Source organism: Pelodiscus sinensis, chromosome 1 (assembly GCF_052426305.1).
Source record: "Pelodiscus sinensis isolate ZL-2025 chromosome 1, ASM5242630v1, whole genome shotgun sequence".
NCBI classification, from domain to species: Eukaryota; Metazoa; Chordata; order Testudines; family Trionychidae; genus Pelodiscus; species Pelodiscus sinensis.
The window spans coordinates 114,486,603-114,630,781 of record NC_143052.1 but is presented as its reverse complement, the minus strand read 5'-3'; the positions used below and the strand labels follow the sequence as shown (position 1 = coordinate 114,630,781).

The following is a 144,179-nucleotide window of genomic DNA, read 5'->3' as shown; positions in this document are numbered from 1 at the left end:
CCACCGGCTCCTTTGGCTCAACTGCTGGCTCGGAGACATGGCTGCCCCAGCCAGGCTGCCATAACTACTGCTCTAGCCCCACTGCTGGCACAGCAGCACACAGCCCTAGCTCTGCTTCTGTGGACCAGCCCTGCTACTGGCCAACATGCGACCCCAGTCGGGCTGCTGACCTGCCTTGGCCTCAGACGGGCTTCCCCTGCTGGGTTGCCAGGGCTTGGCGTTACTGCCAGCCAGGCTGCCACGGTTCTGTCCCCACTGCTGAGCCGGCGCACAGCACCGCTCGGGTTGCCGCAGCACTATCCAGCTGCTGGACTGGCATACACAGGCTGCCCCTGCCCCTGCCACACTACCACAGCCCTGCCTTTTGCAGGGCTCTCAGCTGCTGGCCTCCTGCCCCATGGCTCTCTCGTTCAGCAACATCCATGGTCCTCCCAGTCTACAGATGTTGCCAGACGAGAGAGTCCGATTTAGGGAGGTGCAACCTGTACACACAAATCCTGAAATATTTCCATCAGGATATCTTGACATGTGATGTTGACTTTTAGTGATTTTTCTGTTTTGTTGTAGGCATGTTGGTACTGGGATGAGAGTCACAAGGTGAGTGAAGTAATATCTTCAATTGGACCAAATATGGTTGGTGAAAGAGACAACCTTTGGAATTTCATTCAACTCTTCTCCAGGACAGTGGAACTCAAAAGGGCTAATCTCTTACCAACCAAAGCTGGTCCAAAATAAAAAAAAAGATATTACCTCCTCCACCTTTAAAGCTTGAACTCTTTGAATCGCAACTTCTGCTGTCATTAAAAAATTACCTGGCCTCCCCCCATAATTTCCCACAACCGTGAAAATTATAAATAAGACTAAAAGCTTAAAAACATTTATTGCACACAGTTATAAAAAATAAAAAGTGCATTCTACGAAGCCTATTTATAAGCCAGAGCAGCAACAGTGAAGCATTGCAGAAGAGGTGAGGGGATGGGGCAGAGCCTCTATTCCCATTGAGTTCGTTCTGAGTTTAAGGCCTGACTGAAAGTGCAAGTCACAACAATCACACATTATTCTTAGATCCTCACACCAGGAACCCCAGTGACTTCCAAAGCATGAAGAAGATTTGCTGGTTCAGATGGGAGCAAAGAAAATGTCCTTATTCTTAATCTTGATGCAAGAACAACACTATGCCCAACAACAGCTTTGACAAGGCCTCCTGCCTGGTCAAATCAGCATCCTGTTAATAGTAATAGAGATGTAGTCGTGTTAGTCTGGTGTAGCTGAAACAAAAAACAGGACTATGTAGCACTTTAAAGACTAACAAGATGGTTTATTAGGTGATGAGCTTTCGTGGGCCAGACCCACTTCCTCAGATCAAATAGGTGGAAGAAAATTGGCATGACCATATATACCAAAGGATATATTTCATCCTGTTAAGTATAACTTGTAGTGAAAATAAACAGAACCTAAGGGCTCTGGATAGATAGGTGATCAAGAGTTGAATGAAAGGTCTGAGTTTCACACCACCCCCTGTGACTCCATTTCCCTCTCCTCTGCACCTACCCGCCTCACATTGGGGAAACAGCAACAGCAACCCCTCCCTCCCCCCGCCCACACACACACACACACACACTAAAAAAAAGTGAGTGAAGCTTCTGAGCCAGGGGAGCAGAGAGGACAGAACCTTCACCTGCTAATGGGGGGCACAATTTAAAGCTCCCCCCACAACGCAAGTGTCATACCCTCTCCCCAGCCGGTAGCCCAGCCCTCCCCCTCAGTTCCCTTATGGGAAAGCAACTGTTCCTTCCTTCCTAACCTAACCTCAGCAGCCTTCTCTCCTCCCTACTGCACCAGTCTCAGCTGTTTGGTACACATACTACTTGTTTCTCTCTTCTGTCCTGGCCCTGGGCTGGTTCCAGCCAGCAGGAGAAGGAGGGGAAGAGAGCTGGGCAGGCAGATGCTAGCAGAAAAATGGGTGGAGGGATATTGTGACCCAGGGCAGTGCATGTCCCCCCATGTGTCACCTCTCTGCAGGGAAGAGATGGGATTACAGGCCGGCTACAACACTATCCTAGGTTAACCTGGTGCTCACTTGGCAGAGCCAAATGTGTGCACAGTGCCCCAGTCCTGCCGGCAGAGCCAGGGGAAAGCCCTTTCCTGGACAAGTGACTCTTAGGGGAGAAAGGGAAGAAAAGGGACGGTGGACCCAGATATGCGCCACACTAACACACACCCAGGTTACGTCTACATTGCATCCCTCTTGCACAAAAACCTATGCAAATGAAGCACAGATTAACATATTGCTGCACTTCATCTGCATAATTAATTAGGGGCCGTTTTTGTGCAAAAGCCTTTTGCGCAAAAAGGAGCCATCTACAGAGCTCCTTTTTGTGCAAAAAAACCCCTCTTGCTCAAGAGCCATTCTTCCTCATTTTTTCAGGAAGAACAGCTCTTGCACAAGAGGGGGGTTTTGCTCAAAAAGGAGCTCTGTAGATGGCTCCTTTTTGCACAAAAGCCTCTTGCGCAAAAACGGGCCCTAATTGATTATGCAAATTAAGTGCAGCAATATGCTAATCGGTGCTTCATTTGCATAGGCTTTTGCGCAAGAGGGATGCAATGTAGACATAGCCCCAGATAGCAGCACTGCTCCAAACCCCAGCCAGCCAGAACACAGAGAGAAGCAACACACACATACACACACCCGTTACACACTCCTTCAAACTCAGCCACCCACCCCGAGCCTCTTCCACCACAGCCTGCCCCACCACTCCCCACATGGCTTCTACAGGGGGCCCTCTGTCCCAGGGAGAATGGGGAGTCCCCCCACTTGGCAACCACCAGAACAGAGGAGTTACCTGAGACAAGTGAGGGGGTGCCTCAGTCCTCCCTGACCGTGGCTAAGCTGGCTGCTGTGTTTCCCCTCCTGCTTAGCTGGCTGGCCCCAGGGAAGGTCACGTGAGATACTCATATGTACCACCATCAATACATCATCCTGAGCGGCTGCGTCCATGTCTAGGGCTGCCACTGCTTCGAAGGTACTTGGCTAACAGCACCATTCTTCTCTGGGAGTTTGTTAATGGTGTTTGCAGTTCTCCTTGGAAATGTTTCCAGTATGATTGGATTACAAATCCATGCCATATGGTGAACCCCTTAATCCCACTGGTGAGCAACTGTCTACACAAGCAGTGTGACTTACACCTGCTAGTGACTTCTTTTTGGTGTGATTAAGAGCTGCACAATTTGCTTCCTGAGAGCTACACCTGAACACCAGTTGGAAGCCCCCTGAATTTTGGGAGTGTTCAAACCCAGAGTAAAATGCAAACAGTGCAATGTGGACCCATCTCCATTACAGATACCCACTGGATAATGAATTCAAAGACTGAATGACTAAGAAGTCTAATTTCCATTTTCAAAAGTGATTTGGGCTTAGGACTTGTGTTCCTTATGGGTATGTCTACACTGAGGCTTTATTTCAGGATACTTCCAGTATCCTGAAATAGTGTTTTCTGTGGTTTGACAGCACGTCCTTTATTTCAAAATATCTTTCAAAATGATGGGCTCACTATTCCAATATCCCAATAAACCTCGCTCCACAAGGATTAAGGGACATTTTGGAATAGCTGTCTATTTCAAAATTTGGCACTGCGTACACAGTGCCAAATTTTGAAACAGACTATTTTGAAATAAGCTCGAAATAAGCTATGCAATTTGCGTAGCTCAAATTGCGTAGCATATTTCAAGCTAAGGGTGCTATGTAGACGTACTTTATGTGGCCTAGGTGCTTTGAAAATTTAGCCCAGTAATAAAAGCTTCCTTTACAAAACAGTGGGCAAGTTTTATGGAAGTGAAAGACTTGTACTAAAAGAGAGAAGAGCAATTCAGCATGTGCAATGGATTGTATCAGTCAGCATACTAAGTACTTGAAGAAGAACTAAAAAAAGAACTAACTAACTCTGGTAGAAAAATATTTCAGAAGCAGCCTCACCACAATGTGGCAAATCAGAAACTGATACAAAACAGACATATTACATAAAATACCAATCAAGCTTGTCCTTGGCACATAGGTGTTGATTTTAAAAGGACTTAATCGTTGCTGGGCTGAGCAGAGCAATACAGGTTGAACCTCTAGTCTGGCACCCTCAATGCCACTACCGAACCAGAGAATTTACCAGATCATGGGAGGTCAATATTGTCTAGCAGCATTACCAACATTTCCACTCCTTACTGGGCTCTTGGAAGACACTTGGGGTAAATTAGAACCAAATAACATCACAGGACACCGAAAGCCAGGAATGGTGGCTGTAAACAAACTTTATGGGACCACGGGAAACTTTGCCACACTTAAGGGTGGAGTTTTTTGGGGGGGGCAGGGGTGGAAGCAGCCATGCACACCAGGATGTGGCTTGCTTTTAATCCGGTTCCCCAGACTATCAGGGAGGGAGGGAAAAGTACTTGAATTCTGTGCAGATCTCTTACACCTGGCTGGTGAAGAGAGAGGGCAGAATTGTAAATCGCAGAATGATTTTTCCCTACCCCCCGATAGTCCAGGGAACAAGATGGAAAGCAAGCCATTTCCTGGTCCACACAGCTACTGCCCCCGCTCCTCTGCCCTCCTGAAACACCACCCTTGGCCACACTTATGATAAGTGGACATCCAGCTAATTAAAGTCATGATGGACCATGGATGTTGCCGGACCAGAGAGTGCTGGACTGGAGAGCGTCAACCTGTACTTTCCTCCTAGGGAGTTTGTCACCTAGTGAAATTTTCAGGCCTGAGTTAAGCATCTCCATGTTAAGGTGTGCCCAGTGCATACCTTAAAAGGCATGTGGGTAGTTAAGTACCTAGCAAAGAGATCCCCAGAAGCCAGTTGGCTGAGCCAGGAATCAGGCAAACTAGTCTGGAGTGAAATACCATGGAGAAGAGTGAGGATAGGAAAGGGGCTTAGACATCTAAAGTGCTGATCTGGTGCACCTGCCGGAGGGACCAGAAAGCAGTGCCTCCACCTGCTTGTGATCCTCAATCACAAATCAACCTAGACAACATCAGTCAGTTAGGTAGCTCATGCCCTGGTAATCAACTCTACCACCTCCATCTCTTTCTCCACATCCTGCTCTCTCCATAGAGTCCCCAAGCCCTGGCTATCTTTTGTGGGAATGCTGTGTTGCCATCATACCTATCAGTAGGCCTGCACCCCGTCCCACGGCTGCTACATCTGACAGATATCATAGCAGGACTACAGGTCTGAGTCCTTCTAGCAAGATAATCCACCCTCTTTAGTTTGAGAATTCTGCTTATGGGCATTCAGGGCTTTGGTTTGAGCTAGGACTTTGAGCAGTTCATTAGGTGTGGGGTAGCAGCAGCAGTGATTCAAGCAACATGTGTGTATTTCATTACACCAATAAAATACAGGCAGTCCCCGACTTACGCGGATCCGACTTATGTAAGGGGCTTTCTCTCCCCGGAGGTCGAGGTAGCGGATTGCTACCTGCGAGCTCCGGGGCGAGAAAGCCCCGTTCGTAAGCTGCTCCGGTGCCCCTGGTCTGCTGGAGACCGTCTCCAGCAGACCAGGGGCACCGGGCGGGTTCCCGCGCTTCTGAGGCTTTGCCAGAGCAAAGCCTCAGAAGCGCGGGAACCGCTGCTGCTGCCGCTTGAGACCCAGTGCCTGTGGTCTGCTGGGGACAGTCCCCGGCAGACCACAGGCACCAGGACTGAAGCCCAGCCGCGGGGGGTGGGGAGGTCCCACGCCTCTGAGACTTTGCCAGAGCAAAGCCTCAGAGGCGCGGCACCCCACTGCCGCTGCTGCTCTGCTCCCCGTGTCCCTGGTCTGCTGGGGGGGGGGGGGCGGATAGTGTGCCCCCCCCCAGCAGACCAGGCTTTTGTTTTGGACCCTGGAGCAGAGTAGCTGGGGCGCTGCGGATTGGTCCTGCAGCACCCGCTCTGGGCACTCCTGGACCAACCCGGCAGCACCCCAGCTGCTCTGCCCCAGGTCCTGATTCAGCCGCTGCTGGTCAGTTTCAGCAGTGCCTGAATCAGGACGCCTGGGGCAGAGCAGCTGGGGTGCTGCTGGGTTGGTCCAGTAGCGCCGAGAGGTGCTACTGGAGCAACCCAGCAGCACCCCAGCTGCTCTGCCCCAGGCGTCCCCAAGTCAGCCGCTGCTGAAACTGACCAGCGCTGACTACAGGAAGCCGGAGGCAGAGTTGCTCTGCCCCAGGCTTCCTGGAATCAGCGCTCATCAGTTTCAGCAGCAGCTGACTTGGGGAAGCTTGGGGTTCTTAAGTTGAATCTGTATGTAAGTCAGAACTGGCGGTCAGTTTCAGCAGCGGCTGAATCTGGACGCCAGTTCCGACTTACATACAGATTCAACTTAAGAACAAACCTACAGTCCCTATCTTGTACGTAACCCGGGGACTGCCTGTACTTGCAGCCTGACTGTCACTACCCCAACATGGGGCTATTCACTTGAGAAAAGACTGCAGTCAGTTCTCCTCTTGTCACAGTTGATACCCAAGGCTGAGTTCTCAAATATTCGTTGGTCTTAAGTAGCATCTACTCTGGCAAATATTCCCTTTTGAAGATGATGGAAATACTCAAGCTAGTGTCACTCAGAAAAGAGTAAGGGCTGCAGAATTAGGCCCACAAATCTGGCAGTTCCCCCTCCCAACCCAAATATATAGAATTATTTTCTCATTCTTAGGTTTTCTGTGCTGCCAGAAATCTGGAGTGTAGACATAGCCAATGTTTCCTACATTTAAAAAAAAAGTCAATTAATAGTTGACAAAACAACACGAATCATGAAAACTATGGTTCACTATTTCAGATTTTAAGTCAAAATATTTACTATCAGTAATTCCAAATGAGTAGAAAACTGTTGCAACAATATTTGATAACAGACCAAATTCATCCCTGGCACACCTCCATTTACTTCAATGTATAGTCCTACTTCCTCTAGTTAAAAAGTACTTTCATTGAATAAGATGTTGAAACCTACATAATTTCACTGTGACTGGTTCACACACCTCTATTTCAGAGGATCTCGATCTGTCATCTGGGTATTCTGTGGGGCTGCTTCTGAAACATTACTGATACATCTGTCTTCAATTAGTGCTGCTCCTTATTAGTCATAGTCTGGTGCAGACTTTTTTCTTTTCTTTTCTTTTTGTGAGAGGGCCTTTTTGTATCAGTTTATAGCTCAAAAGCAACCAAGTGACTTTCAACTCTGTGTGTGGATGCATTATGTATCTGTTCAAGGTGTCTTGTAAATTGTATAATGATGACATTTGATGACAATATCAAAACTGAGGAAACCATCAGTATACTCGAGGACAGAACCAAAAATTTAGTAGCAATGAGAACAGTGATGGTGGCATACAAGTAAAGTTCGGTCCACATGTAAAGCCAATTTAAGAAGAGGAAACACCAAAACAAAATGAGGGTACATCACCAAGAAGCTGCACTAAAAACATATTCATTTTCATCTTAACTCTGTCTTATTAATTTTCTATGTTGCCATACAGCAAAGCTGAGTAAATAATGCAAAACAGTATTACTTAGATTGCAAGCTTTTTGCCGCAAGGATCATCTGTTTGTGTAACACCTAGCACAATGGAGACTTGACCTATGTCTAAAGTTTCTAGACACTACAGAAGGGGAGGGGAACCTGGGGCCCGAGGGCTGAATGTGGCCCCTGGCTTGCTTGTATCTGGTCCCTGAGGCTCAGAGCTTCCCTCAGCAATGGGGAGACTACATTGGGGCTCAAGCCTTCCCACCGGCCCATGGGGCTAGAGCACACAAAATACTAGCTTGGCCTCCCCGTAGGCTTTGGTGTACAAAGGGAACATGAGGAGTGTCCTCCTTTTCAGTCAGTCAGGGTTTGGTTTTTCTTTTTTGCTTCTCACTTGTGTGCAATCCCAACTCATTTTTCTGTGCATCAGCGGTCCCGACCCAAAAAAAGGTTCCCCACCCCTGCACTACAGTAATACAATAAGCAACAATAATATTCGCAAATGTTTGCTCTGATCCCTAACAGCCATTCAGTCTGACTACGTTTGTGCCCTTATTCACTTGTTCACTTTTCAGCAAACATTCATTCGTGTAGCTGCTTAGAGAACCTCTCTCCTTGTGATATTTACAGACAACTATGGATATTTTCTATTTGCATTTCTCAGCTGGTTTATAAAGTTTCACTCATCTGATCATGGAGCAGAAACAATACTCTGATTTAGGTGAACAATAACACACTGTAAATTATGAACAGCAAATTGTGGAAGACAGAATGACAGCAAATAGTTGGCAAAAAAGCACAAACGCATAAATATATTCAAAAACTGTTCAATTATGAGTAATGAATATGTTAATAAAATCAAAGCCTGTGCAGTAATCATTTGAAAACTAAAAGAGAAATATTTGCTACAAATACTTTGCTCTCACTTCTAGAAAACAAGGGATAAGGGATCTTTCGGAAAAGGCTTTATTATCCGAAAGATCCGCATCTAGACTGGCACTTTTTTCCGGCAAAGCTCCATGCCGAAAAAAAGCGGCAGCCATTTTTATGTTAATGAAGCAGGGAAGATTTAAATCCCCGCTTCATTAGCAATTGCGATATGTCTAATTTGCATCCCTTTTACGAAAAAGGGATGCAATCTAGACGTAACCTACAGTTGCTGTAAGAAATGCATGGGATTAGGACCTAGAGCCTGAATACTAGGCAGGTATCCAGAAGAGCATGCCTATCATAAGAAGCAGTCCACCATATGAAAAGAGCTGTGAACCATTTCCATCTAGTACTTGACCCTGGTAGTCTTTGAGCAACAATTCAGAAGGCAGCTTCAGCTTAGCTACTACAAAACAATTCCAGATACAGGAGAACCAAAGGATTTTCTTTCACCTTGCCACAACACACACATTCCTATCTGAGGATACTTTTCAGTTGGTATTTGCTCCTGCAATGCCCAATTTCATTGCAAGATGTAGGGAGCATCAGTGGTGCTGCTGTGTGTATTTAAGGGGGGACAGGGGAAGGAAGGGCAATGAACTTCTCTGTGTGTATGCATATTTAGGATGCTGTTTGCCTTGTTTAGTGGCTCACAGACTGTGCATTCTGTAGCAATTGTCTCCCTTCAGAAAAAATGCATATGGGTCTCCTGTTGTCTTTGCAGCTGACAATAACATTCATGGAAAGATATATTACAGGTCCCAAAGGACTCAAATTACAGTGCTGGTTTCATCCACAGCTGTTTGCAATATTCTTCCAGAAGTCACTTTTAGATGAAGTGTGTAGGTTCTGGGGAAATATTGGCTCTTGGAAACAGGGCCCGCCCACAACATTTTGGCACCTGAGGCGGGGAGCTCAAATGATGCCCCCCATATCCCCTCGCTTGGGCCAAAACTTTGAAAGGTCTCAATTCTGCCTTCTTCCTGTTCTACTCCTCTCGTGGTACTGCTCTGCTACCTAACCCAATAAAGGAGAACTAACAGCAGCAGACACAATTTTCCATACTCTGGGTCCTAGTGGCATGGCCTCTCCCCCCAAGTCTGGCACCTGAGGCAGCTGCCTCAGTTCACCTCATGATAAGGCCAGCCCTGCTTGGAAAGTCAAATTAGGGCCAAAAGTGAGGGGTGTTAATAAAACAGCTTTTACACACTCTGGCTACGTCTAGACTGGCCCCTTCTTCGGAATAGGCATGCTAATTTCGAACTTTGGAATAGGGAAATCCGCGGGGGATATTTAAATCCCCCGCGGGATTTAAATAAACATGTCCGCCGCTTTTTTTCCGGCTTGGGGAAAAGCCGGAAAAGAGCGTCCAGACTGGCGCGATCCTCCGGAATAAAGCCCTATTCCGGACGATCTCTTATTCCTACTTTCAATAAGAATAGGAATAAGAGATCCTCCGGAATAGGGCTTTATTCCAGAGGATCGCGCCAGTCTGGACACTCTTTTCCGGCTTTTCCCCAAGCCGGAAAAAAAGCGGTGGCCATGTTTATTTAAATCCTGAGGGGGATATTTAAATCCCCCGCGGATTTCCCTATTCCAAAGTTCGAAATTAGCATGCCTATTCCGAAGAAGGGGCCAGTCTAGACGTAGCCTCTGAGATCAAAAGGCATTTTTCCATTTTAAAAACATCAAATTGAAAGAGCTGGTTTTTTAATTTAAATATACCATACTTACAGGCGAAATACTGCCACATCGTACTAATGCATATAAGGCAGAAAATGAAACAAGCAGACCTTAAAAGGTCTTAAAAGCCACAGGAACACACTCGATCCACGAAGCCTGACTTAGCTGTCTTAAGTTTCCTGTACAATGAATGGGAAAAGATAGATTCCTTAGACAGCAGTCAATAAACCTACTCACTATGGCTTTATCTAGACTGCAGGGTTTTTGCGCAAGAAGCCTTTTGTGGAAGAGTTCTTGCTCAAAAACTTCTTGCACAAAAGCACATCCAGACTTCTTGCGCTCTTTTGCACAAGAGAGCGTCCACACTGCATGGATGCTCTTGCGCAAGAAAGCGCTGATGGCCATTTACAGAATGGCTATCAGAGCACCTGTGATTTTCCGGATAGGCTCTTTTTGTGCAAGAAACCCCTGTGGAGCGTCCACCCCTGCCTTTTTGCACAAGAGCTGTAGTGCAAAAAGGAATTATGCCTTGTAGAAGGAGGTTTACCTACACTGCAAAAAGCCCTCTGTTCTGCCAACTGACTGTAGATTTTTCTAGCACAAAAACGTGCTTGAGGTGTGGACGCTTCATGGGTTTTTGCGCAAAAACCTTGTAGTGTAGACATAGCCTAGGTGGGGAGTCACCTCAGCTAGCCAATGGAAGATGCCAAGTAGAGGAATGCGTGCTAAGCCTTTACCTCTCTGAGATAGGCATGTACGCCCACTCTACTGGGAGGCACTTAGTTCACAAATGAGGGGAACAGAGGTGTTTGGTAACATAAGGCACAAGTGGGACCCAAATTAAAATAGCCACTGGTGCAGGGGCAGGGGGAAAGGGAGGAATAAACACTTCCCTTATAGCCTTAGGTTTCTCCCCCAGGACATGGGAGATCCCAGTTCAAGTCCATCCTCCTCCTTGGGAAACTGACCGGTCAGTTTTCATTGTGCAGACTGAAAGAACAATGAAAAAAACCAAAAACAAAACCCTAAGCACAGTGAGAAAAAGCAAAGGAGATTTTTAGAAAAATCTTTTAAATGCTAATCATCTGAGACTGTCCCCAATAAACAAGTATTTGCCCCATTGCTATGGTGTTGTTTGATGGCCACTCCAGTAGCACAAAGAAGTCAGAGAGCCCATTTTCACTGGCTTCATGAGAATTGTTTCATCAACTCCTGAGATTCACTGGAGCGGGCACAACAATTACTGTCCAGGCAGGTTAGCAAATCTCTGAGTCTTCCAGGACATTTGATCTCCAGCTCTGATCTTGTATCAGTCTTTCATTAGAGTTTGAGTTATTCTGTTGTTCCTTAAGAGTTTCTCCTTTGTGCATCAATGTTAAATGATCAATGTGTTAGAACTTTGGGGGAATTACTATGTCCCTCTGCTCTGTCTGGATTATGTAAGACCTTGGATGCTGCTGTTCTTTAATGGTACCTCTTTAACTCCAAGTATTAGAGGTTTGATTCCTCAGGCTTACTCTATCATCTAGGCTAAGAAGTGGGAGATCATAGGTCCTTTTGTTAAACTAATATTTTGGCTTCCACTTCTGATTTTCTACCTTTTTCTATATGGTTGCATTATGATGAGATTTCACGAAGTTATCAGTAATTGACAAATTAGATGTGATCCTTCTTTCCATTAACATTTGAGCTGGAGAAAAAACAAATATTCTCCTGAGGTATTTCTGTAAGCCAGTAACACTTTGTACAAATCAGCCCACTTTTTCATAAGGTTCATTATTGTCCATATACACCTTTCCACAAATCCATTTGATTGGAAGTCATTTGATGTTTCATGATGAAGAACATAATTTATGACCAATTGTCTAAAATATGTACTGGAAAATTGCAGCCCTTTATCACTAATGATTCCTGGAATTCTGTGTCTGGAGAAGATTCTCTTTAATCTGGCTTTCACTGATTTACTATTAGTTCTGTGTAGTATGCAAATTTTGAGATACAGAGAATAATAATCTGTGACTGTCAATCTTTTGATTGCCAGATAAATATGGCAATGCCTACCTCTTCATAAGGTCTTTGTGGAACTGAATGAAGTATCAGCATCAGCCTGTTGGCATGGTTTGTATTTCAAGAATGAAAAGCAGTTCCCTGTCACATTAGTAATATCATAATTGAGCCGTGGCCAATACTGCACCTTTTGTACTAATTGTTTGCACTTCACAGCTCCTATATGACCCTCTTGGATCTTCTGTAGCATTTCTTTTGGAATTACAATCCTACTGCCCTTGAATATCACCCTATCTAGCACAGGAAGTTCATGTCTGAAATTCGAGTAGTCTCTTATACTTGGACAACAAGTGCTTAGTTTTTTAAGCCACTGTTTTATCATCATTTCTATAAGGATTCTCAGTAATTCAGCTTTCTCTGATTCCTCTCTTATTTATTGCACTTTCCTGTTGACGATGGGAATTGACTTTAAGATCAGATCTACATAGACTTACACCTCTCCTCTAACGTCTTCACTGCTTTCATGGGAGCCTCTTCTCTGGAAAGTCCATCTGCAGTGAACATGAATTTACTGGGCATGTAGGTTACAATCAAATCATGCTTTTGCATTATCAAGATTCTTTGAATCCTTAAGGTACAATCATTTAGCAATTTGCTAAATACTGCTATTAATGGCTTGTAGTCCATTACAAATTCCATTGTCTGATTGAATTTCTAGCAGTCAAACAATATTCCTAAAAGTTCTTTTCAATCGGTGCTTATCTGGTTTCTGCCTCAGCCAGTGATTTGGATGTAGATGCCACTGGATGCCACCAATCCTCATGCTTCTGTAAAAACCGTTGCACCTAACCTGAATTGTGAAGTAGCTGGTTACATTTTAATAGACCTTTCTGGTGCATAGAAATTCAACACTGGTTCTTGTATCAATTGTTGTTTTAAATCTCCCCATGAGCCTTCAGGGTCTGAACCCCAATACCATTCATTTTTTTCTTCATGAGTTTTCTCAAAGCTGCTGCTTTGGAATATAGATAGGTATGCATTTCCAAAATAATTACTATTCCCAGGAAGCATAGGATATCTCTTTGACTGAGCACCTGTGTTCCGTTTTAGTGGAATAATTGTTCCATTCACTGTCATAGACAATATCCAGTCCTCATCAAGCTTGCTAATCTCAGTATGTCTATGAAAAACTCCTCAATCAGATTATCTTTAACTTAATGCACTTGATTTTTTCTGCATTTGTAGCAATCTGTAGCATTTTGCAAAATGATTATTTTCCCCACATTTGTAATAGAGCTTCCCAAAGGCAACACATTGTTTGGGGCCATGATGTAATCCACACCTTCCACATAACCATCTGTACTCACTTTTCCCCAGGCCTATAAGTGAGTGTTTCAGCTTTCTGATGTGACCTGTTCAGGCTATATTATTTAATACGTATTGCCTGTATAACCACTTGTGGTGAATTCAACTCTTTGGCTTGTGTTTTCACAGTTTCTGTTGCCCTGCATATTTGGAGACCTTTTTTAAAAATTAAAGTCTCCTTTGCAGAACAGTGTCTCTTTTGACACATTGTCTTTAATGCCACAAATGATTCCGTTTCTGACTAGAGACTCTGTCAACTAACCAAAGACACGGGGTTTACCGAGTTTCATTAATTCTGTGTCATATGGTGTCATCAACTTTTGCATGCATTTTTTAAAAAAGTATGTTTCTCAAAAGTTTCATTTCTTTTCTAGCATGCAATGTTCCTCAAATTTGTTCAATATTTTATTTAACTTCATGTTTTAACCTTCTTCAAACTTAAAGTCATTATAAATATCAATGCTTCCTTCCCAACAACATGCCAAAAATGTCACTTCATCATTTTTAACTCTGTCCCTATGAGGGCTAAATACAATTCAAATTTGTCTGAAATCTTTCCAGTTCTTTGCAACATTGCCTGACAATGTTTCAGCTGCAAGCACAGGAGTTAACTTCAGAATGACTGCTGTTTCTCTCTCATTCAGCACTTCTGAAACCATGTAATGATCTTGAATGAGAAAGTAATACAACTTTTAATAAAACAAACCAGAGACCTTCTATAAAGAGCTGCTGTACACATTCATGCTAAGTTCCTAATCCCTCCACCCCCCCGCCCCCCACAAACACACCCCACCACCACCTTTGGGGCACCTCTCTAAATTCCTATGTTCATAATTTTATCCCTTATGAGGGAGTGTCTCTAAATTGCAATCTTCTACAAACATATGTCTACAGACCCTAAAATACATTCTAGATTATATTGAATGTATCACTTCTCTATTGTATGGCAAAAATGGAGTCAGCGAAGGGTGGAGAAAACATCAATCATTCTGCACCTCTAACATTATAACATAGTTTCTATGTAGAGAAATGAAGAATGCTCTAATGTCACCAAATGAATTATAAGTAGAATTTCAGGTAGGCAGAATGTAATTACCCAACTTGGAATTTTGCCAGGGGTATTTGATTTCTGCATATATCAATGCTGTTTTTTACAGTACCCACTGTGCAGAAAACTGAAACTTGAATACCTTGGGGTATTTTAAGGTGTTTGGGTGGAGGCTGGGATTAGAGTGAGTTTTAAGAGCTTGCAATAGATACTTCTAGATCCGGGGTCTCAAACTCTTAGCCCACGGGCCAGTCCCAGCTGCTGTGATTGCACAGTCCAGCCCAGGACTCCTGGTGGGCTGGGGGAGCATATCCATGGAGAGGGAGGGGCGATGGCCGGAAGGGATGAGGCTTTGGGGCCAGTAATGGACTGCCTGCACCCAGTCTGCTGGGAGTCCTGGGCTGGATTGTACAAGTGCTCTAGCTAGGACTGGCTCACGGGCTAAGAGTTTGAGACCCCTGTTCTAGATACCTGATGAGTAGCAATGTTGCAGATGTGTCCTTGTCTTGAATGTGCACTTCTGGTTTCAATTTCCATGACCTGTTCAGGTCTTGGCCTCTCAGCTGACACAACAAAGATACGAATTAACAATGTTTGTGACAATTGATCTGATTCTCCACTGCCTCATGTCTTGTGTAGTGATTAGAATCTGTGCAAAGTAGATTAAAAAGGCCCCCAGATAAGACTTCTAGTTTTTTACACCTATTTTGCACAGGTGTAAATGATAATGCAAGAGAGTGGCGAAGCAGGCCTGCAGGATTTGGTAACTGTCACTTAGTGTACGTCTGGATTACATGCCTCTGCCGACACAGGCATGTAAAATAGGCTACCCAACATAGTCAATAAACAGGGACTTAAATATCCCCGGCTTCATTAAAATAAAAATGGCCGCCGCGCTGTGCCGGCTAAGCTGATTGGCGGCACAGCGCGCAAGTCAAGATGCGGATCGGTCGATAAGGGAAGCCTTTGTCAACCGCTCCTGTAAACCTCGTTTCATGAGGCATAAGGGAGCGGTCAACAAAGGCTTCCCTTGTCGACTGATCCGCGTCTTGACTCACACACTGAGCCGACAATCAGCTGAGCTGGCACAGCGCGGTGGCCATTTTTATTTTAATGAAGCTAAGGATATTTAAATCCCCACTTCATTGATTATGTCCCACAGAGGCATGTAGTCTAGACGTACCCTTAGTTTACAACTTTAGAGGTCTTTTCACATATGTCCCCAAAGAGCATTCTGACAGTAAATATTTTTGGTGACTATGAATCTAACCTGGATTCACATCAGCAATCTAGTGGTGAAAGGCTTTGTCTCTCATTACTAACTCTGTAAGCCATTCGGCCCCTTCCAAAACCATGTCTGAAAGGAATTTCATAAGGGCTAATGCAGCAGGTTCCCTTCTGTGAGCAATGGATCTCAAAAGTCCCATCTACCCCGACAAAGAAATGATGCAAGTACAGTGCCAACTAAACAGAAATTGTATGGCTTGTATGGACCAATCATAGCTGTTTAGAAACTCTGTTCTACACTAGAGCATAATTCATAAATATAGAGACTTTCTATACATTCGCATTAGTGACTCCTGCCATCATGGAAGACCCTGGCATAGGGAAATTTCCCAGGTAACAGAGAGCTTGCAGAAAGCCACCTTTGCCCCAATCCTTTTGTACTCGGCAGAGCTTGGATGCGCCAATGAATCAGGACTTGAAACTATTATGTTTTATCCTCAATGGCTCAACAAGCCATGATTAACGTGGTTTGTGTTTTAAAGGAGCTCCTCTAGCATAGTGTGAATGGACTTTTGAAGAAAGAGAAAAAAGAAACCTCCCCATATATATATAATGGACCAAAGACAAAGTTGTCCCGGCATAACTCTCTCAGCTTTACACTTGGTGGATGTTGCTTAGTGAGCAAAGACAAATGCAGAGTAAAATCCAAGCTCTCACCTTCCTTTCTGTAACTCTGAACTAGGGATGTTAAATATTGGTTAATTGACCAGTCCAGTGATTCCCAACCTTTTCGAGCATACAGACCCCTTTTCAATCCATTAAAATTGTACAGACTCTCAAACAATATAGCTGTTTTCAAACATTCCATTATTTGATAATCATTTGCAATGTATAATAGTTAATATTAACTACACAAATATAGTAGTATTGAGAGATAATACAGCATGTCCACACTGTGGGATGTGCAGACTGCAGGGCACAGAGCTTCTCAGGCTTACTTTTGATCCCGTTCTCTGGAAGGTAAGGATGCATGGGGAAAGTGCTTGCATCTTGTGCATGCCTCTTACACACCAGCCAGAGGTGAGAGGAATGCACGGCATGCAAGCATTTTCCCCACTCTCCCTTTGTTTCCAGAGAATGGGATCAACAACATGGCTGCCCCACACTCTGGGGAGCAAGGAGAAGAAAAGGAAAAGAAAAGTAAGGATTGGGCCCACCATCCTTACTTTTAAATACTTTCTGCAGACCTCCTGCAGTGCCTTTGCGGACTCCAGGGGTTCACAGACCACGGGTTGGGAACCACTGGACTAGTCGATTAACTTCCAGAATTCTTATTGGTTACTTGGCTATTCTATAGTCCCTGGGGGTGGGGCCAGCAGCCAGTGTGTTCCAGCCCCACTCCCAAGGAGCCCCCTGCACCTCCATGTTGCTGCCTCTGGATCAGAGGCAGCTGCATGTGGTGCTAGGCAGGAGCTGGTCCACTAGGGGAGCCAGTTTAAAAACTAGCTCCCCTCGTGGACCCACTGCCTGCCATCCTGTGCTGCTGCCTCTGATACAAAGGCAGCAGTGCAGGGTGGCAGCAGCCCCTGTCTGGGGGGGGTTCTGAGCTCTCGGCTTGGCAGAAGCTGGAACTGAGCTGGGCTGCCTGCCCATCTGGCTCCTAATACACTTTAAATGCAGAGCCAGGGCTGAGCCGAGTTGCTGGCCAGCTTGCTAAAAATTTACTGGCAAGAGGGATGGAGGGGGAGGATGTGTGTAGTCCATAGCATTAACCAGTAAGCTTTTACTTATTGGTTAATCAGTTAATTGACTACACTATTACATCCCTACTCTGAACCTTCTGCTGGGTTGCAGCAGCTGCCTGCTAAAGGGAATGATACTCTGCAGATCAACTTTTGGGGAAAGATTTTCTGCTGCAGTGTAGGATTATTCTTTGTGCCTTTATGGTGAAAATCTAGACTTTAATGATCACCTGGGACAATTATTCAGATGCAGCATTGTACTGTCAGATGGCGTCCAAACTGCTGATCAGAGATGCATTTCCAAGTGCTTTCAGATGGAAAATACAGCAAACAAAGCATGGTCGCATGAGCAGCAGCAAGAAAGAAGACTGTATCTCATGCCATTTTTCTTTTTAAAGGGAGAAGAAACTACATCTGTGCAGCTGATGTAAGACATATTCCTTGGAGCAGGGACTATCTTTTGATAGCCTGTGAACTGTCCAGCAGCCATGGGACACAAATTCTGGCTGGGCAACTGGTGCTACTGTAATACAATTCATACATTCATCGTCTCATGCTCTCAGGCCCATAGCTTGTTGAAGGCTGGCAATACAGAGCAGAGAAAGAAGTCCTCCAGCTGGATGGTTCTTGCTTCTGTGGGCCTGTGCATATTCTTCCCTAAAGACCTCCAAGATCTGTGGGGTAGTAGGCCTCACCCCTCCTCTCCATTTCTGTACACCCATTCTCCTCACAGAGTATACCTGCCCTGAAGAACTGAGGGCTCTCTCTCACTAGATTGTCTGCAGGAAATAGCAGCCTGGACCAAAATTTTACATTAAAGCTAGTGCCTGCCAGGCCAGTGATTTAGCGACTTGATTGTTAATCTCACTTTATGATAGGGTGTTCATCCCACACAAGGTCTGAGGGATAAATTAGGCCAATTAATTTATAGGCCGTACCTGGAGGAAAGCCAAGGTGAGCGAAGATCAAATTTGCTGATGAAATCCAGCTGGGGGAGGACCTGAGCTGAGTTAATTAAGACAGGAAGCTAGCAAAAAAAAGGGACTGCAGAGAAGTAGTCTGTAGCCACTCCCTAGGAGCAGATAGAGGTGTGTGTGAGACCACCAAATTCAGTTTTCTGCCGTTATTCCCTGGGACAAGGGAGTTTGAGCTGGCGCATCCAGAGAGGGGGAAGGTGAGGTTAAGAAAGCAGTAGGAAGGAGTCCAGGGTGGGAACAACAGGGTCTGAGACAACCACACCACACATGCTAGATACTGAGTCCCTATAATAACTGGAATCCAGAGTAGTGGGTAGGCTTAGCTTGGCTTCCCCTACTAACCACTGGGAAAGTTGCACCATCAAGGTAGTGTAAGTGAAGACTGCCTAAGACCATTAGCGTGCAAGGACTTTGATACCCTGGAGGGCAAGACTATAGCAACTTGGCTGTAAGGCCAAGCCATGAAGACTGAGTACCTGAGTTGCAGAGAGTGTTGTGGGGGTGTAGCAGAAGAGGTATCAGACATGAGTAGAGCAAAACCCCAGCTGCAGCCACAAGGAGATACCCCTAGTGGTGAGTAGAGTGTCCTGTAGCAAATCCATTTTCTACTGATGTACAAGCCAATAATTTCACTGAGGCTATTCTTGATTTATTGTAGTCTAAGGGCATGTCTAGACTATGGGATTTTTTTAGAAAAGAGACATGCAAATTTGGTGCTAATTTGCATATCTTCTTCTGATCACTTTTTCAACGGCACTTTTTTTGAAAGTGAAAGTGGTTTAGATGCGATTCTTTTGGAAAAAAAACCTTTTTTGAAAGAATACTTCTTCCTCAAAAAATGAGGCGTGCTGGGTTGTTTCGAAAAAAGGTTTTTTTTTTCCCAAAAGAACCACGTCTAAACTACTTTCACTTTTGAAAATAGCACTGTCGAAAAAGCGATTGGAAGAAGATATGCAAATTAGCACCAAATTTGCATATCTCCTTTCGAAAAATAAACGTAGTCTAGACGAGCCCTAAGTGAGACCAGAATCAGGCCTGTAGGAGCTGTAACATCATGCATCAAAAATTTCCAGTATAAGAAGCTATATTAGTGTTGGCCAAGCCTCAAGAGGCTTAGTTAATAAAATATGGGTTCATACATTATGTACAGGGCTTTTCATCCTGAATCTCAGTCCCAGTGTGGGTAAGATTGGGCATATTATCCCTTTTTGACCTGAGCGGTTAATCAAGATTTAGGATGTTGTTTCTGTTAAGAGGACAAACTGCTGTTGGAATCAGGTATTTCCTTGCGATCCTATTTATGCCCCCCAGCTCCACTGTGGTCCTGCCCAACTCATAATAGGCTGGTAGCATTTCAGGCCTATTAGACATTTCAAAATTCAATCTGACAGTTTTGATTCATGGAACTCACTGTCATGTGGGACATGCCAGCTCCAAACCCGGATTGCACTGTGGCAGGATAACCATCCTCAAGAGAGATTAGCATTCTGAGAGTGTTACAAAAACAATGACTTTGTCGGGATTTGTTAAACTGTTTCACAACATTTATTCCACTACCCAGCTGGTGACGAACAACTTTTGCACTAGTGTAGTTGCTAAGCAAGTCATTTCCTCACCATTTTTTTTCCAGTTTATGAAAGATTCTCTCTTGGTGTGTGCACTTTATCAGGACCGGAAGGCTACATCTACAGTGCAGGCTTCTTGCACAAGAACTTTTTGCGGAAGAGATCTTCCGCAAAAAGTTCTTGCGCAAGAGTGCATCCACTGTGCTTTTGCGCAAGACAGCGTCCACACTGCCATGGATGCTCTTGTGCAAGAAAGCTCTGATAGCCATTCACAGAATAGGCATCAGAGCACCTGTGCTTTTTCCGATAGGAGTTTCTTGCACAAGAAACTGCTGTGGTCCATCCACACACGCCTTTTTGCCTAAGAGCTCTTGTGCAAAAAGGCTTATTCCTCATAGAAAGAGAAATAAGTCTTGCGCAAAAAGCCCTGTCTTCTGATGATCTACTATACTTTTTCTTGTGCAAAAACGCACTTATAGTGTGGACGCTCTGTGAGTTTTTGTGCAAAACCATCTGATTTTGTGCAAAAACTCTATAGACTTAGCCTAAGAGAGACGCAGGGTATGTCTAGACTACATGGCTCCATCGACAGAGCCATTTAGAGGAGGTTTCTAGATTTATTGAAGCTGTGATTCAAACTAGCGCGCCAGCGAGATCATGTTAATGGAGCGCGGGATATTTAAATCCCGGCTTCATTAGCTACTTCGCTTGTCTGCATTTGCATCCCTAATCTGAACTAGGGAGCAAATGTAGACGTACCCTCTGATGTGTAACAAACTGTCAGTTTGTGCCAGTTATGAGGGAGTGTTTTGGGATAGACTCTTCTCCACTGGGAACCACCCCCTCACTTCACAGAGACTAACAAACAATCATCACCAGATAATGACTTTGGGTCACTAACAGTGTGGACCAGGTTTGACCTTTTGACATAAAAGTGAAAGACTTTATATCTTATCTCCAATGCCATAAATCACTTAGTCCAGCTACACAGAATAATCCATATTCTTTAAGAATCTGATCCCAAAGCCCACAGAGTCAATAGAAAGATTGGTTAAGTTAGCACTTGCAAATAGATACTTAAGCTTCATTACTATGCTTCTTCCCAAAAAGCTCAGCTTCTCAATTGATCAACCGAATTAGAAATTCATTATTCATCCAGTTTCTTCCCACCAAAACACAGCATGTAGTCTGGTGCTCAGCAACTTACAAATCAGGTTATAAAACTCACAACTGTTTCAGTTGTGCTGCTCTTTTGTATATTAGTGCACAGGCCCACCAACGGAGTTCAAAGGGGACAGTTGTCAAGGGGCCCAGTGATTCAAAGGGCCTTGAGCTCCCAGCTGCCACCGCTGCTACTGTGCACACTCCACATGGCTCTTGGGGCTGGGAATGGGCATGTCACAGTCTGGGCAGCACTGAGGGCTGATTGCCCCTGGCTCTGCACCTTCTGCCTGAGACCCCATCCTTTCTGAGGATGCAGTGCTGAGTTTCCCCCCCCCCCCCCACACACACACATACCTTGAATGGAGGCCCAGGGAGGCTGTCTGCTCTCCTGTTATTGCATATCAGATCTTGCACAGATCTATGTATTCAAAGAGGACATAACTGATGAAACTTTACTGGATTTGAGCCAAAAGGAATTGGGACAAATCCCACAGCCCTCAATCTGGCACTACTTTCATTGAAGATGATGGCTGTGTGTCCTGAGAAAGGACTTCGGGATTTGCCACTTGCTTGTCTCTCTCTCTCTCTCTCTCTCTCTCTCACACACACACACACACACACACACACACACACCCCTGGGGAAATTCTTTTCCAAAAATATTATTTACTGTTTATTTTTTAAAGTCTTTCATGAAGTAACCTCAGTCATTTAATACTGTCATTTCAGGTGTCCTGTGTTTGATTTATAGACTCTAAAAAGCCTTCCTGAAATTATACCCACACTGGTGTTCAGGACAGAATGGAGACTATCTCACCCAGTGTCTCATTCTGTATTCCTTCTATTTCTCCAATGACACTGCAAATAAATTGATATTAATGCTACATAAGGGAGATCAAGGGCATATTATGGTTGCTTGATTTGCCTGTATAGAATTCTTCAGTTACAGATCTGCCATGAAATGTCTTATAAAGCACTCTGGACAGTGCATTTGGCCTAAACACCAATGCAAGTTTTATTTATTTAGAAATCTTCAGGAGCCTGCAGGAAACTGAAAATTCCTAGGGTGCTGAGATGCTTTGAAAATCCCAATATAAAAGGATCAGCCTCAGATTGTGATGCTGTATGGGATTATTTATTTTATTTTAAATCTGCTGCCTATTAATTTCATTTGGTGATCACTAGTCCTTTTGGGTACGTCTACACTACAGCGCTAGTTCGAACTAACTTAGTTCGAATTAGTTAATTCGAACTAAGCTAATTCGAACTAACGCATCTAGAACTAAAAACTAGTTCGAACTAGCGTTTTGCTAGTTCGAACTAGCGCGTCCACACTGATTGGACGCAGGGGGGCATTTAAGGGCAGCTGAAACCGGTTCTGGCAGGGCATCAGGTCAGCAGTTGCTTTGTGTGGCTGCTGTCTGAGGCTATCTGAGGCTCGTGCTTAAAGGGACCCCCCTGGACAGCCGGTTCTCAGCTTTTCCTGCTTGCTTGCCAACCTCGCCGAGGGACAGCAAAGCGTCGGTCTCTGTGCCCGTCTGTGTCGGTGCTTCCCTTCGGGGGGGACCGCCGCAGGTGGCAACATGGAGCCACGGCTCGCCCTGCACCTTCTGGAGCACGTTCTGGACTTGCTGCTGCAAGCCTGCCAGCAATGGCTCGAGGCTGCCTGGCACCACCTGGGGAACGTCAGCCCCCTGCCTCTCCGCCTGGCCGCCCTGGGGGCCGTGGAGGAGCCACGGCGGCGCCCCGGCACCGGCGTGCCCCGCCGCGTCTGGCGTCTGGACACCAGCAGTGACTGGTGGGACCGCATCGTCCTGGAGCGCTGGGACGACCGACAGTGGACCCAGAACTTTAGGATGAGGAGGGACACCTTCCTGGAGCTCTGCGAGTGGCTCGCCCCTGCCCTGCAAAGAAGGGACACTCGCATGAGACCCGCCATCCCCCTCCAGAAGCGGGTGGCCATCGCCCTCTGGAAGCTCTCCACGCCAGACAGCTATCGATCCGTCGGGAACCAGTTCGGCGTGGGGAGATCCACCGTCGGAGCGGTGCTCATGCAGGTACGGCGCTCGTCGGCCACCGAGCCAGGGAGGAGGGGGGCTGCGAGGAGGGGATGGGCCGCCCCAGGGACAAAGGGGGGGGCGGGAGGAGGCGAAAGCGCCCCGCACCGGAGGGGTCGGGCTGTCCCAGCCGTACTACACGCCGCCAGGGGGGTTGCTTCCGGGAGTGGGGCGCGGGGCACTGCCAGGACACGCACGCTCCCAGCCACCCGGGTGCCCCACTGATTGGCGCTTTGCTGTGTCTCTCTCCGCAGGTGGTCAAGGCCATCAACCGGGTGCTGCTCCGCAGGGTGGTCCGCCTCGCCGACCCGGACGCCGTCATCCGAGGATTCGGCGCCCTCGGCTTCCCCAACTGCAGGGGGGCCATCGACGGGACGCACATCCCCATCCGTGCCCCGGAACACCAGGCGTCCCGTTACGTTAACCGCAAGGGGTACTTCTCCATCCTCCTGCAGGCCGTGTGTGACCACCGGGGACAGTTCACGGACATAAATGTGGGCTGGTCCGGCAAAGCACACGACGCACGGGTGTACCGGAACTCCTCCGTGTGCCAGCGGCTGCAGGACGGGACCTTCTTCCCCGACCGCCACATCAGGGTCGGGGACGTGGACATGCCCGTCTGCCTGGTGGGGGATGCCGCCTACCCACTGCAGCCGTGGCTCATGAAGCCCTACACGGGGCACCTCAATCCCTCCCGCCAGGCCTTCAATGCCAGGCTCACCAGGGCCCGCATCATGGTGGAGGGGGCCTTCGGGCGACTGAAAGCCCGCTTTCGATGCCTCCTCACCCGTCTGGACCTGGCCGAGCACAACATCCCTCCCGTGGTGGCGGCATGTTGTGTGCTCCACAATTTGTGTGAGCGGAAGGGGGAGGCTTTCCTGCCAGCCTGGATGGCTGAGGCTGACCGCATGGCTGAACACTACGGTCAGCCCCACACCGCCGCCGTCCGGGAAGCCCAGCGGGGGGCCATCCAGATCCGGGAAGCCCTGCGGGAGAGCTTCCAGGTGGAGGAGGAGGAGGACTGACCTCTCCCTGCATGCCCCACTGGGGTCTTCTTCCACCCTACCCCCCCCTTCCCCTTTCCCCTCCCTACCTACTGTCAAATAAAGACACCTGTTTTTCAAACAAAAACGTCTGTTTATTTCACAGAACTGGGGTGGGGAGAGGGAGGAATGAAGGTGGGAGAAGGGAGGGGGAAACCTGGGATGAGGGAGCTGGAAGGGGAGGGGAGGGAAGGGAGGAAGGGAAAGGAAAGCTCGGGGTGGGAGTCCGGCTGCCTCTCCCGTCTCGCCACACTGCGGGTCCGGGGGCGTCGGTGGGGAATGGTTGGGGGGGGGGCAGAGGGAACAGGGGGTGTGGAGGAAGCAGGAGCGGAAGCAGGAGCGGAAGCAGGAGGAGCAGGATTAGCAAGAGGGGGAGGAGGGGAAGCAAGAGGGGGAGCAGGGGGAGGAGGAAATGGAAAGCGGTCCAGCAGGCTCTGGAGGTGGCCTCACAGGGCACGGCCCTGCTCCTCCAGGGCCTCCAGACTCCTCTGGCGCAGCCTGAGGTCCTCCTGGACCCAGTGGTCCTGGAGACGGAGCTGTCGATCCAGGAACCGGAGGTGCCGCCTCTGGTAGTCCTCCTGGTTCCTGGCTGTCCTGCTTGCCCGGGCGCGGGCGGCTGCTGCAGGTGGTGTGGTGCGCCCTGCAGGCCCAGGTGCTGCAGCTGTGGTGCAAGAAGACCAGCGGTCAATTACCCCAGGGGCCCAGGTGTGTGAAACCCAGCTCCCCTCTGCAAGGCCAGGGCCCCTGCAGGATCCCCAGCTGCTGCTCCGTGGTGGGCAAGGCCCAGGCGCATGGTCCCGGGGCTCCCTCTCGCCCCAGCCTCCCGTACACATAAGGGGAACACGAGGGTACTCACAGGTGGACGCCTCCCCGGCCTCAGACGACACAGGCGAGCGGGTCTGTGGCGTGCCTCGGGGGTCCCGGGTCCTGGGCAGGCTGGCGGCAGGCTCCTGGCTCTCAGAGCCCTCTTCCTCCTCCTCGGTGTCCAGGAACGGTCCCTCTGCCCCGGGGTCAATCACGTCCCGGGGGGCAGGGACGGCATGAGGCCCCAGGATGCGGTCCAGGGCATGGAAGTGGGGGCAGGCCTCCGGGTCGGCCCCTGGCAGGCAAGCCCGGGAGTAGGACTGCCGCAAGTCCTTAATTTTGCAGCGCACCTGCTCCCGGCTGCGCTGGTGGCCCCTGGCGGCCAGGCTGGCAGCCAGGCTGGCAGCCATGCGTCCGTAGACGGCCGCGTTCCGGTGGCTAGTGCGGAGATCGTGGACATTGGAGGCTTCCCTCCAAACCTCGATGAGGTCCACGATCTCCGCACTTGACCAGGCGGGCGCCCGCCTTTTGCGCCCCCGGGCAGGCTCCTGGGAGCCGCCAGGCTGGTCCTGGGGAGCAGTGGAGGGCTGGGAGCCCTCGGATGGCTGGCTCATCCTGTGGCAGGTGCAGGCTGTGCAGGCACGGGTGCTTGCAGCCTTGCAACTGGCACAAAGTGAGTAGCCAGCCCGTGGCCCTTTAAGGGCTCCGGGGCCGGGAGGGGGGCAATAGAGTTTCCCTGGTGTTGGCCAGAGTGGCCACCAGGGAAACCTGGGAAGCCTTAGCCTCCCACTAGTTCGAACTAAAGGGCTACACAGCCCTTAGTTCGAACTAGCTAGTTCGAACTAGGCGTTAGTCCTCGTGAAATGAGGTTTACCTAGTTTGAACTAAGTGCTCCGTTAGTTCGAATTAAGTTCGAACTAACGGAGCGCTAGTGTAGCGCCTAGGAAAGTTAGTTCGAACTAACGTCCGTTAGTTCGAACTAACTTTGTAGTGTAGACATACCCTTTGTTATGAGGAGTAAATTACACTTCCTTATTTACTTTCTCCACACCAGTTATGATTTTATAGACTTTATAGATTTGTGTAATTAGACCTTGATTATATCTCCCCCCGCCCCAGTCATCTCTTTTCCAAGTTGAAAAATCACAGCCTTAATCGGTCCTCATATGGCAGCTGCTCCATTCTCCTAATCATTTTTGTTTACCTTTTTTGAACCTTTTCCAATGTCTCTTTTTTTGAGCTGGAGCAACCATATCTGTATGCATTATTCTAGAATACCATGGATTTTATATAGAGGCCATATGATATTTTCTGTCCCAACCAGTGTTCCCTGTAAACTGAGTGTTTGGGTGGCCGTCCAGGAAAGAATCAAATGCCACCCAGCTGATTAGCAGAGTGCCCACAGCACCTGCAGTCAGCAGCATGTGTTTCTACCAGTGGTGTTCATCTATACAAATTGAACACTGTGGGCAGCCCCTGCCGGTGTCCAGTACTGCTCAGTCTGAAAAGAATAAGGGAAGTCAACAGGTTGTGCTCTCATCAGCTTCTTGCTGTGTAGATGCTGCCGTACCATGGCTTAAGGTAAGCTGAATCCAGCTACACATTTTACGTAGCTGGATGGCGTACTTTAAGCCCAACTGCCGGGTCTAGTATAGATTAGGCCCTACAGTGCCCTAAAAATTCTATAATGTATTTTGACAGTCTCATTTCAGACAGCAGTAGGTCAGAAGGTAGCACAGATTTTATTGTGCACTAACAGGGTCCACACACCAAGTTAGACTGTGGCAAGCTACTGTGTTGTAGAGTCACACTTTGGCTTGCCATCCCCTAACTCACTGTGTACACAAGCTCTGGATATGAAATTAGGAGTAAGTATGAAAGAATTTTTCACAAAGGCTATTCTGGCCTACTTCCCAGTGTACCCAACCTCTTGAACAGTCTGAACTAAAAGCATAGATCTGATCTGTACACCCAGGAAAGTTCAACTAGGGATGTGAAATCTACAGCTGGGGCTTGTTTCTCCCTTTTTTGGTACTTCAACACTTCCATTTTCAAACCTGAACCAGAAAGTACAGATGCTCCCAATGATGAAAATAATAGTGACTTGATAGAACTTTTCTAAGCCTTATAAAAAGGTCTGTTATGAGTTAAGGGTGTCCTCTTATTTTACCTATGTTACCAGTCTCCTACATTATTTAGCACTAACAAAATCTCCCTCTGCAATAAAAGGTGTAAAAGTAATAAACAACTGTGTGCACTAAGTTTAGCATGAGTAGTACTTTCTGAATGATGATTGTAGCAGCCCATTAATGAAGGTAGCTTGAGAATGTTAGCAAAAAATATTTTGACTGACAAAAGTGGAATAATTTAAGCTGAAGTAAATTTCCCCAGGGAATCTATTTTTCCACTTTAAATCTTGAAAAAAGATGAAATGCAGCCTGTATTTTACTATTCTTAATTCTTCAACAAGTTATCCCTGTGTATAAGAAGACAACCTAGTCATATATTCCTGCATAGGATAACTTCCTTAAAAAATATTCAGAAAATATTTTTCTGTGGCTACACTGGGTAAATTTCTTGTACAGGTTCAGTCTATTTCATCATTGTATTACTAATTATTGTTTGTATTATAGCACCACCAGGAGCTCCCATCCTGCACCAGAACTCTATTGTGGGTGGTGTTGAACAAAGGCCTCACAATTGTCCCTATCCGAAGAACTCCCTTCTCAGTACTTTTTAGTTATACACTCAACCAGAAATCCTAGACACATCCAATTCCCTTGGCACTGTATGGATATTTAGAATCCAAATCCAGTTCTGTCTGAATTGTGTGTCTGACTTCTGTTTCTACAAAGAGCCAGACTGGAACTCTGGATCCTACTGTTGTCAAATGTTGGGGTGGGAGGATTCTAAATCCAGCTCGAAATCTGAATGTTGTGGTTTGAGCCCTTTTGAAATTTTGCTGGTGCAGCAGCCGCACGACTATTGCATTCCACTCCGGAGGAGGCTGAACTACAGTGCAGAGTTAGCGAATCAGTGTCATGCCTGGTTTTCAACTTGCACATCTATTTTGTTTTTAAAACTTTGGGCAGCTACCAGAAATAGCCATATCTTACCTGTACAGTCTGAAGCATAATGCCAATGGTGTCAACCTCACTTCCCTACTATACTACAGGCAGTGCATTCTGCCAGGGAAAGCTTTCACAAGGAAGGGCAGAACAATGCATAGCTTCCCAGAGGTATAGTTAAAGCTACACACTGTCCTTGTTCTATGCTAGCAGCTTCCCTTGGTGACAATGGGCATGCCATACTCAACATATCGGGCCCAATTCTCCCACCTCCAAACGGGCCGAATCCAAAGCCCATTGAAGTTAACGGAAGTCTCTCCACTGTCATCATAAGTAATATTTTGTAAAGAGGCACTTTCAATTGTCGATATTGCTGAACTTGTCAAATGCTCATCCCTGCTCTCTTGCTCCCCCCACAGCCCTCTCTGCAGAGTGACTGTCCCTCCCCTCCACAGAGCAGCTGTCCCCTGTGGGGCTGAGGAGTTGCCAAATGCAGGCTACATCTACGCTGCAGACTTCTTGCACAAGAAGCTTTTTGCGGAAAAGATCAAAAACGTCTTGCTCAAGCGCACTTCCACGCACAAAAGCATATTGGAAATGCGATGCACTTTTGTGCAAGAGAGCATCTAGACTGCATGGACGCTCTCTCGCAAGAAAGCTCTGATTGCCATTAACATAATGTCCACCAGGGCACCTGTGCTTCCTTCGATAGGCTGTTTTTGTACAAAAAAAACCTCTTTTCCCCATCCACACACACCTTTTTGTGCAAGAGCTCTTGCGCAAAAAGGCTTATTCCTTGTAGAAAGAGGAATACCTACACCGCAAAAACCCCTCCATTCTGCCGATTCACTGTAAATTTTCTTGTGCAAAAATGTGCTTGAGGTGTGGCCAGCTGTTTTTGTGCAAAAACTCTGCAGTGTAGGCATAGCGACAGTGCTGGACTGCCTGGCCCTGAGGGCCCCATGTTGGGAGGGGCCCATGCCAGGGCATGGTATGTTTCATTGTAAATCTGCCCCTGGAGCTAATGAGTGGCTTTTAGCTCTAAGTTTTCCCCAGGTTCAAGGGAGTCCAATCATGGGATTGCAGCTCAGGTATATTAAAGAGCTAGTGGGACCTTCCTGTAGTATTCCTTACACTACAACAGAACAATGATAACAGTTTACATTCATTAGCTGAGGTATTTTTACCCTAGATAAGTTATCAGAGTAAATACTAAAGGGACAAAGTTCTAGTTAGCGAACTCATGCCCGTCAAAGATTCAATTCACTGTGGCATGTCTTTCAAAAAGCAAACACCCATTCAGCTTTTGCACCTTTGTGGTAGAACCCCTGCTATAGTTAAAAAAAACTGGTCAGCTGTATGTATGAATGCGCAGGGCAACTAAGGCCAGGTCTACACTAGACCTGAAAGGTCAGCGTAAGGTATGCAACACCAGCTATGTAAAATACATAGCTGGAGTCAGCTTACCTTAAGCTGAGCTTGGCGCTGTCTCCACTGCAGGAGGCCAACAGGTTCCTTTACTCCTCATGACAGCAAGGTGTATAGATGCCAGTCAGCACTGCCCTCGGCGCTCGATTTATGGGTCTATACTAGACCTGCTAAATCAAACACCAGAACATCAGTCTCCAGTGCAGCGAGTGAAGACTTGCCCTAAAGTTCATTATATATCAGGATTTTTTAAAAAAGACACTGGATAGTAACCTTTACAGGAGAATGAATGGCATGAAGGGTTTAAAATTTATTAAGAACAAACAATCTTATAAGATGAACGTAAAAAACAACAAATAGTCTAGTAGCGCTTTAAAGACTAACAAAACAAGTAGATGATATCATGAGCCCACTCAACTACCCCTCTGAATCTTATGAGAGACCTTTCAGCTAATATATCCTAATTTTTTTTCCTCTTACTTGTCTAGAGTTGCCAGGTGTCCGGTATTCTACCGGACAGCCTGGTATTTGCACTCTTTGTCCGGTAAAAAAAACAGAGAATACTGGACATGTGCAATGTCCGGTATTCTCTGATTTTTCAAGCTGTGCACCGGATGGAAGCCTGGCGAGGGCAGGGGGAGTGGCTGGGACTCCTCCACCCCCACCAGGCTTCTGCGCAATCACAGGCTCCCAGCGCCGATCGCAGCCCGATCGAGTCCCAGCCACTTCCCCCGCCCCCCTCGCTTCTGACGAGCCCAGAGCGGCGATCGCGGCTCCGCCTCCCAGCCTGGGAGTCCCAGCTGGGAGGCGGGGCTATGATCACAGGTCTGGGCCCATCAGAGGTGGTGGGGGAAGTGGCTGGAAGAGGTAGTACTTATTATCCTGCGCTCCTTTTTTTTTTTCATCTGGCAACCCTATACCTGTCTGATTAAAAGTTATGAACATGAGTAAGGGATACTCTGGTGTAAGATACTGCCAGGACAAGCCTGGATTTTTAAATGAAACATGCTTCATTTCTGGAGCTTTCATGCAGTATCAATGCTGTAAAAATAGCATGCTCCAAAAATAACTCCATGGATATTATTGTTTGCTATTTTAATTGGCATAATGCTCAGAGGCCCCAGGTATGGATTGTGCTAGGTTCTACAAACACAAAACAAAAGACACTCACTTGCCACAAACAGCTTAAAATCTAAGAAGCTGATGCTGCTAAGATTGGCACATGAGCTTAATGTTATGCACCATTTATGTCAGTGGGACTGCTCACTGCATGAAGTTAGGCATATGCATAAATCTTTGGAAGATTTGGGCCTAAGTTAACTGCAAGATGCAGTGAGTAGGTTTAACAAAAAGAAAGGGAGGTAAAGAGGAGGGAAAGGGGGAAAGGGTCACAGTGATAAGGATATGCTGATACATAGGGTATACAGTGCACAGCAGGCTTCCAGATTGCATTAAAAGGACAGGTTTTATATGTAAATATAGACTTTTAAAATCAGATTTTATTTGTGAGAGACACTCCCAAGGTATCTGCTCCTTGGATGCAAGTTCACAGCAGAAATCTAGTTTTCCAGAACAGGGGCCAGAGGAAAAAAATTCAAAAGCACATAAGCGACTTAAAAAGAAGCAGTCCTGTGGCACCCTAGAGACAAACAAATATGTATATGTATATGTATATGTATATGTATATGTATATGTATCATGGGCTTTTGTGGGCAAAACCCACTTCCTCAGATGAAATGATCTTGAGACTTAGGAGATCATTGGCTTTCAATTTGAAATTGGAATGTAGGCTCCTACATCTTTTAGGGCCTTCTGATGATGTTCCCTCACATGTTCACATTTGTTTGTACAGCATGGAGTTCTGAAGGATTGATTGCACACCTGACTGGGATCTTTGGGAATTAGTGCAATAAATAATACTATATTGATATTTAACTTGTAGTAGAGATGGGCCTCACCTGCACAGTTAAGATTGAGAAGTCTTGCAAACTCCGGAGGTTTGGAGAATTCAGTCAAGACTCATCTTTAATTTATTTTTATCCAATTGCAAGGCTGCAGGGGCTGGGAGGAACCTGGGTTTGCCAGGGGCCAGTGTGATTCCTGGAGAAAGTTAGGACAGTGTCAGGGCTCACCCTAAAATGTACCCCCACTACTGACTGTTCTGGCACCCATTGATAGCTGGAGCACAACTCTCCAGCAATGCCCTTCCCTTGCTCAGTTTATGGGGCTAAACTGGCTGTGGAGCTGCCAGAGACGCAGGGAGCATTCCTTGAAGAAGCTTTATGGCCACAGGGCAGAGGGAATTTTCCCCATAGTACATAGCTTTAATAGTGCATTGAAGACAAAGAAACATTAAGAGTTACCAGTCCTTGCAATTGTGCCATGATATTTTGGTGTTACTTTCAAAGCCCCACCCAGAGTCAGGTAACTATGTAAATCTCAGATTCCGTTACAAAATAAAATGTCTATCCCTCAGGCTTGGTGGGAAAAGCTTGAAAACACAAGCCAAGGGCACCCTAAAGGCTCAGAGCTAGAAGGCAAAGAAAGAATCCCAATTAATTTTTTTCTTAAAAAAGTTTTGATTTATGAGAAACCTCAGGATAGGGGAGCCTGGTGCATGATTTTTTAAAATAACCATTCTTTTCTGAAACAAAATCACTTTGGTTTCGGGGGAGGGGTGTGACTAATGTGTTTGGTAAGTGACTGGGCTGCTTTTTATTTTATTTAATTGAACCATCCCTAAGCTTTGGGGGTATGTCTACACTAGTCCCCTAGTTCGAACTAGGGTGGCTAATGTAGGCATTCAGACTTGCAAATGAAGCCCGGGATTTAAATATCCCAGGCTTCATTTGCATGTTCCCAGGTGGGTGCCATTTTTAAATCCCCTTAATTCGAAATGACTGCACGTGGCAGTCAGAAGTTAATCCGAACTAAATCCTTAGTTCGGATTAACTGTTACACCTCATTGCAGGACGAGTAACAGTTAATCCGAATTAAGGACTAAGTTCGGATTAACTTCTGACTGCCACGTGTAGCCTACATTAGCCACCCTAGTTCGAACTAGGGGGCTAGTGTAGACATACCCTAAGTTAGTGATTTAAGAGTATTAAAAATGGCCAGTGATAAGGAGCCAGATCCTGCAAGTCGCTGAGGCTGTGTTTAGACTACATCCCTCTTTTGACAGAGGGAAGTAAATTAGACACTTCGAAAGTTCAAATGAAGCGGGGATTTAAATATCCCGTGCTTCATTTGCATAATTGCATCATGTCACTTTTTTGAAAAAGCACCATTTCTAAAGTAAAACCGCAGTCTAGATGTGGTTCTTTTGAAAATAGCAGGCTTTTTCGAAAGATCCTGTACTCCTCAAATATTTAAATCCCCGCTTCACTTGCACTTTCAAAGTGCTTCATTTACATCCCTCTGCCGACAGAGGGATGTAGTCTAGACATGGCATGAATGTCTTCTGGACAGGGATGAGTGCCCTCAATGTACATTAGCAGTAAGACTGGAAGCTGAGGGCACCAGGCACTTCTGGTTCATACCTATGGCCCTTTGGAGCAATTCATATCAGCAACATTCTGTAATATTTTATTATGAGTGAAATGATGGACAATCTTCTGGTGAAGGCATTGGACTGAGACGTATGAACTGAGGCAGAATCTCAACTCTGCCACAGTTTTCCTATGTGACCTCAGGCAAGTCACTTAACTCTGCACCTCACTGTAAAAATTTTCCCATCTGTAAAATGGGGATAATGATATTTCCTTTCTTCCAATCTTTTTGTCTCATCTATTTAGACTGTAAACTCTTAGGCCAGGTTTACACTAGACCTGGAAGGTTGGCTTAAGGTACACAACTCCAGCTAGGTAAAATACCAAGCTTGGTGGCTTGGTGGAATCCACACTTCAGGAATAAAGGTGCTGATTGGAGCTGCCCTCAGTGTTCAGTTTATGGGTCTATACTAGGCCCACTAAATTGAACACCAAAACATTGATTTCTGGTGTGGCAAGGGTAAAGATGCCCTGAGAGACAGAACCTTTAACATTTAGACCCATGGGATCCTGATCTCAGCTGAAGCATTACAATACAGCTGTAATACAAATAATTACTAATAATATCCAACAGTCAGTGGTGTTACATCAGGGATAGATTTAGCCTAAAGCCTATATAATTTTAAGTATGATGGATTTTTAATTTATTATTTGGAATGAGACCTTTCCCCAGGTTCGCTAACTCACTTAAACCTACATACCAGCTAGCTATATTTAGGGCTGAGGAGGAGGCAGAGTAATTCTTAAAGTGCTCTGTGTGTCTAACAACTGAGTTGACTGACAGTCCTTAAGTGCTGCCTCTTTCAAAACAAACATGACTCACAGCCCTCAGGCAGAGAATATGCAGGTAGGAAATGTTATTGAACCGTGCATGCGAGAGACAATGAAATGCAATATAATATCAACTAATAAAGTATCATTTAATTTATTAAATGTAGGCTAATATAATGGGGGAAGTGTAGTTTTAGCTGCAAGAAGTCTGTAATAGCTAAATGAAAAAGGCTATGTGAAACTAGCATTAAGAGTTCATTGTGAACCTGGCGAAGCAAAGCAGTATTTTCACCCTTACCTCATTACACTGTAACACTGAAATGTATAATCAGGGTCCTAGTCATGTGAGGTGTTCTAGGTAATCTGTGGCCCTCATTATAAGAGACTGTAGTCTGGTTGTTGTGAATCAAGTCTAAGGCCTCAAGTGTGTCTGGTATCAAGTGTGTGACCTCAGTACGTGGGCGCATAAGAACTTAGGAACTGCCATGCTGGGTGAGACTCTAGGTCAGTCTAATCCAATAGCTTGCAATGGCCAACACAAGTTATCAGAAGTTATAAGAGCCCCACCACACAGTAAGCAGGTATGAGATAATATGACCCCATAACAGGTCCGCTGACGGGGAAGGCCAAAGAGGGCAGTTGTCCTGGGGCCCAGCCTTCCAAAAGGGCTTGGGCTCCCAGCCACTGGCACCATTACTGTGGCAGTGGCAGCACCAGGATTCTTGGTGTGATGGAGTGTGGACACAGAAGACCCCTTGGATTGTACCCTGCTGGTGTGCTGAACATGCCACTGACACTTGCCTCCTTGCTCTCTGGAGCTCCCCACCACTGTGTCCTGCTGGGCCAGATCCTCTGGTCTCCCCCAGACAAGGCACAGATTTGGGGTTACTGCCCCCACCTATAGCAATGCAGACACTGAACGACTTCAGCTCTGGGAGGATGCAGTTCTATGGCACTGCACCCAGAAAATCAACCTTCAAAAGGGATCAAACCCCCAAATAAATCAGTTTTCTCTGTGTAAACAAGGAAAACTCATAAGGATGTTCATGCTCTTTATCAATGAGAGAGAGATCAAGATGCATATTGATCATTCCCCTCAGATACCAATTATTTACACTGGGCCTGATAGTATACAAATGTGTTTCTATTAAGTACCAGAGCTGGCCCAAGGTACCGCCCAGGGTGCCCCAGTGTAGGGAGCATTGCGCAGGGCTGCCAGGCCGGGCAGGGGCAGCACCGCATATGCTCCGCACGCCCGGGGCAGCGCCACGCATGCACTGAGTGCCTGGGGGCAGGGGGCACCATGCGCCACGCTCCCGGGGCCCGGGATGCGCAAATGGCTCGGGCCCGCTCTGTTAAATACACACAGTAGAATTTAAGTGGTTGCTAGTAAAAGACAGATCAAAGTAAGTTATTAAGTTAAAATGAAAATAAAAAGGCAAAGCTGGTTCTAATTCACTTAAAAAATGTATTGCAAGCAGATTCTTAACCTAAAGAGCTGTTCTTATTTTGGGTATAATCTTCAGTCAGGCTATGTCTAGACTATGGGCTTTTTGCATACAACTCTGCATACAAGAATGATACCTGCACCAAAATAGGATATTCAGATCCAGCAGATTGTAACATTAAAATGGATAAGTTACATGAGGTATTTTGTCGAAAACATCTTTGAGTTATGCATATTTGTATTCATAAGCCAAACTTCATAAAGCGTGGAGGGACCATTACACCCAGTTCCTTTAATTTGCTGTGGGAGCACTGCAGAGTGCAATCCAGGCAGCTCTTAGGGCTGCCTGGGGAGATGGGGACATGGCAGGGCATGCTCCAGACAGCACTGGGAGAGGGGGCATAACTGAGGGTCAGCTGCACTGGCCCTGCCCCTTCCACCTGAGACCCCACCCTTTCTGGGAGGGGAGTACAGAGCCACCTCCCTCACCTTTCCCAGGTCCTGCCAAGGCTGTTGGCTCCCCTGCCTCACAACCTAGGTCTGATCTAATATCTACTGGAGATTGGCTCTGCACCTGGTGAAAAAAAAAATCATGCTCAAACAGCATCCCAGTTTGGGCCAAAATAATGGAAGCACTAAAATTGGGTGCCTCTTTTGAAACATTGGCCTGCATCTATCTCCCTGTGTCTTATTTCCCAGTCTCTAAAATAAATATAATCCCTACTTGAGAGGGACAGTGTGAGGCTCAACTGATTGAAGCTTGTAGAAGGGAAACGTGAGACTGGGTAGTTAGTGGTTGAGCTTGGGACGCAGGATTTGACTGAGACACTCTCCTCCTTTGATACCTGGCATCCTGCAAATGAGTACAGATGTATTATATTGTTTATATCCAATTCAATGGACTGACAATTCCTTGGGAAGCATTTTCTGCATCTGAATAGAACACTTTTCATCATTTTGCCTCAGAACAGTATCTTTTGCCACAATTAGGTAAAGCCGAGTCCCTCACAGTCACCCATTAGTACTAGAAGGGACTCCTTTGCCATGACAGGGTAGCTCTGGAAGACTGTAGAATTTGCTACAGTGTCCATGCCTTTGTATATGAGACAATTCCACAGACTCTGTCTGGATCCAGCACACCCATGATGGAAGTAAACAGGAAAGCCCCCCGAGCATTTCATCATGTTCTCCACATTGATCATGATGTAGATAAAATTGTTATGGAAGTTAGGTACTGAGGATGACTCAAGTAAATAGTTCAAATAAATTCACATACACACACAAAAAAGCCTAAAATCACTCACACAGAACAGCTACTGCCACAACTCTTCAAATTATTACTGTGTGTATTGACAGGGGCTTCCATGGCCTAGACACTAAATAATTTATCTTTATCGATAGAATAAATACAGCAGTATCCAACCTTCTCTAAGGGAGAAGAAATGGAGTAACATACCCCTGTGGCTCATTGAGAGTTTGCCATTGCCAAAAAAAAGTATTAAATTAGGACTGGATCTGGCACCCATGAAGTCAGTAAGAGCCAAGCCATTAACTTCAGTGGGAGAAGAAAAAAGCCCTCATTACTCATTGCTGAATTGATGCTGTGGATGTGAACACTTTACCACTGGAGACCCTGAGACTCTACAAATTCCTTTCTCCTTTTTAAGGCACTTAAGAGGGGAATATGAATAACTACAGTGGACTGTCAACTATTGTGCCAACTTTCTTCCTGATGTGATTTATAAAACAGCTAAAATAATCTTGGGGGGGAAGGTGCTTTGTAATGGAAATAGCAGGTAATTCTTATTCTAATGAACATGACGCTGTCAGAAGTTTAAAGTTCATGTCGGAGGCACAAAGGCTGAAAAAAAGCAGACCCCTTAAAATAAGTATATTACAGTGTGGCTGTGTCTAGACTGGCAAGTTTTTCCGCAAAATCATCTGCTTTTGCGGAAAAACTTGCCAGCTGTCTACACTGGCCGCTTGAATTTCCGGAAAAGCACTGACGATCTCATGTAAGATTGTTAGTGCTTTTCCGGAAATACTATGCTGCTCCCGTTCGGGAAAAAGTCTTTTTCCGAAAGGCTTTTGCGCAAAAGGGCCAGTGTAGACAGCACAGTACTGTTTTCCGCAAAAAAGACCCGATCGCGAAAATGGCAATCAGGGCTTTTTTGCGGAAAACCACGTCTAGATTGGCCACGGATGCTTTTCTGCAAAAAGTGCTTTTGCGGAAAAGCATCCTGCCAATCTAGACGTGCTTTTCCGACAATGCTTTTAACGGAAAAGTTTTCCGTTAAAAGCATTTTCGGAAAATCATGCCAGTGTTGACATAGCCTGTATGTGTTCATTGTCTGCACTCTATATAAAACAAGAGAAAGAGACAAAAAGTTAAATTTCCCAATAAGGTTTACAATATTTCTTCATTCTCAGCAGGCAGAAATTTTGCAACATTAGAGTTTGCTTCTGCATTCCTTATGTGGCTCTGGGTGGGATTAGTAGACATTTTTCCCGGCCCACATTTTGTGCCTTAAGTTCATTCAGCATTATAAACCACAGTGGCACAATTGGGGCTGATGCCTTAATGGTAGTTCCACTCAAAAGGCCAAAGACTGGATGTGATATGGATATTAAACCACCCTTTCCCTCTTAGAGCAGTTCTGCTCAGTATCTTCCTCAATGATTTATCAGGGATGGGGAATCTATAGCTCATGGGCCAGATCTGGTTTGCCTTGATCCGGCCTGTGAGATTCGGCACTCCCCCTCTGCAGTGGTGAGTCTCCGAGTCTCAGCGCCACTTGTGCATGGTTGGAGCATGAATGCTGGCTCCCCGCTGTGGGGGGAAGCAGCGGGGAGCCGTCACAAGGCCAGCTCTTCCTGGTGGAGGCAGAGGAAGTGGCTCCATGCCCTGCCATTCCGCATAACCCCCAGCTGGGGAAACAGCAGTGCAGGTAAGTGCTTGTCTTGCAAGCTCCACCCCCTGTCGCTCCCATTGGTTGGAAATAGTGGCCAACAGGAGTAGCAGGATTCAGTGGCTGCAACCACAAGGCAGAGTGAAACCACCTGCGCCCTCCCAGCAGTTGGCCCAGGTAGGAACCCCAATGCCTGTCCCCATTCCGTACCCTACCTACCACTCAGACCCCAAACTCCTATCCTCATTCTACTCCTGCACCCTTCCTCCCTCTCAGTCCCCACACTCCCACCTCCAGCCTGCTCGTGCACCCTACCTCTCTCCAGCACCAAATCTCCACTGAGAACCTGCACCTTCCCACTCAGCCAACTCCTGTACCCTTTGTCCAGCCCAGACCTTGCACCCTCACCCCAACCTCATTCCCCAGCAGTCTCCTCCTGCCCACTGAACCCCTTATTTTTGGTCCCACCCCAGAGTCTAAGGGGGCTCACAAAATCTACTAGCCCCAGCCCCCAAGAAGTATTAATTTGGCCCTGGAGAGAAACCCTGAGGTGTTTCCTTCCCCCCCCTCCTCCCCATGGGGCTGGAGCACAAGGGGAACTTTGGTGCCCCAAGCTGCATGAGTGAGGTGAGTGGTCTCAGTGAAGGCCACATCAGTGGGGTTTTTTGTTTTGTTTTTTCTTTTCATATGTGTGTGATGCCAGACTGATTTTTCTGTGGGTCAAAGGCCCACAACCCCAAGAAAGTTTTCCCACCTCTAATACAGATAATGGCATGGAGAGAACACTTACAAAGATTGCTGAGGATACCAAGATGGGAGGAGTTGCAAGTGCTTTTGAGAATAGGTTTACAATTCAAAATGATCTAGATAAACAAGAGAAATAGTCTGAAAAAAAACAGGTTGAAATTAAATAAGGATAAATGCAAAGTACTCCTCTTCGGAAGGAACAATCCATTTCACACATACAGAATGGTAAGTGACTGTCTAGGAAGAGGTATTGCAGAAAGGGATCTAGGGGTCATAGCTAAATATGAGTCAACAGTGTGACACTGTTGCAAAAATAAAAAGCAAACATGGTTCTGGGATGTATTAATGGGAATGTTGTAAGAAAGACACGAGAAGTCATTCTTCCACTCTGCTCTGCAGATTAGGCCTTAATTGAAATATTGTGTCAGGTTCTGGATGCCACATTTAGGAAATATGTGGTGAAATTGGAGAAGGTCCAGAGTAAAGCAACAAAAATGATTAAAGATCTAGAAAACATGACCTGTGAGGGATGATTGAAAGAACTGGGCTTGTTTAGGGTGTGTCTAGACTACATGCCTCCTTCGACGGAGGCATGTAGATTAGCCAGATCGGAAGAGGGAAATGAAGCCGCGATTAAAATAATCGCGGCTTCATTTAAATTTAAATGGCTGCCCCGATCTGCCGATCAGCTGTTTGTCGGCAGATCGGGAGAGTCTGGACGCGATGCCCCGACAAAGAAGCCTTTCTTCATCGACACAGGTAAACCTGGTTTCACGAGGCTTACCTGTGTCGATGAAGAAAGGCTTCTTTGTCGGGGCATCGCGTCCAGACTCTCCCGATCTGCCGACAAACAGCTGATCGGCAGATCGGGGCAGCCATTTAAATTTAAATGAAGCCGCGATTATTTTAATCGCGGCTTCATTTCCCTCTTCCGATCTGGCTAATCTACATGCCTCCGTCGAAGGAGGCATGTAGTCTAGACACACCCTTTGTCTGGGAAAGAGAAGACTGAAAGGAGACATGAGAGCAGTTTTCAAGTGTCTAAAAGGGTGTTACAAGGAGGAGAGAGAAATTATTCTCCTTACCACCTGGTGGAAGGACAAGAAGCAATGGGCTTAAATTGCAGCAAGGCAGATTTCAGTTGGACATTAGGAAAAACTTCCTGTCAAGGTGGTTAAGCACTGGAATAAATTGCCTAGGAAGGCTGAGCAATCTCCATCATTGGAGATTTTTAGGAGAAAGTTAAGACAAACACCTATCAGGGAGGGTCTAAATAAAACTAAGCCCTGCCATGAGAGCAGGGGACTGGACCAGATGACCTCTCAGGATCCCCTCCAGTCCTGTGATTCTATACTCAGACTGAGGCAAGTGGCTCTCTAATGTGTCTCCTGTGGCTCTTGGAAGCATGACATTAAAACACTATGGCTACATCTACATTGGCGAGATTTTGCGCAAATACTTTTAACGCAAGAGTTTTTGCGTTTAAGTATTTGCGCAAGAGAGCGTCTACACTGGCATGTGCTTTTGCGCAAGAGATGTGCTTTTGCGCAAAAGCATCCGTGCCAGTGTAGATACTCTCTTGCACAAGAAGTTCATGTTGCCTGTCTACACTGGCCTCTTGCACAAGAACCCTTGCGCAAGAGGGCTTATTCCTGAGCGGGAGCATCATAGTTCTTGCACAAGAAGCACTGATTTCTTACATTAGAACGTCAGTGTTCTTGAGCAAGAACTCATGGCCAGTGTAGACAGGCGGCAAGGTTTTGCAGAAAAGCAGCCACTTTTGCACAAAATCTTGCCAATGTAGACGTAGCCTGTGCGACTCAATTATTATCCAGTCAGGATGCTTTTATTATTTCACTAACCAATTATAGCTGATAAAATAATAATACTTGATCAGTCCTTTTGCTATGATAATTATATGAAAATTGTAAATGAAACAATGAATTCACACTACTGGGGTTTTTTGGGTAATGCTGATTGCTAATTTCACTCTTCAACCTCTGAGGTCTGATCTGCACTATCACACTATGGCTGATGGATTTCACTCTCTTGATGTCATAATTACTTCACCTCAAAGTATGAAGCGATGTTTGCAGAGCATCTCCTGCCAACTTAGCACTGGTGTGGACAGCACTTAGGTGAATGTAACTTGTGTGTCTCTTAGGAGAGTGGCTTTTTCACACCCCTGGGTGATGAAAGTTGCATCAACTTGAGTGACAATGTAGACAAGCCCCGAGTATCACAATCTTAGAGTATCTCTATGCAGCAATTAGACCATGGCTGGCCCTTACCAGCTGACTCAAGCACTTGAGACTCAAGATAAGGGGCTCTTTAGTTGTGTAAACATTTGGGCTTGGGCTGGTGTCCCAGCTATGGGAATCTCCCATCTCATAGCATCCCAAGCCTGAATATCTACACTGCAATGAAACAGTCCAGACCCCACAATCCTGAGACAGCCGGCACAGCCCAGCCGCAGGTTCTTAATAACAGTGTAGACATATCCTTAGAGAGTAGTCTCTCCCACCTATGGATGAGGAGCACTGGCCAGGGCGGCGTGAGTGAATTTATATTGTTGCTTCTTGCTCACGTTAAAAACAAAGGACTTCATGGCTAGTCATCCAGAGGTGTTCACTAGCAGCTAACTCATTTCAGAAATGCTTTTAATAATAAACAACAACAACAACAACAACATAATAATAATAATAATTAATATTTTCCAGGGAAGGTTTCAGGTAGGAAGTATGTAACCAGTAATATTTATAAATCAATGGCAGGTTAACCTGCCCCTGAACCTCGATGGCAATTTTTTTTTCTGATCAGAGCTATGCTGAACTCTATGAATGCAATTTAGGTATTCAGTGAACCATGGTATCTGTACGCTTGCTGAGGCTGATAGCTTTTTACTGGGGGTCTGATTTTTTTCTGTCCCAAGGCTAAGGGTTGCACTAGATCTTCATCATCGGCTGTCCTAGAAACTATCTAGAAACTGGAAAAATATAATGCATGTATAATAAACTTAATAGTTTTAAAATTGTTTGTACTAAATTCCATATAGCTATTCATTTTCTAAGGATGCATCTGATGCCAAAACCTTAAACTAGTAATGATGTGAATATTTTATTGGTCCTCTGGATGCCTGGAAGAATCTATAGGGTATGTCTACACTACCACCCTAGTTCGAACTAGGGTGGTAATGTAGGCAACCGGAGTTGCAAATGAAGCCCGGGATTTGAATTTCCCGGGCTTCATTTGCATAAAGCCGGGTGCCGCCATTTTTAAATGTCCGCTAGTGCGGACTCCGTGCCGCGCGGCTACACGCAGCACGGACTAGGTAGTTCAGACTAGGCTTCCTAGTCCGAACTACTGTTACTCCTCGTTTCTACCCCGAACTACCTAGCGAACATTTAAAAATGGCGGCGCCCAGCTGGGCTTCATTTGCAACTCCGGTTGCCTACATTACCATCCTAGTTCGAACTAGGGTGGTAGTGTATACATACCCTATGAAACTTTCTCGTGGTCTTTCATAAAATTAATATATTCAGTGCAGGCTTCCTCCCTCAAAATAAGACTGAGGAGGGCTGGAAACAGTTTTTAAAAAGTGAGATTCTAGTGATCAGACAAATTCTGCTCTGACACACCAGTACAGTATCTCTGAAGTTTGGCGTGGTGTTGCCAAGGATAGAGAAAAGCCCACTGTATTCTTCTAAAAACATCTTGGCTCAAACTCTAGTGTCAAATATAGTTGTGCAAATCCCAAGTGGCACTGTGTAATTCAATAGAGTTACATTGGTGTAACTGAAATCAGAGCTTGGCCCATAATCTTAACAAAAAATTGGCCTGCTGCTGTCAAAGCCAAAGTTAAAACTCCAGCTGGTTTCAATGAGAAGCAGACTCATGCCATTCTTTCCATATAGATAATTCACTGAGATTTTTAGGCTTTATTAAAGAGATGCCCCCAGTTCAACAAGATGCCCAAGTATCTGTATTTTAAGCATATGAATATTCCACTGGAGTCAATAGGATTAGTCAGGCCATTAAAGTTAAGCACATGGTTTAAGTACTTTGTGGAATAGGGGCTTTAATGCATGGCAAGTCACCACAGTTTCTGCTTTACTTTTATTAGGTTGTTCAACCTGTGTTTGAGACTAAAGCAGGCATTTTTATGAGAGGTTTTTCTAGAGCTAGATTTTGCGTCATAGCACTCTGCTTAAGAGTAGGGATCTTTATTGGTATCTCACGCAAACCATTATAAATATTTTTTACTTATTTCTATAATTTTTTGCATATATTGGAAGGGAAAGAAACAATCCCCCCAAAAGTTTTTTTTTTAATGAGCATGAATGAAGAAGAAAAGATGTCGGATAGTATATGTTGATAATCAATACAGAAATTAGTTTATATTTAGACATTACATCTTAAGTGCAGGGGGCTATGTTTTTATATGTGTTTGTACAGATCCTATCCCAGTAGGGTCCAACTCTGATTTAGGTTTTCATAAAGCTCATAATACAAATACAATTAAATGTTCTTTAGCCCAACCATAATCCCGCCAGCAGAAAAAGCTAACGAGAGACAGATATTACCAGCAGCACAAGAGAGTGATCACATTATATAATACCCATATTTAATCCAAATCTGCAATGGACAAAATTTGGCTCTTAGATGCACACACTGTCTGTCATTGACTCAAGTGGAAGAGTCATGTGCGTATTGCAGGGCAAAATTTAGTCTCATCTCTATTTTCTTAAGCCTAAATACTAATTAATCTGGTGGATAACCAAAACATCCAGGTAATGGCTGGATTCCACAAAGACACTGGATCTTCAGCAGGTTCCTGCACCATCCTGAGAGGTTCACAACATAGGAAGTATGACCAGAGGCTACCATATTTCACCCATCCCCCCAAATGGCCCTTGACAGATGCTCCTTTAACCAGCTTTGGAATCAGGGTGGACATAGAATCTGCCTCTAGATCAGGAAAAATCCATCAGCTTCTTCATGGCCCCATCCCCTGCTGCACCTACTGAATGGGTGCAGAGAAGACAGCCCATTGTCCCTTTCTTATGAACCCTTTCACTAATAATGTGGCTTGTAGTCTGCCAGCGTCAAGACTGATATACTAGAGCTGGTTGGAAAATGGGAAGAAAAATAACAATTCTGGTAAAGATTTTTTTCCCCATTTTGAAGCAGACTTGTTTTGCCAAACAAAAATACCAGCCATCACTACACTAAATACTAAACTCTAAACTTGTATGCACTGTTGTTGTAGCCCATATTAGAGAGACAAGGTAATATCTTTCAATTTCTGTTGTTGAAAAAACACCATCTTTTTCAAAAGTCTTTTTCAAGTCTAGGAAAGGTACTCTGACGGTTGAAGTTAAATATAAGGTGGATTTTTTTTTGTATAGGTATATGACACTACACCTCATATACTTCATAGTGATATTATTGTAATATGACTGTGACATAGTTATGGTATATTTTATGCAAGCTAAGTCATGTGTCATTGGAAAGGTTATGATTTTCTGAATATAATTTTTCTACTTGCATGCATGTATCACTTTTGTAGCCGAAGTTAGGAATATTGACTATGTATCTGTCTTTCATATCTGGGAAATGTCCATTAGACAAGATGTTTTCATTGTGACTAGCTGGGTGAGGAAGGGCTATGAGAGAGAACAATAAGCCTTAGCAGAAGCTTATCTCCCACCTAGACAGCCTTCCATAGGATAGTACAGACAACTTCCAAGTTATGGCAGCTGTGAGACTACAGGTCACCTGGTGCTGGACTCCACCTTGGGATATCAGTATTTTTCTATTGATTGGAGTGGGAACCAAGTTTTGAAAAAGCTAAATATGACACGGGAGTAACAACATCTGGATTCTTCACTGACTCCCCACACAGGAAGATTCCTAGAAACACATGAGGAACAAACTCATCTGGGGGAAGTGCTGAACCTAGGCTAAAGACATTTTTAACCTGTGAATGGTACACCTGAGAAGTAAGTGCAGCTTGTCCCTTAAGACTCTGCAATCTGCTTGGTATCATCACTTAGGATGGGGATCTGATATTCATATCCAACCTATTTAGTATATTAAGCTTTGTTTGCATTGTTTGTGTATTTGCTAGGTAATCTGCTTTGTTCCATTTTCTATATCTTATAATCACTTAAAATCAATATTTTGTAGTTAATACATTTGTTTAGCTTTATCTAACACCAGTTTGTGAGAACATAACTCAGGGGGAGAACACTGTTGCATATTCCTCTCCACATTGAGGGAGGGGATGAACTTTATGAACTTACACTGTACAGTTCCCTATACAGTGCAAGATGGTATAGTTTTCAGTTTAAAACTCAGAGTGGATGTGTGCCTTAGGAACAGGGAGGTGATCCAACTGAAGCCTTCCCAAGCATGGGGCTGGTTAAAGTTTCTGCCTGCATATACTACAGCTGAGTATGTCCCTAACTGTATGTATTCTGGTAAATGTGCATGCTGAAATCTGGAGGGTTTGTCAGCTTGTCATATCAGTACAATGTAGAAGGGAGCCCACTCTAATGGGTCAGGGGGCTTAGTCATATCCTAGTTCCAAGTGATATCCCATGGGGATATCACTAGACAATAAAAACTAGACGCAATTAGACATTAAAAATCATGGACTGTACACTGGATTTATAGTTTATTACAATCTGTAACCCATCGCAAGGCAGTTAGCACATATGCTATGGGACCATTCAAGGTGTGACCCATTAACTATACTGCAGTCATAGGACAAAACAAAGGTGGGAGGGGTTATAAGGTTACAGATTGTAATAAGCTATAAATCCAGTGGTCAGTCCATGATTTTTAATGTCAGTGGAGTTATGAGTTTGAGCTTCCAGGCTTGTGTTTTGAAAGTGCTGGGTTGGTTTCCTTTGAGGATGAGGACTGATATAGAGCAATCACATTGTGAAAAGTTTTCACCCAAAGGTGATAGGATTTTTGTGTTTTATCATTTTCCTGTGTGAGTTCACTTGCAAGCAGAGCAATTATCTGGCTTCACCTCCATAGTTGTTATTGAGGCATTTAGTGCAATGGATGACGTACAGCACATGCTGTGATAGATATGTGTAGGACCCGTGGATGTTGAAAGATGTGTTGCATGTGGTATTGGTCTTTGTGGCAGTAGATATAGATCTGCATGGTTTGCATCTGTTGTTCTGGCAGGGTCTTGCTATCTGTAGGGAGCTTGCTTCTAATGAGTATGGAAAGGCTGAAGGGGGCATTCTTTGAAAGCCAGAAGTGGGAGTTCAGGAAAGATTTCTTACTCAGAGAACTTGTACTGCTTTAAGTAAGCAGTATAGCTTTCTGGGGTGGATGCAGTTATACTGATATACTTTTACTGTTATCCGTGTGTGGAAAGAAGAATAAATATACTGATATAAGCCACCTTAATACCAGTATAACAGTGTCCACACTAAGGTGTTATTTCGGGATACTTCCAGTATCCCAGGCTATTCTGACATTCCAATAAACCTCATTCCGCAAAGATTAAGGGACTTGTCGGAATAGAGGTATTTTTTGAAATTTGTCGCTGTGTACACAGCACCAAATTTCTAAATAAGCTATCTCAAAATAAGCTATGAAATTTGTGTAGCTCAAATTGTGTAGCTTATTTCGAGCTAAGGGTGCTGTGTAGACATCCCCTAAGATTTTTACTGGCATTCCCATATATATATATATATATATATATATATATATATATATATATATATTTAAATCCACACTCTTAACCAAAATGGTTATACCAACAGAATCTTTTTGTGTCAACCTCAGTCAACGATTGTGAGCTTCTTAGAGCAGAAACCACAGATAGTGTCTGGCACATTATGGGTTGTGCTGCAATATAACTACATGCATTATGAATCATATAGTAAAGCAAAACAGATTCAGACAGGGAGAACAGATTTTTCTGGAAATAGCAGCAGCAACTGAAAGAAACAAACCATAGTAGAGAAGTGCTTCCCCAAGATCTAAGTGATATACATTTGGATTAACACAATTAGGGAGATCATTATTGGAAAAGGTATCTGATAACTCCCAATAATGTTTCTGAGCAGCTCCTGGGAATTCAATGGGAAATGGTGTAATCTGCACTGTTTGGAAGGGCATTAAACTCTTTGCAGGATTGTGCACAGTATTTCTCACCTCCTTTCTCTCCCCCGCCCCAATTCATCTTAAATTATTATTGGGAAAAGGTCCAGATTGGAGACTTGGCATCAGGACTTCTTATTTATACATTTGGCTCTGTTACTGAGACTATGTTACCTTGGGTAATACCCATAACGTGCCTGTGCCATAGTTTACCCATTTATAAAATGGGAGTACTAACTACATACCCATCAGGAACTTTCTAGATTTAATTTAGCAGAGGACTAAAGTTTCAAAAATGACTATAGTAATTTTGGGATGTTCAACTTGAGAAACCTACAGAAAATCAGGCCCCTTCAAGGCATCTCAAGGTAGGCACCTCAAATACAGAGTCACCCAGAATCACTTCTCAGTTTTTTAAAAATAGGAATATATAGTCCTAAAGTGTTTTGAGACCCTCTGACAAGAGCTACTATATGCAAGGACAAAGCTGTAATATTTGAGAAGAAAGTAATTAACCATCAACATATATTATTTATCATTGCTCAGTTATGAAGATGTTCTAAAACAGAAATCTCCTTCCCTTCACCCTCTCACCCAATTCAACATCTCAGATTTACAGCCCTAATTAGTCTTGGTTGTTTTATCCTATGTCTTCCATTTTGGAGGAGGAGGGAGCAGAGGAAGATAAAGAAAATCTTCCAAACATACGCAGAGCAACCTGTAAGATCCACAGAAGAAATAAGCTAAAGACTGAGGACAGATCAGGTAGGGGAAACTCAATTTGATCACAGATCCCCTCAAGATATGACACACTCATGAAAGTAGATTGTGACTGCCAAAGGCAAGTGGATTTAATTGCAAAATGCCATACGTCATCATGTCATCACAAAACTGCCAGCACCTATGTGCACAGAGCACATGAATGCTACAGGACTTAGCTTTCATTATGGCTCTCTTGTTTGCTGACCCAGTTTTGACTACTGTCAACTCAGTGCTGCAGTGTAAATTCTTTTTGCACAATTGGACAAAATTCCACTGAAGTGTGTGAATAAACACAAGTTGCAATCACTGTGCTGGAGGCTGAGTTACAAATGTAACATCTCCCCAGTGGAGCTACGTGAACAATTAAAAACATCTCACTTCAGCTCCTTGCTGTCAAGTAGCTTATTTCATCCTTGGCAGAAGCCACATAACATCCTGGAATATATTAATTAAAATACAATGTACAATGCAAGCATGAATATCATGTTCATTTTGTAACGGTGAGCACAAAAGTGATGAAATTGTAAAAACTAACGTAGCTTCTACCATGCTAACTTGTCTGTATCACACCTCCTCTTATGTTATGGAAATACATTCATAACAAATGATAGTATTTTAAGGATTAGATTTAAAAAACAGAAGAAAATATTACTTGGAGATAATCTGATTGTGTAATATTATGGGGCAATCTTAATTTTGAATGTCACTTTTTAGTGTTTGACCTTCTACCTTGCATTCACTTTTGGGGAAGAGAGGTCTTTTTTGGCAAGAGTGAGATGGTTGAGAAGGGCATTGCATTTTACTTTCCCTTTTTATGGAAAAGGTATTGAAATGAAATAGAAAGATAAGAATTTCTTTGGCTTGGAAAAGCATATGAGTGAACGGAGCCAGGCAATAGATCTAGTGCATTAAGTCTTTAAAAAGTGCCTCCAAAATATCTCACTTTCTGCAGAAATTCATATTTCAGTGCCCTGAATTCTAAGGGCCCTGGTTGAACTCAACAGCGGACCTAGTTTTCTTCCAAGTTAAAAAATTAGACAAATGTATGCAATCGTAAAGAAAATGACATGACATAGAAAGAAGGAATTTTTGGTATTCAAATGGGCCTAATAAGTTGTATCTGTCTCACCAATCATATTCATTATCATTATTTCATATTTACATGGCAGTAGCTTTGACCGTCGCAACAAGAAGATCAGGGCTCCCATTGTGCTGTACAAACACATAGAAAGGAACTGACCCTTCTCCAAGGAACTTGCAATCTAAGGGTATGTCTAGACTACAGGGTTTTGTCGACAGAAGTTTTGTCGACAGATACTGTTGACAAAGCTTCTGTCGACAAAGAGCATCTAGACTACATCCAGTTCTGTCGACAAAGCAAGCCGCTTTGTCGACATAACAGTGTGGACGCAAAGGACAGTGTAGATGCAATAATCCCTTCTATCGACAGAACTCTGTCGGCAAAAGGCGTTATTCCTCGTAGAATGAGGTTTACATACGTCGACAAAACTGCTGAGTTTTGTCGACATTATGTCGACATAACTCAAAGGCAGTGTGGACGCAGGTATAGTTTTGTCGACAAAAGTCCACTTTTGTCGACAAAACCCTGTAGTCTAGACACACCCTAAATATGCTTGCAAGTGTGATTCTGGTAACGCTACCCACAACAATTACAGTAGGCAGCAAAAACTTCTAAAAAAATAAATTTGTAAAGGTATGAACAGGTCTAGAAAATGTTACTTGGTGTTTGGTCAAACTACAGCTGTTACTCATTTCTTATCTGATTGGATGTGTCCTTACAAGTGCGACCAATATTGTATAGTTATTGGGTTCACTGGGTCAGGTCACAGCAGGGTTTTACATAGATGCTCAGGGAGCAAAGTTGCTTCTGTATAGTGATAACCATGATGGTTACCTGCAGTCAAACTCCCTTTGCTGTCAAGTAGGGTGCACCACACAGAAAATCCCAATGGGTGACTAGCAGCTATGAAACGTGAGGAGTAATGTTTCTTCCTCTCTGTGATATAACACAGGATCAGTATGAGGTATCTCCCATCCATCACATTTGAAACTACAAGTGCACTGAGATCACTGCAATGTCAATCCACCATACAGTGAAGCCTCAAGTGTTCCTTAGTCCTCTGTTCTCAAGGCTTAACATACCCAGGATTTTTAATCTTTCTTCATAGATTGGGTTTTCTAAACTTTTATCATTGCTGCTCCCCTCTAGACTGTCCAGTTTATTCATCTCTTCACTAACATACAGAACTGAACTGCTGAGGTAGAGCAGGACAATTATCTCCCATGTCTTACATACATCATTCTTGTTAATACACCCAGAATTACATTCGCCTTTTCAGGGCATTTGGAGAGGGGCTGTTTAAAATGTATTCTCTAGATTAGAGCTGGTCCAGTTTATGAGGCCTGTGTTTAAAGTAGCCTGGCTCTCCCTGGGCACTGGGTCTCTGAGCACTATAATGCAGAGCATAGTCTCACCTGGAGGCTCTTGTTCCTCCACACAAGCAGCATGAAGTAAAGCTGGGAGGTAATTCCATTTTGCAGAGGATTTTAATATTTCCACGTTTTCATTTCAAATTGCAATGAAATCAAATCAAATATTTTCCATGAAGGGAATGGAGCCCCTGCTCTCAGTTAGTCATCTGGGCCTTCCGCCTCAGGGATGTGGACACTACATGCCCCAAGATCACTGATCCACAGGTAGCTTGACAAAATGATTGTCAACGGGCCATATGAGCTATTTGGCAGGATCCAAGCAGGTTTCTGATGCAAACCTGCCTGAGAGCCATCGGATCTTTGTTGAAATCAAACAGTCTCTGTGGAATGGTTCAAAATACAACAAACTAACGAAATCTTACCAAAGAATTATAAGAAGTTTTCTAGCTAGCTGTGCTGGAGAAGAAAGATGAGAAAAGCCTGATGAAGACAAAAAGGATGAGGATAATAGAGAAAAGATGCTGGCAGACCAGGTGCCAGTGTAACCGCCACCATGTGCATTTGAACCTGGGACCTCCGATGGGTAGTGTAGGAGCTTCCATCCTTTGAGCTAAAAGCCAGCTAACTCTCAGCCCATGCTATAGAGGTCTCTTGTTCTTATCTGTTGCTGTGTTCTAGGTGCCACTGCATGGGACAGTGAACCACACAAGAGCTATGTCTACACTATAGCCTTTTCCGCAAAAACATATGCAAATGAGGCAAAACATGCAATATCATCATGCCTTATTTGCATAACTAACAAGCTTCCATTTTTGAGCAAGAGGCTTTTGCGCAAAAAGGAGCCATCTACACAGTTCCTTTTTGCATAAAAACCCCCTATTTTTTCACCTCATTTGCATATGTTTTTGTGCAAGAGAGGGGCAGTGTAGACATAGCTTAGGTGTGTGGGTTACATCAGCTCATGTAAAGACCCCTAAATGTCACTTAACACTGACAAAGCCATAGCTGGAAACCAGTCTGGCTCACTCGTGTGTTAACATTGCTAGAGCAGATGTTAAGTTATAAGACTGTGTTTAGTAGTTAGATTACATATATTGCTGCATGCATTAATCTCACTAATAAAACCTGTATCCCATGTTATCAGGCAACAGCTGTTCGTTTTATAACTATAAATATTTTCTAAGACTGTAAACCCTTCTAGTTAGGGGAGAAGAATTATCTGGTATGAAATACTAGGGTACGTCTAGACTACAGGTTTTTGTCGACAGAAGTTATGTCGACAGAACTCAGCGGTAGTGTAGACGCAGGTATAGTTTTGTCGACAAAAGTCCACTTTTGTCGACAAAACTCTGTAGTCTAGACACACCCCTAGTTTACCAAAAGAGATGTCATCTTCTCCCCAAGAAAAGAAGGTGTATAGACATCAGACAAGCCAGTATGAAACTTTCTCCCTACCTGGGGGAGGAGGGAATTGATTTATTGTCTCCCATATCAAGGTGGATGCCCTAAACACTGGTCTAAAAGTTATAAAGAGGGCACAATTAACAATTTTAGCCCACGGATTAGTGATAGCTTTAGGTTGACCAAAACTGCATTTTTTTGGTAAATGTACTACTCACTAAAAAAAAAATTCATTTGCATACACATATACACACCCATACCCTTGTTCTCAATATGATGAACATATCTACACCAAAGGGCTTCTCTGGCTTCCTCTTCCTTTTTCTCCCATGTTGCCTGCTAATTCACTTCTTTATCGCTTTTAATTGGTTTCCTCTTTCCACAACTTTGCCCATTGTGTGGCTGAGTCTGAATCACTGTGCTCCCTCTTCATTCAGCTTCTTGCCGAGTCCCTTCTGGAAAGACACGCCAGGTTCATCACATGGTCAATTCATGCTTTTGGCTTTTGAGGCTCTTTCTGTGGGTACACAAGTTTGATCCGATTTTTCTTGCATTTACACTGCTGTAAATCATTAAGCAACTCTGTGGGATTACAAGCGATAACACTAGTAACATCTTTGGAAGGAAGAATTGGGTTCATAATGCTGACGTTGTTCTGAATTGATTAAACCTCTTTGAAACTGAGAGGTATACAGGTTGGACCTCCCTGTTTCAGCTCCCTCAGGACCTGACTGGTCTTGGAAAAGGGAGTTTTCCAGACCATGGATGGTGGAGCACCAGACTCTGCCCTGGGTTTCTCTCACCAGCTACCTGGCACCACTGCCCTTGGTCCCCTGGCTGCGGCAGCCCTGTGGGGTCTGTGGCCCCACGAGTTCCAGCAGCCCCAGCATCCCTGAAGGCACTGTGAGCTCCAGTGGTGGCCCTGCAGTCCTGCCAGCTGTGGGCTCTGATCCCCTCCTCTTTCTGGCTCTGCCAGCTGTGGCCCCCTCGCCCCATGGACTCAAGTGGCCCTGCCGGCTTCCCAGCCTATCTGGCTGCGGGCTCTGGTGCACTCTGGCTCTGTTCCCAACACCAGCAACCTCTGTGCTGGGAGTCTCTAGTCCAGCCACATCGATGGTCCTTCTGGAGAGTCCCATACCACAGATGTTCAACCAGTACTGGCTTTCATTTAACATAGTTCTAAAAAACCATTACGTTCCTTTATGGAACCCAATGGCTGAAACAAGAGCAGCCTCCAGACAAAATAAAAGACACATGGGAGCAGAAGGGGTTCTGCTGGCTCTTGTTTTATGATGGTTTGTGTGTCTGTGAAAGAGACAGAGAAAGGACTGAGAAGCTTCCTTGCTGCCTCCTTTCTCAGCACCAGAAACAGCCTGGACAAGTACTAGGTCTGTGGCCCTGAGAAAAGTCGAATGAGAGCTTTTGGGGCTGAGAGCTGGCTAACAGGGGTTTGGAGCAGTGAGCAAAGACATTCTCTTCTAGATGATTCTTCCTGTGTTGAAGTAAACAGAGTTTTATGTACATTCTTTGTCGATAAACATGACTGCATCAAGGAAATACCAACTCTTTTATCAATTTCTCCTTTAATGGGACCAAGCCACAAGAACCCAAATGTTGGCTAGACACTCCATTCAAAAAGAGTAGCAATATTAAAGACCTAGCATTTTATAACAGCTGGATTACAACAAGTCCCCAAATATACATAGTATTACACACCAAAAAAATTATATGAAAGGAACACCATGTTTGGAAAAAACAAACACTCTAAAATTAGAATCATAGAACACTAGAACGGGAAGGGACCTTGAGAGGTCATTGAGTCCAGTCCCCTGCCCTCACAGCAGGACCCAGTACTGTCTAGACCATCCCTGATAGACATCTATCTAACCTGCTCTTAAATATCTCAGAGATTTCACAACCTCCCTAGGCAGAAATATTTCCTTCCAGAAATATTTTAAGAAATACTAAAAGAAAGCTTTTCTCTGCAACAAAGGTTTTCCCCTATTGTCCATATATATTATGATAGGCTTTAATTACTTTTTCTATGGCACATTCTTGGGTTCCCCTCATACTGCTGAAATGATGTTCAAAACCTGACATCTACTTTCCATGCTAGTAATGGCTCTGAGTTGGCCAGCTCAGATTTGGGATCTTAAACAGGCCCATTCCTAAAATAGCAAGGAACAGCAAAGGACGGAGTGTGAGTCCAGATGCAGATTTGCTCATAACAAGTCTTTGGGTCCACCTCTGCTGTGAAGATGACAACATGTCGCTGCACAAACATTTGTACAGTTAATTCTACAGTGTAAGCATCTTATCCTAGCAGATTCTTCTCCTTCGGTCTTCTCCAGCTATCTTCCCTTCTCCATTTAGTCCTACTAGTCCTGCTTCTTGTGCCATTATCAGTTATATTTTGACATTGTATTGTATCCTACCTACTCTAACCACCATCACGAGTCCTTTGTCATCTCTGCTTCAATACTGTTTTTCTGCTAACCAGTCAAAGGAAATTTTTTTGTTCTTCTACCTGTCGTGGCAGTTTATAAACACAAATTTACATTCTTAGACCCAACAGAGAATTGCTAAGTGTATAACCATTTGTAATGCATTTGCATTAAAAGCTTTGAATTGCTATCACACATTATCTATGATTAAGCCATTTAGTTTGATTATATGATTTTGGTATTACATATTCAAGTTTGTGTATGTTTTTGAAAAGTGAATGTTTCAAAATGTAATATTTCTTAAAATATCTCCATTTTTCCCAAATACTATATAATTTTGAATAAGCAATGATATTTCTGACATCAACCCCAGCTACCAGCAATTAAGAATGATTTTATCCCTCATTTAAGGATATTGCTGATATGGGAAAGATAAATAATCTTGAAATTTTATGCACCTTCTCCAGAAAGATCCTAAAATGCTTTACAGGTTGTATATATAGGGATTGCTCACCTACCACTGAAATCCATTTCTTGAGGGAACATGACACATATTTTGCACTAACAATGCTTGGTCATTTTTGACAAAATGGGTGCAGAAGGTGATGGTGTGGGGTCTGAGCGGGAGGTAGGGTTCAGGTGGACAAGAGGAGGCAAAAGGGGTAATTGCCCAAGAGCCTGGCTATTTAAGGGGCCCAGAGCTCCTTTACACTGCTACGGGAACACCAGTACCAAGTGGTGACTGTTGTCAACCTGGCCCTTTCCACCCTTGGCCCCGCCCCTTCTGAGCCATCCCTCACTTTACCCTGGGGCCCACGGTAGCTGCTAACCACTCTGGGTTCATGAGCATGCTGAGAGTGGGGAGTCTGAGCAGTAGGAAGGTTGAAGGAGCGGGGTGAGGGTGAAGGGCCTGGGTGGGAGGTCTGGGCAGGAGAGGGGGTGTATAAGCAGGGTGACAGTGTGGGGGTTTTGGTGGGAAGGACAGTGGGTGAGGGGGCAGGGAAATCTTTTTTTCCTCTCTCAAGGGTCATCCTTGTAGGGTACTGCACATATCGTGAGCTGTAAACAGAGCACCCTCAACTTCTGTCAGCCTCAATGGATGTTCAGATCAACCAGCACCTAATAAGGAGTGCTTAGCACTGGACATGATCAGGATCCAAATGGACTTTTAAATCCTCCTTCAAGGGACAAATTTTTAAAAGATGCCTAACCCCCGCTTTTTTCCATTTCTTCAGGTAACAACATCCTACTTTCGCTCTCTGAACTGCTGACTTGATATCTAATACCTTTCAAACTAGGAGACAGGCATTATTGATTAGTACAGGTTGGACCTCCCTGGTCCAGCACCTTTGGAACCTGACTGATCCTGGATGAGGGATTTTTCTGCATCTGGGAGGTCATTTCAATCCCCCTGCTTTCTGCTCCCTCTGCTGTCCCCCTGGGCGTCCTGGCTCCCCGCACAGCCCAGCTGAGCCATGCACTGGCTCCCAGGCCTCTACTCCCCTGCAGCGCACCGAGACTCTCTGATCCTGGAACATCTGTGGTCATGCTGCACCACGGATGTTGCCGGAAGCAGAGAAGCCTGGATTTTAGAGGTGCAACCTGTACTATTAGTTTAAGAAGAAGCTGATAGCAATGATTAAACTGCCATAAGCCTTTGGAACACCTGTCCTCTGGAATTAAACTAATAACTTTTATTCATGCCGAGACACATCTTGAGGTGCTTTATAAAAAGCTTTGCAATGGCTTACTGATACATTCTTCAGTGCCAGGCTAACAAACCAAAGCCAGAAAGAAAACAAGCGTGTATCGAGTTTAGTTTAGTTTTTAAATAAGTGCTGGGGAATCTGTATCCCTTTCACATCTGCTTAGTAGGCCCCAGAGAGAAGCTATTAACTGGAGACAGTGACAGCGTTTCATTATACTAGGAGCCAGGCACAGAAGCCAACACGACATAACTCCTACCGAATTGCAATTTTTAAGTGTGTGTGTGTCGGGGGGGAAGTTAGGTATCTAGATGGTTTGAGTTTCAGAGGTGCTGGGCAACAGACCCAGTCACAGAGATTTGAGACCCCAATACATTATGTTTTGTGGGGCCCAACCCCTCCCATTTCACTCCATTTACTCTGACAGGCCAGGTGCTTGGAGCCCCAGTACACCTGTCCCTGATTTTCCTCCCTGTTATCAGTGCTGTGGGCAGCCACAACGCCCCTGGGCCTCAGTGAGAACTTCTGAAAAAGTCAGGACACTCATATTTTGGTGCCTGGGTATGGATAAAAGGAGCGAGGGATTTTTCTCTTCATTATGGTACCCGCATTAGTGTAGAGGAGCTGTAAAAGCTCTTTAGTCAGCAAGGAAGAATTCCTCCAGTGCAGGCACTATGTAGGCCCTCACACAAGTCCTTGGCTGGATGAAATGCCAGGGGCGGGAGGACATATATTTGGGGCAGGAAGGGAGTTTCCACAGCACATGTCACTTAAATGATTCTGGGCTGTACCACGCTGCAGATGAGTTCAAAACTAACCCATAAGAGGTAATCATCAACTAGAGCAGTCTCTAGGTCAGCAGTGGTTGGTTTGCCAGGTCTGGCCCTTGGTGAGCTGCTGTCACTGTATTTATCTGAACCTTCACAGGTACGGATGCTTGCAGCTCCCATTGGCTGCGGACCACAGGTAAATAAAGTGGTGGCAGCCTGCCAGGGGGGAATAGCCCTGGCAACCCACCTCCATCTTATTGCCAACCCCTGCTCTAGGTGCTCAAATTAATTTCAGGGGCCTCACTGGCTCTTGTAGCAACACAGAATCCTAGGAAACACAGATGTCTTAATGCCACCTTGTGTGAGACATTTAAAACTAGAGGTGAGCCAGACTTCTAACACTTGGGCTTCAGAGTTTGGGAGCATTTGGATCTAGTGTTTCGCTTCAGGCTCATGTTTACTTTAAGATTGCCTTCACGCAGCCCTGGAGAAAATACTATTGGGAACAATCCTGAATTAGGTTGTGTAGTCTCCTAATGTCTGATTTGTGTGTTTTAAGACAGACCTGAAGTTATGTGTTCACTCTTCCTGCGCTGGATAGGATCCTAGCAGCAGTATCTTGTACCAGCTGAAGTCTGTTAATTGTGTGTGCTGGGAGATCAGCCAAAAGGCCGTTATCACCGTCTAAAGGAGATAAAATAGAGGCCTAAACATGGTTCTGTGCATCAGCAATCAAGCACTATTCCTAAGGCTGTAGAGGGAAATTTTCACGCTAGCAGAGATATATAATTCATATGTGAAGCTTCAAAGCCTAAGAGGCGAATAAAGTTATGCTGGAGCCTGGACATTCCTACTGAGATCCAAACTTTCCCGAAGTTCAAACACGACCCATGGTTCTAATTCAGGGCCAGCTCTGGAAGAATCTTTCTTAGACAGCTACAAAAAAAAACCAACACCTTCAAATGCCTCAACTGGAAGAGCAACAGCTCTGGTTTGGCTGAATAGGGTTAAAACTGTAGACATCTTAGTTTTTCTATTGGCTAGACAAGCAAATAGAAGAAAAAAGTGAGAAATATTGGAACTATTTCAAAATCCTCTCTAATGTATGTATCATTAGAATAGGAATGCAATTTCAAATCCACACTGATTCATTACATTACTGACAGTGAATTGCATATGCAGATTAAAAGCAAGGATCCATGCACAAAACTCTTTGGGGGCACCCCCAGACAATAGATTTTACTGGCTGGGCAAAAGGTCAGTGTTAATTATCTCAGTTTAAGTGTTACTATAAATCATGGCCCAGTTTCCCCCATTTAAAAAAAAAAAGAAGAAGACAGAAGCAATAGACTAGAACTGTACAAAAAGGAATGAGAAGAGGAGAACCACACACACACACACACAAATCCATACTATTCCAAGTTAGCTGGGTTTGAACTAGAAAAACAGGCCCATTGATGGGGGTGGAGGGTGGAGAGCAAAGGAGGCATTGCCCTGCGCCTAGTGATTTGAAGAGGGCTGTGGCTCCCAGCTGCCACTACTGCAGTGATGGCAGCAGCCCGAGCCTGAGACTTGGTCCCTCCACACCTTGCCCAGGGGGCCTGCGGAAGCTGTCAGCCCCCCTGGAAAAAGCTAATGGAAAGACTGCATATTTGAGTAAGATTGGCTCTGCAGTTAGCAGTCTACCTGAAGGGTGCCACAGATCAGGTCAACTGGACTTATATTTCCCCTCCATGTTTCTGTAAGGACACCCACTCTAGGCTCCTGGGTCCTTAGCTGTCAACCCTCTTGGTTAGAGATCCACACATCTCTCCCCTGACTAGAGTTCTTCCAAGCTGCAGAGTGTGGATATAAAAGGATCTATTATTTTCTAAGAACAGCAGAAATCATCTCGGATTCACAGATAACAGTGTCTCAATTGTAAACACAGCTTTAGAATCTATTTCCAATCTATTTCAATCTATTTCCCTAAAAATCTGTCAGAAAAGAATATCATAAGTGCCATCTACAAACTATAACATAACACAAAAAAGGCCATCATTCTGTATGATAGAACCAGTTCTAATCTTCCCATTAGAACAAATGCCATCATAAAGAATATCTGCCAACAATGTGATATAAAACTGCACCACGCATCATGAAAAATAATTGCAATACAATGATTCCTGAATTATAAAGCCATCAAATAGGTGCAATAAGACAAGAGCCTTAGAACATATGTAATTATCTATGCTGAGCAGTTTTTCATATCTTTGAACAAAATCTCAAACCTCTGCTGCTCAAAGGAACAGTGTAATCATGTCAAAATCATTCTTATTATAGCAATGGTTTTTGGATCAGCAATTTTAAAATCAGCTCCCTGCAGAAAATTTTATAAAGGCAAAATTAGTTGACTTTCTCTCTGATAGTAATAAACCACATATTCCGCAGCAGAATCAGTGAATATTTTCTCCTCTTCTTTGCTTTCTTTCTCTATTTCCATTTCAGCAAAGTAAACTACCTGTATAACAGTTAGCAGGTGCGTAGTCACATTCAATTCAGTAGGACTGCTAATGTACATATTTCAAATTACACATGTGCTGAAGCACCTCTTGGATCTGGCCTGTAAAGATGGCAATGGAAAACTTAAAGGTTATTGTGATGGGGTGGCAGAGCCCTGCACTTGCAGCCTTTCCCTCCTTGTGGGGGACGAGCGGCAGAGCAAAGCGGGGCGTAAGCCATCGCCCTGCGCGGCTGAGCCAAAGCGGCAGGACAGCGCATGCACCGGTGGCGCCGTGCAAAAGGCCATCTCTCCTGGGGTTGTTGGGCAACCATACACTGCCCCAGCTGATGGGATCGGCGCGCTTGGGGACGACGGGAGAGACGTGGACGGCGGCAGCGTCATGCAAGAGGCCGTCTCACCCGGTGTTGCCAGGCAACCACCCACCATCCCAGCTGAGAGTGTCGGCGCATTTGGGACCATGCAGGGAGGCATGGCCAGACGGTGCAGGACATCATCCGCAGGCCGCGGATTGGGTGACATCAGCAGGGATGCCACAGGGTGGCCCGGGGCAGAAGTCAGGAGAATAGAGGAGACACAAGGGGAAGGCAAAGACACAGGAGGAGAAGAGGAGAATAGGCAGAGGAAGGAAAAAGGACTTAGAAAGGGAGTGGGGCAGGAAGAGTCTCGGGAGAGAGAAAGAGCCCGGGTGAAAAGGAGCATGGCGAATCTAGGATGCTGGGGGGGACGGACCACTCAGCGGAGTTGGAGCAAGGTTAGCCAAGAGTGGGAGGAAGCGGCCCAAGGCAGGGCTAGGGAGGTAAGCCCGCGGACTGGTAAGTTAAGGGGTAATGCCCCACCAGTCAGGTCACAAGAGGGAGGTATGACTCTCCCTCGACCTTAGGGCCCTGGGTCGGGACTCGGAGAGAGGGTGGGCCCTAGTCCCCCTTCCCCTCCTCCACTGCTCATTGTCCCGGGCAACAGGAGCAGCATTCGTAGCGGTGGACAGGGGAGTAGCCCTGTTAGGCCCGATGGGGCCAGTGACTAGAGGCTCAGACTGATGAGACCTTTCACAGTTATTTATAACACTTTTGTACTTCCATCACACCTTTCATCTCTGATCTCAAGGCATCGTATAAATTTTAAGGAGCTTAGCCTCATACCACTACTGTGAGCTAGATAAATATTATCTCAGTTTTGAAGAGGAGGGAAGTAAGGCCCGGAAGAGGTAAACATGACTTTCCCACAGTCACAGATGAACTTTGTGGACGAACCAGGTGAGACATCTTGCCTCCACGCTCTCGTAGTTTTTTAGGGTATGACTTTATGAAGTGATGAGAACCTTCAAATTCCATTGACTCACAAGACAATTAGGGGGCACGGGATTGGCTCCTTAGTGTGGGGAGGGAAAAATATAAACTAGAGCATTTTAAAATGATCCAAAATTATACTGAGGGCAAAGAGACACAGTACTCTTTGGAAAGAAAAATGGAGACCAAAAAAAGGGGGGGGGGGGGGAAGACTAGTAAATTTATTACTACTTGATGAAAGTTCACTTCATAAATTTTTGGATCTCGGATGTAATATTTGAAGCATTCACCAAAAAATCTCAACATTATCCAGCTTCCACTCAGAAGAGGGTGATACAAGATCTAACCTCTTCCTCCCCCCAAGGATGCTACAGATCATTCTCAATGGTGAGTTAATATGGAACCGGTCCAGTTTGCACCCTTCACTGTTGGTTCAGAATGAAACTCACTTGAGGGATTTGCTTCCATCTGTTACATTATATGTCCTTCTAGCAGAGTAAGCCAGAATTGCAAAAGCTCCCCCAAAAGTCCCAATTTAATTATGTCCGGAAAGTGAAAAAAACCCCAAATATCTTTGTTATATATTCCCCTCCCTGCACTTAAATCAAATACCATGTAATGGTGCTGCACTTCAGGGGCCCAATCTTTGCTACTGTCTTTGGAAAAGGAGTTATTCATATCCTTGAGGAGAGAGCTGGAAATCAGGACTTGGGCTCTCCGTTTCCTCTAAGAAGTCGAAAGGTTTTCAAGACTGCATGTACCAGAAGGAATAAAAGGATGAAAATTGTATTTAGTAGCATAACCACATAACTTCTGAGAGTATGCACAGAGTGGCTCTCTTGCACTGAAAAGTCTTATTAAACTGGTTATTTCAGAGCTATTATCTTCCAGTCTTCAAAGAGTACATTTATCACATTTAATGGTTGTTTATAGCTTAGAGAACTTTGAGTAGATGTGCTGGTTTTCCCACTTTCACAAATATGCTTTGTGAACTCCTTGATAATTGCACTTCAGTGTTTTAATTGGCCCTTCACACTATTTACAAAGCATTCTGGCTTTTGTGTTTGTTTGCTCTTCTAGTAGTATGGTTCATAGTCATAGTCAACATAATTCATTGCTGCTGATAGGATTTGTGAGCAGCATCAGATATACACTTTACATACAAGGGATCAAAAAAAGCACTATCATGTATTATAATTTATTCCTGTTATTCACAGTCTAGGTTCAAAGCTTGGAGCTTATAGACTATACTGCACAGATACTATTGAGATGAACAACCTAGATATCTCTAAAATGGATATAAATGAAAGATTGTAATGTTTTTATATGTATCCTTTCTTGTGAGGTGGTCACAGTAATCATACACTTTTTTGAATCAAGTCTCATCTTGTTTCCATACCTCAGAGAGACCATCTTTGTTTCTCTGATGGGGAAACTCAGGTCACGCTACAAGCTTGGGCCAAAGCTGGACTCAGACCCAATTCTTCTGACTCCCACTTTGTGCTTTAACCAGCTGGCTATCCTGTCACGCTTTTTAACTCCACTTTGGAGACCTCTGAAACAACTACGTAAGTAGACAAATTGGAGGATTGGGCCAAAGGAAATCTGATGAGGTTCAACGAGGACAAGTGCAAAGTCCTACACTTGGGACCGAAAAATCCCAAGCATTACTACAAACTGGGGACTGACCAGCTATGCAGAAGGTCATCCAAAAAGGACCTGGGGATTACAGTGGATAAAAAGCTGGATATGGGTCAACAGTGTGCCCTTATAGTCAAGAGGACAAATGGCCTATTGGGATTCATTAGTAGGAGCATCTTCCCAGCAGATCTAGGGACGTGATTACTTCCCTTTATTAGGCATTGGTGAGGCCACATCCGGAGTATTGCATCCTATTCTGTCCTCCGCCTCCCCCCCCACCCCATTACAGAAAGGATGTAGACACATTGGAGAGTGTCCAGTGGAGGGCAACACAAATGATTAGGGTCTGGAGCACATGACCTATGAGGAGAAGCTGAGGGATTTGGGCTTATTTCATCTGCCAAAGAGACGGAGGGGGAGGGGGATTTGATAATAGCCTTCAACTGAAGTGGGGGTTACATAGAGGATGGATAGAAGCTATTCTCAGTGATGACAGAAGGAAGAACAAGGAGCAATGGTCTCAAGTCGTAGTGGGGGAGATCTAGGTTGGATATTAGGAAAAACTATTTCATTGGGAGGGTAGTGACGCACTGGATTGGGTTACTTAGGGAGGTGGGGGAATCACCATCTCTAGAGGGTTTTAAGTCCTGTGTCAACAAAGTCTGGTTGGGATGATTTAGTTCGAGTTGGTCCTGCGTTTATCAGGGGGTTGGACTCGATCTCCTGAGGTTTCTTTTATGATTATAAGTAGCAGGTTATCTTCAGACTGTCAAAGACCATTGTTTCCCAATAGTATTTTTGTGTCCTAGACAGACTGAAAGTTAGTCTAGGTTTTCCTTTCCAACTGCAGAGAGAACAAGAAGAGTGGTTCTTTCTTTGAGGTGTGGAAATAGACACAGTGCACTCCAAAGTAGTCACGAACAGTGGCTGTCTAGCATGATGATTAGTCAGCTATTCTCACTAGAAGACATCCTGCAGGGAACAATGCTTTGTTGGCAGGGAGATGAATTAGTCACAGCTACTACCTGCTTTAAATTAAACTATTCTCAGGAAAGATTAAAGTGGTAATTCTCAAAAACATGATATTCTAGTCTTTGCCTCAATTATCACATCTCTTGTTTTCTGTCACTGAAGTTGTCACCCCTTTCATCACATTGCGATCTCTAGATCTGTATACACAGGACCGAAACTTTGTCCCGTTGAAGTCAACTGGAATTCTGGGATTGATTTCAAAAGTGAGTTAGACCCGTAGGCTCCTAAGTCTCTCTGAAAGTGAATGGGATTTGGTCACCTACGTGTAAGAGTCTCAAAGGTACTTAATTTCCATTGAAAAAATCAATAGGAGTTAGGCATCTAAGCACCTTTGAGGATCTCAGCTTACATCGCTTTTGAAAATGAGGCTTACAAACTTAAGTAAGCTTGGTTTTGCAACCCTGAGCAGAGCAAATCCTTGGGCCTGAGTTTTTTAAAAATTACACTTGTAGTGCCAAACACATCAGCAAAATGTCCATGACATTTCTCAACAAGAAATTTGGCAAGAACTACAGCAAGTGTTAGGGTGCATTACAACATTTTTCATATTTTCTTTAAAAAAAGTTGTATTGTGTTTAAATAAGAATAGCAGATGAAAACAATCAACACAGTGTAACTTTTCCATCATATGAGCAGAAGTGTAGATCCTGTAGCCGCACAACCAGATTGGCAACCGGACTGAACCAAGGCAAAGCAGGTGGTAAGTCAGTAACTGGAGCAACATGCAAGTGCCTAGGCTACTTCCTGGTCACTCCCTACTATTTTAAGTGGGCTGTAGAACCAATAAAGAACATCTTTCTGGTGCTGAGCTCATCAATTGATAGATGGCCTACACAAAAATAACAACTCCACTGTGTCTATATTGGCAAGATTTTGTGCAAAAGTGGCTGCTTTTGTGCAAAAACTTGCCGCCTGTCTACGCTGGCCGTGAGTTCTTGTGCAAGAACACTGATGTTCAAATGTAAGAAATCAGTGCTTCTTGTGCTACAACTATGACGCTCCCACTCCGGAATAAGCCCTCTTGCGCAAGTGTTCTTGTGCAAGAGGCCAGTGTAGACAGGCAACATGAATTTCTTGTGCAAAAAAGTCCGATGGCTAAAATGGCCATCGGAGCTTTCTTGCGCAAGAGAGCATCTACACTGGCATGGATGCTTTTGCGTAAAAGCACGTCTCTTGCACAAAAGCACATTCCAGTGTAGACGCTTTCTTGCGCAAATACTTTAACACAAAAACTCTTGCGTTAAAAGTATTTGCGCAAAATCTTGCCAATGTAGACGTAGCCCTTCTGTACTGATGAGCAGTCTCTTTTACACCAGCTGAGATCATTAGGCACCTAGGAGAGAACAAATACTTTTATAACACTTCAGGAACCAGCTGTCCCATTTTGACAGAGCTATCTCTTTAAAGATGCATCTTTAAAGGATTTCAAGACCCAGATCCACAAAGGCCCTTATGCCCCTGACTTACCCATCACTATGATCCACAAAACTCTCACTTTGCTACCACCTGACTCTTAGGTGCCTCAGGTCACTCGGTGCCTAAGTTTGTGCAGTAAAAGTTCCCGCAGTGCCTATGTTTCTGCCTGGGTGCATGTATATTGCTGCATCCCTCAAGAAGTCCACATACTCCTCTCACATATAAGCCCCAGTGCACTTTTTGGACTGTGGGAAGATAGGCACTTCTCTTCCTAATCCATATTCAGGTGATTGGGTAGGTGGACTCAGAGGCCATGTAAAATGGACAGGATGAAGGCAGGCAAGGATGAGGCTCACCTCTCTTACAACCTGCAACCCAGCAATTAGAGTGCTTGCCTCTGCTGTGAGTAAAACCTCAGTTTAAGTCCCTAGTCTGCCTAGTGAGAGCTCTACTAATTCTTAGGTGGGTGTCTAACCATTAGACTAGAGGGTGAGTCTGGCCCAATTAACATTTAGTTATTCAGTTAGTTAATTAAAATGGAACACATTCAGTTGAAGGAGACCCCCCCCCCCCCCCCCACTAGCATATCCCATAATTTAGTCATTCTAAATCCTTTTGTCAGCCTGGTTGGGGCCCACACAGATTTGTCAGAGGCAGGACTCCTCTTTGAACCCACTTCAGTCCTCAGCCTGTGTTGGTGATTCACACTTAAAATCTCATCTGGTTCAATACTAGTGTAACCCTAAAGATATTAGCTACACTGACTCCTTTCCTCAAGCACTTTGCATTAAGTATTCTAACTACTATATTAAGGGATAAACCAGCTAACAGATTAAAGGGTTTGGTCCAGACAATGCAGCAGAGTAAGGAATAGAACACATGGTCCCCAGGGCTACCCACACACCATCAAACATTTCAACTCACTTCTCCCAGAGGCAGACCCATTTCTGAAATAATCACATACATAGAAACCCATTCCCACACAACTGTTTCAGGCTACTTTGTGGTTTTATGGTGTTTAACCAGCCAACCAGTCAGTTGTTTTCCCTGCCTGACCCCAGGATCAGACAAACTATCATCAAACAAGGAATTGTTGTAATTAAACCCAACTGGCAAGCCATCTAGCTCTACTGCTCTTCTTATAATCTCATTTGCCCTCAATCAGCAGCACCAGTAAGACACAGGTGCCCCCTGGCCAAATCTTTTAAAGACAAAAATCTACACATGAGCAAGGAATGTTCACTACTGAATTGTGCATAGAAGGCAGAGTGTATTTACCACAGTGTTTTCAATCTGAGTCTATACTACAGTTTTATCTTCAAGTTGAGTAAAAAATAGGGCACCTTAATGCATCTGCAGCTAGGTAAGGGGTATTCCCCAAGATAGAGTGTGCGTCTACTCTTTGGTCACAATACTTTCTCCTTCCCTGTGGTGTGGTTTGGGACCAGGCTTATTAAACTATGAAATAAAAACCAGCTGAGGCTATAAGTAATCCCTCTAGTTTGCTTTTTCTCCAGCCATCAAAAAAGAATGAAATACATTCTAGTCCCTTTTAGGGAATGTGGCAGGCATATGTACTGGTATGATACAAAATTCCCTCATCCCCCTCCCCCCCTCCCCAGTCCCACCCAGAAGTAAGCAGACTCTGTGATACCTTTAGCCAAGTTCTGGCTTTAGAACTTCATTTGAATTATGAGAATTCAACCCTTAGTTGAGAAAGAGGCTCTACTGATGCTTGGCTCTACTGCTGCATTCAGGGCTTCTGGATTTATATTTAATGGCCATTACAGAAAATTAGGGCAGTAACCTTTAGTCTTGATACCAAAGTTAAGTGAATTTTGGATCTGGACCTCTGACTTGGGCCTATACATGTGATCTATATACTATCAGGCATCTCTATTACTTTATAATAGGTAGTCATAACATCTGCTAAAGGGTGAGAATCATGTGTGCGTTTAAGTATCTATATAGTTAAATGAAACTGAAAAGAGTCTTTGTTTCAACAGATTGCAAAGTGAAAGGCTTGATAGTGTTCTTTAGAAACATGCATCAGATTCACCATTGTCTTTCACCATGTGCAGTCATTTACACTTGTACAAAGTGGGTGCAGGACATTACCAGTTGGGACAGGTATAAATGGCCATGCATGGTAGTGGAGATTCAGGAGGTTGGACTAATGTTGTGTAAACTTCTTAGTGGAGTGCCTGGGGGAGACATGCTGTAGACTTGTCCCAATTTATCTTTATTAACTATTCATAAACTATCAAGTTAACATCCAGGAACCGAAGTCTTCCTCATTCTGCTTCTTTATGGCATGTGTTAGCTGTGGTAAAAGGTCAGGCTAGAGAAGCTGTGCTTGTTTTCGGTGTTTTTTTTTATTGCTTTTTCTCTTCATTAATACATGGAATTACTTTCTTGTAAAACCTGTTTTATTGTATTCAATGTGCTAGCATTTCTTACTTTTCTAATTAACTTTCTTATCTGAATTTCTACCAAAAATAACAAGAAATGTAATAATGATAAGATATTGTTCACCTAAAAACATGCATTCTTTCTATCTTTAGCCTTTTGCTTGCAGTTTCTCACTTGTTGCTTAATTAAGGTATGAGAATATTAGCTCCACATTATTTTCTTGATCTAGTACTTGAATTCTGCTGAAACAATTTAGCCTTCCTCAGTATTTAAACCTTTATCTGTAACATGCAGATACAATATGTGCCAAATTGTATTAGATACACATAATTTAAGAGGTAATATTATTTTGAAGGGAGGGGTAAAAGTCTTGTTCACCACCAAACAAACAGATTGGATTGAGTAACTATTGTGCACTCAGAAGTTTTAAATATTGGTATCCCCTGTGTTCCTTGATCTTTAATGTAACAGCACTAAAGTGATAGGTACCCTGAGGAATTGTGGTAGTAAGGTGTGGAATTCAAAGCAAGGGTCTTACCAGTTTGTTAATTACAGTGGAGGATAACAGAAGGCACATACAGCCTAACCCACTCAATTTAGTCTTGCTAAGAACAGTTAAGTATGCCTGTTACAGACCTGAGAGCTTTACAAGAAAAACAACTTCTGGAACACACTGCCGAGAGTGAGAAAAGGAAATTCTCTGGAGAAGAAAAGCATGTTGTAGTCTCCTCTGGGTTCAACTCTCAGAAGAAACTTCAGGTGGCTATTTGCCTACTGTTGATAGAGCTGTGCGAGAGATTCACTTTCTTTGGCATTGTCTGCAACATGATTCTATTTTGCACCATCAAACTTGGTTATCCCAACCACCAGGCAGCCATCATAAACATGTGCTTTGTAGGTGCCTCCATGTTGTCACCTGTGTTAATGGGCTGGATTGCTGAACAGCTGGTGGGGAGGATGAAGCTGGTGTATATCTGCATGTTTCTCCACTTTCTAGGTAGGTGCTATGCCATGATCATTTCACCTGGCATGTGCTTTTTGTATGCAACTCTGCTCTGTGTCAGTTTTTTAAAGTACCATAGAAACTCACTGTTCATCATATAAATGCAAATCCAGGGATTCTTTTCAACCAGGTGGCCTCACCAAACTTCTCTACTAGCTAAGGGCTTAACTTTTCTTTTCACAAAATGTACTAATATATCTTAATGAAGCATTATTTTGAAACTTTGTGAAACAATCTTTGTAAAATAAGGCCTAGATGTTTTGAAAGGTGACTAGGGAGGATTGGGTGCTGTAGCCTGAGAACCTAAACTGTGACACTGTAAAGTGGTTTTACTTTTCAGAAAGCAGGCACTACGGATTTTTCTGAAAGTGAGGCCTTTTAAGGTATCAGGTAGGGCACCCAAAGTCACTGATCTCTTTTGGAAAATGCCACTTGCTCAGGACTACAACTTTCAATGCATTTCTCCAGTTGGCACAAATTTGAGGTTCGGCAGTATTTAAAACTACACGATCGTTACATTTGGGTAATAAGGGTAGACAAACTTTGACTTGAATCCAGAAGCAATACTTGTATGCTCACCTTTAAGGCCTGACTCATATTAAAAATATTTCACTCCACCCAATGGAGTTGTTTATATTCAGCACAGGATCCCCTTTTCTAAATATTTTTTTAGATAACTTACGTTTGAATGTTACCGGCACGTGATCTTCCATATATCTGAAGTCCCCTCAATATACACACACACACATGTAATGTATGGAGAGCTCCTAAAGAGCTTTCACAGAGTGGCTGGAAGGTGGTGGTGGTGGTGGGGGAGCAAACAATCTAAAACATTAGCTATTTGCATGGATTGTGAAGAAGATTAGGTGGTGTAAGGAGTAGAGCCACACCCTTTCCTAGCCAAACTGAGTTTGCAAGGCTCTGCTCCCTCTGTACAACTGTCACATGCAATTTAGTAAATGTCACAGCTGACAATTGCTTTCTCAGCCTAAATTGATCAGATAATACAATTTGTATGCCTTTTGTTTCTAGGTCAGGGTTGAGGTAAAGTAGGGACCTTAAGACAGTGTCTTGTTGTACTCTCCTGCTGTGAGTAACAGTCAATCTCTGATGATGCTGCCTGTGGCTCAAACTACACATCTACCAAAAGTAACTTCATAAAATCACCAGGTTTTAAGTGAACAAAACAGGAAGAAGATGAGGGTAGAACAAGTTATTGCCACTCCAGGGCCACGTTAACACAGACATTGCAAATTCACCCATTTTTCCGTAGCTCTCTAATAAAATATGTATCCACTGCATAACTAACCACTTGATGTATAGCTGAAACATACACTTAGTCACATTTACTTATACTAAGGGACTGCAGGCAGCTTTCAGGCTTGGCAAAAAAGTTACTATTTAGATAGGCATCAGAATTGTTGAAGTAATCAAGATCATTTCTGAATGAGTCTTCTCTACAAGCAACATTTCTGTCCACTTGAGCTCCATCCAGAAGCTCTTGTGTGGAATTCTCTTGTGTGCAGCAGGTGTCCTCAGCTTATGTTTCAGAAATCTCTGCACTGGGGATGCTAGCACCTCCTTTAGAGTGCTGCTGCTGCAGCTGGAAATAATTCCAGCTCATGTACATCAGCTATGTAAGCATCTAGGGGGGTAACTGAAGAGAAAAGATCACAAGAATGTGAAAGAAAAAATGATGCAGAGAACTAGGTGGGTCAGTGGAAAGAAGGCAGAAGGAAGCCACTTTGTCTAGAGTACTAAAGCGCTCTATGAATACCTGAAAAAAACTATTTGCTTTATATCCCTCCCTGTCTTTTGAATCTAGATTACAAAAAACAGGACATCAAAGTAGGACAAATTGACTTTCAGGAATAAATTGTTGAACTATATACCAAATATATTACATCAGACCACTTAACCCTCCCTTGACAACCATCAGAAGCAGCATAAAGCATTTCCCAAAGAGAAACAAATGTTGCTATAACAAGAGAAAGTTTCTTCTAAACAAATATCAAATATTAGGGAGAGATGATGGTCTGAAACTAAACTTATTAGTGCCTGTACAATGCATGAGATGCTTTTTGCCTCAAACCATTTCTATTATTCCATCTAGGCATATAAAAGAGAGGCACAACTTATGATCATGTTTCTTTATTTGTAAAGATAACGTTTATGCACTTAACTTGCAGTGCTCTGAGCCCAGGCTACCCCTGAAAGCAGAAAAGTTCAGGCTCTTCCTCTATAAGTAGTCAATATTCTTGCCTAATAGTAGTATTTGAAGAGTTCTGGATTTGTACCAACATCTCACTCTATAGGAATAAATACTTTTCTCTCTCATGTATGTGGCTATTTTTTCTAATTTAGAGACTCTAATCATATATATATATATATAGTAGCCCAGTGTCTGTGAGTCTGTAACGCTGATATGCTGGCTGCTCCCTCTGGGGGGCGCTGTTGCTGAAATGCTGGCTGCTCCCTCTGGGTGGCCCGCGCTGCATGGGGAGTGCAGGGCTCAAACGGCCACTTGCTCTGCTTGCTCCCCCGCGGCGGCTTGGCTGAGCGGGGCAGAAGTCAGCCGAGCGCCATGGTGGGAGGTGAAGGAAGGGCGGGTCGGTGACGTGCGGCGTGACAGCGGCTCCAGGCCCTGCCTCCTAGCCATGAATGTCACTGCCTTGCCCCCCTTTGCCTCCCGCCATGGCGCTTGGCTGACTTCTGCGCCACTCAGCCGGGCCGCCACGTGGGAGCAAGTGGCGCAAGCGACCGTTTGGGCTCCATGCTCCCTATGCAGCATGGGGAGTGCAGAGCACAAACAGCTGTTCGGGCTCCGTGGTCCCCCGAGTGAGAGGCAGGAGCGGGAGGAGAAGAGAAAGAGAGAGGCAGGAGGCGGAGGAGAGCTGACAGAGGGAGAGGGGGAGGAGAGAGAGATGGAGCAAGAGACCGGAGGCTCAGGAGAGAAGACCGACGTGGAGGAGAGACCTGAAAATCCCGTTTTATGATGGGATAATTGGCTAGTTCCAATATAGTTGCTAATCTAGAAAATAAACACTATGTTCGGTGCTTCATTTTAATCCGTTACATTTTCTTTCCCATTGCAGGTACAGCCCTGTTACCCGTTGTTGCTTTCCCCTTTGAAGATTTGTATATAGACATACACTATATCCTTCCCTCAGTAGCCAAAAATGAACAAAAAATCCTCTTCTACTTTGGGCTACTAACTGTCTGCTTTGGAATGGGAGGCATAAGAGCCATAGTTTGTCCACTGAGTGCATACAACCTTGAGGATTATGGACCAAAGGAACTTCTTTCTTTTTTCAATTGGTGAGTGTTTTCCTATTTCAATAGAATCACTGTGTGAGATGATGGTGCTTAATTAAAAACTCAAGTGCATCTCAATTTTTCAAAATTGAATGCTATATAGGAAATCACATTTTAGCAGGAACATTGTTTAAAAAATACTACCTTAATTTTCTTCCAGGCACATAGATTCATAAATCTCAAGGCCAGAAAGAATAATTTTAATCATACATTCTAGTTTGACTTCCTGTATAACATAGGCCAGGGACTTTCACCCTGGCTGAATCAAGGTCAAGTGATTAGCCCCTGTCAATATAGAATTAGTGGGCTAGTTGACACATAGAACCAAGCTATTCTATTTGGGTTCTTACATTAAATGCCTGCCAGGGTTGTAGTGAAGTTGCTTGCTGGGTCTCAGCCCTTTCCTCTAGATTGACTAGGCTCCATAGAGGATGCAAAATTCTTTGAACACTTGTAAGTATCCACACTAAAATAAAGAAATCAAAACATCATATTTGGAATTGTTGTCTGCTTCAAGAGGTGGTGGTTCATCCCGTGAGCAGTGGTGGTAGACAGGCCTCACAACCTATTTTCAGCCGTGACTGACAGTTTAGACATCAGGTCAGGTGATGTCTTGTTCTTGACTTCTGTTCTTCGATTTAAACAGTTACCAGGGCTGACTGGAAAATTTCACATACACACTCTCATTGCAAAATGGAGGTTCCATTAAAATTTTCTACTGGAAAAGAATGACTTCAGAAATCTTCATTGAAAAATGGACACACAATGTTTTGTCAAGCCAGAATGAACTATTTCCTTTTGGCTAATAAATTAAAATGAAACACTGACATTTACAAATTCAATTTTTCTGGACACTCTGAACAAAAAGTTTCAATATTTTTGTTGTCATTTGGGACAAAACAACAAAATATTTGAATTTTCCTTAAGACAGAAATTTCTTTAATAGATATTTACAAATATTTATCTACTTTAGAGGGAGTTTTATGATTGTTTGCTTGCCATCCAGAAATTCTTGATTGAGAGGTGCGATACATGTGCAATGCATTGTTGGTACTACCAAAAATTAAACCAATTTATCTATTATAAACTGAAACTGAGCACATTCAAATATTGGCAATGCATCACTGATGAATCAATGAAATGTTTTTAGATCATATTTCTGTTTGTATGGGGATGGCTTTAGAGCTATTTTCTCCCCTTTCCACTCCCTCCAATTATATTTATATTGCAAATCTTTAGTTTAAATGTAAGCTTCAGTGAATAGTGTACCTTACTAAAGATGTAAAAGACTGGTTCCTTAAAGCAGACTGCCTTCTTGACCTGCCCAAAGGAGAGAGAAAAAAATTCTAGGTTTTGATTCTATTCTGAGTTTTAATCCTTAATTAGCAACACCATTTTGATTAAATAAGACTCTGGAGGATTAAGATTGAAGAGCAATCAGTTGTTCTGAAAGATAGCTCTGGAGAATGTATTGTACTGTGGTTTTAGTCATTCAGAGTTGTGTTTAATCAAAGTGACATTTCTCAGTGTTGATTACAAAGGAGGCATACCAACAGGATGAATAAAATACCTCCTTGGGAGACTCCAAATGGGTTAGTTCTTGGGGCTTTGCTAGTATGAGGAAAGTGGTGTGTGGGTGTGTGTGTGAGATGAAAATACTAATATCTGCAGTGCTATGGCATCTGAGGAGGTACAATATGATTTGTAATCTTTAAATTAGCAACATGGGGTTGAATTTAGCATTTTCTAGTCTCATTACAACCTCATAAGTATATAATCATGTGTCATTTTCTCTTCTTGGTAGATTTTGTCACAAGAATAAATCTTTAAAATATATACACTTAATGAGACAGTTACATAGTGTTGCTTTATATCAGTCTAAATTCTTATCTGACCTGCTTTACTTCAGAAATTAGGCTAAGAGCCTTTCAAAAATCAGACTTCCTGCAAAGGAGTGTGTAACTATGATCTCACACCAGCATGTGGTAAGGGCTGCTTCTAGGACACTTGAAGGGCCTGCATCCAATCTCTGGAATGAATTAGGTGTAAAATCATTGACATAAGTTTCACTGCTGTTAAACTAAGAGGAGGAAAACTGGGCCTTGTGAGTCTGAAGTCTGGGACTGTAAGTTAAGGCTATTAATTGGCACTACTTCTTGGTCCATGAGAACTTCCATTACTATCAATATGGATTGAGCAAAAATGCCAGACAGAATATGGTCCTTAAAACCTCACAAACAACTTAGCTAATAAAACTAAATTGCATGGAGCATTGAAGTGTTGGAAAAATTGTGGTTTGTATAGGACCACTTCTCTATCTGTCCTGGTCTTCTATTCCTTCTCTCAGTTCAGCACATTATCCATTAGGCAACATTCGCTCTGCTAATTTAGTTTTGGGAGAAACAGAGCTGGTCAGAAAACTAAACTTATCTTCCACAGAATATAGAGTGAAACCATGTTTCATCCTGTTTTGGGATCAGAAGTCAAACCCAGAATTTGTCATTAAATGAAACATTCCAAAGCCTATCACTTTGACCCTAGATTATAATTCATATATATAAGTCAAACAAAACCGTTGGATAATTTCTTATTGGAAATGGTGACAGAACTGTACAGTGTTTTGCTTTTTGCTCTTTCCAGCCAAGGGGAGCTACGAGGCTCTGTGGCTTTGGAGCTTTAGATTAACAAAGTGTTGTGGGCCCACCAGGGACTTTTCCTGGCAGGTCTACAACCCAAGTCTGAAAACCTCTGGAAAGACATAGCACTAGGTAAAAATAAATAAAGATTAAATTCTCATGGACTTTTGGGGATGGCTTTGGAGGATGATTTAAGCCTGGAAGTCCTTGCTTCCTGGCATACATAGGATTTCTAGTGCCCCTGACAGCTGCCTTGGCTTCTCAGTGGAACTAAGTTGATCCAAACTGGATTTGTCAACCCTTCCTTGGCCACTTCCTGTATTCCATTAAGCTTACTGCTTAAAAGTGCACCACTACCCACTGGTTCTTAGCCACTGTCAGATTCTCCTCTTCCCTAACAAGCTGAGACATAACTTTAATTTGAGTTGAGCAAATCTGTGTATTGGTGGTACTCCACATTTTCAACATTACAAAGGCTTTACTTCTTGATTCTAGCTAGCTAGGTCAATGACCGAGTAGTCAAAAGCACTACCGTAATGATCTCAACATTATAACTCACGGCAACACCAGTTCAGTTTTGGGGCAATTACAACAGACTATTCAGGAACCTTTTCAAGTGAGGAAACAAAAGTAATGCAGACCAGCTCTTGGTGTTTTTCCTAGCAACTGCTTCGCCCCCACTCCCTCCCTTCATCTCCTCCTCAAGGTTCACAGCTGAACCATTGAGCTGAGCTTCAATACATGTTCTCTTATGTACAGGCCAGTCATACTAGACAGATTTTCGGCTCTAGCTGAACTGACGGTATGCCCTACCCACTCACTTATGCTTAAGGTAAAAAAGTTATAGAGCCAATAAGGGTGAGGATGAGCAAGAATAGCTAAGGCCATCTCTCCTGCTTGTTTGTTTTAAGTGAATTCAAGACTAATGATGCATGCTGGATTGACAGCACAAAGACTCAAGTTCTTTGTTTATTATCTGCAGGACAGGTAGAGCCCAAGGCAATAACAATATGAGCTTTTCGAGGCTTCCTCGATGCATCTTAATCTCAGCACACAGAGTCCATCTTTTGGCGTGGGAAGAGTGAAATCCGTTATTTTCATACTTGTCCTTGATTTCAGTGCCAAGGCTCTCAGCAAGGGTGGCAACTGCAGTGACATTCTCAATTTGATACTAAAGCTGCTTACAAAAGGAATCTAAGCAATGTGTTCTGCAGATTGTTATTTTATATTCTTTGAAACATTGAGATGGGGAAGGTAACTCTTTCAGAAGGCAGATGCATTTTTTTAAAGGGCCTGCACTTTTTTCTTCATTTTTTTTTGTCATTTTCATGCTAAGCATCCATTCTCCGAAAATCAGGGTGATAATAAGGTGTCTCAAGTTTGATGCAGAGATTACTGGGTGAGATTTCTTTGATATGTGGAACGCAGGAGATCAGACTAGACAATCAAAATGAGCCTGGTTTTAAAATCTATTACAGTTGGGCCCCAAAACACTAGCAGCTCTTGAAAATGGAGGCCTAAGTGTTTAAGGATGCAATGAATAATTTCCAGCATTATATCTCTGTAGAGTTTCTCCTTTAAAAAAGGCATCCCTGATCAAATCTCGACCCAGCAGGGAAGGAAATAAGAATGTTCCCAAATGCAGCAGGTCTTCAAGCAAAGTGCAGGATGAAAGTGCACCAGAAACCGGATAATTTAGCTGTGAAATGAGAGTTAAAGGGGATTTAGCTGAAGTAGTTATGATACTGAAGGATGAAATAAAAACGAATAATTTATTTTCATTTGTTGCCAAATAGTGAGAATCGGGCATTCAATGAAAGAATAATTACAGTAAAACTCCAGTGGTCTGGCATCCAAAGGTCCGGCACTCCTGTTAGTCCAGCACCATCTGGAACCTGGAAGTGCTCCGGGCAGCCGGACAATTGGAGCTGCTCTGTCCCTGGCTTCCCCTATTCAGCCACTGCTGAAACTCATCAGCAGCTCACTCTGGGAAGCCCGGGGCAGAGCAGCTCTGCCCCCGGGTTCCCCGAGTCAGCCACTGGTCAGTTTCAGCAGTGGCCGACTTGGGGACGCCTGGGGCACAGCAGCTGGGGTGCTGCCGGGTTGGTCCCGCAGCACCAAGGGGCACCCCCCCCACTCCACCCCAGACCCCTCATAGCTTCCTCTTTCCCCACCGCTTCCGATAGTCCAGCATATCTGATAATCCGACACCCCCTGGGTCCTAAACGTGCCAGATTATTGGAAGTTTACTGTAGTAAGTTTTATTTATTCTCTTAGCTAATACTACAGGTACCTCTACAAATTCTCTACCTTAAAATCCACCTTTTCTTAGATTATATTAAAGGAAACACTATTCAATGGTGCAAATGGTCACAGGCTGATACTCTAGTCTAGCTGCACTAATTTACCACTGTAGCTATGCTATTTAAGACATAAGTAATGAAATCTCAAGTTGTGGACATTCTGTGATCTGCTAGAGTCATAAAGGAAACGTTTTTCCTTGTATATAGAATTATACATTTGGTATGGGTCATTATTGAGTTTTTTCTACCTTCTGTTGCCAACCCCATGATTTCAAAAACATTAATCAAACATCTGTAAACCAAGAGATTGACTTAAAAATCAAGAGTTTTTTGTTTTGGTTTTGTGTTGTTTTTTTTAATGGGGTACTTTTTTGTCTTTTCAGCCTATAGGCTTCAATCTTTTTTTTTTTTTTTTTTTCTTCAACCAGGAGAGCTAGAAACTTGGTCTCTTTTTTATAAATAATGCTGAGACTCCCATTATCCAAGGATAGTTCATATAGATTGTCAGGCTATACAGGATCCTGACTTATACCATACTGGTATGAATACACCCCACTCGTTGTTAAAGTAAATAAACCTTTTCACTTCACAATGCTTAAAATTGTATTTTGTGCAACAGAACTGCATTCTTAATGACTTAAATCTCCTTACTGCTATCCCTCTTAGAGTAATTTTATCTGTTTGCCATAGGTTTTATTGGCTGGTTAACTTAAATTCAGCGGTTGTCTTTGTTAGCATTTCTTATATCCAGCAATCTGTGGCCAAGAACCTTGGTTTTCTTATCCCATTTGTGTCCCTGCTTATGGCCCTGATCACGATTCACATGGTGCGCAGTGAAATGATTTATCAGCCCAAAAAAGGTAAGATGTAAATATGTCTCTTAGAAATGACTTTAAAAATTATTTAACTGTTTCTCCCCTCCTCCTCTCCTCCCCCCCCTCCTCCCCCAAGCTACATCCATTCTGTCTGCATTCATTTTGGACTTAATCCTGATAAGTACCTCTTGTGAAAGGCTGGACATCTACTCACTGCCACTAATTTCAGCACTTTGCAGAATCTAGCTGGGGCAATGCATGCATATCCTGTCCTGTAAGGCGGGGGTAGCGGGTGTGTGGACAGAGTGGTTTTGTCTGTTGGGTGGTATTAGCCCTCACAACCCTCAAGGTCCATAGGGCAATGCCAGTAGGCCCAGTGGCCAGGCAGAGGGGCCTATCACCCTCAAGCAGCCCTTCAGTGCAGGGCAGTGTGGCCTCAAACAGTATCAAAGGAGCCACAGGCCCACCCGACTCCACCAGTCCCTAACCCAGGGCCTTGAGAATGGTGGAGCATTCTACTGCCTCCTCAGTGGGGAGTCCCACTGAAACATGCTGAGATCACCTGGGTGGGAGATACCACTGGCTCACTCCCTCTAAGTAACTTTCTACTGTACTCAGTGCTGTGGCACTCCATGAAGCCTCAGGATCTTCAGGCTCCTTAGCCCCTGGTCACTCTCTGGTGCTCTGTCAGGTATTGAGACTTATTTTGGTCTGGGAGGAAAGAAGAGGGTCTCTCACATCTACTGACTGATTCCACTGCAAGCACATTCTCTCTGGCACCCACACAGAATCGAGCTTCTTCCTTTTATAGTGGTACAGAACTTCGAGCATGCCCAGTACAGCCAGAGAGACGGGACTTCCTCTGCCCACAGTGAGGTGTTAAACCCTTACAGCCTAATGCAGGGTTTACACACCTGATCACAAAGGCCCAAATAAAACCTTTTAAAGTGGGCCTGTACCAGGAGATGGTTGAATCACAAGAGATCTGATGCTGATTTTCTATTTTAAAGCTCAATTGCTGCAATGTAAGCTACTACAACAGAACCTCAGAGTTATGAACACCTGAGGTTGTTTTAAGCATTGTTCGTAACTTGGGGATGTTTGCATCTTCGAACAAAATGATATAGTCCTTTCAAAGGTTTCCAACTGAATATTGACTTAACACAGCTTTGAAACTTTACTACACAAAATAAAAATGCTGCTTTTAATCATCTTAATTTAAATGAAACAAGCAAGGAGACAGTTTCCTCACCTTGTCAAATATTTTAAAACTTTTTTTAGCAGTTTACATTTAACACAGAACTGTACTGTATTTGCTTTTTTTTCCCCTCTCTCTCTCTCTCTCTCTGCTACTGCCTAAATGCATATTTCTAGTTCCAAATAAGGTGTGTGGTTGGCTGATCAGTTCGTAACTATGGTGTTTGTACCTCTGAAGATCTACTATATGTCTAAAACAAAAATTTAGAAATAAGCTGTTTTGCACAAGAAAAGTTTAAATATGTGTAGTTTTAGCTATGAGTATTTTAAGACATACAAAGAGATTTTTTTTTACTACTTCTCCTAGCTTATTGCAACATTTTAACATATAGCAACCCTTCAAAGTATTTTGATTCTGCTTTATAACTTGTAAAATGAAATGTATATGCAGGAAAAGGAGGGGCACTATAGCAGATGCAAGGAAATAAGCTACCAAAAAAGAGAATAAAAGTTTAACTTTAAATAAACCCTGATTGATTAAACAATGTAAAAAAAAAAGGTAACAAACACAGGTTAGATAGTTGTTGGCAGTGTTCTTGTCAGGATGAGACACAGTAATATCTATCCTATGACCAACTTCTGTTGTGGAACAGACAAGTTTTCAAGTTTTACAGAGCTGAGAGAGACCTTGGTGAAGCTTTATCCCTTCCACAAACAGAAGTTTGCTGTTGTTTGAATCTGAACTTTGCAGGTTGAGCCAGGCTGTTCTGGAAAATCACAGCACTGATGTCACTTATGGTCACAGCAAAGAGTACAAGAGATAACAAGAATTTTTTGGTGGCGTCGCAAATTTTAATTTCCCTCCAAAGGCAGTACAGGCAGCACTTGTTTGTATATTATTGCTTAATGTTTTTCCTAATGAATGTTGTTTGGTTTAATTAATATTTTGCAAGTCTCAACAGAATTATCCATCTTTGGAGTAATATTCTGAGAGCTTTTAATCCTTATCTTGGCTCCTTCCAATAAAGTGACTAAATTGGACATTCTTTAGAGTAATAATTTAAATCCATACGTGACCTTAAAGAAATGATTTTTTATATATGCTACCTTTTTTATTTTAAAGTAACGTTTCCAGTGTGAACCATGTATTCCATCATGTTTAGCTGTCAAGCACTAACTTCATTTGCATTTCTTTTCACTGTTATAATTTTGAGACCTGGCAAGTGACCAAAGATGGGGAAAAATGTGGTTCTAGCATCCAGTGTGTAATATAGGTTTTTTATTAGAATGGATATTCATGATTAGATCAAGGTCTGAGTAGCAAAGCATCAGAGCCATAGGCTGTAGGTATAAAAAAGTTAGAAGATTACTTTCTAAACGTTATTTTAATGTCAATACAGATGAACATTTCCAAGGAAACATTAAAAATCTGGCCACCCATAAACATGAAATGGATAATGTTGATATATACTGAGATACACGGTTATGACTGTAGAATAGATCTCTAATGCAAAGCCACTGAGGCACATCATATGATTTCTAAGAACATAACAATGGCTATACTAAGTCAGACCAAAGGTCTACCTAGCTCAGTATCCTCTCCTCCGACAGTAGCCAATGCAAGGTGTCCCAGAGAGAAGGACTAGAACAGGGAATCGTCAAGTGATCTCTCCACTGTCACTCATTCCCAGCTTCTAACAAACAGAGGCTAGGGACACCATTCGTACCCATCCTGGCTAATAGTTATTGACTATTAATTTATCTAGTTCTTTTTTGAACCCTGGTAAAGTCCCGATTTACACAACATCCTCTGGAAAGGAGTTCCACAAGTTGACTGTGCATTGCGTGAAGATATATTTCCTTTTGTTTGTTTTAAACTTGCTACCTACTAATTTCATTTGGTGACCCCTAGTTTTTATATTACGGGAACAAGTAAACTTCTCCCTTATTCACTTTCTCCATACTAACCATGACCTCCATCATATCCCCTCTTAGTCTCCTCCCAGTCTTTTTAATCTTTCCTCATATGACAGTCGTTCCAAAGCACAATAACTTTTGTTGCCCTTTTTTGAACTTTTTCCAATGCCAAGATATCTTTTTGGAGATGAGGTGATCACATCTGTGCACAGTATTCCAGATACGGGCGTACCATGGATTTATATAAAGGCAATAAGATGTTCTCTGCCCCACTCTATCCCTTTTAGAATTATTGCCAATATTCTATTTGCTTTTTTCACTGCTGCTGCACATTGGGTGGATGTTTTCAGAGAACTATCACACAGTGACTCGAAGATCTCTCTTGAGTGGTAATAGCCCCCTCACTTTGTACGTATAGTTGGGATTATGTTTTCCAATTACATTACTTTGCATTTATCAACATTAAAATTCATTTGCCATTTTGTTACCTAGTCGCCTAGTTTTACGAGATCCTTTTGAAGCTCTTCACAGTCTGCTTTGGTCTTAACTATCTTGAGCAGTTTAGTATCATCTGTAAATTTAGTCATTTTGCTGTTTAACTCATTCTCCAGATCATTTATGAATGTGTTGAATAGGTCTGATCCCAGTGTGGACCCCTGTGGGTCAGCACTAGTTACCCTTCTCCATTCTGAAAACTGACGATTTATTCCTACCCTTTGTTTCCTATGTTTTGATGAGTTATCAGTCCATGAGAGGACCTTCCCTCTTATCCATGACAGCTTACATTACTTAAATTTCCAAAATGCCTTTGACAAGATCCCTCTCCAAAGGCTTTTAAGTACATTATATCCATTGGCTCAGGTTTTGGAATCTCTGTAACATCTTCAGTTAAGAAGACCAAAGTTTCTCTGCAATGACCGTATCATCTTTGAGTGATCCTTTATCATCTTCTTTATCCTTCTTCTGATGTACTTAAAAAAATGGTGGGGGTTTTTTGTTTGTTTTTTGGTTAGCTGTTATTCAAATTCCTTTTTGGCCTTCCTACTTATGTTTAATACTTCATTTGACAGCATTTATACTCGTTCTAGTTTCCTCACTAGGATTTAACTTCCACTTTTTAAACAATGCCTTTTTACCTCTCACTGCTTCTTTATTTTGTTGTTAAGCCAGGGTGGTACTTTTTTGATTCTCTTACTGTGGTTTTATTTTTATTTTTTTAATTTGGAGTTTACATTTAGGTTGAGCCTCTATTATGATGTCTTTGATCAATTTCCATGCAGCTTGCAGGGATTTTACTTTTAGCACTGTACCTTTTAATTTCTGTTTAAACTCCTCATTTTTGTGAAATTAAATATACTTTGTTCCTCTGCCTTCTTTACCCCATACCTTCCTGAATTATTGCTTCAATTAATGTCAAAATTCAAACACCATATTTCTCTAAAATAACTCTCCTTAAAAAGGAGGGATGAATCCTGGCTCCACTAATATCAGTGTCAAAGTTTTTTTTTTTTTTTTGTTATCACTGAGGTCAGAATTTCACCTAAGTTGTCCATTAAACAAAACCGCAACTACTGACAAACAACGTTTGCATCCAGGTTCAATTCTAGATGTGTCTGTCTTGTTTACCAGGGACCACAACCAGTCTGAAACTCTACACTTTGTTCAGAAGTATCCAGTAGCTAGAGTATATGGCAAGTAAATACATCATTATATTTTTACCCCTGTTCAGAACAAAATATTTTTCTAGATCTTCATAGGTGGTTGATTCTCAAATTAAATTACGAGGAGAGAGAAATTGGTCTAATAAGAAATGCATTGAAATGTCAAGGCCCAGCAATAACTTGTCATCCATGTTAAATCTTCCTGTCAATGTGAATAATGGAACATAAGTCTGATTTCTTTAATGGTCCTTGTTTCCAAGGAATAAAAATAGTCTTGAGTGTAATCTGCAATAAACTAGATCTGCTACAGCACAAACATTTCTTAGGGGGTAACATTTTTTGTATTCATTGTGTCTGCCTATTTAATAGTGTTGAAGACTTTAATCTCCTAAAAGGGTTGATTTTTAAGAGGAATTTTAGGATTCCTGATTTCTCAGAGGACTAGTGCCTGTTGTAAATGAACGTATACTTTGTAATGACCCAATGTCAACTACGGAGCAAAAAGGGATCAGACCATGTATGTGAACATCAAACTGCAAATAAGAGCTCCAAATCATGACAACAGGTACAAATTATACCCTTATGCTAGTTCTTTAATGTCGTCTTACCTTCTACAAACCCTCTTAGTACTGACTAGAAAATCTAGAATCTTTTCCCTTTTCCTGATCAGTTTTTCTTAATCTGAACACCATTATAAAGACTGGGGCTTTTTCTTCCTGGTTTTGTGTTTTGACCTCTATAAACTTAAAAATTAGAGTATTTAAGCCAGAAGGCTCAATGTTTGCTAACTTTAATCTGTATTCTGCATTTCCCTTTCTGTTAGTAAGATCTTATTAATCAATGCCAAGAGTCCAGCTATGGATACTAAGTAGATATAGATCGGGTTAAAATCCTGATTAGCCAAAAGCCATTTCTTTTGTTGTTGTTGTTGTTGTTCTTTCTTGGCATTAAGTGAATACATACAGGCTACGTCTACACTGGCCCCTTTTCCGGAAGGGGCATGTAAATTTCACTAGTCATCGTAGGGAAATCCGCGGGGGATTTAAATATCCCCCGCGGCATTTAAATAAAAATGTCCGCCGCTTTTTTCCGGCTTTTAAAAAAGCCGGAAAAGAGCATCTAGACTGGCCCCGATCCTCCGGAAAAAGTGCCCTTTTCTGGAGGCTCTTATTCTTACTTTGAATATTCTTTGAAGTAAGAATAAGAGCCTCCGGAAAAGGGCACTTTTTCCGGAGGATCGGGGCCAGTCTAGACGCTCTTTTCCGGCTTTTTTAAAAGCCGGAAAAAAGCGGCGGACATTTTTATTTAAATGCCGCGGGGGATATTTAAATCCCCCGCGGATTTCCCTACGACGACTAGTGAAATTTACATGCCCCTTCCGGAAAAGGGGCCAGTGTAGACGTAGCCACAGCGTTTGTGATAAGTGCCAAATCAGGAGATGACCACCACCATCAGTGAAAGAAATAGGCCCTGGAAAGCAGCAGTGCAAACTAACCTCACACATTCCTGTCAGAATGTTTCAACACTAGGATGACCTTTGTGGGATACAGCCATCTAACTATCTAGTAACTATCCATCAATCAAACTATAAGGTATTCATCTTGCTCCTCTTTCACAGTGATACCCATGTACCACAAACACTCCTGTGAGGTAGAGAAGTGCCATTACCACATTTGACAGAATGGGAAATAAGGCACAGAGAATAAAAAAGCTGTCTGAAGTCACACAGAGAAGGCAGGAATGTGACCCCAGTCTCCCAAGGCCTAGGCTAGGACTGCATGACTTCACATCTAAGTTTCCATGCTTATACCATTGATGGTTTCTCTGAGACTGATAACAAGGATGGTAATTGCAGTTGAGGTTTTGTTTTTCTTTTTGTTCATCGCTAACTCCTAATTTAGTTCATATAGGCTATCCCAGAACCATCAAGAGGTAATATTTTTAATAACATCTAACCTGGGCTGGCTTTGAAACCTGACCACAGAATGCTATCCTATTAGCATTCTGCTGAACCTTACCTCAGCTCACCAGCACCTCCCTTTTTAATTGGCTAGCATACAATCGCTCATTACTGGCCTGAATGGAAAACCATCCAGATCAAATCAATACAAAACATGTTCAAAGGAAAATATTAATACAGTAACTGCTCAGCCATAACACTAAATCATTCCAAAGTGTTAACAGGTAGTAAAAAACCCATCATTCTTCCTAGTGAAGAGAAGACCAAGACCTATGTACCTTCAGCAGGGTAGTTTAGGGTGCATACTGCATATAAACTTGGCCCTACATGTTCAAGTTGTCTCCTAAAGATGAATGTTTTGGAACAAATCTGATTGTCTGTACCCTTTGGCAATGAGCAAGGCAAATTGTATCACACTGTATTTTCTTACAAAAGCAATTTGGCTTGTCTTCAGTTTGGCAGCAAGTAAAATATACTGATGGCATGATGTCTCTGGTCATTTGCAGGTAGCTCCCTGCTGACAACCTTTGGAGTAGTTGCTAATGCGTTGAAAATGTGCTGTGTGAGATATCACCACCTCCATGAAGATGTGACAAGCTGGTTAGATCATGCCAAGGAAAACTATGGTGGCTGGTACAGTGAGACTCATGTAGAAAACACTAAATTGCTTGTCCAGCTCTTCCCACTCTTCACCTTTCAAATTCTATATAGAATTTGCATTATGCAGGTGAGTAAAAACTTTTAATTCTAAATTCCCATGATTACTAACATCTGATGAAATATATTTATTAGTACCTCTAGCTCCTTGGTGTGGTCTTCCACAGTTGCTTTACTGGTGCAGTAACCTTGATTTACTGCTATTGGAGTCACTGTGTTTCAGGCAAGGACCTGTGCACTTATGATGATTAAAGACAGAACACCAGCGCTCATTGGAAATACCATTATCTCCAATATTCTTAATGAATTGTAACTCCTTTGATTTTTCTACCTTTCTCTGTCGTCCTAATTGTACACTCTTTATACTGTGAAGGAGGGTATGTGTTGCTGGCATGTCCCACCCCAGAGGTGGGTGTATTTCAGTAGTAGGTGAAGTGACTCTTACACAGCCTAGGTATGGGTTTCTTTGCTTCTGGGTAAGCCGTGCTGTATAAATGTGAAAGTGTCACGCAGTTCTACTTAGGCAGACATGATTCCAACAAAGTCATTTTTGACTGGATGTTACAGGTTAAGCAGAAGTTGTCAAGGTAGTTTACCCTGTGGCAACTTGAGCAATGGTATGTTATTGAGCAGGCTTTGAGCTTCATTTTCACTGATTGGTGCTAAAATTAGTGCTTAGTGCTGGCTGCTTGAGGAAAAAAACCTTAAAATACCATATCTTAATTATACTGCCAGTATTGGCAGTCATTCCTGAGACATCCTTTTCCTAAAAATAAAAAGACGATGTTGACACTTGACATTACTAGCCACTACAAGGTGAAAATGAGTCTCTATTGACACTGACTTGTAGTCAGAATATTCAGGCACGTATTGGGAAAGGCATTCAATATTTTAGAAAGGGGATGATTTTTATACTTGAAGCAGAGGAAGCAAAGATTTCAAGCCTGAGCCTCTGCTTTGATTAGGCAATAGATTACTATTGCATCAGGAAAGATGGATGGTGCTTTCTCTATATTATCAACAGATCTGCATGCCTGTGATTCCTGCTGATAATTTTATTCCTATTAATAATGTTGATTCTCACGTGCAATTGGCAACAGACATCAGAGGTCTGTAAGTTGTGTGGCAATCTGAGTTCAGCCACTATTTCTTTGCTCATCTTTAAGTTTTTTGAACATTTTTTGTCCTCCTTTGGAGGTGAGCACTGGATAATCTTTCTTTTTAAGAGATTTAGCATTCTGAATAACCCTGAAGTACTGAACAAAGTTTCAATACATAAGAATAATTTTGTCCACCACTGACTTGCAGACACCTCAAAGGTGAATACATGGCAACGGTTTTAGGAATGCCTAACAGCACTGAAAAAATGTTTAGAACAGCAGTTGAATGTGAGATTTAACTGAAACAACAAGAGGCATACGTAGTTGAACAGTAATTTTTGGAGGTGGATTCTCCTCAAGATATTAAAATTAACATGTTATGAGATACACCATAGGGTCATCTGTGACTATCAGTTCTGCAGACATCAGTTGTATGTTCATCAGAAAGACTTATGGAAAATAAAGCTAAAGTAAATCACATTTGTTTGATGCATGTGTCTGATCAGAGATTCATGTATAAATGCATGTAACTGAATTGATTTACATTGGGTTTACTGAAAGATTCACCTTATTCTGGAGAATTTAACAGGAGCAGAAGGCAAATAGACTTGTGGTCAATGTACAGGGTAGGTGTCGAGATCTGGGTTTTATGCTCAGCTGTTCTGTGTGAACTGGGAATGTCTCCTAACTCTCTTTCCTTATCAGTCTATGAAATGGAGATAATGATATTTTCTGGCTGCATGTGGGAGTGGTGAGGCTTCATTCACTGATGTTTGTGATGTACCAAGCTGGAAAAAAGAGAGACTTGCTTGTTAACTTTGAGAACTGCTCTGATACCATGATGATGAGTGAGTGACTTTGATAAAAGTTTTATAAAGTTTTATAAAAACTTTGATTTTCATGTGTAAGACAACAAATAGGTGTAAACTGTCCTCTGTTGCTATGGTATATACCTATCTGCTCCCCTAGATCTGCTTTGATTTCACTGGCCTTGGGAGATTGGCACTAGTGGGCTTCTTGCCTTCCCATTATCAATTTCTCTCTTAATTTACCCAGAAATACAGAAAAATGCTGTTTGTTGTGGTTATTTTTAAAGGACATGGACAAATATTCATCCTGTGCTTCATAGTGGTGTGTCTGTTAGATACAACTTGCTGAGATGGGCTAAAAAAAATTATGGCTGCCTTTGTAAGTATATATTCTGCTTGTGTTTTTCTGTAAAATAATTTTATATCTTACTTTCTAATGGAAGGTGGCTGATCAGTTCTGTTAGCAAACATTGGCTTGCTGAACTATAAGGAGCAAGTAAAAGTTCTTTAGTGGAGTTACTGCAGTATTGGAGCTATTGACTGAATATGTGGGATAGACAAAAAAGGTGATACCCAATGGTCATATTTGATGATCTTGTTATACTGAAGGATAACTGAAACAGAGGGTAAAAATTTAGAGCTCAACAGAAGATGAAGTAACCGCATCACATCAGCAGAAAGATAACTGATTATTTTTTCATGGTTGGGCCTTCCCTTTTGAGAATCTTGTAACAGATCTGTAAATATTTGGTTTACTGGCATTTCAACTGGGAGAAGAGCATGGAGCAAAATCCATCTGAAAGAGGTTCCCAAATACATTAGAATTTTGTCTTTGTGAAAAAACCCTCAGTCTCATATATAGATAAACAGGGTGGGTTTTTTCCCCACAATGCAGATTCCTTCAGGATATTATCTCCAGACCATGAATTCCAACTTGAATTTGAATGGATTTTTCTTGCCAATTGCAGCGATGAATGTGATAAGCATTGTACCCTTATTAATTCTTGCTCCTGTTTTGGAATGCCTCAACACTCATCTATTGAGTTACAAGAAAGACCAACGCTTTCCGACATTTTACATTGGTGAGTATGAAATACATTTGTGTATGGTCTTCATCTGCATTTCATTCCTGACTGAAAAACTAAACTAGTTGATGGATCTGAAGGATGTGCTTGCTAGATGACACTCAGTGCATTGGAAAGTATGAACACTGAGAGAGAAAATCAACTGTTTTGGAGTAGCCTCCAGGATGATGATGATGACTTGGAGAGATTGGCTGTAACTGAGCTGAGGAAACATGCCAAAGATCAATAAAATGTTTCCACTCTATTTCGAGACTGGTTGGGGAAAATCCTTTTGTGTTGAGCCCCTAAAAACAGACAAAGCTTTGAGATGAAGTACTCAAGGATGTACTAGAAGGACAATCCTGAGACTGTGTATGATGATTTGCTAACTTCCTAAAAGCTTTCTGTTATGGTTGAACCTCCCTGGTTCAACACCCTCAGGACCCAAGTGATCTCAAACAAGGGAATTTACTGGACCAGGGGAGGTCAGGTGTCTGGGATCTCCAGGGGCTACCCTCCTGGCTGCTGCCTCAGGAGAATCCAGAGGCCTGGCCTCCTCTGGCTCACCTGCCTGGCTCTGCTGTCCCATGGGGTGCTGCTCCCTAGCCCTAGCCCCACACGGCAGCAGCTGCTCCCAGGGCTCCCTGGCCCCATGCGCACAGCGGCAGTTGATTCTGGGGGTCCCTCACACAGCAGCAGCTGCTTCTGGAGTTATCTACCCTAGCTCACTGGCCCCAGACCGGCTCTGCTCCAATCCAACCTCTGAACCTCTGGGGCCAGGGCTCTCTGTTTCCTCTGAATGTTGCTGTACCAGAGAATCCTGGAAGGAAGAGGTTCAACTTGTAGTTCCAGTTTAATTCCTATATTTCCAGTTTTACTAGTATAGAAAAGTGGTGTCTTGTCTTCTCCTATATAAATAGAACTGTGAAACACTGACAGATGTGTAATTGTTGTGGCTGCTCAACACTGGAATATACCTAACTCCTAAGGTGCCAGTAATGTGCCCGGTGTTCAATGACACGGAGGTAAGCAATGTAGGTGCTTGAGCCACTAGGCCTTATAGGCCCTAGCCCTGGTGGGACCTAATAACCACTCGGACAACTGCCTAAGGGTGCATCTACATAGCAGCATAACTCAAAATAAGATACGCAATTTGAGCTATGCAAATTGATTATCTTATTTCGATGCTATTTTGAAATTGCTTATTTCTTCACTTGGTGCTGTATATACAGCACCAAATTTCAACATAAAGCGTTATTCCAAAACGTCCCTTATTCCTCGTAAAATGAGGTTTACAGGGACATCGGAATAGCGAGCCTGAAATAACGGGCTAGTTGTAAAGATGTGAGAGAGCTGTTTTGGGATTCTCCAGTATCCCAAAATAGCGTTGCAGTGTAGACATACCCTAAGTGAAAGAGTATTTTACTGGGGTGGGTGAGAAAAGGTAGCAGATGCCCTTTCCTAGGTACAGAGGCTTTAACAGTTACAGGTCCAAGTGAGCAACAGCAGTTCTTGCTTGGGTCCCCTGGGGCAATCCAACTGAGCATCAGGGCTTATCAGTCCTAGTGGCTTAACTACCCTTTCCAGTCTAAAACTACACCAAATATGATTTTCCCTGTAGACGCTATTTCTATAAGAGGTCAAGCAATAATGCTGCTTCTCAGTCCCTTCCAAATGTTGAGGCCTTTCACATCCAAAGGTAAATTTTACAATTTGGGGACTCATCCCTGATCAGTTCATATCGAAGAAGAACAGTATTCACCTATTTATTGAAATCTGTCTCCACTAACAAAGATTTCCAGGTAGAGCAAGCTCTATTCCTGTTTATTTTATCATCCACCTTGCAGTGTAAACTTCTTCAGACAAAACTGTTCATAAACAAGTATTTCCTCTTCTGCTAGTATAATTCATTGCCCTGTGGCATGGAGTACAATCATTGCTGAAATGCAGAAGTATTAATCAGATGAAAGTTAGACTAATTAAGGCTGTTGTTAAGTCTTGCACAAAGTAGAAGCGTATAACACAGCAGGTGGCAATTAACCCTGGTTTTCAAAAAACATCTAAATTAGACCTCAAAAAGTACATTCAGATGATGATGTTTTCCTTAAAACCATGGAAATTCCGAGTGGATGCTAGGGTACTATCCTATTGTGCTTTACTGCAGCAGAGTACACAAGGTAGCTTAGTCTTAATGGTTCTGGTTTTAAAAATAGCCTCCACACAAAATAACTTGAGGTGTAATTAACTGTGGGTGCAAACGATGACTGTTAGATATCTAACTACATGATTGCACCTGCAAATCTGGTAGAGCTGTAAGTGCCAGCATTTTGTGCCAGAAGTTAATTAGGTTCACAATTATTTGCAGGAGCAAAATTGGAAGTGTAAATAGGCTGTTGGTTTTAAGCCAGGTCTTAATGTATTCAAATGCAAATTTTGTAACGGAATTAAAAAACAGTAGTAATATTGAAAAAAACCTTAAAAAAAAAAAGCATGAAGGCAAAGTTTCAATAAAACATTAACATACTACATTATGTGTTTCTGTTTTATGAATCAGGTTAATATCAAAGAACCTGGCTAAAGACTAAAAATCTATGAATATGTAACTGTATAAATAATGATGCATTATTTATCCAACTGTAATATTATCTTTGAACCTATTGTAGTTTTTCACACCAATCCTTCTAAGCAGATGTATAAAAATTCTATGTAGACTATATTAGAGCTTTCAAATACATTTTTTTTCTTTTTATAAATTAAGGATGATTCAAGTGATATGAAAAATTTGTAGACCCAGATCTTAGCCCCAAATGTATTTTAGACCTGAATGTCTCTCTGAGACATACAGTCAGCCAATACTTAAAGCTAATTAAGTATCTGTAGATTCGTATCTGTAGTATTCTTACATTAATTGATTCAGTAAAAGTGACACAGATTTAAGAAAGAATTGGTCATGTTGATAATATCCAGAGATACAACAAGGATTTTTTTTTAAATTTAGGAGGTGATAGTAATCCTTCCACTGCACAATCTAAAGGTGAGTTAGGAATCAACTTTCTCTGTTTCATAATTAGTTATTGTCTGCAGGATTTCATGCACCCTTCTCTGAAGCAACTTGAATTGGCTGCTGTTGCAGATAAGAGACTGGACAAGATGGTAATTCCTATGTTAGGCTGATAATTAATGCATTTCAGGCTCAACTAGAGATATAAAATGCTGTCTTCTTGCCAGGTATTAACACACTGTAGGGCTCTTGGAGCTTTCTCATAGAGGGCTCTTTTAATTTTGCAGGGAAAGGCGTAACAGTTTTCCCACTGGAAAATAGACGAGGCAGAATCAAGATATTAGTGCAATTTGTTTACAACTTCTGTGCGCAACTTCTGTTCCTTTGAATGAAGATCACAAACTGCACACAGATGACTTTCTCTTGGATAAACTTCAGCTAAAGCCACACTATTCTGTCCCTTGGGGCATGTCTACCCATGGATCATACATCGGATTAATTTAAATTTATTCACCTTAAAATACCTTGCATCCACATGCAGCATTTTTTTAAAGTGAATTATTCAGCATTTTAGGTCACAGTAATAATCCCCTTTGGAACAGGAATAACTCCTCTTCACTGTGAGTTTGTTTGCTTCATGGTTTATGCTATACACTCATCGATTCTAAGGTCACCAGGGACCACAGTGATAATCTAATCTGAACTCCTGCATAACACAGGTTGTAGCACTTCCCTGAATGGATTTCTCTTTGAACCTGACCATAACTTTTAGAAAAGCTATTAATCTTCATTTTGAAACTGCCAGTGATGGACAACCCATCACAACCTTTGGTAAATTGTCCCAGGATTTACTACCTCACTTTTCTAGTCTGAATTTGTTTGAACTTCCAGCATTTGGCTGCTAGATAGACCGAAGGGCTCTTGATCAAATATTTGTCTCCCATGTAGATACATAAAGACTGCGATTCGTTTACCTTCTCTTTGTTAAGCTAAATAAATTGAGCCCCTTGTGTCTGTCACTATAAGGTGTTTTCTAACCCTTTGATCATTCTTATGGCTCTTCTCTGAACCATCTCCAATTTATCAATAATCTTTTTGTATTATGGATGTCAGACCTGGACAGCAGTCACACCTATCAAAATACAGAGGGAAAATTATGTCCCTGCTATTACTTAATATTCCTCTGTTTATGCATCCAAGATTACCACTACTCCACTTCTGACAGTATTCTACACCTGGATTACCACTCTCAGCTTAGAGGGATCATCTTGGCAAGATGTCATCTTTTAAATGATGGCATGCAGTCAGAAGTGCCTCTATCTGATACCAGGTAGTGGTAAGGTTACAAACCCATTAAAGCAGCCATGCTTCCTTGCAGAGTGCCTGGACTTGACTGACTTTTTTGGAGAGCTAGACCTTTCCAGGGAAATTACCAGAATGCAAACCTCTGTGGGACACTGACAGAACAAATGAAGAAAGGACATATTCCCAGAGCTAGTTTCAGTGCCAAGTCAAAGCACAGCAACTCCAGCAGAAGTACTGTACCTGAAATCAGGGAACAAAAGTGGAACCTCCAATAATGCCCCTCTCTATGCTAAAAGAGCCCTATTTTTTACAAGCAACGCTACTGCCATTCCTAAGAATGATATGGTGGACAGTTTTCTACAAAGTGTCCAAGACCATGTGGAAAGGCTTCATGTGGCCCACTGGGCTTCTATGTGTGGTCTGAAAGACATTTTCTTTACCATTGCCCACACACAGGGTTGCCAGATCCTACTGATTTTCATGTGCATAGTTTTTTTTTTCTCCTACTTGTATTACAAAAGTGACACACATTTAAAGCAAGGGCCCACAAAGTGATTGCACACACTGTGAAAACCATGCACTGCCTCTGCTACCAATCAAAATGCTGCCACGGTTCAGTCAGTATGCCACACATATTCTAGGTATAGAAGCACAGTTAGTAAAACTACCCTATCCTGGGAGATCATCTTGGTTACAACAATCTTATGACCCACTGTGATGGAGGACCACTCATGCAGCCCACTCACTAACCTAGGTTGCCCCTCACTTTCCTACAGCTTGCTCAAAATGGCTGTCTTTAGAGCATATGAACTCTACAAACCCAAGTCTATTGGCCCAGGCTGTGAGGCCTGCTTCTGCAGACTGTGTAGACATTCCCTCAAACATCTCAGAGGAAAATTGCTGTATATTTTCCCAAAGCAATTTTGGATGCTCAGTATTGGTTCTTTTGGTCATCTCTTCTGGCTCCAAGATAGAAGTGTCTTTTGGTCATGTTCTTGAAATACCAAATATTTAGACTGGTGGACTGCTGCATAATGTCCTTTTTTAGCTATTTCCAGCAGGTGGTATCCCTTGTTAGACAAAGCTCTTCACTGTGTGGTGGTTTGCCACACCACGGACATTTTTCCATGCTCTTGTATTCCTTTTCTTTTCTCCATATTAGTAATAGTGCTCTCTGGTTTGCTTTGTGCTTTTACTGGTATGGATGGGCTTGATTTCTGGGCTTCCTGAGGCATTTTTTCTCCCCCATATGTGTGGTATCCATAGTGGACTCTTTCTCATAGTTACTCCTGAGAAGAATCTCTTACTACTTTATGCATTCACTTTGGAAGACTATGTTCTCGGCTGTCTGTAGTGGGAGGGTAGGATCATTTTTGGAGTGTTTCTGATAGCCAGCTGTCCCTCAGCCCTCAAGTAAGCCTGGCTCTGATAAATTCTTCACTCATCTCCCTATAGCCCCAGTGTTGGATTACTTTGTGCAGAGCTATTACATTCACTGACCCCTCCTTCTCTTGCTGCTACAAGTAAAATTGTGCCTGCTCAAAAAAAAGCACATTGCAACATGGCAAGAAATACTTATCCGGTTCTTCAACTGCATTGAATTATTTCATCAGTGCTGCTGTGAGGCTTCTGGGAAGGATAATATTCTCTTCTGCAGATCCCATTGTATTCAGCTGGGTATTAATTTGTTTCTCCTCTGACTGCTGATGTAAACCAGAAGCATTACAGGACGTCAGGAATCTGCTTACCCAGAGTAAGCAGGGTGAGGAAATCATCTTCTGCTGGAGGTGATATTTAGAAAAGGACTGGGTAAGATGTAGCCACTTTGATTACTTTACCAGACTATCATGTTCCCACCACAACCATTTTCCTTGCCTCTGTGTGGATTGAGATGGCGTGGCCCTTTAAGGGAGCAAACTGTTGTTGGTGTGACAGAGGGGAAATTGATATTCCCATCTCCAAATCAGATGCTGCAAATGAGACACATTCTCGCTGACTTTATTAGCCTTATTAACTCCAGTCTTACACTTGACTAGTAACTTGTTTTATTATTCTTATATGTACGCCAACTCATCTGATGAGGTGGGTTTTACCCACGAAAGCTTATGCCTTCATAAATCTGTTAGTCTCTAAGGCAGACCTTTTTTGGGTCGGGAACCACTGACCCACAGAAAAATCCATTGGGGGGTGCACATATGTGAGCATCAAAAAAAGAAAAAAAAACCCTGATGAAACCCCCAGCTGTGGAGTAAAACACTCCCCACATTTCCCTTGCACACCAGAACTGGGGATGGTGGGAGGGGAGGCCAGCAGCCTAGTAGATTTTGTGGGCTTCCAGCTCCGCGGTGGAGCAACAGGGGGGCTGGAGCACCAGTACAGGCTCCCTAATGCTGGGGGGGGGCCCTGAGCTTCAGGGAATGCATCCAGGCAAGCAGGGGGCCATATCTGGCCCCCAGGCCTAAGCTTTCCCACCCCTGTTCTAAGGTGCCTCAGAATTCCTCATTGTTTTTGCAGATACATACTTAACACGGCTACGCCTCTGAGATTTTATTTATAGGAGATTGTGAGCACTCCATAGTTTGGCTATGCTGTAGTTCCATTGGTCTTAAATTTGTACTATGTTGATGTTTAGTTGTTTTTATTCAATTAGTGTAATTTGGGACCTGTGTTGTTTACCTCAATAGATTTTTTTTTTTTAAACTTGACCCAGAAAAATTAATTGAGAACTAGCTCCCTCATATAAATTCCTAATACAACTCCAGAGACAAACACATCTGAATGGTCATCTTGGTAACAATACATTTATTACCCACAACTAACCCCAGGTCTCTTACTAGGAGCATAACGTTTCCCTGACCAGTGGGTCATTTTTCAGAAGCACCCTCTTTAGCTGTCCATGAAAGAGCTGTATGTTAAGTCATGCTCCAGGACTTTCACTGCATTGTTCAGGTTGTTTTTCCTCAGCAAGCTTTTGTGCATGAATCAACCATGTAGACAGTCCTTGAGTGATGTCGGAAGGAGGTCTCAGTCTACCCATACAAAAACATCCTTTCTGAATACTTGTAGATGACAGTTTCCTAACTCAAAAAGTATTGCATCCAGGGGGAATTTTGTATTAGACTTTGTCTTGATTAATAAAGAGGTCATGATCACATAAGTAAAAATTAGCAGTAGCTTAGGTACAACATTATCATAACTATATTCTGTTTAAACATAATAAATATAAATAAATCCAAAGAAGTAATAAATATTCTCAGTGCTTTAAAAAGACCAGGTTCATAACACTAAAAATAACTATGAGCTAAATCAGGAGAGAGAATTTAACCCAAAAAACATAAATGATAACTGGAGATTGCTTAGGAACATTTTACTGACAGTCCAAAAAGCCACAAAGCAGCAAAAATGTCCCTCTTAAAAATGGCTTAAAGGGGAAGGGAAAGTAGTTATAATAAGGACAACATATAACACATGAGAAGTTGATAGTAATGGCTATAAACCAGAAGTTAGGTCTTGTAGAAAATTGCTAAGGGAAGCAAAAGAACAGAGGGAAAACTGAGCAGCAGAGTTAGGACATTATCTTATTTTTAAGTATATTAGGAAGAAGAAAAAACCTGACAATGGTACAGATCCATTTCTAGATGAAAAATGTAGCGTTGTCAACTGTAAATGCAGAAAAGCAGAATAGCTGCTGCAAATGCTAGATAATTTTAAATGAGCAGATCAAGATAACTTGCTCCAGGAACTTTAAAAGAGATGGCTGAGAAGCCCTCTTTATTATTAATGATGATTTTCAATGACTTTTGGAACACCGTAGATGTTCCAGAGTATTAGAAGAAAATTAATGTGCCAATATTTTTAAAAAGTGGAACAACCTATATAGCAATACACCTGTCAGTGTGGCATTGATCCCAAGCAAATTATTGGAATAGTTGATATAGGACTTGATTAATAAATTATTAAAAGAGGGTAACTTTATTGATGCCAGTTAAGATGGGTTTATGGAAAATAGATCCTGTCAAACTGACTTGATAATTTTTCAATATGATTACAAGTTTGGTTGATAAAAGGTGATAGTAGAATACATCAACACTAAGACTTTGTAAGAAAGTTGATGTGGAACTACATGATATTATAATTCAGAAATTAGAATGATACAAAGTCAACATGGCACATAATAAATGGATTAAAAACTAGATAATTCAAAGATTAATATGTAATTATAAATGCAAATTCATACTTAACTAGGTGTGTTCCAGTGCTGTCTCGCAGGAATTGGTTCTTGATGCTGTGCTATTTAACATTTTTATCATTGACCTGGAAGGAAACAAAAAGTCACCACTCAATATTTGCAAATATCATAAAGATTGAGGGTGGTAAATAGTGAAGAGAATGTGTTACTAATATAGAGCTGTCTCAATCACTTGGTAAAAAAAGTGCAAGCAAATACAACATATTTTAATACTGCCAAATGTAAAATTGTACATCTAAGAACAATGAATGTTACCAATACTTACTGGGTGGGGCTTCTATCCTGGGAAGCAGTCATTTTAAAAAGCACTTGGGGTCATGATGGACAGTCAGCTGAACATTAGTTCTCTGCATGATACTGTAGCCAACAAGATTAATCAGATCCATGGATGTATAAACAAGGGGATATGGAGTTGGAGTAAGGTAATCAGTTATCTTTTTATTGGGCACTTGTGCAACCACTGCAATAGTGCCCCCGCTTTTTTTTGTCAACAACTCGAGAAGTATGCTGAAAAATTGGAGAGATTTCAGACAAAAAACATAAGAATGCCTAAATAGGTTGAGAGAACCTGTTATCATAAGTATACATCCAGGTTTTGGATAAATATCCAAAACCTCCTTTTTGGGGGGAGGAGTGAAGTTCAGTAGCTAGAAGAGATGAAAGGAAGCGGGAGCTCTTTTGGTTGCTCTGCTCCTATCTCTATCAGATTTGTGTACCTGGGCAAACCCTTGAATTTCCATCTCCCCAGAATAGCTAACATAGTACAGTATTCAGATGTTAAATAAATACTTGTGAAGTGGTTTGAGAGACCCAGGATGAAAAACACGCTATATAAAATGCGAAGTAGTAATATTTTTTTCTCACTGAATCCTCTGGGGCTTGTCCTGCACTAACATGCCTTTTTATTTGGGGAACTTTTGACATAATAGATTTCAAGAAGCTCCTTGAAGGCTTTATACCTATTCTTGATATGATGCATCTGCTATCAAATGCTGTTGCATCCTCTCCTGTCATCGATTTTTTTTTCCAAGCAATAATTCATTTAGGTTCCTAATAAACATTAAAAGGGCCTTAATCAATGATAAAACAAGAACTGCATCCTCAGAAGATTTAAAATGTGAATTACAAGTTCGAGAAAGGCAGGAAAATTTTAGCCTGGAAGAGGTCGCAAAGGAGACCTTGAACCACACAAAGATTTTACTTTTGGGTCTTGTGGCCACTAAAACCTTCAGTGTTCTAGCCCCTTTGTTTCAACTTCACTGTATGCTTGACATTGGCATAATTTAAACCAATCCAGTGACAACAGCCCTTTGAATGTTGTTCAGTGAACAATTTTGGGATAGAGAACAGCATGAAATTTCCTAAACCAAGGTGAAACTTAACACAGAGCTCAGGTATTTGGGCCTGAAATGTCAAAAGTGACCTATAATTCTAATATCAAAGGGTAGCCCTGTGGTACCTTAGGGTACGTCTAGACTACATGCCTCCGTCGACGGAGGCATGTAGATTAGCCAGATCGGCAGAGGGAAATGAAGCCGCGATTAAAATAATCGCGGCTTCATTTAAATTTAAATGGCTGCCCCGCTCTGCCGATCAGCTGTTTGTCAGCAGATCGGGGCAGTCTGGATGCGCCGCACCGACAAAGAAGCCTTTCTTGATCGGCACAGGTAAACCTGGTTTCACGAGGTATACCTGTGCCGATCAAGAAAGGCTTCTTTGTCAGCGCGTCGTGTCCAGACTGCCCCGATCTGCCGACAAACAGCTGATCGGCAGAGCGGGGCAGCCATTTAAATTTAAATGAAGCCGCGATTATTTTAATCGCGGCTTCATTTCCCTCTGCCGATCTGGCTAATCTACATGCCTCCGTCGACGGAGGCATGTAGTCTAGACACACCCTTAGAGACTAACAAATAAATAGGATCATATTAGTTAGTCATGTTATTCTCTAAGATTTCACAGCACTACTCATTGATCTTAGAATTAAAGGTCACTAATTCTAAGAAAAAACAAATTAGAAACAACAAATTTAAAAAGTTCTACGCGCACACAATTTTTGTAATCAACTCAGATCTCTTAGGGCCTGATTCTCAGGGATACTGAAATTTAATAATTCCAGAGGAAATCAATCAGAACTACAGGTGCCCAGAACCTATGAAATATGGGTGTCTCAAAGTGAGCACCTAAAATTAGAGACCACTTCTGAAAATTTGGGTCTCAATATAGATTTGGGGGTTACAACAGTTTCTTTCTGTCTATGCAATAGATTCTCAATAGCATAAATGTGTGGTTTAAGTATTATTGCTATTGCTATTATTGCTATTATTATGTTGCAATCCATAGCATTTAAAATGCCACTAGGTCAGAAGGATAGTGTTTTATAACTGATTTGCACTCATCTTGCACAGGTGAAGAGAATGAGTGAAGAAGCAGACCACACTTTTTAAATCACTTGTACATGTGTGACTGCATCTAACAGTGGTTCATGTGTCATCCAGAGATACCATTAGATGATCAGAAGCAACTGTAGTCGTTATCTCTTGTGATCAAGGATTTCTGAGGCGAGTGGAAACTCGAGAGCTGTCAACCTTCAAATCTATATTCTAGCTTTTATGCTGTTTCTGCTCTGTTAAAAATTAAGCTTAAGGGGATTGCTTAAATCTGGATTCAGATGAAAAACTTGTGTTTCACTATCAACGAAAACAAATAGTTATTTATGAATGAGATTACTTTGATTTTCCAGTACTGTAGCTTCACCTTTGTTAAACAGAATAGCAAAGACTGGATCTCTAATAAATGTATTTGCAAAAGAGTAGGTCAGGAGAATTTACCCAGATCAAGCCAAGTTCAGTTAATATATATTGGGACAGAGTGGAAAGGCTGAATTAGTTAAAAGGAGTTCCCCAAAAAGTTTCTTGACTTATAATATTAAATATGCCATTTTAACTCTTAATACATAAGTATGGACACAATTTTGTCAAGGTAAAATTCAGCAAAATTCACAGAACAGTAATAGGAAAAATATACAAAATCAGAGTATGGTCATGGTGGGGGTGAAGCTGAAAAAGTCACAGAGATTCTGTGACCTATATCACCAAATCATAGCCGTATTCAAAAGCACCCATGTGGAGCCCTACTGAAGACAAGGGTGCTCCATGAGGATGCAGGGGGTCTGCCAGAATCCAGGCCAAAGGTGGTTAAAACCACTTTCACAAATTAAATGAATTGCAACCTTAACAATGGAGCCACCAATCATATCTTGCTAATACAAGCTTCAAAAAGATCAGAGTGGTCCTAACTGGGTCTTGTGCTCTTCCACATCTAGTGTAGGGGCTGACAAGACACAGATCATGTGTATGCATTCCTTACTCAGACCATTAACCTGTTACTGGCAATGTAAAGTGTTCCCAGGGGAATTGGGTGTTTTGTATCCTTCTCACCCTTTCCACTCACCCTTGTCTTCTCCTCCAGCTTTAGGTCTTCAGACTGCATACCTTCAAAAGTCTCTCCTTTTCCTCCTCCATTTACCACCTTCTGTTTCCCTAAAAAATGATTCTTTAAAACTCACCTCTTCGAAAATGCCTTCTTTCTCACATTTTGCAATCCCCCTTCCCCTTTCTCCAAAGTTGAACTCCCAACACTCAGTGCTTGCCCTTTGCCTTTTCTTGTTTAGACTGTAGCTCCTCGGGGCAGTGGGTGCTCCTTATTGATGTTCCAAAGGACCGTGCAAATGATAATGATAATTAAGAGCCTACTGAACTACAATTTGTTACTATGTATTTAAAAAAAACATGTTGTGTCACTTGATTATATTGGAATCTATAGCTTCATTCTTGTCAAAAAGCCCTCCTCTCTTTGTTTACTCAGTTGCAGGTCACTTCTTTGCGGCTCTGTCTGTGATGGTAGCTGGCTTTTCTGAAATACACAGGAAACACTTCCCTCAAGTGGAACAGGCTCTGTCAGGCAAAGTGCTTCCAGTTTCCTCCATGCCTTGTTTTCATCTGGCTCCTCAGTACATTTTACTTGGAGTGGCTGAAGCTTTGGTGACTCCCACCTGTAAGTATGTTTCATCAACTAACAGGGAATTACATTAACTTCACAAGAAGAATTAGAATGACTGTCATCTGATTTCTCACCTCTCGGCTCTCTTCCACAGGTTGCTGAATGGGCCTATTGAAGGAACCCAATTTCTGTTCCTTGCTGTACTCGGAGATTAGGAGGAATTTAGTGTTTGTCAGTCCTGAACATATCCAGTAATCAACCAAGAGCAGTGTAGTTGATAATTGCACTAGGCAAACTCCACCCTTTCCCACTTGTGTGTTGACTTTCTACCCTCTGCAAGTTGTTATTTTATGCGGAAAAAGCATATGATCTGGTTACCCTTGCATAACTACAAATGTTAGCCTTCAAAAATTATGCAGAGCTCTTTTAAAACCTAGTTACAGTAGTTGACTAAATGACCTTCTTAAATCGTGAATTCCATAGAAAGAATCTATATATTGTGTATATTTCTCTTCTTGTTTTTATTGTTCTAAAACAATTTCAGAAGTCTTCAGATTTTACATAGGGGTAGGAAATATTCCAAGCATTTGAATTGTCATTCTTATACTCTTAGATTTCTAGGAACTGAGGGTCATGGTCTCACTCAAAAGATAATTTTCCCTGGTTTAATGCATAGCACTAGCACATACATAATGCCTCTTCATCCACACATCTCAAGCACTTTATTGAGGCGGGTGTATGTGGTTTCTAGGCTACAGGCTAAGTGTAACAGAAAATTCTGACCTTCACTATTTATCTTAAAAAAAGAAAGGGTTAAGAGGTGACTTGATCATGGTCTATAAGTATCTATATGAGATTTTAGTAGAGGGCTCTTTAATCTAGCAGACAAAGGCATAACAAGGTCCAGTGGCTAGAAGATGAAACTGAATACATTCCAATTGGAAATAAGGCACAAGTTGCTAAAAGTAAGGGTAATTAACCATTGGAGTAACTTTCCTGGAAATGTAATGGGTTCTCGGTATTTAAATCAAGAGTGGATGGCTTTCTGTAAGATATGCTCTAACTCAACTAGGAGTTATGGATTTGGTGCAGGAAATGCCTGATAGCATACCTATATGCCTGTGGCATATAGGAAGGCAGATTAGGTGGTCAAAGTCATCCTTCAAATATATGGATTGGTTTTAAGACTGAAATGTTTGAAAATGCATACTAATTTTGGACATTGATGCTATGTCTACACTCGCGGCTTCTTGCACGAGTAATATGCAAATGAGTCTAAGTGGAATATCGCTGAGCCTCATTTGCATACCTAATGAGCTGCCATTTTTTTCAGAAGAGGCTCTTGCACAAGAAGGAGCATCTACACTGCCCCTTCTTGCGCAAGAAAAACCCTCTTGCGCGATGCCATTCTTCCTGAAAAGTAATAGGTGTAACGGCATTGCGCAAGGGGTTTTTCTTGCTCAAGAAGGGGCAGTGTAGACACACCTTCTTGCGCAAGAGCCTCATCTGAAAAAAATGGTGGCTCATTAGGTATGCAAATGAGGGTCGGCAATATTCCACACTTAGACTCATTTGCATATTTCTCATGCAAGAAGCCACGAGTGTAGACATAGCCTGAGAGGTTTGGGTATTCAGTCTGAGGGGATAGCTTTCAGGTGCTCAGACCCTACAACTCTCACTGATGTCAGTATTCCCATTATACAATGGAGAGGTTATTTTATTATCTTATCCAAAGGCAGTCTTAAACAATTATCCATTACTTACCTTTTAACCCAGGATTTTGTGAGCTCCACTGTCTAAGGCTGGCCCTTCTCATTCTATTATTTCATTGAAATTATTACATTAAAGGAACATGAAGTTTGCGAAGTCAGATTCTCAAAGGGTATGAAATGCTGGAATTAAGGTTGCTGGTTCATCTTGCTTATTGAATAAAGCAGGGGTCCTGTGAAAAAAAAATGCTGCAATATTGCAATTAGTATAACAGGGTTTATGCACAGTGGGCCAAATTCAGATTGCTGAGGCTCTTGAAAGTTTGATTTTGCACCCATCACATTTATTTATAGCTGTTCATTTACAGTGTCACTTCCTAGGCTTTTTTAAAAAAAAGCAATCTGAATAAACAAATGCCCTCACATGGACCAATGCCCTCACATGGACCAAATTCTTCACACCCAACATATGCACACTCACACCCTTACATGGGTCATCAACTGGGTTGAGAATCTTTAGATCCACTTCACTGACCTATGTTGTTGTTGTTGTTGTTCGTCCATCGTATTCGAAGAGGACCTTGACATCTAACGGGTTGTGGAGTGTCCATGGTGTGTCCGCAAATGGCTGATAAGGCCGATACGGGCACGGAATGTTCTGCCACATGTTGGGCAGACATGTGTGGGCACCACTGTTGCAGCTTTTGCAACTCTGGCTTTACGGAGTGCTCACTTCTCTTGTGCTATGGTTGTTCTTCTGGCTTCAGATGTTTGACAGCCTTGGTAGATCAGCGTGTGCCATGTTGATCGGTCTTGTGCCAGGATCTCCCAGGAGGTGGTGTCAATATCCAGGGACTTGAGAGAGGCTTTAAGCGTATCTTTGTATCGCTTCTTTTGTCCCCCGTGCGATCACTTCCCTTAAAACAGCTCACTATAGAAAAGCTGTTTAGGGATGCGATGATCTGGCATCCTTTCAACATGGCCTGCCCAGCGTGTCTGAGCTTTCATCAGCAGGCTGTAAACTGACGGCAGACCTGCTCTAGAAAGGACTTCTGCATCTGGCACCTTATCCTGCCACCGGATCCTCAGAAGTCTGCGGAGGCAAATCGTGTGGAAGTGGTTCAGTTGCCTAGCGTGCCTCCTGTATACAGTCCAAGTCTCACTGGCATACATCAGGGTAGTTAACACTACTGCTCGATAGACTTTAAGCTTTGTAGCAAGGCTTATTCCACGGCGGTCCCACACTTTGGTCAGCAGTCTGCCAAATGCAGAGCTTGCCTTGGCGACTCTGCAGTTGACCTCGATGTCAATTGTCACTGAGCGGGAGAGGGTGCTGCCAAGATATGTAAATTGGTCCACTGCTTGCAGCTTTTGTCCCTTCACTGTGATGGTGGGCACTTGATGCTGAGCTTTTGGAGCTGGCTGGTGCATCACTTCAGTTTTCTTTGTGTTGATGAGAAGGCTGAAGTTGTCATATGCTGCTGCGAATTTGTCCATGCTGGCTTGCATTTCCTGCTCTGATCCAGCATTCAGGGCGCAGTCATCAGCAAAAAGGAGATCTCGTAGCACAGTCTCCTTTATCTTGGTGACAGCCTGGAGTCTTTGCAGGTTAAACAGTTTCCCATCGGTCCTGTATCTCAGTCTGATTCCCAAGGAACTGTTCTGAAAGGCGTCTGACAGCATGGCTGAAAACATTATGCTGAACAGGGTCGGTGCCAGCACACACCCTTGCTTGATGCCGATTGTGACGGGAAAGGCCTCTGAAGCTTCTCCATCATCCAGAACACGAGCCGTCATGCTGTCATGGAACTGACGTACCATCAAGATGAATCTGTCAGGGCACCCAAACTTAGACATGATGCGCCACAGACCTTCGCGACTGACAGTGTCAAAAGCCTTGGTGAGATCCACGAAGATGGTGTACAGTTCACGATTCTGCTCTTGACACTTCTCTTGGAGCTGTCGGACTGCGAAGATCATATCCACCGTGCCACGCTCTTTGCGGAAACCGCACTGTGTCTCGGGTAATAAACCCTGTTCCAGGTGGTCAATCAGACGATTCAGCAACACTCGTGCAAGGATCTTACCTGCGATGGAAAGCAGTGATATTCCTCTATGATTATCGCAAACTTGTCGATTTCCTTTCCTCTTGTAGAGGTGTACGATGGACACGTCTTTCAGTTCCTGAGGAATAGATCCTTGATTCCAGAAGGACTGGAACAGCTGAGTGAGTTTGTCGACAAGCACTGCACCACCACCCTTATAGACTTCCGCTGGGATCGCATCAGATCCTGGGGCCTTGCCACTGGACAGCTGGCTGATGGCCTGTAAGGTTTCAGTCTCTGATGGTGAGATATCCAGGCTGTAGTTGATATCCGCCTGGGGCATTCTATCAATCACCTCGTTATTGATGGAAGATGGGCAGTTCAGTACGGATTGGAAGTGCTCAGCCCAACGCTGTAAAATCAGAGCCTTCTCAGTAATGAGAGTTGCACCATCTGAGTCCAGTAGAGGGGAACTCCCTGAGGGCTGAGGTCCATACAAGGATCTAAGGGCTTAGTAGAACCGTTTGGCATCGTTTCTGTGACGGACCCGGTAGGGTCCGCACTTGAACCGGCGGGGGGAACCACCCCCGCGAGGGGAAAAGCGGCGGCAGCGGCCGCCGAGCGTGCCCAGGCGGCGGCACTGGGGGCCGGACGCCCCGCAACCCCGGAAAGAGCCGGGAGCGGGAGACGAGGCCGAGCGCGAGCAGCCAGGAAGCGCCCGCCCCTGCCGCCCCGACTGACACTCCAGGCGGGCACCCGGGAACGCCCAGGGACACCCGGGAGGGGGGCCGCGCCGGGGTGGGCGGGGCCAACCCCTCCGACGTCATCCCCCGGCGACAATAACAGCCGGGGACGTCCCGGCGAGAAGGGGGGAAGATTCCAACAACGGGCGCCCTGGCGTCCAGGAGCACCAAGCCCCCAGCCCTTGGGGCGACCCGGCGAGACGGACTCGGCAGCTGGCGGCTCGTCCTGGGACGCGCCCGACGACTCCGGCGTGGTGAGTCACCCGGGGCTTGTTCCGCCTGTGGGACAGGTCAGCAGGGAGTGGAAGGAGCCCGAGGCGGGGCCCCTGTGGCGCCCGTGGGCGGACGAGTTGAGGGCCACAGCCCCGTCCGCCGTGGGGAGCGACGACCAGTCGTGAACCCCCACTTAGGGCCTCGGGCTGGGACCCGGAGGTGAGGGAGGGCCCGGGTCCCCCACTCCCCTTTTCCTCCCACGCCACTACCTGCCCCTACTCCGCCAGGTCGAGGGGCAGGGGAAAGAGACGGAGGGGTCGCAGAGCCCCCCCAGTCCCTCGGGGCTGAGGGGTGATCGCCCCCGCAGCTAGAACCTACTGGACGGACCCCGGGTGGGGCGACCAACGAACCTAGTTCAGGCGGGAGGGGTACGCTGGGCCCCGCTCCCCCCCCCCAGACTTGGGCCGAGAGCGGCCCGGGAGAAGGGGCGAGGAGCTCGCACCCCGGGAACCCCGTCACAGTTTCTATCAGAAAACTTCTGGATTTCATCTGCTTTGGCACTCAACCAGGAGTCCTGCATCTTGCGAAGCTTGCTCTGTACGATCCTGCGAATGTTATTGAAGGCATTTTTCTTAGCTGTTGACGATGGGTCATTCTGATGAGCACGGTGAAGGCGATGCTTTTCAGCAAGTATGGCCTTGATCTCTTCATCGTTTTCATCAAACCAGTCCTGCTGTTTCCTGTGTGAGGGTCCAAGAACCTTTAGTGCAGAAGAGTGCACAATATCCCGGAAGTGTTCCCAGTCCTTCTCAGCATTTTCCTCTAATTGCAGCTCTAAAAGTTGGTTGCCAAGATCTTCTGCTAGTAAAGCTGCTGTGTTGGGGTTCCTCAGTCTACTGACATTGATCTTTTTCATCACAGCTTTGTTTCCCTGCGGACGTCTCTTTGGCTTGATGTGAAAGCTTAATTTGGAGATAAGTCTGTGGTCAGTCCAACAGTCAGCACTCGGCATGGCCTTGGTCACCCTTACATCCTGTCTGTCTTTCCTCCACACAATGACATAATCAATGAGATGCCAGTGCTTAGAGCGTGGGTGCATCCAGGACGTCTTTTTGAGAGTGGGCAGGCAGAAGATGGTATTGGTGATGATCAAATCATGAGCCGCACATGTCTTCAGTAATAGTAGGCCATTGCTGTTACATTTACCGATTCCATTTTTTCCAATGATGCCATCCCAGGCAATGTGATCAGATCCTACTCTCGCGTTGAAATCGCCAAGTAGAATCAGCCTGTCAGTGCGCTTCACGGATGAGAGTAGGGCATCGAGATCTTCATAAAACTTGTCCTTTACTTCATCCGGATTCGTCATTGTGGGCGCGTAAGCGCTGATCAGTGTGGCTTGCTTTCCTCTCGGTAGTGGAAGATGCAGTGTCATGAGTCAGTCATTCACGCCCTTAGGAAGACTGGCAAGTTTGCGGACAAGATGATTCTTAACTGCAAAGCCAACTCCAGATTCACGACGTTCGTCACTGCTGTGTCCATGCCAGAAGAATGTGTAACCACCTCCTGTTTCCATGAGCTGACCTTCATTTGCTAGACGAGTTTCACACAGTGCCGCAATATCGATGTTAAATTTTGTGAGCTCTCTGGCGACCAGGGCTGTTCTTCTTTCTGGTCGATCTGCTGAAGGGTTGTCTTGAAGCGTGCGTACGTTCCATGTGCCAATAGTGAGTGGTGTCACCTTGCATTTTGTTTGAAATTTTATTGTTCGACCGCATGAGATGGGATCCCCTCCAGCCGCGGTAAGCTGGCCAGGGTTCTATGAAGCAAACAATGTTTAGGGCACCTTTTCTAGCCCCTTCCTCTTACTACGGAGGTGAGCAGTGCAATCCTAAAGACGGCTGCTCAGTCACTCAGGTAGACGCCGAATCCAGCTGTTGCTTCAGCCAGCAAGAAGACGACCATTAGACCTGAGCCGCCTGTGTGCAGGTCCGCGGCTACAGCTCCCAGTGTATCCACACCTGCTGCTTCGTCGCTCGCCCGTCGCCACAGGACTTTAAGGTTTACGGGAAATAGGGGATGTCGAGATGTCAAAACTTGCGCGTGAATTGGATTAAAGTGAGGGAGAGGTGCGCATAGTCAGCCTCACTCTCTCTTCCCAGATTCCATCTTGCTCCAATGGCAGGACTAATGTCAAGATGGTTGGAGATGGGCTGGGCGCAGTGGTTGACCAGGGCATCTTTCATGTCTTGCCGTGCTCTTAGCGTACCACATCGCTTGCAGAAACCACCTTCATGACCGTTGGTCCTATTCTAGTAGGTCTCATCCGCTCGATCCGCCGGAGTCTGTCTTCACATGCTCAGGATAGACAAGTCCCTATCTCACCGAAGGTCCATGACCCGACGGCTACTCTCAACCTGGTTTAGCCAGCCTGTCGAAGCTGTTGCCCGGGGTGTGGCCGCTGCACATGCTACAGCTACTAGGAGCCACAGGTGAGAGTTGAGTGACAAGTGGGGACCAAAGGCGGACGAGCTGCCCTAAAAGGACATGACATGCCCGTACATCAGAGGTGCTACCCCTCCCTGAACACCCCATACATCCCTCACTGACATATACCGATTAAGCCAGTGGCTCCTCCTGGAGGGATTCTGTGCCTAAAACTTCCATGCACTGTGTTGTAAAATTCTGCACATTTTATTTGTCAGAATAACACTCGTTTCCATTATTTTGGCAATTTATTTCAAAATACCTGTTAGCAAATATGTCTGCTATAATACAGATATACAAAAAAAAATCCCCCAGGGACAGAGAGCTAAAGAAACCCCTACAACAACTCAGTTCCTGCTTCTCTGCCCCCTCCATCCCTCAGTCAGCTATGGGGCCCCTCTTGTGTAGATACTCACCCCCCCCCTTCCCCCAGACACTCACTCCCCCTACCCTTCTAGAATCAGTGATCTAGAGGGAGAAATAGCCTGATGCTGGGTCCTGAGCCTGTACAGAATTTCTGAGAAACCTCCAGTTTCCTCCCACTTCCACTCACACCCTGCCCCTCCCAATCCCCGCCTTGTCTGGGATGTGCCAGCAGGGCTCTGCTGGCTCCAGCAGCCCCCTAGTGGCAGCCAACGTCTTGCAGCCCATTTCAGGGGAGGGGAAGAAATTCTTCACACACAACATTAATTTCTGCAAAATTCTACATTGTGCAGTGACACAGAATTCCTCCAGGACTAAATGGAATAATGTCAGTGTTAGTCTTGGGGGGGGGGGAGGGGAGGGTAGCCATGTTAGTCTGTAACTAAACAAAATTTAGTTACAGAGCTTAAAATAAAAAGCAGAAAAAGAGGGGAAGGGGGAGAAAACCCTGTCAGTTAAAGTATCCAGGCTAAATGAGGCTAATGGAGTAGGTTGTAAGTGTCTCATACTTAGCTTTTGATGCCATTTAGGTGTTGAATATAACAGTCCATCCAGTTCAGTCTTTGTTCAACCCTGAGAGAGTGTCAAATTGGCATACGAAGGCCAGTTTACCAGATTCTCTATCTAGTTTAATTTTCTGCTTTTGATTTTAAGCTCTGTGCCTCTTACTCCATATTTGTCATCTGAAGAAGTGGGCTGTGCCAACAAAAACTCATGATACTATCTATCTATATTTTTGATTAGTTTCTAAGGTGCTACGAGACCATTGTTGTTTTTTAAGGTGTGGGATTTTTTTTCTAGTGTTATGTTGTTATCCATATCTTCCATCAGCTTTCTACAGATTTTTCTACTTCTCCAGATAGTTCTAAACTAAGCATGCATAAAGTGCAACCCATGGAGACCTGCCCTTTTGTTACTCCCACTTCAGAGAGCAGACAAAACTGGTGAATTCAGGCACTACCTGTTCTATGAAGGATACAAACATATATTTTGGTTGCATTACACTTAAGATTCAGTTAAAAGTTTTAAATCCATCCCTTTGCCACCTTGCACATTGCCCTCTTCTACAACTAAACAGAGGAACTTTGCTCATATGTGACCCTGCTGTAGACTGCTAGTTGAAGCAGCTGCCCTTCTGTTACCAAATCAATTTAAATCCTGAATCTGTTCAGGTGTGCCAACATTTCTGCAATAAATCCATGGTGGTTTATGGCCTTATTCCTCAATAACTTTTAATGCTGTTTCTTTTAAAAAATCTGCAATGTTGAAAGATAGAACTCCTATAACAAGTTATTCTAGGAGTATTCAGTATATTGAAGGGGTCTGTTGTGTGGTTTCAAACCCACAAAGTACACCTGTTTGTTCTTGTTGTAGTACTTATGGGTATGTCTACACTACCCCGCTAGTTCGAACTAGGGGGGTAATGTAGGCATACCGCACTTGCAAATGAAGCCCGGGATTTGAATTTCCCGGGCTTCATTTGCATAAGCAGGGAGCCGCCATTTTTAAAACCCCGCTGGTTCGAACCCCGTGCAGCGCGGCTACACGGGGCACGAACTAGGTAGTTCGAACTAGGCTTCCTAGTTCGAACTACCGTTACTCCTCATGAGGAAGCCTAGTTTGAACTACCTAGTTCGTGCCCCGTGTAGCCGCACTGCACGGGGTTCGAACCAGCGGGGTTTTAAAAATGGCGGCTCCCCGCTTATGCAAATGAAGCCCGGGAAATTCAAATCCCGGGCTTCATTTGCAAGTGCGGTATGCCTACATTACCCTCCTAGTTCGAACTAGCGGGGTAGTGTAGACATACCCTATGATACTTTCATCTTTTAAAATGTACTAAATTTAAAGCAGGATTCAAATACATTGATTGCTAGTTCTGGCTAAAGAAACACACAAGCTGGGAACGAAAAGGTCAAGAATATAAAAAAGCTAAATCCACTCAAATAATTCACACAAGCTATGTTAATAGTCCAGAAGAGATGTGTATATACTGTATGTTTTGTCAAACAAATAGTTACCATATCTGCAGTGTCTGATAATGCGTTGCAAAAAAGTATCTGCACATATAGTCCAACTGTCCCAAAGCACTTTGGGAATGCTAAGTTTCATAACAAACAGCCCCTTAGTTAAGGAGATCCCTTCACCCACCACTGAAATGCAATAGTCTCTCTAGGGTAGAATGCAGCAGCTGTTGAATAGCTCACAGCAAGACTGTGGGAGAAGTAAGGAATAAAGTGTGTAACTGAAACTTCAGGAGTCATTTACGTAAGCAGAATGCAATTACCAGAGCTGAATTTGTCCAGGACATGAGCTTTGTGCCCCTACTCTTGCAAAAATGCTCAATGATTTCAAGTGGTCTGGATTTTGGTTTTACAATTTTTTAAGCATTGTCTTCCCTGCTAAAAAAAAAAGTGTTGTTTTTATGTTGGGGGTAAGTAACGTGTGTGAGTTATCCTGAATGAATGAACACACACGTTCTCTCACTCGCTTTGAAGATGAGGATCTTCAGTTTTACCAAGAGGTAAACTCCCAAGGGTCAACCCCTGCTGAGTGGGTATATGGACGTTTATCTCATGATTCAACTAAACAATCCTATAGCCCTTCCATTAGTTTAGCCCACATTTAAAAAAACCATTCTTTTGGCAATGAAGACAAGGCCACAGACTGTACTGTCATATACACAGAATGCCATATGGTCACCTTTCTCTTCCCCACAAATTCTGGCTTTCCTCCTGAACGAGGTAAACACGCCACTAGCTGAATCAGGTTCAAAGCCTGAATTCTTAATAGGCTTTCCAAATCCCTCATTTGGACTGGCAAATCAAGGATGGGGACAGTGACTGTTTTGTGTCAGTTATAGTCAGTAATGAGTCAAGAATCCAAATGTGGAATTAGGCTCTCCAAATGACAGTCTTCACAATGCAAATGCTTAACATGAAGGTTGCTGCAGTATCAGCTAAGGAGGGGGAAAGAGAAGGGACATGGAAGACTGGAATTGCTGGGAGTAGATGCAACATGCACTCCAAAAATGAGATTACGAAGACTAGAGACTTTGGCAACAGCTGAAGTGTGATAACAAAGAGCTGTGCAGAAAACTGGACAGGAAATATCTGAGTGTCATAGCAGTAATTCTAGTGAAGCAGAAATCCATAATTAATAATTGGCAAACAGTCTTGCTGGGTCACTTTTCATGATGAAAGAAGCAGTTCTGCTCATTGTCAACTGATTATTCTTAAAAATTGAAATCTAGGAGGAGGCTTGGCTTGCTCACACTTATTCAGTTTGGCTTGCTCACACTGAGATTCCTTCTGTACCTCCTCCCTAATAATCTAATTTAATAACTTATTTGTAATTAAGCTAAAGGTGATCAACTGGTTTGCTTCACTCTTTTTGAAGTAATTGCTGGCTCTGTACTAAAGATGCAACTACCTAAAGATCACTGGGAAGGGGAGACTACATGGCAAATTATGAGTTATCGTGCAAATTTACTGCTAGTTGAAGAAGGTGAATCAGTGACAGTCACAGGAACAGTGGTCTATTTGTTCTGCAGAAGAGGTACATCGCTGAGAGGTCACCCAAGCCTGCTCCACGAGAGAGGAGGCTCTTCCTTAGAAACACAAGATTGTTTCAATACTAGATTTGAGGGGTCTCACCAAAGCTTCTTACAAAGATTCCCCATCTAGAGCTGCTCTGAACTAGTCTCTCTCTCCTAGGAGGTTAGGTCTTTGCCCTCCAGGACTACATTTACACAGATGACCTAAAGATTAAAGGCTCTAGTCCACATTCTAGCTTTGAGCTCTAAAACCACATCATTTGCTTTACTAGAGTTACATAACAATATTGCACTACTTAACATGGAAACAAATTTGTCCTTTCTATTGATTGCTTTGATTTGGTCTTTTATTTTCTACAGATTCTCATGATCACTTGAGCAAAGCCATTACAAAGGAACAGGGTAATGATTAAATCCCAGTGTAACGTGTCTGAAATGCTTGAGTATCATTGAAGCAATAGGCCGTACACTAAACCTTTGGGGGGGGGGGAGGTAGGAAAATCCCTCACTGATGCATCTCCACCCATCTGTGTGGGGCGTATGAACATCCCAAGCCACTAGCATCATTAACACATCATCAAGTTCTGCTCAAAACTGATCTAAACGACACTATTTAAAAGGACTAGTCACCATGGCAGCCTTGTCTCCACTAACACTCCCCATTATTTATTGTGTAACTTGTAACTGTCTTCTGCTTTCTTGCAAAGGTTCCTTATTAACATTCAGGCTTGTGCCAGGCAGAATCCGAGGGCTTGCCATGCACTTTTTGACCTTCTTCAATGGAGCTGGTTGTTTTATGGGAGCCTTTATTGTTCAAACAACATACATCGGCTCTCGAGGTAAGAGTGTGCTCATGCTGCATGTGTGTGAGATGAGTTTTCTAATCCTATTGACTATTGATTTGGAGAAGCATGTAAAAGCATAAGAGTGGCTGCCAACGTTTATTGATTTACTTTCACAATTAAGATCGTCTCAAGATAGGAAATAACCTGCTGCTGTATTCATCAAATTTTAATGAGTTGTCTTACTTTTGATAGATGGAGTAATTAGAGAATGACATCTGTGAGGAGCCTCATGCTTTCTATTCTGAAACTATGGGCAATAAGTTAGCGATTAAGCACCCTTTATGCCCCTGAACTTTCAATACATTTACTTGGGAATCATCTGAACCACCAGCATGTGAGTTCAATGCTTTACAAAAGATGCAGTAGAATACATGGCTGGTATGTTATACCAGGGTGTTGAGATTAAGAACAAAGAAAATGGGTTGAGATTTGCAAAACCAACAGGGCGATTTAGATACACATCTTCTACTGAAATTCAGAAGCATGTGGTTAAATTCCTTGCCCCCAGCACCATATCTTACTCTGCAAATAGTCATTGACCTCAATGGGTGCATCAATGGTGCAAGGTACAAATGCAGTTTGAGTAAAGGTGGCAGAGTCTCATCCTTAGTCAGTGATGAAAAGTTGATGCTGCAGGCAACATAAGGGTGAAATTGAACTTCAACTCTAAGTTGAAACCAAGCTCTAGCTAAACCTTTCTTTTCAACTTAACATATTTCCTTGGTCTTTCACTCTTCACATACTTCCAGCTGCTAACAGAACCCTACATGTGAAGACTTTGGGTACGACTAGACTGCAGGGGGGTTTTGGGATAACAGAAGTATCCCAAAAAAACTCTACTATGTCCAGGGAACGCGTTTGCTCTTCCGCTTTTTTTTTTGGTTTGGTTGGTTTTTTTGGGGTTTTTTTTTTTTTTTTTTTTTTTTTTTTTGAAGAGCAAACGCACTCTTTCGGAAGCCCCTGTATTTCTCGTTCTATGAGGAAGACGGGGCCTTCTGAAAGAGGGTTTTTCCTGACATTTGGCCTAGTCTAGACGGCCCAAATGTTGGAAAAGCCTCTTCCAACACAAGAATCGGAAATGGGTACACAAAATGTGGCGTGCATTTTGCGTACATTTTTCCAGCAAAAACTTGTAGACTAGCTGTACCCCTTGTGTCAAGATATTGTCATATTATCTGCATCCCACTTACAAAAATCCCCGTATTCCCCATGACATTGCCAAGCCAATTCTATACATTCAGCCACCTGAAAGTATTTATTATAAAACTGATCTTCCATGTACTCTTCTGAATTGGTCATGATAGGAATCTAGCGCACAGTTCTTAAATATGAATTTTGTTCATGTACCCTTGTTAGATACAGTTAATACAGGGGTGGGCAAAAGCCTCACAGTGGGCTGGAGCCGGCCCACCTAGGGCTTTGATCTGGCCCGCAATCCAGTTCCAGGCCCCACTGCTAGCAAGCAGCTTCGGAGCAGGAGAGGGATTTGAGCCCTTCTAACTTCTTCTATTTAAAGGGCTCTCATGCCTAGCAGCCGCAAGGAAGACACAATCCCTTTAAAAAGAAGCAGTTGAAAGGGCCCCCCTTCAAAAATTATTGCCCACCCCTAAGTTAATCTGTAGGACTTCTCTATTTTACAATTACCTTTAAAGCACCAGGAATTGTTTAGAGCAAAGGGAACGGGCATCTTTTGTTTACATGTCCAAAATAGTTCACCATGTTCAAAGCAATCAGTATTACATATTGCTTGACGTCCATAAATTTGATCATTCCCATCTTTCAATAAGCCACCTTTTGCTACTGGTACTGACTGTAGAACAATATACAGTTGTACTTAAAATAGCTGCCAATTTTCAGAGCATCTCAGATTGAACCTACGTCTCCAATAGATTTTATCCTGGGAAACGGTGCAGCTAAAAAGATTGTGTAACACTGAAAAAAGCATGTGTCAGAAAATATTAACTGAAGTTTCCAAGATCTGGATGTATAAGTAGTTGACATCTTGCTCTGCTTCACTCCTGTAGTGAAGTTTCTCTTATATTTCCTTAACACTTAACAGGATCGAATTTTATTTTGAGAGTTTCATCTAGTAATGGATAAGTATTAAAATGTTTAGCTCAACAAGTCACTTAGAAGTCTTCAAGCAGAAGTGCTAATGGGCATCATAGTTGAGGTCACAGCTCGTCAAAAATCCCAATAAAGCACATATCCTTTTGAAATGTTGATTTGATTTAAATCAGTATTTTCCCAGAACATATCAACTTTGTCAACATTTTCAGTATTAAAATTAGCAAAATGACTTTTTATTGGAAAAGTTGAATTATTTTGTTTTGTTGAGGAGAAATATTTAATTTCTATCATTTTGATGTTTGTTATAATTACATATAACATATATAAGTCAAAATGCTCAGTCGTGCCTTGTCACAATATGTCATTTATATATTTTGTTATGCTAAATATAATAGGAAATTACCAATTTTAAAAAATGAAATAAAAGTCAAAATTTAAACAATTTTTAACATCTTACTTTGACCCAACAAATATTTAGAGCAATTTTTGATTCACAGATAATTTTGCAATTTCACCTTTTTGTTCCAGTTCAGAACAAAACTATTTTGAATTGTCAGAAGTTTCCAAGGAAATTAAATTCTGAGTTTCAACCAGATGTTGTTGAGATTTCCAAAGGCAACATCCAGCTCTTTCCTTTTTAATGGGAGCTGTATGGCAAAAACTCCTAGTCAACTTTGCAAAACCTCAACCCATTATTGCCTGCCTGTGAGTGAACACAGGACTGATGACAGTTAGTGAATGTGACTTTCCATTAAGAAGGATTATTTCAAAAGTGATTCCGTGGTAGTCCAAACTCATCAGGTTTGGAGTCTGGTCTGTGTAAGCCCCTCAAAAGACTGATTCTTATCCAAAACTTGTGAGTCTACAAACCTGTAACGAGAATCAAGTGGACTGTTTTTTTTCTTAAATGGCATTGTCCCATTCTTCCAGTGTGAACACTTTGATCATTCATTTCATTTTCATGTGACTGATATATTTTTAGGTCCTCAAAAGTTCCATTCTAAAAATGAGAGGAGATTCCTGTGAGGTTCTTTTGTCTTGACCTTCACAAGAATCAGTTAGCCCATTCCTGGAATGATACTGTGATTTGACTGTAACATTTATGAATTCTGTGTGAGACTGTGAACCTTATGTATCTGTGTCAGTCTGCAAACAACATGTTGAAAGTGCAGCTTTTTGCCTTCTGCATGTTCTCTTTACTTCTGTTGGGTTGAAATTTTAAAGGATGATAGCAAAAGAATTACAGTAGATAGGCTACTTGAGAATCAACTCCGATCATTGGAAATCATTTCATGGTGTTCAAGATTAGTCGTTGCCCTAAAGAGGTGGTAATTAATTAAGTTATCTGTCAGGGGTTTGTGCTTATTTGGGGAGGCTGGCAACGGTATCGCCTGACACAGGGGAACTGGAGGGTCTAAAAGGACGCAAGCCATTCTGCTCAGGGTCCTTTTTCTACAGTCCATGAAGAAGGAGCCTTGTATGTAACATCTAATGAAGTAGGAAACACCCTGCCTGATGGAATCCAGTTGATTCCCCAAGGCCTCACAAGGGAATGGTGAGCTTAATAATAAAGGATATTGAGGTTTAATATTATTGTCTTACATGTTTTGTCCTGTCCTGTGCTTTACATGATTAAGTATAAAAGAGCATAAAGATGTTGTTAGACTACTCAAAGTCTGTGTGTTGACTGTTTGACAACTACTTCATGCCCAGTAATAAAGCAAAAGCTTCATATCCTGTGGGTGAAGTTTTTGTGAAAGGACTGTGTTTAATTACTGGGAAGTCTCCAGGGTGAGCAGTGTGCCCAGAATGGACAAGTGAATGAGGGGTTCTGACTCTCAGAAAGGGGTGTCAGATAGAAAGCTGATACCCTGGGAGTTTGTTTAGTGGATCCTGAGTTTTGCACAGTGGCTGGACTGTGTTCAAGCTGCCAGGGGCTTAATGTTCTTTAGAGGATCCAGAGACTTGGATTGTCCTCACAACAGTCCTAATGTTGACTCCTCACTAGCATCTGTGACAGACACACAACTTTTACATACCACGTAACCATTTCTGTATCCCTATTATATAACCTGTCTCATCAGAGCTTTTATGAATGCTGCAATACTTGCTACTTCCTTCAGCCAACTTTTGATTCTGAGCCCTGAATCAACCTAGGCTTGTTTGTGAAAGTTCAGCTCTTTTGAATTTAATAAATTGCTCCACCTATATGTTGATGCCTTTTGTGGCAATGGTGTCAGACATGATGCCATTTTTCCAAATTATTCCATTACTTTCATATGATTAAATTGTCTGTATTAGGCTATGTTACTCTCCTATCACTTATGATTACCTTTCTTGGTGCTTATGTTGTATTGCTACTGGTGGCACAAGTAAAGTAGTTCTTGTTGCTTTAGAAACCTACAGTGTTGTATACTATCGACCCTCTCACCTGATCAGGGAGGGTCAATAATTTTGGGGTTAAATGGTCACAGAAAAAATAATGGCAGTTACTGGAGATGTAATAGGAAATAGGTGGATATAAATAATTGTGTTGATATGCTTTTATTATAGTTAGTAGCCTGTTGTATTGGCGTGAAACCTAGGCCTTCTCTATGATTACTGGGAGATTGATGATGCAGAGATCGATCTCCCCAAGGTTGATTTAGTGGGTCTAGTAAAGACCCACTAAATCAACTGCTGATCATGCTCCCTTCAACTCCAGTATTCCACTAGGGTTGTGAGGAATAAAAGGAGTTTCTCCCATCAAAAAATGCCATGTACATCAACTCCAGCTACACTATTCTCAGAGCTGAAGTTGTGTACCTTAGTTTGACTTTGTACCATAATGTAGACCTGGCCTAGTGCAACAGTCTTGGTTTTAATCAAGCCAAGGTGGCCCAGGAGAGTGGGGGAAGGGAGTTAGCTAAAATCATATAGATCTGAGGACTTCCCCAGGTTACAACTTATGCCTTCTCTTGTGCAAGTAAACAGCTGACCACAAGTTATACAAATTACAGGAGACTCAGGGGTCATCTGCAATATGTTAACTGGGCAGTTTGACTCCAGCGATGTACAGGAATTAAGGAAATATTGATGCAACATATTAATATTATAAGCAGACAATTAAGGAAGTCCATAATGCCACATATGGATAATGGACAGGTATTAATCTTGTTATGTTCATGGAAGATGATCAGATATGGGTCGCTTAAAGACAGATTGTAAAAGATTTAGTCTTCTACTTTAAATCTGGGAATCACTGAGTCCTTGAGACTTTGTAAACTGACTCAGGACCGACTCTCCACTTACTTTTCCTTCCATCTTTGCTTCGAATGGCCTTGTGATGGAGAGTAGAAGACTCAACACACCCCTGCTGTAGATCTCTTGGTCCTATCAGACCCCACACCAGGAAAGAGCAGTAGAGGTGAGTCCTCGGGCTGCCTAAGAGCTGCTGGACAGAATAGAATCCGTTGCTAGCTGGAGCCTGGGGAGCAAGAAAGGCGATCCTGGCTAGCTACAGGGCTTGACAGTGCAGTTGCTGTCAGGAGCCAGGAAAGCAAGGAAGGTGTCCCTGGCTGGCTGCAGGACATAAGCAGGACTTCAACCTTGAGGTGAAGGTGCTGAATCTGCAGGCAAGTGGCCTATGGAACAGTAGTAGCAGCAACCAAGTAAAAAGGGACATAACATATGGCTGCTATTTGTAGGGCTTCTGGGTTGGGACCTGGAATAGTGAGTGGGCACAGGTCAATTCCCACCAACCACTCCTAAAATGGCTATATAGGTCCAGAGCAGGGGCTGAAGACCTGAAGAGAGACTTTTTTGGACTTTGCTACCTCCTCTTTTCCCTTTTTCCCGCCCAAAAGGGGAGTGAACTGTAAAGAGTGACTCAGCTGGAGAGCAGGGATCAACTGAGGCATGCCAGATGGAAAAAGTCTCCAGGCAGGAAGCCCAGAAGGCATTGCTCCATTCTAGAGTAAGGACTGTTTGAGAGCTTAGCCCAGAAGGGTCTGAGGACTAAGCCCTGGAGGATCTACAAAAAGAGACCAACTGAGAGTACTGTGCTAGGCCCCCAGAAGAGGTTTGTTTTGTTCACATTTGGACTCTGTGAGACTCTGCTGGGGGCCTGAGTTGCCAAAGATCCACTGAGAAGGCTAGTAGCTAGTAGAAGGCATTGTGAGCAATGTAGAGGTAAAAGATAACAGACATGCACATATCCAGTAGAGGGTGCTCACAAGAATCGAGAACCCCATCACAGGTCTCCACAATGTAAGACTGTAAGTATGAACAATGCAGGAAACCACTTTATTTACTTATTCTCCTTAAAGACAACGCTTATGAGAATGACACCAGAAGTCAGAACCAATTAGCCAATACTGATATCAGCTACACCCTCATCCCTCAAAAAGTTAAGTTCCATGATGAAGTAAGGATATTCTATATCGACTAATTGGCTAATCGAATAGTCTATGCATTTTGCATCAACTATTCGAATAGGCGATAGGCCGATTCCGCCTTTGACTTCAAAGGTGAAAGCACAGTGTGGAGCCTGGGACTCCAGCTGATCCTGGGCTCCATGCAGCATTGCCTCTTTGAAACACCACGTGCAGCCAACGGTCAGAGGGGCAGTCCCCATCTTATCCTGGGCTCCATGCGGCGCTGCCTCTTTGAAATACTGCGTGCAGCTTGGGGACATTCTAGCTGGCCCTGGGCTGCATGTGGTGTTTCAAAGTGGCCCCTTCTCTCCCTCCTACCTTCCCCCCAGCTACCTCTTTCCAATAGAGGCAGCGGGGGGGGGGGAAGTGACTATTCGACTAGCATTTGCTTATCGAATAGTTGACTAGTCCTTCACATCCCTATGATGAAGGGTGCTAAAAATAATATCTCAACAACATCTGATGCAAGGAAGGAAACCACCTTGAACTGGTTGTTTTTAAACCAGCTGAACCTGGATTAGGTTCTGAAATCCAGCCCTTGTTCTGTAACACCGAAGCAGGATGACACTTGAATTGTGATGTTGTAGGGCTACATTCAACAAGGTGTGTTATGTGGATGTTATGCTACTCATGCTTTATCATCTTACCACCACTCAGGTTTACTGAAACAAAAGCCTAAACTATTTTGCATTCTGCGATCTGTAGTTCAGTGGTACCCATGCTCTTCTGAAGTGGTTCAGAACATACTGAATTAGATTCAATGAAAGGATAAAATTTGTAAATTACCCCACTGAGCATGGAAGATGTTGATCCAACTGCTTAAACCTTTTTTGGATCATGCTCCATACTGCTAACGTAGGATATTTTTTTATTGGCACAGTTGATCAGCTATCAGTCACGTGGAGTCTAGGCTACATTAATCACATTTTAACTTATCGAAGGAGGATGGTATGAATATGATGGTATGAATATGATAAAATAAGACTTCTTTAAATCTGAAGAATGGAAACAGATGACGGGTGTCAGTGATATTTTTGGTGCAAGCTGGAAAACTGATCTCTCTTGGATCTTTTACCTCTCCTGACATTTTAATGGAAGAGGTACAAAACTAAGCCTTCCTCCCTTGCTAATCATTTCAGAAAAAAATGTATCTAAAAGTAGTAATGCAAATATGTAAAGGAGGAGGGAGGGTCAGAAGGGAGTAAATAAGTCCAGATTGCCTCTTTCTGTTAATATCTGAGGTACCAATATTGTCACTTGAATTCTAATTTGCCTGTGTGATTAGCACCAAACTATGATATTGCCAAAAGATGTTTTGTAGTCCAGATGGCAGTGTCCACTCATACCTGTGTAAACCAACAAGGATTGGAGCCAGCATGTAATGTATCTTAGATTGGGGAGAAGCATTAATTATATCCTCTCACTTGATTAATTGATTAAGCTTGCATTGTTATTGCTTTCCTATTGTACTACTGTCTGAAGACCCCACTTAAGATCTGGGCCCCATTGTCCAAACAAAGAGCAGAGAAGGAGCATGAGGGAAAACAAACTCAGAGAGAAGTGACTTATCGAAAGGTACATAGAAGGTCAGTGGCACAGCATGGAATAGGAGCCAGGGCTCTTGATTTCCAGTCCAGGGGCTTATCCACTGGCGCATGCTGCTTGTCATAAGAGATGAAAAGAGATCTTCCATCTCCAATAGTATTAATTTAGTGCCCTTTGCAAAACTTAGTCTCAGGGACTGGTCTCTTGGAAGTCAAAAACTCCACAACGCACAGGAGTGGAGCTAAATTCATTTTTCTTATAATTCAGTAATATTTTAATGACATGTTTTCTGTTTGGATTCCCTTGTGAACTCAGTTCCATTACAAAGCTCCTGCTGCTCACATAGTTAGACCAATAGATGTAAATAATCCAACAGACAGTGTGAACTCTGCTTTGACAAGCTGTAGTACAGAACCCCATGCTTGCTTTTCCTTTCATCAGACACACACACTCTCTCTCTCTCTCTCCTTCCTTCTTTTCTCGGCCACTGGGGGATGTAAAATGAAAAACTGCCTGATTGTGAATTATGACAGTAAAAGTTTATAAGCTACTAAACTGAAGTTATGGTACCTGGGAGGTCAGTCAACTGGCAATGTTAAATGATACGTTTTAAAACTAGTTCAGAGATAATACCACAAAGGGAACCACACATGCAGAGGTGAGGTAGTGCTGTTCTCTGACAGGCAAAGAGACATCACTGTGCAGAACAAAGTCTGGAAGAGGATGAGGGGAAACTATGGTACCGATTACAGTTGATCCTTATTGATCCAGAGAGATCTAAAGGGTACTGCTTACATGTGAAGAGAGATGTTTACAATGATGAGGTCGGGATGAAAGAGTATTAGAAAGAAAGAAGACAAGCAGAGATCCTTCTTTCATTCCTTTGACTGGTCACTCTAACTGAAATTGTTCCTTTCTCCTCCACACTTTAATTCAGTAAAGTAGGTCTTGCGAACTGAGCTACGAATGCCAGCAGACAGCTTAGGTTGATGAAGGCTGTTAATTTTGCAGTGGCACAACTGCAAAAAAGAAAACTTTATATTTCTCCTTCCCCTTTTAGCAAACACTTATGAGGGGAGCTGATTTTTTAATACTAGAGAACTTTATATTAGAATTTTTTTTCTTGGCCATAAACAGGCTGTGTTCCCCATTAGAATAAGGACATGATACTGCCTTGTAGTGTTTTTGCTCTGATATTTTAGCTCCTCTGACACTCTATGCTTTCAGTTCAGTTTTGTGTGTAAACCATGTATGATCATCCTTCTAGAACGAACTGCTAGAAATCCAGTCAAACTTAATGTCTGGCTGCCTTCTGTGAAACCCAGTCTCCTCTGTTACCAAGTACCTCAGCAAACCTGCTCCTGCAATTGTGATGTGCCCAGCATATATGACAGGCAGGGGGAAACTTAAAGTATTGCAGTTATGACCCAAAACACCTCAAGAACTTGGTGTATGCACATATGTCATTGACCTTTACTTCATGGAGTTTGAAGGGCTGAAATTTGTCATAGACTCTGTAATACTGAAAGGCCAACAGGTTTGTGTTTTTAGATTATTTACAAATAGATAATGTATACAGCATGAAGAGGGCCAGAAAGTCCTAACTGTTGCAGATCCATTGCCTTTTGTTGCTTAACACACTGGCCAAAATTTCCTGGGTTGTTTGTTTTTTTGAGACTGGTGAATGGTGCAGCTGCCAGACCTGAAGACTGAAGACGTGCTGAGTGACTTTACCTTCTCAGAGTACCACATTGCTTCTCACAGAAAAAGTTTGGGAGAAAATGTGTATTTGTTCCAAGCATTCCGTGGGGGTAGTGGAAGAGACTGGGACTTGCTGGATGAGAATATTGGATTGCTGAGCTGGCAGGGTTGCAGATGGCTGGGTAGACAGATTGGGACTGGGAGCCAGTAAGTAGGAGGGAGACTGAGATAGAATGAGGAGCTACCAAGATACTCAGACTGGCTGGGCAAGGAGATCAGGACTAGGAACCAACGTGGAGGGGAAAGAGGAAAGGTGCATTTGGCAAGAAATTGTTGTTGCAAGGAGAACTGAGAGTTGCTTGACAGTGAACCTGAGACAGTGAGCAAGAGTTAGGGGACACTGAGACTGAATAAAGTGTTCAGGGAGGAGGATGGGGACTAGGAGCCCAGTAGGACCGGAATGAAGGAATGGCTAGAGGCCATGGTGAGGGAAGAGACAGCTTTGATGAAGAGCTGAAAGTGGTGGGTGTGGCTCTGAGAGTGGCTGGATAAGGCGATTGGACTGGAGGGAGAGGTAGACATGGGCAGGAGCAGCTTGAGGAGAGCAGCCGGCAATTGGCGCCTTAGGCAGAATGCGCGATTGGCACCCCCACCTCCATAGCCCTCAATGGCATGACGTCATCATTGGGCGCTGCGTTAAATGTGGCGCCCTAGGCAACTGCCGAGGTTGCCTACATCCACGGGCCGTCCCGAGTGGGATTAGGATAAGTCTGAGGAGTGAAAAGTGGAAGAAAGTAATTTTTGACTCTGAGATGCAAGGCTTAATGGTGTTGTGAATAAGTCCTGTGGGCACCTATTGCTCAATGAGGAAGAAAGAAAATGCTGAATAGCTTCTGACAAAAGGAGCACCATTCATTCTGTGCATTCAGCAAGTGTCCTGTGGAAAAAATAGTATGCAAACATGTCATTAAAGAATGCATCGTAATGCATATACACAAGGGTTTTATTAAAGGTTGTATGGATAACCTGAATTTTGCTATTCCCATTTTCAAATACTTGACTTTGCCACCTTAATAATGTTCTCTGAAGGCAGATGCTTTGTGTGTGATACAAGCATATAGAAGATGATCAGGGGAAGAATAGACCAAAGTTCAGGGTATCAACTAGACACCCAGGTAATGAGGTTGTATAAATATCTATGATAGACCTCAAAGCCCACATAGCTGTAGGATCTGGGTGTTCTTGCACAAGCTTATATTTCAGTAACTTACATGTGTCCTACCTCTTAAGCAGCTGAATAGACTAACTGCTTCAAATATTTGCTTCAATAGGCCATTGGTTCCCAAACTTCCTAAATGAGGGTAACTTGGAGAGATTCTTTTTCTTCTTGGCTTCATTAATGGTGATGAACACCTTGGGGTTCTGGATCATTTCACATAGGTAAGTACCAGAAAATGAGGGTCTGACATTTCACTAGTTTGTGCAGGATTTCTCATTAAAATTAAAAGGGCACCTTACAACAAAGCCATGCTAGATGAGCAGCCTAAACGTAGTTCATCGGATTACCATGCACAGAGTCAAGTTCAGGATTTTCTCTCTTTCCCCCTTGTGGAGAGACAGGACTTGAAGCTACTTTGACTGTGATAAGATTAAAAATGAAAGGCACATTATTTGTAAAGGGGCCTAAAATTCTGTGATGAATGCAAACACTGAAGATGGAAGGGAACTGTGTAGGTGAATATAACTATAGTGAGATGGAATAGAGCAAAAGAATGCATAAGGAATGTTCCCTGCTTCTCACCTGTATACTGATGTCAACTAGACTCCCTGGTGGGAGATGGTGGAATGACTCAAAGTCACTCAAATGCACAGGGGCAGATGACCGTTTTGTGGGGCCCCGGGCAGCATAATTCCGCGGGGCCCCCCCCCTTGCCACGGCGCATGCGCAGCGGCGCCACGGAGCATGCGCGGGGCTTTCTGAAGCGCGGGGCCCGTTCGCCCTGCCCTATATCCGCCCCTGCAAATGCAGGAAGCAATTCTACATTTTCAGTAGGCCATAGATATTTATATAATCTTCAGTTCCCAAACAGTGACCTAGAGGACCACCAATAATGTTTGCAAAGCCTTCTGGGGACATGGTGCTGTCTCTACCTCCTTGTTTCCAGCTGCTGAACGGCATTATCATCCAAAAATACAATAGATACATAACTAACATTTCCCTGTAACCAACAGTTGTCATGGGGATGCTTTTCAGCCACTCACAGAAGGACAAGTATCCCACACCACTGCAAAAGAGAGAGGCCCAACAGAATGAACTTTCTATTAAAATGTGATTCATACTAAGAAAAATATAGAAAACTCTTGAGATGAGTTGGACTTTGCTAACTCTAATTTCTTCTGCTGGAAGGCTGGTAAAAGGGCACTAGGTATTCTTCAAGTGAATACCAGCAAGGGAAATGTGCTTCTTGTAACTTGGCTTGATTAAAAATCTGACATTATTTTATTACAGATTTCCTCTAGCTTTGCAACACCATACTGGCCTCTTGAAAACATAAAAATGCATATCTAATCCAAATTTGAATTTATACCAAGAGGGAGAAATGTCTAGTTGCTAATCAAGAAGACGAGCCCTGGATTCTAAATTTGATTCTGATTCTTGCGATAGCAAAATTTCTCCTCTGTGTACCTCATTGTCTCCCATATAAAATATATCATTATCCACACGTTCAGTAAAGTGCTTTGAGACCCATTGCTGTGCAAACTATTCATAAAGTAGTCTACTTTTCCTAAGTGTTAATTTCTTTCATGCCCGCTCCTTTAAATTATCAAGACTATTGACTACTATCTAGTTTTTCAACATCACTTTTCATCAGTAGGTCGCAAAGGAGTTCAGTACTATTATCTCCATTTTACAGACGAGGGAAGCTGAGACACAGGGAGAGCAGTGACTAACTCAAGGTCACTCAGCAAAATCACAGCAGAGCAAATCCTTAAAAACAGGGTCTGTATCTGCTTTATTTTTTTTATTTGCAGATACAGCAATCTGGATCAAGAATATGACCAAGGGTTCAGAGGAAACACCTTTGAAAAGAAGCTTCTGAAGCATGAAAAGCATCCCAAATTTTATGACAGTGTCCTAGAATATTCTTCCACTTTATCTCCTTTGCAGACAGCCTTATAAATTTTTACCTTTAATTGACAGAACTGGCATTAGAGTGCAGTCTACCTGATTTCATGCAGTCAGTCATCTGGTATGTTTTAATGAAGCTGACTATGCATTTATGAAAGGCTTTAGCACAAATATTCATTTGCTGTTATTTTTACCAAGTACCCCAAACCATTACTAATGTAGGGCCTGTCCCCGTAGCTGCTCTAGCCACTTAACTCTGGTTGCTGTCAATGAGAGCTCCATGAGCAGAGCCTTTTAAAGAGTGAGAGGAAACATATAATGTGTTAACGTATGTATTTAATTATGACTTAAATGAATAAAGTCACTTTGAAATTTCTTTATCCAATCGTTGTCATATTTATATATAAACCATTTTACTTTGTTTGGAGACAGTGTTGCCTATTAGAGCAGTGGACTGGACTCAGGAGATTTGTTGTGCTATTTCCAGTTCTGCCAACAACCGGCAAGATGACCTTGGACAAGTTGTTTCACACCTCTGGACCTTGATTTCCCTCTCTGTAAAATGGGGATAATACTGGCCTCTTTTGTAAAGCACTTTGAAAGCCACTAATGAAAAACACTCTGTGGGAGAGTTAGGTGGGACTATTGTCATTATTTAAATAACAATTGTAAATTGTTCATTAAACTCATGTACAGAAACCACTTTACTCATTACCTCTGGAAACTGCAGCTGTTTAACAACCTCACCTGGCAGTAGAGTTTTTAAATGTAAGAATACTATAAAAAAAAAACCTGCAGTTAGGAAAATAACTCCCTATTTTGGAATTTGACATGTTGTCACTGGGGCCACTAATCATTCTCTTGTCAGCAGTGTCAGGAGATTTTAATGACTACAAGTAGGTGAGACTCTTTTAAAATCTCACAGGGAATATGGAACAGTTACGTTCACAGTTCTTTTCCCTAACACTATGTGAAGGGTAGATTTGCTAGATAGGGTACAGCTCCACAGGGAGAAAAAACAAAAAACCCAAAGCAGTGATTCCGAGAGCCCCAGTTAACTGATTTGGGATTGTAGAATGGGGTAAAATTAGCTTTGCAATCATTCAAGCTTGGGCTGGAGGTTGGGGTCTGAAGTCCTGTGGAGGTGGGGGCTTCGAACCTAAAGCTGAACATGTACACAGCAACTTTTAACTGTAGTGACATCCCAAATCAGTTGACCTGATCTCTGAGATTTGCTACTGCAACATCATTTTTTTCTGTGTACCTACAGTGGTTTTGAGAGAAGAGAATTGCCATCTGAAGATGTGACAGGTTCTTTCTTAATAAGGCTTGTATCCAAATACTGACCAGACCTATCATTGTTTGGCTTGTGAGATCTGATTTAATCCCTCAGAAAATCTACAATGTTGTCAACCCTCAAGATGTTTTATGTATTATTTTTGTTACAGTAAGAGCCTACTAGCCACACCAGGGACCCCATCATGCTAGAGAAAAGAACAAAAAGATGGTCCCTGACTCCCAAAGGGTATGTCTACACAGAAAAGTTATTTCAAAATAACAGCCCTTATTTCAAAAAAACTTTCCTAGGGTCTACACAGCCAAACCGCTATTTAGAAATAAATTCAAAATAGCAGCGTGCTTATTTCGAATTTGGTAAGCCTCATTCTAATGGGGAATAATGCCAAATTTGAAATAGCTATTTCAAAATAAGTGCTGTGTAGACAAAGACCACATGCGAACCCAGGAGCAGGTTTGCATGAAAATCAAGTTGGTCCAGCGAGACCCTGAGCTTTCCCTTCCCCTTGCTTCCCCCTTCCAGCTCCCTCCTCCCAGATTTCCTCCTCCCCTTTCCCACCCTCTCTACTCCCCTCTCCTCCCTCCTTTCCCCAGTCTCACCAGAGTTTCATTTCCTCCCCCCCAGTTTTGTTAAATAAAGAGAGTTTGTGTTCATGAAAATACGTATATTTTATTTGACATCAGGAAGGGGGGTTAGGGAGGGGTAAGTGGAAGGACGTGAGAGAGGAATGAGGCACAAGCCCGCAGTGGAGCAGACCAGGGAGTCTCTTAGTGCTCCTCAGGGTGGAAGCTCTCCCGCAGGCCCTCTTGGATACTGACAGCCTCCCAATGGACCTCCCGCATGGCAGCCTGCAGAAAGTGCAGCCAGGCTCACAGCAACGCATCCAAGAGAAGCACCAGAGTGCCCAGGGGCAGCTCTGGCTCCATGTTGCAGAGTGCTGTGGTGTCCTGAGTGAGGGCAACCGGAGCACGCAGAGAGAAAATACTTTGCTGGCCCTTGTTGAGGTAGACAAGGAAGCAGGGAAACCTGAGAACTGTCTGTCCGGGGGCAGAAATGCATTTTGTGTGTAGACGCGTTATTTCGAAATAAGCTATTTCAAATAACTATTTTGAAATAAGATATTTCGAAATAACGCTGTAGTGTAGACATACCCAAAGAGCTTATTGCACATAATACCATATTTGGTGGGTTTTCTAAATTCCCAGCTAGTGGAATTATCTGAGATTTTCAGAGAATTTCATTCTTTAAAAAGTAAGTTTATAGCCTTCGTGGTTGCAGAGGACTTTGAAAAACTAAAACTTGTAGCAATCTAATAAAGAGAAAGTAAAATGTATTTTATGGGGAAAATTTTTAGGAGCAATATATTCTTGGTATTTATATAGATCTCCTGATGTTTGGGACATGACTCATAATTTTTAAAGGTTGGGGTTGGTCATACCAAATCATCATAGTATGGATAGTAGGGAAACAGAAGAATGAAGGTAGATTGCAAAGAATAATCTTCATCTCTCAAAGGAAAATGAACCAGGAGAGTTTCTGATGTCTGACACCATATTCCTGTGTGGAAAATGAAGCCATTGTCTTTGTAAAACAACTTTTAAAAAGAGAAGACTTCTTTGAATCCAAGGCAATTTATTTCCTGGCTGCTATAGTTTTTGTGACATTCAAAGAAATGAAGGGTTGGTTTTTAAGACAGATACTTTGTCAGAAAATGCAGTTTCAGATCAACCAAACTATTTGCCATGTTGGGTCAAATTCAGCTAATAGTTTGGGCAGAAAAAAAATTGAAAATTTATTTTTTAATGTTTTCTGACTTTTTTCATTTTGAAACATTTAATTATATTTATTTTTTTTAAAAGATTGAAAACACCTGAGTAAAAGCCACCCACCAGGTTCAGCTCGGTTTAATCCACCCAATAGCAGTATTTATACCATGCTTATCATGATACTTACAAACTAGTAGATAAGAACATAGGTGGCTGGAAGCTCATTACAGCAGAATACTGAAACTCTGAGGATACGTCTACATAGCAGGGCTAAAGTCAGAATAAGCTACCCAACTTCAGTTATGTCAATTGTGTAGCTTGTGTTGAAATAGCTTATTTCAGCTTTTGGTGCTGTCTACACAGCAGGAAGTCAAAGGAAGAGCATTCTTCCTTCAACCTTCCTTACGCCTCGTGAAATGAGGGTTACAGGAGTTGGAGGAGAATGTCCTCCAGCTCAACATTATTTTGAAATAAAGGCTTGTAGTGGAGACGCGCACTATGTTATTTTGGAATAACGTTAGTTATTCCGAAATAACGCAACTGTGTAGACATGCCCTAAAAGAACAAGAATTAGTGACCTTGTCTCCACTCTTTATGTAATTGCTCAGAACTCTTCCGCTGTTTTGTCCCAGGATGCACTGTGTAAATGCTTCTGTTGATTCAGTCTCAACTTTGGAAGAAGCTAAGCAATCTTCGTGGAATTGGGTCCATTAGTAAAAAAGGCTGGGGGAGGGGAGAACAGAAGGGTGGGAGGAGGAGAATGAGTGTGCACAGTAATGTAAAGAGAAGCTGAGGAATGTCAACATACAATACCCTCTCCTTGCCCAGGAGGTGGTTAATCTGTGATAGTTTTGGTCTGAAAAGCAAATGTTAAGGCTCAAATGCCTATGCTTGTTGTCTTATTTGCTATTTGTCCTGTACTGTGAGAAATAAATCCAAGACTACGTACTCTAATACTACAGTGGAAGAGTTCCAGTTCTGACACAGGTTGTGAATGAACCATGCACTTAAGGTGAAACATCCTTTCAGACTTTGTGATTCAGGGGTATGCTTTCTAGCAAGCCAAAGCCTAGCTACTCAAATAGATGCTGGGTGCACAATATGTAATTTACATATATTCCATTTTAATGTTCATGGATGTTCACTGGTTGAAGTGTCCATCTAACAGGTTAAATGGACATGGTGCAAAACTCAGAAGAGATACAGTCTCCATTCCAAACAGTTCCTGGGAAAAACAGTTAAGACAAATTCATGGGACAACATTTCAGGTAAGGGAGGGAGGAGAGAGATCACTGATAAAATATCCATCTGTTAAGTTTGCACTGATGATAGAGCACATGCTCCCAATTGGAACAAGATGCATTAAAAGAGCAATTTCACTTCCAGTGCCTAGCAACAATGTCATTGAGCACCTGCAATAGTTTAAACATTAAGTATAATTGGCTTTGCTTGACACAAATCTGTACTTTGGTAAATAAGAACAATTCAGTTCCCCTGTAATACCAATTAGCAGAAAGGAATGCTTTGTTTGCTGAAGTGTGTAGCTTTGCAGTGGAAAGATAGAGTTATCAAGGCTTAGCACTAGACTGGGAAGATGTGGGTCCTAGCCCCTTTGGCTCTGCCACAGATTTCATGTGTAGCGTTGGGTAAGTCACTTAATCTCTTTGACTCACTTTTCCCATCTGTAAAATGAAGAATAATGTTTCTAGGTGTCTTGAGAGATCTCTCCAATGATCTTTATAAAGAAACTTAAACTCTTCAGGTGACAGTACTTTGCCTTTGTAGAACACCCTTTTCCCCTTTTTGGTCTATTGTATTTACAATTATAAATTGTTCAAAGACTAGCAAAGTTCTCTGTCATGGTGTGATTTGGTGATTTTTTTTTTAATTGGAGCTTGCAAATCCTCATGAATTTTCTAGAGCCATTTATTCATAGAGTGGCAGAAGGATGTGAATTACCTGACCAAAATATGGGTCTTGTTCTGCTTCTGTTGGAAATCTAAGCTCTGGAGGAGAGGCTTTTCAGAAGAAAACCTTGCTTGCATACCTAGAAGAGAACTGTAGTTTTAACCTGTTTGTATTTCCTTTATTTTCAATGTCTAGAAAAGGAGGAGCATCAACTTTCCAGAAACTACACATTCACAGTAAGTTTGCCTTAGAAAGGGGCAGGCATTTGTGCTTCATAAAAGGCACTTTCTGGGGGAATGTTTCCATTAGTGTGGTTTCTCTTTTGTCACTAATGTAAGTCCACTTTAAAATCAACACAAAGCACCTCACCGTTTCTTTTTGTCATTAATAGAATGGAAATTATCACTTGTCTTCTACTCTCCTGTCTGCAGCAACTCTTGATTTGAGATTACTATTCCATTTGCCCAGCCTCTTTAATCCTTTAATTCTTTTCATTTTAAAAATAATAATCCACCTATGACTGTATCTCTAAATATAGCTTTCCTTCATTCACAATGTTTTCTATTTCTTTTGCATGAGCTACACCATATATTTGTACTGGCATATGATAAAGATTTATTTTCCTGTACACACAGTTCTCTCAACTTTACTAATACATTGTAGTAAGATTAAAAAACATTTAACTAATTATGCTTTATTGGGAAGAGAACAGGGATCCTGAGATTTCTAGGCTTATTAAGTTTGCTGGTTGATCCATTTATAGTGTGGGATGGGAGCACTGTATGAAAGGATCATAATTATCATGTTATACATCTAACCTATAGCTTGCACAATAAGGTCTTTCTTTTTAAAAACCAAATAGATGGGTGGCTTTAATTTATCTTCTGTTGAGATTAAAACATGTTGCAATATATTAATCAAAGGCTATGTCTACATGGCAGTGTTATTTTGGAATAACTAATTTTATTCCAAAAAAAACAAGAGTGCGTCTACACAGCAAGCCATTACAGGCAGTCCCCGGGTTACGTACAAGATAAGGACTATAGGTTTGTTCTTAAGTTGAATTTGTATGTAAGTCGGAACTGGCTCCAGATTCAGCTGCTGCCACTGAAACTGACCAGGGGCTGACTACAGGAAGCCGGAGGCAGAGTTGCTCTGCCCCCAGCTTCCTGGAATCAGCCTGATCAGTTTCAACAGCTGCTGAATCTGGAGCCTGGGACAGAACAGCTGGGGCGCTGCCAGGTAGGTTCCCACAGGACCAACCCGGCAGCACCCCAGCTGCTCTACCGGAGGCGTCCCACAACAAAAGCCTGGTCTGCTGGGGGGGGGCGCACTAGCTGTCGCCCTCTCCCCCCCCAGCAGACCAGGGAGACCCGAGCAAAGCCGCCCAGGCGGCGGGACCCCCGCCGCCTGGGTGGCTTTGCTCCTGTCCCCCTGGTCTGCTGGGGGGGTCCAGCAAAGCCGCTGGACCCCCCCAGCAGACCAGGGACACCCGAGCAAAGCTGCCACCTGGGCGGCTTTACGAGCAAAGCCGCCCAGGCGGCGGCTTTGCTCGGGTGTCCCTGGTCTGCTGGGGGGGGGTCCAGCGGCTTTGCTGGACCCTCCCAGCAGACCAGGGAGGCCGGGAGAAGCTTTTCTCGCCCCGGAGGACACGGGTGGCGACCCACCGCCCGTGAGCTCCGGGGCGAGAAAAGCCCCGTTCGTAAGTGCGGATCCGACATAAGTCGGATCCGCGTAAGTCGGGGACTGCCTGTATTTTGAAGTAATGTTGATCTGGAGGACTTCTTACTCTGACTCCTGTAACCCTCATTTCACAAAGAGTAAGGGAAGTCGAAGGAAGAGTGTTCTTCTTTCGAATTCCAGCTGTGTAGACCACACCAAAAGCTGAATTAAGCTATTTCGACTTCAGCTATGCAATTGATGTAGCCGAAGTTACATATCTTAATTCGACTTTTGCCCTGCTGTATAGGTGTGCCCAAAGTGACTAGAGACTGCTTGAGCTAGATCCAGATCTAAAGAGTTTGGATAAAGCTGGTTAGAACTTTTTGCTGAAATTTGAAATATTCTGTTTCAACAAAAGTTTCACAAAGATCTGGATTCCACTAAACATTTTTTAAAAACGTTTTAAAGAAAGACACACTGTACCCTGGTGGTTGCAATGTGGGAGATTCGGGTTTAAGTCCCTGTTCTTTATACTTTGGCATGATCTAGATGGAAAAGTACTGCCGAGTCAGGCAAGTGGAGGTTTGAACCTCGGTTTCTCACATCCCAGACACCAATAGACCCACGCATGTCTTTCTCCTAAGAGAATTCTGTTTTTTGGGGAAAATATTTGAAAGGTGTTCCCATACAGAATGAAAACAAATATCAAAACCTCAAAAGTTGCCATGAAATGGAATTGTCATCCTTTGGTTCACTTTAGTTAGGGACTTTATATAGTACCTTTGCAAAACAAAAACCCAAAACCACTACAAAATATATTTGAATGTGGTGCCCTCTAGTTTTTGGCAATATACTTTATTATGTCACTAGCTTTACATTAGCAGGATTGTGAATGAGGTGGCAATTTAGAGGGCTGTAGACTGTAAGTATGTATGTAAAAATGCATTGTAGTCTGTTTCAGCCTAGCTATTGGGGTGGATAAGGAGTTACGTACAGTATTTGCAGGTCATTATTTAGAGGTAGGATCATGTCACTTATTAATGAAATTAGTCTTGTGGAAGTGATGTGGGTAAAGTAATAACCAAGCTCCAAACTAAAGGGTTGTTTGCCTTAATGTTGCTGAAAGGAGGAGGAAGCAAACTGAATCACAAATTCCTTTACAAAGCAAAACACTAGATAGATTGTACATAAACTGAAAATTTAAGATCAGGGCAAAAATTCTGTTTTCAAATTATTTTGATTTCAGTTGAACAAGCAACACTGGTGATTCCAAAATTCAGTGTGTTGAGTGCCTTCCAACTGACCTTGGATTGTTTGTTTTTAAGAATTTGATTCATATAATGCAAAACACATCCCCACTGATGGGGTACGTCTACACTACAGCACTAATTCGAACTAACTTAGTTCGAATTAGTTAATTCGAACTAAGCTAATTCGAACTAACGCGTCTAGAACTAAAAACTAGTTCGAATTAGCATTTTGCTAATTCGAACTAGCATGTCCACATTAAGTGGACCCTGAACCGGGCTTAAGCATGGCCAGAAGCAGTGCCGGCAGGGCATCAGAGGAGGACTTAGAGCGTGGAGATGCTGTCTCAGGCTAGCCGAGGGCTGCGCTTAAAGGGTCCCGACCCCCACCACGGACAGACAGTTCTCAGGGGTGCCCTGCTTGCAAACCAGTCCTGGCTTGGAGTGCCCGGAGTGCCCACACTGGGCACATCACAGCACTCGGCCATCAGCCCGTGTGCACTTGCCGCAGGCTGGCATCTGGGGAGAGGGGGCAATTGGGGGGCTGCAGGAGAGCTTCCAACCCCAGAAGCCCGCAGAGCCAGCCCAGTCCTCCCCATTGGGGGCTCGTACCCCATTCCTCCCTCACCTCCTTCCACTTACCCTTCCCTAGCCCCTTTTTTTGATGTACAAAATAAAGGACAATTGTGTTCAAAAATGGAATCTGTCTTTATTGAACAAAACTGGGGGAGACTGGGAAAAGGAGGTGGAAGAGGGGAAGAGAGAGGCTGGGAGAGGGGAGGGCAACTACAATGATCAGAGGTTGGGAACAGGTCCCATATGAAGAGAGGCTAAAGAGACTGGGACTTTTCAGCTTAGAAAAGAGGAGATGGAGGGGGGACAGGATAGAGGTCTCTAAAAGCAGGAGTTGGGTGGAGAGGGTGCATACAGAAAAGTTCTTCATTAGTTCCCATAAAGAAGGACTAGAGGACACCAAAGGAAAGGAATGGGCAGCAGGCTTCAAACTAGTAACAGAAAGTTGATCTTCACAAAGCAAAGAGTCAACCTGTGGAACTCCTTGCTGCAGGAGGCTGTGAAGGCTAGAAATAGAGCAGAGTTTAAAGGGACGTGAGATTAAGTCATGGAGGTTGGGTCCATGGAGTGCTATTAGCGAGGGGGTAGGAGTGGTGTCCCTGCCCAAGGTTTGTGGAAGGCTGGAGAGGGATGGCACGAGACAAATGGCTTGGTCACTGTCTTCGTTCCATCCCCTCCAGGGTCCCTAGGGTTGGCCGCTGTTGGCAGACAGGCTACTGGGCTAGATGGACCTTTGGTCTGACCCACGACGGCCATTGTAAGCTCAGGGCTCAGGGTCGGGGGTCTCAGTGGACCCCCTTGATTTTCATGCACACCTGCTCCTTGGTGTCCAGGCTGGCAGCTCTCCTGCCCTAGACGGCCACTTTCCTGTGCCTAGTGCGGAGATCGTGGACGAGGTCCACGATGTCCGCTCTAGACCAGGCGGGTGCCCGCCTCTTGCGGTCCCGGGCAAGCTCCCGGGAGCCGCCAGCCTGGTCTTGGGAAGAGGGGGAGGGCTGGGGGGCATCGGGTGGCTGGCTCGAGCCGTGCCAGGTGCAGGGTTTGCTGGCTGGGTGCTGGCAGGCTTGCACCTGGCACGGGCACCGTAGCCAGCCCGTGCCCCTTTAAGGGGTCCGGGGCCGGGAGGGGGGCAGACGAGGTTCCCTGGTGTTGGCCAGAGTGGCCACCAGGGAAACCTGGGGAGGGCTAGCCTCCCACTAGTTCGAATTAAGGGGCTACACACCCCTTAATTCGAACTAGCTAGTTCGAACTAGGATTAATCCTCGTAAAATGAGGTTTTCCTAGTTCGAACTAAGCGCTCCGCTAGTTCGAATTAAGTTTGAACTAGCGGAGCACTAGTGTAGCGCCTATGAAAGTTAATTCGAACTAACGTCCGTTAGTTCAAACTAACTCTGTAGTGTAGACATACCCATGGAGACATGTAAGATCCTGAATAATAGTGGATGCTAGTTTTGTCCTGGAAAAGGGAACACAGAATACAATGATATAAGGAGGTCAACCTCAATGGGAAACTTCACTGAAGAAGTGTCAAAGATGCAAATTACGGAGATATTCCAAAAGGAAAGGTAGCTTCCACAAGAGGGAAACAATGAATCTATCCCCCTCCATCTCCTTCCAAAACGCTTTGCTGAGAAAGTGGTACCTTGTTAAAAATAATACCATTTCATCAGAGAAAAATTTGCTATTTTGTATTTAGACATTTTTCAGCTACTGTAGCATTTTACAGTAGCACATCCAACTCTTATGTCTTGAACTCTTACAAACGTGCTACTTGAGCTCTTACAAACACGAGACAAAATTTCTGAAGAATGTGTATGCGAAGAAAACAGTCCTGATACTGTGAGATTGAAGTGTTCCACTGTTTTTGTTTTTTAATTTTGTAATCCTCCTTTTTAAAGTGTCAAAATCAAACACAAGTTTGAGTTTCTCAGAAGGAAACATTTTGATCAATCATTAGAAGGATTTTTCTTTTAGAGGTGTCCTTTGAAATGTTGGGATTTCATTTACATTGTGAATGAAGCCACATATCAAGACCCCAGAATTTTTCACAGAAACAGAATGTACCTCACAGTTCTAGATTATGAGATTTGGGGATGAAAGTAAGGAGGCAGCATAAGGCCATCATGTTTGTGTTATTGGAAGTAAGAGAGTGTGGTGCTGAGTGGTGCCCATTTTGGTAAGTGATTGCTGAGTAGAATGGAGCAAGATTGTGTTGAATCTGCTGGAACTAAGAATTCACTCCCTTGTTGGAGCAAGGGAAAGCTTAATGACCAGAGTCCTGTGTCCCACTCTTTGGAACAGGACAGACATGTTAGCTGATGTTTGGGTCACATCTATTAGGGTTAAGAGGATGATCTAGGGTTAAAGAAGAGCGACTATAATGGGAGTCTGGGAACATGTAATGAATGTAGGTCTTACATCTGAAAAATATAATAGCATAGGTTAAACTATTTATAATAAATACAGCACATTTTTTCCATGAATTACCATTTAACCTTTGCATATATTGTTCATAATTTGATGACTGCTTTATGCAAACCATTCTCTGCTATTATTACTTTGAATACATACTATTCATAGTGTGTGATTGGTCAATTAAGTCACATGATATTGCTACTGATATTTGACCTGTGCAGTTAAACAGCCTGCAGAACTCCAAATTTTGGTTCTGTTAGGAGGAGAGAAACTGATGATAAAGTCAGCTATCCTGTTGTTTTCAAAGAATGCACAGAAAAATTCCCCTTTCCTTGAACACTGGAAGAATCACATGGGACACGGTTCCAAGCCCCTTTCCAGAGGGCACTTAAACCAAAAGCTCTCCCTCTACATTTTATTTCCCCTGGGGGCACATTCCAAGTGCTTGCTCTAATTGTGGCCATGACTTTATGCTGGTGTTTTCTCTGATTCTCTGGTGTTTCATTTTCGCTCTTACATTTTTTTTCTTCCATGCACATCTCTCTAGTAAAATAACGCCCAGTGAAATGTCTCTGCCCACATGGATCCATATCTGATGGTTGTTTCAACTTCCATAACTAGACTTAATGGCTTCTTACAAGTATCTTAAATAAAAAGTGGTGGTTACCCCACCAGCTTTGAGGAGCTTTAACCCAGGATGGACAGTAAGTGACATGGGGACGGCTGCAGTTCATAGGGTTAGCCTCTGGCAGGCTTCTGGCACTTTATTTACCTGAGTGTCCACAGGTATGGCTACAGATTGCTGTTCTCAGCCAATGGGAGCTGCAGGAAGCAGTGTTCCAGTGTGCAATACATCTGGCAACTCCCATTGGTTGGGAACAGTGATCTGCAGCCAATAGGAGCTGCAAGCAATGGCATCTGTGGATGTGCAGGTAAACAAAATGTCAGCGCCTAATCCTGGTCAACCACCTCTGGTTTATTCCCCAACTCTGTTTTAATCCAACCTGTGACCATCATTTCTTCTCTCCAGTTTTGAATTACTCTCAAAATCACAAAGAGGTTGCAGGCTAGCAACATACATATTTGAGTACATTCATATACTGACTCGCATTCATCACATGCCCTTTCCACAACCATTTGTCCATCCTGGAACATTCATGGAGAGTGATATAAGGATCCCAAATAATCAGCAAAGTAAATGTATGGTTTAGTCAAATGTCTGTGAATGCTTTTCTGAGGTATTCACACAACTTTGTTGATGAATGAAGCATGTGGATCCTTCAGAAATCCTTAGAGATAGTGGTCCAATTTAAATTATTTATTGAACACTGAAACGCAAATTGCACATTAAATCCCCCAAGCTTTGGAGGAAGAAGGGGGGTCTCTGGCAGGTCACATAACACCAGTCACTCAAATGTGTAGTCAGTGCCACCCCTGCACCTACGTAAGTGCGGCTGCTTGACACCTCTGAGAATATTTCTCATGTTAGCTCTGTTGTAAATGAGCACATGGTCCAGAATAATTAATGGTAACACTTCAGTCCCTTTTTGACAGAGTTGTGTTGCTTGTGCAGTTTGAGCTGGTCTGTCTACTTAACTGCAATCAGCCATGCCTGAAAGACAGGAAAGAACAAGATGGACAAGTGTGTCAGTGAGTGAACCTCTTTGCCGTAATTAGAAATGCACAGGGAATAAATTATCCTCTAATTCAAGCTGTCCAGCTCACGCTAATAATAACAACCCAAGAAGCAATCTGTTTATAAAAATCAAACTAAATTTGCGAGACTGTTTCCTGCAGCATGAATCTCATTTAGTAGCATTACATCAGTTTAGCATGTATAAATGTCTTTATCAGTGCAAGATGATGATAATGCTTCTGTCTGGAAGAGATGACTTTGTTATTGATAACTTAGATCTCATCCAAAATACAGTGGTCAGAGGATTCAGAGCTAAACATTGATCCTCTGGGCCAGATTCTCTCCTGGTCTAATTTAACTGAGTTAATTGACATTAGATGAGAAATAAATTGAATAAAATGTAAAGCATAGGTGACTTGGCCTAGGAAATTTGTCTTCAGGAGACCCCTTTTATACTTTCTTCTTCTTTGCTCCAACCAGTGAGGGGAAGGGTAATTCCGGTGGGGGTGGGGGAAAAGTCTGTTGGTTTTTTTGTATCCCTCAAAGCATTTTTCATGTAGATCTCTCAGACGCACACCCCTACTACAGGGACACATGCCAACAGCTGGGATGAGCGAGCGTCTGGAAGCTGCTCTCACTCTGCTTCACTGCCAGTGGGGGGGGAGGGAATCCTGAGGCATTTAAAATTGTCCAGGGGCAGCAGGTGGGACCAGAGGATGTGCAGGGCTGCAGTGAGCGCAGACCGCTGGCGAGTTTTCATGGAGCCCAGGCTAGGGATATTCCTGGGGCCAGAGCACCATGGGCCTATATACTCACTGCCTATAACAGCTACATGTGTGAAGCTGTGTTGATGCAGCCTTTTAAGTGTAGACCTGCCCTGAATTTCAGTGGCAGCTTGAAACCACTGAGCTCTAGCAACATCTAGCCTCTGTGGTCAATTGGTTTTGCTCCTGAGTTGGGTCCCGAGTCTGGATTGTGCCAACAGATTATCTGGGAATAGAGTGTCTGTGTCTGAGAGTGCAAGGTGCTGCGCGCTCTCAACTCCTTTCAGTGGGAGCGGAAGGTGCAAAGTTCCAGTAAGAGCAGGAGAAGTGGCTTTGTAAGACCGAGCCTACACATGAGAATGAGTAATTCTGACAAGCAGGACCAAACCTGGGACCTGCAGAACTTAAAGCACTCTCTGTAAATGGTCTAATTGCCACTACATGGGACAGTGAACCACATCTAGTAGTGTGTGGGTTACAAATGCACTGTACACATTTGGAACTTTGTAAAGGAATCCGCTCCTAAGATTAGATTTGTTACTTATTGTCCTTTAGAGCCAAAAACCATAAAGAAACTGCTCAAAATTGGAACAGCTGTCATAAAGCATCCCTGACATTTTTAAGCAATCTGGGATCTTTGGATGAAGAGTCATGATAGTAACTTTTTCTGGAATGCTCAAATATACACATGAATTTTCTCTGTTGTACAATGATACCTGAAAAGAGAATATTAAATACAAGCAGTCATCCTAAAAAAGGACTAATTTTTACCTTGGCAAATATCTTTCTAGCTGCTGCAGTTTTCTTTACACTAAGTGTGTGTATCAAGGCCAGGATCTGGAGCAGGAAATTTATAGAAGTACAGGTTAAGCAACAAAATGTTCTTTCCGGGGCTTTTCGTTTATTTACAGGTGTTTCTTCAACAAACAAAATAGTACAAACTAGAAAAGTCACTGGCCATTAATTCTGAGCAAATAGTTTACTCGAGTGCAAAACATGAAACTGTCAAATTAATTCACCATTCCAATTTATTCATGAGTTTATTTGCCAAAAATAACCTTTCTCTAAACAACTCGGTTTGACTGTCTGAAATATGACACTCGTACTGTGTCAGATGCCATCCATAAGTCGTGTTTCTGTCCCAGATTGGTAACAGCACAAATTGCAAATTTAGAACGTAACAATCAACTGCTCAATTAGACGTTTGTTTTCTGTAACTAATCAAGCTTCAAATCCATCCTTGGATGCATTTGTTCAACTACGGGTTTTCACATTCTGGTTTTCTGATACCTAAAAGGAATTTTGATTTCACTGAAGGCAAAGGCAAAACTTCCATTGACTTCAGTGGAGCCAGGATTCACTCTTGGGTCTTGTCTTCACTACAGGCTAAACTGGCCCTGTTGCAATCGATACTGCCACATAGATTAGCAGGACCGGTGAGGACACAGAAAGTCAATGGAAGAGAATTCTCCTATGGACTTCAGAACTCCACCTCAATGAGAGGCTGTAGCTCTGTCAATGTATAGCATCTCCCACTGGTGTGGTATAGACACTGTGTTAAGTCAATATAAAGCATGTCCATTTAAGTTACATAACTTAACTTACAATGGATTTAGCCCTCAAGTGTAGACTAAGCCATTCCTTAGGATTCATCCACATTTCCAGCAGAGGTGTAATTTCTGGGCTTGAGCAATGTATCTGAGTTCAGAGCTAGTGTATTAAAAGTAGAAAATAGCTGGAGAGGGGTTAGGCACCTACTTAGGCAGCTATCCAGGATGCTCAGTACCTCATTAGCCCTCTCCTGCTACTTATGGCACTGTGACTACACTCTGTTCTGACAGTGCTCGCTCAGTCAGCTCTAAAGTAATATGCCTCCTCCAGCTGGGAATCTCCCCTCCAGCTCAAAGTGCTGATGGACACTTAGGGTACGTCTAGACTACATGCCTCTGGCGACACAGGCGTGTAGATTAGACTACCTGGCATAGGAAAATGAAGCGGTGATTTAAATAATCGCCGCTTCATTTAAATTTACATGGCTGCCGCGCTGAGCCGATCAGCTGTTTGTCAGCTCAGCGCGGTAGTCTGGACGCTCTGCGGTCGACATCAAAGGCATTTGATGAGGCATACCTGGAGGTCGACAAATGCCTTTGATGTCGACCGCGGAGCGTCCAGACTATCGCGCTGAGCTGACAAACAGCTGATCGGCTCAGCGCGGCAGCCATGTAAATTTAAATGAAGCGGCGATTATTTAAATCGCTGCTTCATTTTCCTATGCCGGGTAATCTAATCTACATGCCTGTGTCGCCAGAGGCATGTAGTCTAGACGTACCCTTAGGGTAAGTCTATGCTGCAATCAAAGGTGTGAGCACAGGTCAGGTAGGTGTATTCATGGTAGCTTTAATCTAGTTGACATGGGTAAAAATAGCAATGGTGCTGCAGAGGCAATGGCTTCTGTGTGGACGGTACAAGCTCTCTTGGCTACATATTCATGTTGCTAACTTGCATTCATGTTGCTAACCATGCCACCACAGCTCCACTGCTATTTTAGCTAGAGTTAAGCTACCATGCACACACCTGCCCAAGCTGCAATCATACTTTTGATTTCAGCGCAGACATAGACTAGGTCTAGACTGCAAAGGTAAGTTGGAAAAAGATACACAAATTGCTGTTTACTGCTGTTTACTTTCCGCTTTACTGTCGAAAGAGGCTTTTTTTGAAATTTGGCGTGTCTACACAGCACCAAATTTTGGAAAAACATGCTCTTTCAACACATCCCTTCTTCCTCGTAAAATGAGGTTTACAGAGATGGCAAAAAAGCGTGTCCGCTTTTTTGAATTTTTTTCCGTTAAAGCAGACGCATTCCTTGGACGCAGCATGGACCTATGGTATCCCGGAAAAGCACTGCAGTCTAGATGTAGCCATCCCCTCAATGATGACTGATATTCCCTCTCTCTCTCTCCTCTTTGTTTCCAGATAGGAATAGGAGACAGGGAAAGTCTACACTAGCATGCTACATCGGTGCAGTTGCACTGTTGTAGAGCCTCTGTGAAGATGTGTTATGCTGCTCTCCCATCAGTATAATTACTATGCATTAAGGAGAGGTGGAAGCAATGTCAGGAGGAGAGCATCTCCTGCCAACATAGCACAGAATGGATACTGATTATGTTGCTTGGGAAGGGACTGGCTTTTTTCACAAATGAAAAGCAAAAGTTGACAGAAGTAACTAAACATTTAGTGCTACTTCGGACATTTAAAATACTTTTTATGTGAGCAATTGCTGCAGTTGCCACAAGGGTGCTGTTCAACTCCTAGCAGCACGAGGAGTAACGGTACCTAGTACCTAGTCCGTGCCGCGTGTAGCCGCGCGGCACGGAGTCCGCACTAGCGGACATTTAAAAATGGTGGCGCCCGGCTTTATGCAAATGAAGCCCGGGAAATTCAAATCCCGGGCTTCATTTGCAACTCCGGTTGCCTACATTACCACCCTAGTTCGAACTAGGGTGGTAGTGTAGACATACCCTGAGATACTGGTGCTAACAGAGCATGACAATGACACAAGATATCATAATTGAACTGAGAATTGCTTTTGAATGACCATTCATGGGAAATCACACACACACACACACACACACACACACACACACACTGTTCTCTCAACTTTTTATTAAAAAAAAAAAGATAAAGCACTAACTTTTTTCACTTTTGACAAAACAATCATAGCTTAACTATTTGTCACATGGCAATATAAGAAACAAATTGGAGCTTTTACCGAAACCTCAGATCTTACCATCCTCCGCACTTCGTGGGTTTAATTGTCTTATGAGTCTGTTTTCCAGAAATGGTATGAAAACTCTTATTAACATTGTGTTGTAATAATAACTTTTATCCTTACCACTCCAGAGCCCCAGCACTGGTCAGAATTGGTCCTCCACTGTCCCAATATAATAGCTCCCTTGTTTGCTCAACGTCGATTGCACTCCTTAACTCAGATGTCCCTGCAGCATCAGAGGAATACTCTGTGTTCACACCCCAGCTTCTTCTCTGCAACATTATATGTCCCATTTTGCCCCACTGTGTTCTACTTTCCAGCACAATTGTGCTTGAGATCAATTGCTTTCCCAGCTCTTTCTCATATTCTGCTACCCAAGCTTGTTCTCCACTGTAATATTACAGGAGTTCCCCTACCCTGAACATTGGAGAAGCACTAGAAAATAAGCAAACATGATCTGTAAGTTTTTATATACAAAAGCGTCTTTTTAGTTATTATAGTTTTCAGGTCTCTTCTGTCTGGGAGGAGTGACCAAGGCAATGTTTCCAATACAACCCAGTGTTCATAGTCCTGTTTGTTGAACAGCTCCTTTTTGTCACTGCCAGTTAAGTGATTCCTCAACTGCATTTGAGGAACAGTGGGGACATCCAGTGGTCACATGGGTTAATTAATTGCAGCTGAATCCTTCAGCAAGATTAGGGTTTCCAAGTGTTCTTATCTTCCATCCTGAGAATGCATTTGACTTGTTTTTCATCACAGATGATTACACTGTAAAGTGACTGACAGAAATTGCTTTTGGATGTGATTTCTTTCTTTGTGGATGTGTGTGCATGTTGTAAGTTGTTTTATTTCATATCTACCAGCATTTGAAACAAATAAACTGAGCCATTTGCAGAAGAAAAGGGGTCATTTTTTAATTGCAATCTAGCTCCATAAGGTGAGGGGCATTCTGACGAGGGAGTGGGGAAAAAACTATAGCTATTGTGTTAAATGAAAAATATAGGAGCATTTGGTATGCATGCTACTGCCTGCTGGCTATTGGATGGCTTATGGAGAATGAGTCAGATGTGTCTAATGTACACTTCACAAAAACTACTGTGGCACTAATTGACTCACTCATTAGCAGTCTCAGCAGAGAAAAATATTGATGACTGCTTTGTCATAGTGTTGCCAACTCTTACCATTTTAATGCACTCCAAAATTACAAGATTTGCAAAGAAAATCTCTGCTTTCTTTTTTTTAAAAAAAGAAAGATAAGTGTATATCAAGCCTTTATGGTTGCGGACAACAGCTTGAAAACACAAAGTGAGTGCAACTTAAAGGGTCAGAAACCAGGAGACAAATAAAAAGACCTCTGACTATTTTTAAATATCATAGTTTTTAAGCCATTTTCATGATTTTCGGAGGCTGGACTTGTGACTGAAGTAGTCACAACAGCTGTCATCCACCTTTAGAGCTAGTTCTTCTTTGCCAGGGTGCTGACACATGTCTGGAGCAATGTGTGTGAGAAGCTTGCATGGCTGTTGTGCCTTGTCTAAACTGTTTTCATTTCCAGAGTTGTTAGCCTGATAGTCTAGAGAGAAAAGGTGTTTCTACTGCTTAGGGTGCTAACCTGAGCAATGAAAGACCACCGTTCAAGCCTGGGAATCTGCCACAGATGTCCTCTGTGACCTTGGGAGAATCACTTATTTTCTCTTTGCCCTAGTTCCCCATTTTCCTAAGTAAAAAAGGGATAATAGCACTTCTCTACCTCTCAGGGTGGCTGTGGAGATAACTATACTAAAGATTTTGAGGTGCTTAATACTATGGTAGTGAGAACCATAGAATAACATTAGCTAGCTTTTTTTGCAACAAAAATATCATTCATCTGAAATATTATATATGTAACGAGAGGTGGTGAGAAAAGACCATGTTGTATAAAAGTTTTATTGACATGGTTTTGTGATGTTTTCAACAGGAGAGGCTCATGAGTTCTTCTCATCTGCCATCTGAGGCGGAGACTGGAGAGGGCATTTATATAAAACCACACACCACTGCTATTGAGAGGCTGTTACAAAATGAGTTCTGGCTAAAGGACAAAGTCCTCCAGCCTTTACTTGTTTGAGTTGTCATCTGCTCTATAAATGCTGCTGCTGAGCTCTTTGAGCTACATGGGGGAGAGGCCTTCTGTGAAAAGATTAAATTTGTGCTGTGTACCGGACATGGCAAGTCCTGTACTCTGACAGGGAGTTCCATGGCATTGGAATGAGAGCCAAGAAAGCCTGTACCATTGGCTTCTGATTTTTACCCTA

General features: G+C 43.1%; 1 protein-coding gene across 3 annotated transcripts; it reads left to right on the top strand.

The window, feature by feature from the left end:
- Positions 1-66,764: 66,764 nt before the first annotated feature.
- SLC15A5 (solute carrier family 15 member 5) lies at positions 66,765-125,221 on the top strand. 3 transcript variants are annotated; one of them, XM_075919730.2, is made up of 10 exons: positions 66,765-66,904; positions 67,616-67,978; positions 71,080-71,302; positions 76,929-77,098; positions 84,295-84,515; positions 87,250-87,436; positions 99,838-100,026; positions 111,853-111,984; positions 123,053-123,161; positions 124,755-125,221. In XM_075919730.2, the coding sequence occupies exons 2-10, from the start codon at positions 67,807-67,809 to the stop codon at positions 124,900-124,902; spliced, it is 1,551 nt and encodes a 516-aa protein (XP_075775845.2). In that variant the 5' UTR covers positions 66,765-66,904; positions 67,616-67,806; the 3' UTR covers positions 124,903-125,221. The 3 variants fall into 3 exon arrangements, with proteins under 3 accessions (XP_075775845.2, XP_075775846.2, XP_006130387.3); XM_075919731.2 differs by having other exon boundaries at positions 66,771-66,904; positions 67,880-67,978; XM_006130325.5 differs by lacking the exon at positions 66,765-66,904 and having other exon boundaries at positions 66,930-67,978.
- Positions 125,222-144,179: the final 18,958 nt, after the last annotated feature.

Coding starts and splice junctions, on each gene's coding strand:
- SLC15A5 (XM_006130325.5), top strand. CDS start 67,603: ATGCCTGTTACAGACCTGAGAGCTTTACAAGAAAAACAACTTCTGGAA. Junction 67,979..71,079: donor CATGTTTCTCCACTTTCTAG/GTAGGTGCTATG, acceptor TTCCCATTGCAG/GTACAGCCCTGTTACCCGTT. Junction 77,099..84,294: donor GATTTATCAGCCCAAAAAAG/GTAAGATGTAAA, acceptor GGTCATTTGCAG/GTAGCTCCCTGCTGACAACC.